This window comes from Kryptolebias marmoratus, linkage group LG1 (assembly GCF_001649575.2).
Source record: "Kryptolebias marmoratus isolate JLee-2015 linkage group LG1, ASM164957v2, whole genome shotgun sequence".
NCBI classification, from domain to species: domain Eukaryota; kingdom Metazoa; phylum Chordata; class Actinopteri; order Cyprinodontiformes; family Rivulidae; genus Kryptolebias; species Kryptolebias marmoratus.
Window position 1 is genome coordinate 20568955 of NC_051430.1, and position 139561 is coordinate 20708515.

The window sequence follows — 139561 nt, forward strand, 5'->3', positions numbered from 1 at the left end:
CTGCGTACACCCTGGACGGGTCACCAGTGCATCACAGACAATCATTTACACTCACCTGTGGGGACGATTTAGAGCTGCCGGTTAACCCCACATACATGTTTTTGGACTATGACAGGAAACCGGCAAAAACCCACGATTGCACAGGAAGAACATGCAAACTCCACTCAGAAATGCCACAGCGACCTTCTATCTGTGAGACAACAGTGCCAACCAACTGCTCCATCGTGCAGCCCGAAGAAATAATTATTCACTCTAATAAACATTGTACCATAATTATGAGCGAATCTCAAATTATTATGATACACATTGTAACGTGTACCACCAAAAATAGCAACATTAGTTTAGGTCATATCACTCTGCCCTAATTATACTCATTTATATGTATACAACTATGCAAAGAGTAACATTAATAGTACACATTAAACAGCATTAAAATGTAAATTAAAGTATTCAGATTTTGTTTTTTGCATTGTTATTTGATAAAAACACAATGAAAGGCATGGAGAGTAGATGTAATACGAGGGCAGAACATTGAAGTCTCGAACAGCACAACAGACCAGCTTTGAAAAATAAAAATAAAAAAGTCAGCGGAAAGGAAAAAAACGATAAATTATTATTTTTACTTAATTAGATCCAGAAAGTGAAGAGCGAAGAGCCAACTGTGAGGCTTGGATGAGCTGCTGGGAGAAATAAACCCTCTGTTTGAATGACACCAAACACATTATCAGTCTGTCCCAACCAAAGGCACATTTATACCTTAAAAAGCTTCATTATAAATAAGTCAGCACTGGCTGAATGTTAAATATAACCATGTCTGATCTTTCATATTCAGCAACACTAATGTAGGTATCAGTTTAGTAGTAATATAACATTATTGAGACGATAGTGATGCCCTCATATTGATTTTGCTTTAAAATTGTCTCCAGCAGTGTCTCTATAATAAGTGAATCAACTGAAAACAAGTGAATAATAAATGTAGCTTTATATTGTCTGTGTAGAATATTGCTATTTAATTGTACCTCTAACAATAAAAAAGTTATTCAATCTAATCTCACTTTATGCTAATGTTGATGTGCACTGTGGAATTGTTTGCAGTACTTGTGGCTTTAAAAAAAAAAAAAGTGTTTTCACCAAACGGTGAGAGTTTATTGATATTTCTTCCTTACCTTACTCCATGCGGTGTGTTGCAGTTCTTATCAATTTACGCCATGTGGTCAAAACAGTTCAGTGTCGGGCTCCATCTGACCACCACGATATTGGCAGATATTGCCATTTTCATTTTCTGGTTTCAGAAAAATAAACATTTTTAATACAAAATTTCCTCAGCTCGACGGGACAACAAAGTTTTCCAGAGGCTTTTCACACCGAGAAGGCTGTTGCTCTGCAACTTCAGCTCTCACGCCGAGTTCAAAGCCAATGAGCACAAATGTGGTTTAAGGTAAAATATTTGTTCATAATGTTTCTGCAGAACCCGACTTCAAAGGATCTGAACCATCAAGGAAACATGCATGTCATATTATCTGGTAAATCAGTAACTTTTTGTCTGTATGGTGCTTTTCAATAAATAAAATGTAAAAAAAAATCCTACTTTGTGCAAAAAAAAACAACAAAAAAAGAAAATTTAGGTATGACGTAAAACTGCTTTTGTTTTTATTTCTGTACAAGCCAAATATATATATATATATATATATATATATATATTACATCCATCCATCTGAAGACAAAGTAGAAAAGTCCTAAATCTTTGTTCATTATGATTTCCCATTCTTTAATAACTCACATCCTCAAAATAAAGGAGGCATGCACGCACACACTCAAACACAGCCATAAAAGGTATGTTTCTGCCATGACGAGAAACCATTTGCTCATTTTGATGGAAGCCTAAAAGAGAAGTTGAGCTGTCTAAGTGGATTTTTCATTACTGGATGTAATAGGGCAAAGAAAATTACAGCTGCTACAGCAGGAGGGGCATTAGGATTGCTCATGTACTTTTTCCATGGATATTTGTAATTGCCAAAAAGGTTCAGTGGAGATAGATGAACATTAGACAAATTATCACAGTGCTCTGTGTTTCATGCTTGTGCTCTGTCCTTCCCGTTTCAGCCTTCTTGTAGTTCCCTGCTATCAGCAATTTGGAAACTCGCGGGGAAATGGAAAAAAACATTTTTTTTTTTCATTCTTCAGCTATGGCTCTGAACTAACAAAGAATGGAAAAACTTTTATAATTTGGCAAATAATGTTTGAAATGGAAAGCTATTAGGGCAGCCAACCACTTTCTCGTGCTGTCTCTGAAATGCATCAATTATCATGTGATCCTGCATAAAAATATATATAGGATATATGTATATTTAAAGAATCAAACATTATAATTTTCTAAATTACTGTCCAGACTTTCAGTGAACTTACAAAATACTTGCTTTACATGAAGTAATTAAAGAAAAGGTCATAAGACATTTGAAATAAAATCTCATTATAAATTTGTCTTTCAAAAAACATTGATAAATAAACTGTGTACAGAATTTGACATTTTGCAAATTAACTCTAGAAATACACTGAATTTTGGAACATTTTACTTGTACAAAATACTTATTTTAGTATTATTGGAATGAATTATTTTCTAGTTTTTGGTGTTACAATCTCTAAAAGATTTACTTGAAGTCTTAATTGGATTATATAAAAATTTAGTTGAACTTGATATCCTTGTTTTTGTTTGTGATATTGAAATATTAATCTAGTTTTCACAAGAAAACAAGCTTTTGTAAGTTAGAATAAAAATAAATAACTATAACAACCTGTTATCTTCAGATAAAGCTATGAGAATGAGTATCTAACCATGTCCTCTCAGCGTCTGACACGGTTTCATACAGAAAAACAGAAAAAGTTTAGATTTTTCACAGTAAACATTAAATATAATTTTCGTCTGACAACTCTAATTTGTTTGTTGAGTTTATTAACCATGTTTTAAATCAGATTTATATTTAAAAAAAAAAAAGTTGAGCGAATCAAATAGTTGCTAAAAACATAAACATTTTGCAACCCTTTTAATTCTTGGGGTTCTTAGTTGTTGGTTTATACGAGGTAAAAATGTTACTTAAGTTTTTTTTATGCTTTCTGCAAACTGACAGCATGTTGACGTTAAATTAACAAGAAAAAGTAAATATGAAAAATGAATTCTGCCAAGTACTTTTAGTCTACATAACCGTGTCAAACCATGTTTCAAGTCATCTGAGGTGGTGGGGTAACATTTTATATTGTATGAGGAGGACAGAAGCCCCCCCCCCCCCTCTCATTTCATTTACTCTATCACCCAATATTTATTCCACTTCTGTCTCCCTATGGGTTTCTTCTTTCACCATTCTTGTCCGGCCCATTCACCATATTCTGCTTCATTAGCACATAACAGGTTATCAACATGCATGGCAGGGTCCTGATTTAGATGTTCAACTTGATTAGCCCCTAATGAGCTGAGAGCGCTTACCTGAATGGAAGCGCACACTGCGGTGTAAGGAAATAACTAACATGTGGAACAGAAAGAGAAATGTAAACACTCCAACCGTAGGCTCACATGGAGCCTACATGCTTATGACCTTCAGTGGCCAGAGATCTACTCATTATTATACCAATTTACTTCAGTATAAGATACTTAAATATGCTGTATGGGAGGGAAAAAAAATGCAAGAATAAGATGTTTTGTCTTGAAAATAAATTTCTGCCACCCCACAAGGTGAAAACACCCTATGTGGACTGTCTCAGTGTCGCCTCTGCACCCCGCCAGCTGCACGTTACAGAAATTTGGGAAATATTTAGTCTTTTTTTTTTTTTTTAATATTTTTGATTTCACGAGCTTGTTTGAACGCTGCCTAAGTGGTACAACCAGGCATTTTTAAACATCTGTTAATACAGGTAACCATGGCAACAAGAATCCTTTAATGTGTGGCATGGTTGATTGAGCTTTACAAAACCTTTACAAAGCTCGGAGCAAGACGCCAAATCCAAGAAAAGCCGTGGATTGTCTAAAAGGGGGCTTTTTCTTTTTTTAAATGGTTGGTATTGGAAATATAAATCCCTCATCGGTTAAATTAATGGGATTTGTTCTGATTAGTTAAGATCTTTTGAAGCTTCTTCTGTTTAAAAAAAAAGTTACGCACAGTGTCTTACCTGTTGCAGACAGCTCTTCGAACTGACTCAGCTGAGAAAAAACAGCACAAAGAGCCAACGTGTAAAACCTGGGAAATTTTATTTCAGTATTTAATAAAAAACAAACAAACAAACAAATGATTAAATTTAAAAACAGAAACATGAACAAGCTTCCATACAAGAAGAGGGAAAAAAAATAAAAAAGTTCAAACCTTGTGGCACCTCATTTATCTTCCTTTCGTTTCATTCTCCTCTGGAGAAATTTATTAAAGACCCATGCTGCCCTTGGCTATTCAATCACTTTCCAGTAAAAAGTAATGGTTGTGCTGAATGGATGCAAAGACCGGCAATTCATTACCACAATCTGAATATAAAAACCCCATCTCCGACCTCTCATCTCAGCTCTGTAGTGTTCAATGTTACAAAAATGTGTGTTTTCTAACTCTGGGTTGACTGAACTAATATGTTTGTAATAGATAGTTATTATATTATTAATATTTAGTTACAAGTTTGCTTCTTTTTTGTGAACTGCGACTGATGCGGTGGATTTTAACCCTCTAATAGCACGATAAATAGATTAATTAATTACTTTAATGACAAATAGCAGAATGGCATATTCACATATAGCAGATGGGATGCATTGCAACACGGGATCATCAGACCCCCAGTTCACACCTTCTGCTCCCTAAAACTGAAGCAGAAGGCCAGGTTGATCATCAATTATAATCACATTTTTATTGGCATGTTCTCCTCCCCGCTTAAGGTTAACGCACTTTTACATTACAGGTAATTTTCCCCCATTTCTTCCTACCTCCCCCCCGAGTTTATTTCCTCCCATCTTTCACCCTCTGCTCCAGCTCCTGGAATACTCGCTCACTGACAGGTTCAGCCTTGGCCACTACAGCTCCCCCGATATCTGGTTTCACCGCGATCGTCATGACGCAGCACATGTCCACCAACTGTTCCTGACACCTCCTCATCCCGGAGTCCAGCTCACCTCTGCGGGCGGGGTCGCGCTTCAGAGCCGCCTTCTCTGCGACGGAGAAGCCCAGCAGGTGAGTCAAGACCGGGTCGGACAACTCCACGTCCAGGTAACCAGTCCCGTCAGATATCGTGGCGCGGACACTCCAGACACCGTTACTGCTGCTCAGTTTCCCCAGGAGAGTCACAATGAAAGCTTTGACCTGAAATTCAATGGCGTGGGGTTGGGGTTTACACATCAGCCCTCCTAGCAAGCACAAGTACGTAAAGGGTGCAGAGGTCATAGTGACTGCAGGGACGTTGCTGTCGCTCTGTGAAGATACTCTGTTAGGTTCTGCTACGGTTGCGTTGTCGGCTTTTCCTTGACGTATGTCGATTTTTGTTGATTTGCTGAACAAACTGGAGCCTGGGACGTCTGTTTTGTTCGATCGTTCCTCAGAAGACAACAGAGCCGTTCCTCCAGTCCTCTTAGGCTGCGCTGCACCGTCTTCGACCTCTTGAAAAAAGCAGTCCATGTCCTCATCCATAAAATCGCTCTCCTCGTTAGTAACACACTGTAATTCATGGGATGGCTTTGAAACGGCCGAGGAAAGAAAAGGCTTTGACGTCGCCGTTTCCAGCAGGCCCGACGTGTCTCTGATCGGACCTCGATGGTCTCTTGTTTCTATGTTGGATCTGGAGTGGCCAGATCCTTTGACTGTCCCTGAATCGCTTAAAGCACGTGGCTCAAACAGAGCAGTTTGAGGTTTTACTGTTCCTATCAGAGTGCTGGAATTTCCTGTTGTGTCCCTGTGACTGCTATCGGGATGTGTGGTGATACTTCCCTGGAAAATAACGCTGTCTAACTCATCCAGGGGAAGATCGTCAAAGTCTTCATCAGGAAATTCATCGCCTGCCTGTTTGTCCTCTTGGCTATTTTGAAGAATTGTGTCAGAATGCATAAACTCGTCAAGGGCAGAGTCTTGTTGTTCTCCAAGGCTGGGATGGACTCGGACTGAACCAACTCTGCTGCTTTGGGTCAAACCACTTCTGTGAGAGGAGGTCGAGGCTTCACCTCTGAAAGACCAAACAGTAGGATTAATGTCACAAAGGAAATGTCAGCAAAGGTTCAAATTTAATGACCACGTTGGGAAACATGCATTGATCTAATACCACATTGATTGCTTTGCATTGGTGTATGTTCAAGGAAAAAGCTGTTTGTTTGTCTCTAAATGTGCATAAAACCTGACTGGACGAATCTCAAAGAAAACAAAACATGACAGACTTATGGCGCAAGCATATGGCTGCACAATATACTGTAAAACTAAATGCTGCTGCAAAATTTAAGGTGACCATTGAAATGATTAGTGGTGACAAACTCAAAATGTAAAAAGACAGTATTTTTCTAACCACTAACCACTGACCTGGACGAGACTAGGTCTCTAACAAAGGAGCTTCTCGAAGACTGAGTTGGGGTCTCCTGCAGGGTCTCGTAGCCGCTGTCCCGAGCCGGTCCAGCATGAAGCATTTCGCCCTCACCTTGACCCTCTAGACTGGCCAACAGCTCGTCATCGCCCATCTCTAGGTCCTCGATTTCCTGGATGCCTTACATGGAAAGCAGCATCAAAATCATGACTTATAAGGGTTTTGATATAATAAACACATTTCCAATCACTCACCATAAGTTGTAGTTACATAGAAAGGAAATCTATGATAATATGTGACTCGTACAGCATACCATCTACTTGCAAAGAGTTACAAACGTAAAGCACCTTGTTGTTGTTGTGGTGTTGGGGCCTCTGTCCCCTCCTGCTGCTGCTCCTCTTCTTGGAGACCCAGGGTCCGACAGAGCACCTTGCCCTGTTGAAGTATACCAATCAGCTACTGAACTCTTCTGTAAACACTGCATCTTATTCAAAATTGTTCATGGAAGGGATTACATGTTAGCCCGGCTTCTTGTAATCAAAGTATAAACAAAACAGGGATGGATTAAAATTGTTGCTCAATACTGTATGGCAGGAACTAAAATTCAAGATTACATGCAGGAAAAAAAGAGAGATTAACTACTTTTCATAGTTTACCTGATTATTTCTTTCCACCAAGTCTTCCACATCGCCACCCAGAATCTTGACATTCGATGGACCCAACAGCAGCACGCCAAGTCTGCAAACCATCTGTCCGTGTAGCTGCAGCTTCGCACCGGGCCTGGGGGACGTCAGCAGCTTTATTAGAAAAACCCCCCAAGCTGTTCAAAATTCACTTTTTCTAGTACAAAATTATAACAGTTAACAGTATGTACACTCCTACAAAGTTTGCAGGAAAAAAAACCACACTATGCAGCTCAATCTTTAACCTGAGTGTTGCACTGAGAGCAGGGATGGATTGATACTCCATAGCCTCCAAACTCTGAACCCCATCTGTTATCTGTATAAGAGAAACATGTACAAACAAAAAACAAAAAAATGAAAAATAAGGCGATGAAATCTTGTAAAAATATTGTACAAATAAATTGCTGCACCACATACGTTTCTCAAAACTGTAGGTCATTTTGTGTGTTTTAATGAATTTAATGTTACTAAGACAAGCTTCTTTGAACATTTTTGCTTTATTATTACATCTGTAGTTATTGGTTCTTGTTTCCAGGGACTCCAAAATGGAGAAACCTGCTCAAAATGAAGTGAGATTCTGACCTCTAGTAGCAGCATACGCGTAGATTTGGCCTCCCAGGGCCTCTGAGTCGCCTGTGTGACAGCAGACACCTCGTCATTGCTGCAGTCTGTGCCTCTCCACTTCTGCAGCTGCCCATATGCAGGCTGACTGATGTCCAACAATGAGTCAACCTACAACAAAAAGAGACCCTTGGTTATGCCTCAGTTTGCCTACACAGTCATTCCTTCTGCATAAAGCCAAATGCTCATCTGTCTGTAGCCTCATTACAGTAAACCTGATGTTTCTTGAATTGCTACGCTTTCCTAACGTTTCGTCTCAGAGGTCTCCAGCTGCGTTTCCTGTAACCGTTTAGGATAAATTGGAACCTGGTCGCACTGCGTTATGGCTGCTGGCATGAAACCAACCAGCTCTTTTTCTTACATGTTTCCACAACAGCCTTAAATCTACTTCAGTAGCTGTTTGATTTACTGTATTATGCACTATATATATATATATATATATATATATATATATATATATATACAAAATAAATATTAAGAAATCATTAATACTCAGCTATGGTTTTTATATGTTGTTTAAAAAAGTACATATAATTGCCATCAAGAAGAATAAATAACATTGCACATACTTGAAAATGTGTTATTTTTGTGAAGTTTGCCACTTACTAATTATATGCTAGTGTAAGTTGTTTTTTTTTAAATTGCTACCTTTAATATCTGATTAAAATATGAAAAAAAAAAATCACGAGTGAATGAGAATGAGATTGAGTAAAATAAACAAGCCGTTCTACCTGGACACAGAAGGTACCGCTGAGTTGCGTCTTCTGGGCCTGAGCGAGCCCTTCGGGAAGAGTCGGGAAGTCCAGGTCTCTCAGGTCCGTCAGAAGCCACTGGTCCAGAACCTGAAATTTGGCGCCAAACAGAAAGGACCGTGACTTTTAAAGACATCCTGTCACTTAAAGCAACTCCACGCTGTAAATTACATAGCGCAGTTGTTGTTTTTCCAGTGACGCGAATCGCCGTCCATAACTCCACAACTCGTAGTTAAAATAAACACCGAAACAAAACCAATGATGCAAACAGAGAGGTACGAATTAGTCAAGAGAGAAAAAAAAGAATCATCGCAGGGAGTTTGAGGCACACTGACTCTCAGTTGTGTCATCAAGTCCCCCAGTTATTTATCTCTTCATAATCGTATTTAATAAATTTATCTACGTCATTTAGAAAAATGCTGCAGCCTAGGAGGACCGAGATCTGGGGACCATGTGGGACACTTAAATAAACTGATAACACGGTCGTCCTGGAACCATATTGAGATGATATATCCTCTGAAAACATGAAGCAATATCTTCCTCAAGTATCTGTTTGAAAAAAGAAAGATCGACTTTGGCCATGGAAGGACACAGCTGTTCAGCAGCAATATTTCAGTACACTGTGGCGTATGAGAGATGCGTCAGTGCAAGAAAACATACCCCACATGACGCCACCACCAGCTGGTACAGCTGACACCCGGCATGATGGATACATGCTGTTTACACTAAAAATGTTTCTCTGCTATAAACATGTTGCAATAGAAATCAGGGCTTCGCAGAGCAGGAGGGGATCTTCCTCTCTTCACGTGCACAAATTTGCTGATCATTACCTACTACGGTGTGATCTGTTCACAGCAGTGGTAAAAAAAAGAAAAAAAAGAAAAAGGTAAACGTAGTCTTGAGCTTTTTGTTGTTCTGACAAAGGTCTTCAGTGTGCTGCACATTTAGAACTCAACAATGATATTGGAATTTCCTTTGAATCCAACATAGCATAAATTTTCCGAGTTCGTCTTAAGTGATGACTGAAAACATTAAAATAAGGCTTTGCATTTAGGACATAACTTTATTTCTGAAGCTGAATGAGAGTCAGTGAAAGAAGATACATCGACCCTGCTTCATAGAATATTTTACTCGGGAGTAAAAACAGAATAAACGTTGCTCTGAACTGAGGATGATTCGGGATCAGCAATCCAGGCCAATTTCTCATGTTTGCAGCTTAGAAATAGAAACATTATGCAGACGCAAAGTGTGACTGCTTGAGCTGTACTAACCTGTTGATTGACTTGCTGCTGGGACAGATGACCTGCTCCTCCAGCCTCTCCCTGAAGCCACTCCACGCAGGCTTGGAGCCAGGCGAAGGGCACCTGGACGCGCCAGGTGGACTGCAGCCAGGCTTGGGCAGCGCCTACCATTGAGCGAGCCTCTTGGGGCATCCTCCTCCTCTTCTGTGTATCAGTCTGTTACTGCTTTTTTTTGCCTCTTATTGTTCTTGCTTTCGTCTGCTAAAGCACACAGGCAAAACACAACTCCTCTGTCACATTGCTGTCCTGAAGTTGTTGATTACTCTGTTAAACTTTGCATATTCCATTTCCCTACCCAAACTAAAAAAACAAAACAAAAAACACTTGTGCAATTTATTATACTGATAAAAAATATACATATAAAACTGCAATGGGTTATTAAATCGAGTTTAGAAGTCTCGGAAATAACAATTACCTAAATTTGCTGTGTTACATCTGCATTACACAAAGTAAAACTTTGCATATTATTACATTTAGTGGATAATGATATCTGGTTATGTCGGTGCTGCAGAGACATTAACCAGCTATATGTATATATATAAACCTGCACAGATGCTGCTGAGTGCATGAAAATTACTTTCCATTAACAAGGATAAGTGTATATGCGGAGGATCGTAGTTAAAGACAGTGAGTCATAAATTAAGGCAGCGATGTACAAGAATCGAGGAGCATAAAAGGAGTCTATGAAGAAGTGAGTGTTGTGAAAGAGGTTACCGTGTGGGGAGCCTCGTCCATAAACCGTGCTGGACGGTAAAGGCGCCAAAGTTAACCAACAAGATGCTCAGTTAGCAACAGTAGCGGCGCTTATGACGCCGATTTATCGTGTCCACAGCTACGGAACATCTTAAATTAAAATTTAGGTCTAAAAAACAAACAACCGTACGATACAATTGCTACAAAAAACAATACATTAGTCTTTCAGGCAACTGGAATAACTAGAACTGCCACTGAAGTACAGAATGCATCGTCCACCCTCATCCGGAAACGGGGAGTGTCTTATCACGTTGGAAACGCCTCATTTCGCGTGATTGACATTTACTCCAGCCAATTGTGATTGGCATGTGATTGATTTGCTTTTCGCCCAGCCAATCAGCGCGCAGTCATTTGACTCGTACGTTTCCAGGTTCCGAAGAGAAGGAAGGGGACGAGCGAGGTAGTTACACTGCAGGTTTGTGTTTTTTTGGTGATTATTTCCCCCTTTTTTTGGAACCACGGTTATTCATATATATTCGATGTGTGTCGGCACAGCAAAAATATAAATAAATGTACTCTTTATCAATCTTAAGCAGCAGCTCAAAGGTGTGTTCTCTGCTCGGCGAAACGTTATCTAAGTAGTTGGCCTGGTTGGTTCCATTTGTGCTCAGCCGTACCTATAACAACATGGCGAGAGCAGTTAGCCGCTAGCTCGAGCTCGTATGTGCTCTGGTAAAATTCTAATGTTTTAACGCGAGGACCGCGGCGGGTCGGCCGCTTGTCACGTTTCATCATATCGTCTGCAGCATTCTTTGGGGACTAAGTCCGCCGACGCTCGATGGTGCCTGACCAACGCAGACGTGACTCTCGAAGCTAGGTTGCTAACACGTTGCTAACGTTTACCAGGGAAACGGCTAACGGCCGCCAATTTAGCTTTACGAAGCTAATCTGCTTTCGGTTTGGCCAGCGACTTGATCTAACAAGCTATCTGTTGTTTATAGAACTGTAAGTCGTTCGAGAGACTTTTAAACCTGTTTTTTTATTAAACGTGGGGAAAATAAACGTTAAGATTTTTATCCAGTATCTCGCGTGTCGCCGACTGATTAATCCAATGGCCGGAGTGCTGGTCTGAATCTCTCCTGTCGTCGCAGCCGATGAAACTTAACTCGCGGACAGTGGTGCTCTGTCAAACCATTATATTCATTGTTTGCTGGTTACAAGACCCAGCCTGTTTTTTTTTGTTTTGTTTTTTTGTAATCATGTTAGCAGTTTGAGTACCAGATGTGAAGAGAGAGCGTGCAGCCGGAGTATGCTCGTTTCAAACTGTTTGCCAGCTTTGTCATCAGCCCTGAAGAAGTCTCTCTCTCCCTCCCTGACAGGTCCTGAGATCTGTTTGGTCCTCCTTCATCTAGATCCGCCTATCAACACGCCCTTGTCCCTGGAATAAATACTGGTAAGTCCCCGGGTGTCTGGCAGTTTCTTAAACCCGTTGCTGATTCTTCACCAGAGCCCTCTCAGGTCACACAGCTCCGACCTTCTTTTCTGCACCCTTAACATGCCCGTAGACGGCGACAGCTTACAGGGGCTGGTTTTCTGCTTCTCTCTCCTTGTTCCGACTTCCCGCGTCCCAGATCGAGGTCCACGCTTCATCTTTCCCTCTAACAGACGACCATGGAGACAGAAATCGATCAGCAGGAAGAGTCCTCGTTCAGCAACACGGAGACTAACGGTAAAGACTTGAACTTTTCTGGTCTTGTAAAAAAAAAAAAAAATCAAAAGCTGTACTACTGAAAGCATGCAGTACTAAGTTACCAATGTGTTTAAAGAGTTTTTGGTTTGTTTTAGAAGTGGTGAGAAAGTCGTGCATATTCTGCACATCGTATTTGAGCAGACAAATTAAACACTTGTTCATGACTCATAGTGTGTGTTTTTTTTCCCCACCTGATAATCATTTTTGTTGAAGGCTCTTTGCACGGAGTTATCAAGGTGTTTTCTTTATCTCCTCATGCCAGGTAAGCGCCCCGCTGAGGATGCAGATGAGCAGAAATCATTCAAGCGCTCCAGAAACTCTGATGAGATGGTTGAGCTCCGAATTCTCCTGCAGAGCAAAGTAAATTGGCTCGTCTTTTATGTCACATCTCATGTTGAATTCCTATGTGATTGTTTGTTTATTTATTATTATTATTAATGTTATATATTTTTAAATTTGTGTCACTCTTGGTTTATCCCATAATTATTTTCATGTTATACATTAAACATTTCAGCCTTTTTGAATGATTTGGAGCCAAGTCTGATTACTTATATTCAAACAGGCATTGCGCTTTCCACCTTTTCTAATTGTGCTATTCTACATTTTTGAATATTTGTTTAGTGTAGTACCTTGGCTTACATTTTCTGCGTTTGTGTGCAGGTTTTAATTCGTATGTGTCTTTTTATTGTTGCAGAATGCGGGAGCAGTGATTGGGAAGGGTGGCAAAAACATCAAAGCTCTTCGTTCAGATGTGAGCATATTTTCTTTATTTATTCTAAAAATTTTCTACATTTTTCTCTTCACTGGCTTCTCAGACCCAGCTTCCTCAAAAGCAGCAGTTTTCTATATATTATACACATATATTCTCCCCTCAGTAAATGTTTAAAACTAATCGTGAGGATCTTTTTTGTCATTGTAAACAAGCAGTGTTGTTAGTTGATGCTTTGATAATTAGCCATCAACTCATTAGATCTTGTGAGAAATTCCTTGGGGCTGTTTTTTTTTTTTTTTCTTGTCATATGAGCAGTGTGTTATTGTGTCAGCTAAAATTGCCAAAGGCACAGCAGTCCAATTTTATGTCCATTTGTTTCTTCATTATGATAATTTATTGTAACACAGCTGTTGTGGCGACACTGATACTCCTGTTACTTTAAAATAGACAGGCAGCTTGCAAAGTTAACCTTTTTTATTTTATTTTTTTTTTAGTGTCAGAAAACTGGCCATTTAATAATTTATTTAATGTCGTTGCCTCCTTTTTTTTTTCTTCTTTTAGTCCTTCACAGTTTGTTCTTCCCTTCTTTCTCACTGTCTCTGGTTTATTCCCCAACACTCGTGTTCTTAATATGCCATTTACCCATTTTCCAGTGTCACCGTTTCTCTTCTTCTCTCTTTGACAAATCAATCTCTGAGAGAATCAAATTCAAAGTCACATTTCAACAGTGTAGAGCCTGTATATTAAAAATGTATTCCTCTTCCCTCTCCCTTGTTTATTATTTTTGACTCTTTACTTTTTTGCCCACATCCTCCTCTGTTGCCCATGTTCTGGATGGCCCCTCCTGCGCCCGCCCACCTGACACCCCGGTTGGCCCTGTCCATAATCGTGCCCTGTCCCTAAATGGGCGCCTTACTTGATTGACATCTGTGCTCGAATGGCCCTGGCCCCTGCCCATGCCACGCCCAGTACAATGCCAGTGTGTCAGTCCCAGACAGCAGTGGGCCTGAGCGGTATGTCCCTAAGCTCCTCCCTCTCAATGCCTGACTACAGGTCAAACAAGAAGACATTAAAGATTAATCCTGCCTCTGTCAAGTCACTGTTTTTAAACATACCTATTTAAAGTATATTAGCTTGAGCCTGCAGTATCCAAGCTTTTGTCTGTTGATCCTGTAAAAACCATGTAAATATCCTTTCTATGCCAGTTTGAAGTCACGTCAGCATTAAAACTTTAGTTGGTGTTATCAGGGTTTTTCCACAGTCTGCTACTGTCTTTTAAAATCTTTGCTATAATCTGTGCAGTTTGATTTTGTTTTATTTATTTTGTGTGAGTTCATAAGCATCTATCCTATATACCTTCTTCATTTTCACCTCTCAGAATCGCAGTGTGCATAATTTGGTGCTCTTGGTTTTTCTGTTAGTTTCATAAACTCACTCGCTTCTAGCTTCTTCCCATTCTTTCCTTGTCCTTCTTACGACTGACAGTGCATTCGTCCTCCAAGTGTAAAAGGAAAGCTAAAAGTTTAATTTGTTTTTCTTTCCTGTCTTGTGCGTCAGCTGAACTTAATTGACTGCTGGAGTTTTTGAAAGTAGATTTTTTTTTTTTTTTTTTTTTTTTTTAAATCTCCCACATCTCCATATTTATTTATTTTTTTAATCTGTATTTGTTAAATTTTCCCCGAATCCCCTTTAAAAGCATCAACTCCAGCAGTGGCAGACATACTTTACTATGGTATAATCTGCTCTGTCACCTTTTCTCATCTGCCTAATATGTTGCTTCTGTGTACAAACCTCTCCAGTTCTGTCAGTAAATTCTGTCTTTTGTGAATAGGTGGGTGCAGACAACAATATTTAATCACTACTTGTTGATCAAATTAAGATTTAAAATCACTGAAGCAATATTTTATGAGAAAACTTGGGCTTATTATTATTCTTATTATTATCCATTGCCTACATTTAGCTCCGAACCTTGTTTATGGTCGATGTAGTCAGTGTTTGTGGTGTGCATCCACCCAGCAATGCTTAAAAATTTTAGAGCTCTCTCTGGCACTGTTGGTGCTTATTTCTTCCTTAAACTTCACCTCCCCCATCTTGCTCCCTCAATGGTCACAAAAATGCAATTTTCTTACTTTTGGATCTTTTTTTTTTTTTTGTTATTATTTTATTTCTCCTCTTTACTTCCTTCCTCTGAATGGAGAAGGTTTTCTTCTCATTGTACTATTTCTGCGCCAGGTTGTTTTTTAAAATCAGTTCTAGCGTAAACTTATTGAATTGGCTTTTTAAAAATGCCATGCATCTGCAATTTAAAAAAAAAAACATTACATGCTACTGAATCTGCATTTGTGACTTTTTTTAAGTAAAAAGGGACTGTCATAAACTCTATAATCTGAAATATTGTTTCCTCCCCCCTGGGATGCCTTGTTGGCACCCCGACCCCACCCCACCCCCTTCATGTTGCTGCGCTCCATTTTGTTGGTGGATGTAAAATAAAAAAATGAAGAATCCTGAGCATCAGTGCAGATATTGACACTATTGGAGAAATCCTGCTGAAGATTATCCCAACATTAGAAGAGGTGAGCTCCAAGTTAAAGAGATGCTTTAAAGTGAAATTTCCTGAGCATGCCCTTATTTGTTTTTCTTGCTGTTTTGCAAGTCAGATATTTTGCATTGGTTGATCTTGACTGTTTTAAATAGCTATTGGTTCTGTCCTTTGCTTTGACTTGGAGGAAAAAAAAAACTAACATAATTTTTCTACTTGGATTCTAAATTTTATAGCCGTGTACAGGGCATGCCATCTTTCTTTTGTCATAGAAATCTTCCTTTCAGATGTTTATTTTTTTTTTTTTGTGAATGTGTGCGAGAACATTGTTGTATGAATGTTTTCAATGTTCCCCATAAGTACCAGCAGTACAATGGCATGGATTTTGACTGTGAGCTCCGTCTGCTGATCCACCAAAGCCTGGCTGGCTCAATCATCGGGGTGAAGGGAGCGAAGATCAAGGAGCTCCGTGAGGTGTGTGCACGTGGACGATTGAATTCTTCCTTTTTAAGTCAAATGAATTTTCTGCACGCATTCTCACAGTCCACCTATTGTTAAAAGTCATTTAGTTTGCAAACACGATGCAAATAAAAAAAAAATCCAATATTCAGTTTTATATTTAGTTTGCATTTTTAACGTAATCTTCTTGTGCAACGTGCAGCGTTAAACGTGCTTTAAAAGAAGTAAATAGGTGTGATTTTTAAATTGTAACGCAGTGGTTCCTTTTCCCTCCTCTCTGCCCACTCATGTGAGCCTTCGTATGTTTGTCTCCAGAACACAAAGACCAGCATCAAGCTGTTTCAGGAGTGTTGTCCCCAGTCGACAGACCGCGTAGTGCTGGTTGGTGGTAAAATGGAGAGGGTGGTGGAGTGTATCAAGACTATGCTGGAGCTCATCTCTGATGTAAGCTTTTAAACTGCTTAAGATGTCATTTTATGCTTTACCAGGTTTTATACATTCAGGTTTTGCCACGTATTGATTAAAAATTTCAGGATAGGATTCTGTGATTATGGTTTTATTTGAAGAGTTTAATTTTGATGAGATGGTGTCTGAATAAACACATTTATTGCTTTTTTTTAAAAAACAATTTTTTGGCAAATTTAAAACAAAATTATAATAGGAATCTTTTTAATCAATGTACATTGCTGGCATCATTTTAAACAATATGATTTAAATTCTCGGAATCGTTGTCCTCGTTTCAGGCTCCTATAAAAGGTCGCACACAGCCCTATGACCCCAACTTTTACGACGAAACGTATGATTATGGCGGTTTCACCATGATGTTCGAGGAGAGGGGGGGTGGCCGCAGAGCCATGGGGGGCTTCCCTATGCGAGGAAGCAGGTCTAGCGGCGGCGGTGACCGCGGATATGACCGAATGCCCTCCAGCAGAGGGGCTCGCGGACCCTTGCCTCATTCCCGCCGCGACTACGACGACATCAGCCCCCGTCGAGGTCCTCCTCCACCCCACCACAGTCGGGTTGGCAGAGGGAGTGGCCGTCCACGGAACATGCCGATGGGTCACCCCTACAGAGGGTAAGGGATGAGCATACGTGATGGGTTGTCTGTGCTTCTCCTTTTTTATTTTTCAGTTTTAGTGCAGAAAATGTGACTATTTTAATTTTATAGGTTGTGGTCCTTAGGTGTGATTATCACAGTGAGATAAGATAAGAAACAAGGAGTTTTGTTTATATTCTAATTCCAAGCGGAATCATAAATTCCTCCGATCAGACTTTGAGTTTTAAATGTTATTTTTAAGACACATCTCACATCTCTAGCACTTTTTTACCCCCTACATTTCGTATGTGAAATAAAATACTTTTTGCTTTTATTTCCATTCAGAATACTTTAATTAACCAGAATTGTTTTATTTGCGCTGATTTAAAGTGAGTTTAATGCTTTGCACTCTGTGGAAAAACTGATATTTATGTTTATCACTTCATTTAAGTGTATGTGCTCATCACTGTGTGTCTGGTTGTTTGTCTCTTTTTTTCTTCCTTTCGTTTTCCTCTCCACAGCAGAGATGAGCGTTACTATGACTCGTACCGTGGCTCAGATGACAGGTCAAAGTAAGTTTCTGTCTTTAAACCTCTAATTCTCTAATTCTCCTAATCCCAGTAGAGTTAAATTGACATTCTACATTTGTATTTGCTTTTGTCCCATAATGAGTTGTTCCCCTGTAACGATCAGTGCTTACTAATCCAACTTCTTCCATTCTTCTTTTTTAAGAAAGATTTCTAGTCACAAGTGTAGAAATTTTACCCCAGTTTATAAACATGCAAAGATTTTTCCTTATATTTATTATGTCATTTAATTTTTTATTCATTCATGTTTAGATTGATTTATTTATTCATTTTTTAGTGATAACACCTTTCAAACTCTTGCGCTTGCATGACGATCCTGTCAACACCTCCAACCTTTTTGTAACACTTTTTAGTGTCACAGGTTACATTTCTTTACCTCGATCCCCGTTCATTTGTTCAGTCTACTTATTTGAAGTACTTTATAGGGGATTGCAATGACATTACCATTTTACATGTTAAAGAATATTATTGTGGTGTTGTGTTTAAGGGCGTGCTCTATCTAGAGCTAACATTTCTTTCTTATTTGAAGTGACTGAATCTAAAACTAAACTTCCCATTTATCTTACTTTTTTAGCTATAGCAGTACAACACTGCTAGAAACATGTTATATTTGAAGTTAATCGTAGACTTGAGTTTAATGTCCATGCATGCATGTTCTGTACAAATAAAAAGCTTACAAAGTAACTCCTAAAGCGGCTAATTCCATTATTTGAGCTCAGTCTTTCAGGGAGGGGGGAGCAAAATCAGCTCTTGGCTCTGATCAGAATCACCACCACCTGTCACTCCTCTCACCATAACACTGTCAGAGCTGTTCCTGTTAGTGTGTGGGAAGATGGTTGAGAGAAAATGTGTTTATACTGTAATCTTGCTCAGCGTGTGTGTGCAGTTTGACCTAGACCAGAAATTTTTTGTGGATAGTTGTCAAGATTTTTTTATTTTTTTTCTTCTTCCTAAGCGTTTTCTATTTCTTTCTCTCCCAACCCACATCTCTCTTTCTGCGTTTCTCTCTCTCTGCCTGTATTCCCCTCCCCATCACCAGTGACAGAAGAGGCAGACCGGATCGCTACAGCGATAACATGGTTAGTGACCCTTTGCTAAATACATGCAGCTTCTGTAGTAGCATCTTAGTAGGTGCAAGCCTCCTCAGACTATCATACCGGTTGGTCCTGGCAGTAGACATTACGCTGTGATTGTCCATTGTCCTGCCTTCTAGATGGTATTTTACTGAAAATACTCCCATAGCTGGTCACTTGAGCATATCTGTGTGTATACGCTTATCTGAGCCCTGGCGATGAATCCAAGCCAGTTTTTGCATGGTGCAAGCCATCCCACCAAATGACCATAATCACCCCAGCCGGAGACACCCCATAATAACCAGCTGTAATTGCCCTCTTACTGTGTACTTTTCATGGCCAGCCTTTTTTTTTTTTTTTTTTTTTTTTCCTGCAAAGAGAAAGAGGATGTTGGGAGTGGGGAGGGTGGGGGTGGCCATGGTTGGTTGCTAAGCACTAATAATGCTTTCTTGACAGACTGGAAGGTCTCTTTCTGCCTCTTTCTCTCTCCCTCCTGGAGACCTGGCAGGATACTGCCTGCGGTTGCTCAGCAACAGCTTTTTGAATCGCTTGTTGCCCCGGTAACAGCAGCAGCTGAAAATGGGGGCTGATGGAGATGCAAGAAGAGATGGAAAGGGGTGAGAGAGGGAGGGAGGGGAGGGAAGGAGGGAGGAGGAGGAGTCTGTCTTATGGATGAGATCTGGGTGGCTTTTAGTTGAGTCTACACCATGGTCGATGCTGCTGCAGTACCCACACGTTCACCTCTCCAATCCTCAATCTGTTCCTGTTGGATTTATGGAAGGCTGGAAGGATTGTGTTGTACCAGCTTTAACGCATTTGTGTTTCTGTTTGTTTTTCACAGAGTGGTGGATATGGTGAGTACTGAACTGATTTTTCTCCTGACTTTAAGATAGTGGTGACGTGTGTGTGTGTTAAGAACACAGGCCTTAGAGCTCCCTCCATCATGGTACAGTTTCAGGCAAGATGACAATCTGTTCAAATTAGCTGGTCAAACATTGTCACTGACACAAATTTAGGTTCTTGGTTTTCAACAGCAATGATTTTTTTTTAAATAAATGTGGTCATATTTGACTAGCAAATAGATGTGGGGTGGTAGTTTTTAACAGATAGAACTGCTTATATATATTTTTTACCTGTATGTTTTATGGTGATCTGAATTATTTTGACAAAAATGTTTTATTTCCTGCTCAGACAACAGTTCCTCCTGGGATAGCTACCAGTCAGGTGAGTCTTCACATCTAAATCTTCCATCGTTACTATTAAAACAATATCATTATTATTATTATCCCTGATATCCATGAATGGTGGAGGAAACAAAATCAGCGTAATGTCATGTGGCTGTGGTTATCCTTAAATTGTATTCATTAATTTGTTTATTTTAACCCATCACCATCTCTGATTTATTCATTTTAATCTCCCTTTTTACTAAGTGACTCTTAGTGTCGGACACATGGTTTTTCTTTTCACTCCAATTACGCTTGTGTAACTTTTTTTTAAAATTATTATTATTTTATCAGTTCAATGTTCTCTACAAGCAGCTTTATTCTGCAGAGACTTTTCCTGGCATGTTTGCTTTGGTTTTTACCTCTTGCTTGCATCTCGCCATCAGGAGGACGTGGCTCCTATAATGACATGGGAGGCCCTGTCATCACCACACAAGTGACGATCCCTAAAGACGTGAGGAATTTACAGCAATGTCGTTGTTATTTTCTGTGTGCTGCAATTATCACTTACGGTTGCCTTCTACGTTTTCAAAGCAACATACATGGTGAGCGCCTGCAGCGTTTCTTTTTCTCATCACTTCTGTTTGGACAGTTGGCTGGCTCCATCATCGGTAAGGGAGGCCAGAGGATCAAACAGATCCGCCACGAGTCCGGGGCGTCCATAAAGATTGATGAGCCTTTGGAAGGTTCAGAGGACCGAATCATTACCATCACCGGCACCCAGGACCAGATCCAGAACGCTCAATACCTTCTGCAGAACAGGCAAGTTCGGACGTGGTGGATTCGGATTAATCTGACTTCTGTCTCAGGGAATATCGAAAGCGTTAGTGTTTTTGTAATCAGTCATTTTCTCTTTAATCTGTATTGATTAAATTGTTCATATAAGAAATTTCATCAAATAGTTTAAGGTCTTTTGTCTTCCAAGTGCTCAGAAATTGACTTGTAGTGCAAACATAAAAAGAACTAAAAGTACTTTTTATCATAGTTTCATTTTTAATTTTTTTTTAAACAAACACACACAAATGATAGATTTGGTTGACAAATCTATTTTAAAATTGCATCCTAATACTAAGTTTTTCTTTTCGGGTTATGCAGTTTCTTTGGTTTTTGGTTTTGCCTGCTGTCTTTTCTTCACTAACCCCCTTCCTTTCTTCCCCATGCAACCTTCAACTTCTTCAAACCTTCCTCTTACATGAAATGGCTGTGAAGGAGTAGGCATACTTGATGGACACATTTTATTGAAGTTTTTTCGAAACTGTCACCCAGAGTGACAATTTGCTTTGACTTTTATTTAAATATGATTTTTTTTTTTTTTTTATAAAAAGTAACCGAGCAGAATGTCTATTTGCCATCAAAGCCGTTTCACTGTGAAGGAGGGAGTGGATTGATTCTTCCCCTGGCTGCTGCTGTGTGGAAGACTAGTGATTTTGTTGTTTTTAGTTAGATTAACCGACAACAAATCACAGTCTGCCAAATAGCACAGGCTCCTCCTCTTCTGTCTCCCTTGGCAACCAGTAGGCACGTATAATACACACTACTTCCTTGTTGATGCCATCTGAGCTTTTCCCCGAATGCTAATACATCTGTAGACCTGCCGCTCTGTCTCATGAGTAGTGTAGTGTCGCCATGGTAACTAACCGTACCTTCCTCTTCCTGCCTCTCCTCCCCTCTCAGTGTGCTGCTCCTGCTTGGACAAGGACTAACCACACCTCTCTTTTGCTCTCCTTCAGTCCCTCTGTCAGATCTTCACCCCTCTCCCGTCTTCCGTCCTCGCTGTCCGTGTCACATCTTCATCCCGCCACGCTCACTTACATAACTGTATAGCTGCTGTTTGTGAATTCCCTGCTGCGAGTTATTCGTTTATTTTCTTTCTTTCTTTCTTTCTTTCTTGTTTTATATTTCAGTGTGAAGCAGTACTCGGGCCATTTGCTGTAGAGCCCAGAAGATGTAGATCAACACGACTCAGATTGAACTCCCTCTTCCTCTTGTCTTTTTGCCCTGGTCCAAAACGTCCTCTTCAGACTATTATTCTGGATTGGTGGTATCCTTTTTTTTTTTTTTTTTTTAATTTTATTTTTGTATTTTAAAAAAAAAAGATGTCCAACATTCCTGTACATCAGAAAAAATGTAGATAATCTGCATTTTAAAATGTCTAGTTTGCCAGATTTTGCTTTTTTTTTTTTCCCCCCTCCTTTTTTTTGTAATGCTCATATATCAAAATATCTCAGACCTCCAACAGATACAAATAAACATTTATTTTTTAATGTTCTTTTTAATGACTAAATGTGTATGTTTGTGCTTCTGTAAATCTGTTTCATGTGCGCATGTCTGTGTGGGCTGTGTAGTCTGTCTTCATTCATTTATACTCAACAACCACTCTGTTCAGAATATAAGAGGTTTCTTTTACTTTTTCTTTAAAGCCTCCGGGAACTTTTCAACTGGTTAAAAGGATTTTGCAATGTTTAGGGGGAGAGTTGTGTACACGAGACGCAGGACAGACTAATTTGTATGATTATGATAGTTGTGTAACGAACCTGAATAATTTGATTTACTTCAAAATGTAAATGTCTGTGTTTAGTAGCTTGAAATATAAGACTTTTTTTTTTTTCTGGTTTCTTTGATACACTGAACTCTTCTACCATGTCCCTGAGAGGTCCTGTGCTCTAAACTCGTTTGCTGTCCATCTTGTCACGTTGTAAGAGAAATAAAGATGATGCCACTTTTTACTCAGTATTGTTGAATGTTTCATGCGTGACCATGAATGAAGCTCTATATTTGCAGCCCTATCAGTGGTTTGGACAATGATAACTTTTAGGCTTCAAGTTATTAAAGTATTTTTAAAATAAATAATGAAAACATTATGTGAAATGCAAGAAATAGTTTAGTTTCTCAAATGTGTTAAAAAAATTTAAGTTGTTGGCCCTACATTTACACACTGGAATATTATTTACTTTATCAAATAGCTACTGTTGTTAATTACTTATTTTGGATTATAAAATATGACTAATAATGAATATTACATCCGTCTGTACACACGGTTCATTTCTTTTATTTCCCCGTTTTCCCCTGAGCTGCTATGATTGGTTGGTAGGTTAGTGACGAGCCAGCGAGCGACGCTGTGATTGGTCAGCAGCTGAAAAGCAGGAAGTGAAAATCACGAGTTCTTCCTGCAGGCAGTTTTTCCCTGCAGGTGTGCGCCTTCAGAGCAGCACACCATTCACCTAACTCGTACAGCTCTAGACTTTCAGCTGAACAGTAAGTATATCTAGAAACCCGACCGATTCGTTTATTATTAATATAAAGCGTAAGAAGCAATCGTAGCTAAAGCCATTTTAGCTTAAGCTAAAGCCACGACCCAAAGTCACTGATCAATCTTTTCGTGCACTTTGACCGACAAGGTTTTTACAATAAAGCATGATGACATCATTTATCTGACCTGCTTATTAATGTGGACAATGCAGCTGCTTCCTGAAGCTTTAAAAAGAACAGTTTAGTGAAAAGTAAGTTCTGCTGTCTGAGAATCAGTTTTCCAAGCCTGTAATACAGTGGCACACCTATTATTATTATTATTATTATTATTATTATTTTAACATTTGGCCTTTTTATTTATGCTTTTTCACACAGAATGCAATAAAACCCCAAACCCCAGATGTGTAAAAACCTACCACTCATCCTGTGGAGAGACAGAAAGTGTAATAAACAATCAAAGAAAGTTGTTTCTGTTTCCATATATACAGAAGCATATATGATACTGTCTTAATGGTTTTCTATTTTGTTCACTTCTAGTGAAGTGTTTTTGAATTTTAACATGTCTTGATGACTTTTGTTAGTTTTGTGCCACATTAGGATGATTTTACATCTCTTTAATCACACTTTGTCTCGTCATTTTAGATTTTTATTTACTTTTTTATTGCATCTTATTTTGTCTCTTGAAATCTACGCCATGTTTCTTGCAATAATACTATTGATTTCCTGCACAATATATCACAAATGTGTTGTTGTCGCAACATCAGTGAACCACTTAGGCTTTAATAAGTCATAATTTTTCCTAATTATTGTATTTCAAGTACCATTCATTTATCTTTTGCATGCTAATAATGTACATGGTTAATCCAACGGACCCTTACTGGTCTTAACTTGGTTTAGATGATCACGATGGCGGATGATAAAGTGAGGAAAATGTGGGTTTATTGCTATTTATATTGTCACAGCAGCATTAAACATTATTGCACATCACAGGTTTTTCTAAGATTGTGACGCCCTAGTTTCCTCCCGTAGTCAGTAGTTGTTTTTTTTTTTTTTCCTGCTTAAAACGGGGAGAAAAGGGTCCTTCCTCAGAGATGCTGCAGGTTGTGAAGGTTACTGAAGTTTCAGCATGAAAAGGGCACAGCCATTCAAATCACTCAGCCCCCGTCCTAAAGAGGATTCACCTGAACCGTGTCTGTTTTTAACAAAGAGTTGAGGTTATTTAGGAAACACTAATGAGTTTGAAAATGCCAGAAGGCACATTTATTGTAATGCCTAATCCATGGTTTCACCTATTTCCATTTTTAGGCTTCATTTGTTTTTATTAATGCTTCTTGAACACATTTTTTTTTTCTTTTTTTTTCCAGTTGCATTTCTGCTCCACCCATCATGGACAAACCTCTGCTCCCCAGAGAGTCTGGGCAGTTCATAGCGGAGCACAGTCGAGACGTGTTTATCGAGGACGCCGGCGTGCAGAAGGTGGCAGAGATGCTCTACGATCTGAGACGCAGCGACGCTCTGACCGCCAGCGGGTGGAAGAACGCAAACCCGCTGGCTCCGGCACCCACCTCCGAACAGGGGAGTTCATGAGCACCCAGAGTGCTGGATCATTTACTGCAGAAAAGTCATGAAGCACGTGTGACGCTGGTTTTGTTCAATGGAAGAGAAAACAGCAGGAGTACTGCAACAATAATCATTGGTTTGATGATAAATGAATCAATAAATTGGGAAACCAATAAACTTCCTGATGAAACAATTAAAATGTTGTAATTTACAATGTCCTAAAGTTTACAGAAATCTGGATATTTGACAAACAGATGTAAAATAAAAAGTCTAAAAATCCTCTCCAAACATGTAGCTGCAGTGATTTTAAGGCTGTTTGCCTGAAAAATAAAAGCAGTTTTCTGAAGTCCAGTCATAGTTTGTTAAAATGAAATATAAAATGAATATATCACAGTCTTGATTAAGTATCGAACAAGTAATTTAGTTTGGTTCAGTGTAGTCTGTATATATTATACATTATAAAGGAAATAATTTATTATGTAATTTTTATTCAGACATCTTAAGGTTTAATTTTTAGCAGGATCAAACTGGGACGTCTGAATAAATAATCTTTGACTCAAATTGGTCATTAGTGAGTGATTTGTTCCAATTTTCTGAATCCAAATCGTTTAGCAGAATGAATCAGTAACCTTTATTTTATTAACTATAAAAATCATTACGAATAAGATTGAGTTTGAATGTTTGTGGCAGGAAGTCTTTTGTGAACTTAGCCCCCCGACGTTTGGTGACTCGTCCTATGAAGGCTGAAAAGCAGAACAGTTGGATCTAAAACAGACTTTTTTTTTGTAGATATTGTGACACAAAAAGACAAAATAAGGCAAAACAAATGTTAACAAGACAAACTAAAAAAGAAAAAAATGCTGTCCTCCTCCTTGAATAATTTGTGTGTTTCCACGCTGCAGGCTTTAAACTGGGTGTTCGTGGTGGACACCATGAACTTTTCCTTTTGGCCCGAGAAGGAGACGGAGCGCTGCGAGGTGACCTATAAAGGCACAACGTACACGGGCTACATGACCCTGTGTGCCTCTGTCACCAGGGCCATGGAGGAAGGTGAGCGCGCACAGCCTCAGTTCTCCTCAAGTGACGATGTGTAACTCAGCTGCTTTCTGTTCGAAACGTCGTTCTTTTGTCTTTAAATCAACAGGTTCTGCCCGTTTAGTGTGTGCTGGGCCTATTCAGTTATGATGAATGAAGAAGGTTTACCTAAAATGAACATAAAAAAGATGAAATGTGACATTTCAAGTGGTGTGTCAGCAGCAGAACATCCTCTCACCGTGTTGCAGTACATGACATCTTGGCCTTTCCACAAACTGACTTTATTTTGTCATTGTTTGCTCTCCATCAAAGAAAAAATGTATGTTTTGATATCTGTTTTCACCCTGCTGCTCTGTGTGTGTGTGTGTGTGTGTGTTTTATAGCCAGTTATTGAGTGTGTGCCCTTTACTTGAGCTTAAATTTGTAGGAAATTGCTCGTAGCTCCGCGTGAGCCCGGGCATCATTTATAATTAGCACGAGTGACTCCGGATATGAATCAGTTACGTCGCCTATAAAATAATGCTCTCAGTGTGTTGTCATTGTGCCCTTTATGACTAAACGCGGGCGGCCTTCCTCCGGAGTGTGAAGCTCGTGAGATCAGAGCAAATCATGTTCTTTAAGTTTGAAGTGGGGAATGAAATGAGACGGTGGAACTTTCTTCTGTTCTGTACAGCACATTTTACCTCTGTAATTAACGATAGATGAATATGTTTCTCCTGTGCTTTAGCTCCTCCACCTTCTTCTTCTCTTTCCTCTTCCTCTCGCCACAGGTACACCCATCACTGATCCCAGCTACTTCTCCCAGATGAGCGTGGAGGAGTTGGGGCACGTCCTTCGGTCAGACAATGAAACGGCCATGCCGATGCTTCAGGAACGCCACCAGGTTCTGATATCCTTCTAATTCTGACGTGGTGTTTGAGAGGAGGGTCACTGGCCACGCATATCTATGAAACATAACTCGTTGAATGAGCATAAAAGAATGGAGGAATTGTTTTTTTTTTTACTTCTTCCAGGATGAGAAATCAACTCGTGATTTCTCGGCTGGCAAATATTTTTATTAGGTCTGCATCTCATTCAGTTTAATAGATTTGGTCAAACTTTTTTTTTTTTTTTGCTTTTTTATAATAAGAATAAACCCATTTATTTGACTTCATGCTACGAAAATTCAACATTTCAGTGAAAAATCTTGTATGAACAAGTCCTTTGTGCTGCTTGTGAATTTATAAAAGCAGATCAAAGTGAAAGAAGACTGATCTGATTAAATCTGGAAAAAAAAATATATATATATATTGGTTCATTCAACAAGTAACATTAAAATTAGTTCAACTTAGTTAAGCTTAGAGATGGGAGGTAAAATCTGTTTTAAGTGTATTGTGGAGATGGAGGATTCTGAACCAATTTTCAAATATTAAAAATTGATTTTGTTAACTAAACTGCCTCTCGGCAGAGCGGATCCTGCATGGTGCCGTTTGTCCTAGTAGAGTTGCCGTAGAGCCCTGTAGTTGAAGCACGTTGCAGTAAATCTGTGTTTTCACCTTTTTTTTCCTGAACCCTGAAGAAGATGTGATAAACTTGATGCTAATTGCGTTAGCGGCTCTATGGCATTTTCAATGTTAAGTTAGCATCTATGCTAATTGTTGGTCAGCAGCCTGTGACTGACAGAGTTTTTAAAAATATGTTCTTGTGCGCTCTTCTATTATTTATGTCAAATAAGCCGTAGTCATTTAAGTTTCAAAATAATAAAAAATGCATCAGTAATCTTTATATAATCACATCCTTTTGAATAGTAATCAGATTAAATCATGAGGTGATTAAACTGAGATCTAAACAATTTAATTCTGAAATAAACTCAGTTGTGTGGAAAATCATTATTTAATTTTTTTGATTTAAAGTGTAAGATTTACAATCAGCTAACAGCCACATACAGTAGGAGTGGACATCTTTCTGCATGTATTTTCATCCTTAGTAAGAAAACTGATATTATTGCTCAATGATTTTTTTTATTATTTGATCAAGCTTCCAGTGTTACATCGGCTGTATTTCCATCATAAAGACAAAATGAAAGAGTGCAGCTTGTCGCCTCCTGCTCATCATGCTTGCTAAATTTGACCACATCGTGCTCTGAATGGGTCTAAGCAGGCGCTGACTGAGGGCGGCCACGTGCTGCTGGAGCACGGTGGAAGTTTTCAGAGTTTCATCAGCCAAGCCGGAAACGATGCCCGGAAGATGGTGGAGCTCATCGTGGAGAAGATCCCGTCCTACAGGGACGAGGCGACGTACGAGGTCAGAGTTCAGAAGGGAACCTGTACAAAAGTAATGGCAGGGGACTGGTCATTTACTGCATAAATAACACTTCAAACTAAATGTCAGCTTTACATTCACTATGAAATTAGTTTTGCGTAGTAAATGTACTGGACAGCTTTGTAAGTGTTGCCTTTTAAAAACGCACACAATTTGCATAACATTGAAAGCACATAGAGAGACATTTGTCTTCGGACGTGATTGCGTCGGGAGAACTTTGAATAAATTGTGACGTTAGAGTTCCACCTCCTGGCCGCAGACAGCGTGGCAACTTTCTCGTGGCGGAGCAGAATACACATCATGTACAACCAATTCATTTAATGTAAGAATACATGTCAAGTACAAAAGGAGAAATAGAAATTAATTAATTAATTATTTTTTTTCCCAGGGCAAGAGAATCGCCTTCTACAAGCGAGCGCAGATCCTGGTGGCAGATTTCTGGGGCATGATGGAGGCCAGAGGAGAGGGAGGCGTCTCTAACGTGGACTGGCTCACCATGTTCGCAGACTACAGGGTTCCACAGGCGCTCGTCTACCTGGGCGTACTGCGATACTCTGACTCGCTGTTGCAGGCGTTGAAAAACGGTGAGACAGGAGAGCGCAAATCTCTGGTCTGTATGACGGATAAAGAATTTTAAAACCATCTGGCGTCATCCCCCGTCAGGTGAACGGATGTCTTCAGGGGATCGGAGAGAAGTGGAGATCCGAGGTTGTTCGATTTGGTCCGTGGAGCTGATTAAAGAGCGCCTTCGTGAGCTGGTGCGGCAGAAAGACGGCCAGGCCTGCGACGTCAACTCCGCCATCATCGACTTCTACTTGTGGCCTTTCGCCAAGCAGCACCACAAAGAGATGGCCCACATTCCCATACACCTGACACGCTGCATTTACTACTGACGGAGCGACTGATCCTCACTGAGGGTGAATCAGACATATGTACTCTACATACAGTCAGCTGGTAACAATTTTACAAATTTGATTAAAGAAATGAGAACAAATGATGTCTTTGTGACCGTCTGCTGGTAACAAAGCACCTAAAAAACCCCACTTCACCTCACCTGTCTTTAACACAACATTGGTTCATCCCTTGAGTTTAGGAGTCTTTTTATGCCTGAATCATTCATAACATTGAATTAAAGAGCTTAACAAAAAATAAAAACCTTTAAACGGCCATAAAAGTTCAAAGAAAACCTTGTTTTCAGAAATCCTGAAGAACTTGATCAGGACAACGTGAAACTATTTGGAGTCAAAATAAAGAGATTAGAGCTGACTCAGGAAATAAAACCATTTTCATATTATATAATCTTTGCTGGGAAAATTACTTTGAAAATGTAATTAGTTACAATTACAAGATACAGGTAGTAGTAATGTAATTATTTGAGTTACTTTATAGATGAAATGTAACTTAATACATTCAGTTAGTTTTGAACTGAATGTTTACAGCTGCAGTGATCATTTTATAGCTGTACTCAACCATGACTTCTGTCAAACTCTTTTTAAACTCTTTCAAACACAGTAAATGCATGTAACATCATAGATATATTATTATTATCATTAGACTGGAGTGGTGTTCAACAAGCATTAAGAGACACAACCTCGACTCCCTACAGCGTGGAGCTCCATGGCAGAAAAAAGACAACGTTGTATAAGTTATGGGGAAAAAAGGCAAAAAATAAATAAATATATTAATCAGCAAATTGCCTTTTTATAGAAAATGTAATGCAAATTGTAATATAATAAAACATTTTAATAAGTAATTAATTTTAATTAATTATTTTTCCTATGTAACTGTAACAGATGTAACTTAACCCTAAAAGTTAACTTATAGAATTGTATAAATTTGTATATCTCAACAATAAGACCGGAGTTCTTTTGTTATCTCAAGCTGTGTAAAATATGTATAGAAATGTATCTATTTACAAAACTTAATATAAATGTTTTTTTTTATTTTTTAATAATGAAACATCTTGCCCAGAAGATGGCGCTGTTGCTTTCACGGCACCTTTCTGACGGACGGGCGCGGACGCTCTTGAACGCCTCTTCCTGCTTTCCTCGGCTGCGCTGTCAACGGCGGCGGTTTCCATGGCAACCGGAAAGCGACAACAAAGACAACTGGACAAAAGTTACCTGCGAGATGACAAGACGTGGCCAGCATAATTTTTTTTTTTTTTTTTTTTTTTTCCCTTCTTTAGAGTACAAAAATTTCTGTGTATTCTTAAGGGCTAGCCTAACCTGTGACTGACAAATTANTTTTTTTTTTTTTTTTTTTTAAACACGTAAGCAATGGGTGATAATTCAGCGGAGTATTACCCGTAACGCAGAGGTTCGGCACACCTGAGATAACGGGACCACAGTTAAACGCCGCCGAAGCGACGCTGGGACCCTTCGGCCTCGTCATGAGCGAGGTGTGTGTCCGGGTGGCGGTTCGTGTCCGTCCCCTGCTCCCCAAGGAGGTCCTCCACCACCACGAGGTGTGTGTCCGGGTGGTGCCCGGTTCCGCGCGGGTGATGCTCGGCCCGGACCGCCTCTTCGCTTTCGACCACGCGTTCGGACCGACGGCCAGCCAGGACGAGGTGTACGAGTCCGGCGTCCGGCCCCTGGTGGAGTCCCTGCTGGACGGGTACAACGCGACCGTCTTCTGTTACGGACAGACTGGATCTGGCAAGACATATACACTGGGAGGAGGGAACCAGGGTAAGCTTTGGCCCCAGAACATGGGAAGATGTAGAAAAATAGGCAAATTAAAGAAGGATTAAATGAGGTTCAGGGTTAGTTTTTGTGTTTGAATTCTCCAAATGATGGTGCAGTCTCAATACTGTGTTAGAGCCCTTTTTTATGTTTTATGGTACAGCTATAGGAGGAATATAATTAGCTTTTAAATTACTTTCCTGGGACCACTGAAAATAGGAATTAAGTCCAATAAAAATGTCCAATATTTCTAATATATTGTCACCAATAAAATGTACTTTCCCAGACGAAGAGGGAGGAATCGTTGACCGTGTGGCCCAGGATGTGTTCTTGCTGCTGGAGAAGAGGAAGAGGAGTGATGGCGTGAAGGCCTCGGTGCAGGTCTCGTACCTGGAGTTGCACAGGGAGGAACTACGAGATCTGTTGGAGCTGCAAACCGTTCACAAAGAGCTTCACATCAGAGAGGACGAAAAGGGAAACACGGGTAATGGAAAAATATTTTAAAAAGTGCAAATACTAATGTATATTCTGAGTGATGTAATTTGGGGTTTTGCCATCCTTCATCAAAGCAGCATTTTTTTATTAAGCCTAATTTTTACTCCTGTGTTTCCATCTGTAGACCTTATTTTATTTTGTGGACTTTCTGTAATCTTTGATTTTTTTTTATTATGTGTGTGTGTGTGTGTGTGTGTGTGTGTGTGTGTTTTCAGTGGTGGTAGGAGCCAAGGAGATGGCTGTCGCTTCAGCTGAGGAGTTGCTTGGTGTTTTTGAGATGGGAAACGCCCTGCGGCATACCGGTACCACAAAAATGAACGAGCACTCCAGTCGTTCTCACGCCATCCTCACCCTTCAGGTCAACATCTGTTGCCACGGCAACAACAACAGCTCCTCTTTAAAGTCCGTCCGATCCTCCAAACTCTGCCTGGTTGACCTAGCCGGCTCGGAACGTGCTGGAAAAACTGGAAACACCGGGACGCGGCTCAAAGAATCTGTTCACATCAACACGGGCCTGCTCGCGCTTGGAAACGTAATCCGTGCCCTCTCTGACCATGGCCGAAATCGCCGCGGCAACAGGTGCAGCAGTGCACATGTACCATACCGGGATGCTAAGATCACCCGTCTCCTTCGTGATTCTCTGGGAGGAAACACCCACACACTGATGGTGGCCTGCGTGAGCCCCTCCCACCACTCTGTTGCAGAAACTCTGAGCGTCCTCCAGTTCGCTACCAAGGCCCGTCACGTCCGTAACTGTCCAGGAGCCGTATCCACTCACACAGAGGTCAAGCCACGCCCGGACTCCTGGAGCCCCGCTGAGGCTCGGCTCGAGGAGCTGGAGTATGAAGTGAAGACGCTGAGAGAACTTCTGAAAGAGAAAGAGAAGGACATGGAGATGGAAAGGAAGAAGACGGGTGGTGGAGGAGGAAAGGGGGACGGCTTCGGGCAGTCCGGTCAGATCAGGGTACCAGAACCAGAACCAGAGCAGAAGGTGAACCAAGAGACAGCTTGGCAGTACTGCCGCTTGGTTCAGGAAGCTGCAGCTTTGCTCACAGACCTCTCTGATCCTCCGAGTGTTTTGTTCAAGCAGCGACTGCAGAACTGGCAGCAGAGACTGACCGCTGTCAATCAATCCCATCATATGATTGATACAGACTCTTCTGAGGACTATAGAGACCAAACTCACCATTTAACTCTTTTAAAGCTCGGAGATGAACTCAACCAATGCCAGGTAAACAGAAGAAAGAAAAAGGGGTTTTAAAAAAAGGACACTTGCCTTTTTTCACAGCTCAGTTAAATTAAACCACTGCTAATGTTACAAGCTAATTCCTATATTTTCAATATAACAAGTTCAAATTTCTATTGTGACTCTTTCTAGTAACACAGCCAAGAATATGCTAATTAAAGAACAAGCAGACTGAAATAATTAAGTTGCATAACATTTTTTCCTCTTATCTTTAGGATGTTCTCAGTGTAAAAGAGCAAATAATAGAAGAGAAAGATGCAGAACAAAAACAAAAAGAAGTCGAGAAACTTCTCGAAGAGAGAAGAAGCCTCCTTTTAGCCTTAGAGAAAGAAAAGGAACGTACTCGATTACAGGTGAGGAGAAGAACAAGCAGAACGGTTAAAACCATCCATTTATTCAATGGCATCTTTTCTTTGGCTTCATTGGTTCCTTAAACGTTTGTGTGACTGCTCAGACGGAGCAACTGGTGAATCAGCAGATTCTGATCGACCGCCTTCGCAGTGACCTCGTGACCTTTCATGGGACAACCTCAGGGGCGACTGTGGAAGCAAAGGCTCCTGGGTACTTGTACAACAGACCTCACAGCGTCCCTCTGATCAGACACAGCTGTGCGCACAGACCTGCCAGGAAGGTAGGTACCTGCTGTGTGTGTGAGTGTGTGAACATTTCACGCTTTCACTTCGATTATCTGTGACATCAGTGTAAATGTTCGTTGCTTCGCTCCTTTTGGTTTGAATGCTGTGTTTGCAGATTCACTCCAGTCCACCGGCCTGCTCACTGGAGAGGGTGATGGCAGCTTTTAAGATGCGTGGCCACCTCCTGCTGGCTGAGATCGAGGAGAAGGATAAAGTCTACTGCCCGTTTATCGAGCAACAGGCAGAGAGCAATGAAATCAGTCTACAGAAGGGTGAAGAGGAGGAGGAGGAAGAGGAGGAAGAAGACGGTGTTCTGGGCAGGAGCAAATTTAGGTGAGAGCCTTTATTCAACAAGTCTTCTAAATGCTCCTGTGTCCATTTACCAACAAGCTACAGTTTCAGGCAGGCAAAAGGGGATGTTTATATAAATTCATAAATCAAATAATAATTTTTAAGAATTGCATTTTCTTTTGATTTGGTAACACCAATACCTTGATCCACATTAGCAAAATTCAATGTAGAAATTTGTGGAATTTTCGGTCTAATTTAATTTTGTAATCTAACTTTAGGCGTTCCTTAAACCGAACGTGGACCAGCCGGCAGAAGAAATTACCACGGAAAGAGAAAAGCTCTTCGCCGGCTCAGATACATGATGGAGACGTAGAAGTACAGCAGCGAACCAAAGGTAACTTATACATGCGCACTTTATTTAACTGTTTCCTGCCCTTTTGTGAGGACAGAGCATTCTTTCATGTCTGAAATCTCTCCTGGATCCATCGGTTGTTTGCTTTTCATACTGCCCGCTTCTGGCTCTTCTCAGACTCCGTGGAAAGCCAGCCTTATCAGAGGCAGGCGAAGACGGTAAGAAGAGCCAGCCCCACCGAAAGGCGAATCCATGAGCTGACAGTGAACATGCGCATGAAGGAGGAGCTCATCAAGGAAATAGACAAAACTGGTGTGTCGAATATTTCTGACTGGCTGCTGTGTTGTAGCTAAATCGGTCAAATATTTATATTTACCACTAAAATGTACTGTATGGAGTTTCCAGAGGAATTCAAAACATGACAATACGCGCTAAGAAAACACGTCTATGATTAGCTCACAGTTTTGCTTTTACAGATTAAATATAATGACCTTTTTGTATAGTTTCATATGTTTGACCTTGTATTAGAATTGATTGCGTACAATGAATAATATTTCCATCTTTAACTGAGTTGTTTTGGTTGGACAGAAAGGGAGACTGCGGCAGCGGACCGGCGTGGCAGGCTCACTGGTGAGTCGGACCTGCTGCTACGACTTTCCACCCAGAGCCAACAGGTCCGAGCAGAGGTGTACCGCAGCCTGCAGCACATGAGGCTGCAGAGAGCACAGCTGAAGGAGCTCAGAGACGGCAACCGGGAAAAACACCAAAACAGGGTCAGTTGTACCAATTTTACAAAAAAATAAGTTAAAGAAGTAACATCAAACATGCTGGTTGAGCTTAAACCACTGTGGTGTTCTTCAGATGTTACCTGAAATATAAATATGTTTCATCTTCTACTTTTGAAAATCTAAAATCTCAGCGGATGCCAACTTAATCCACATATAAATACCAAACATTTAGTTGAGTTAGACTCAACTGGATTCATGAAAGTGTAAAACTTTTACAGCTGATTAACAGAATGTGTAAATGATCAACACTGTTGTTTGGGGATAAAGTGATTTGTGCTTACGTATGCAGGGACAAAGTGCAGAGAACTCAGCTGTCTTCAAACATCACCAGGAAGAGTCAAACAAAATGGTGACATTTTATCTTCTTTATTTATTCTTAAAAGTATTTTGTCCTTCTTTAAAATAACCGTTTTGTTGAGAGTTCTGACATATTCAGCTGATTAGTCTTCCTGCCTGACTTCACCCTCTGTATTTGCGTCTTTGTTCTCCCTTTTTTTTCCTATGTTTTCTCCTGCATGCCCTGCCTACAGCTGTGTGACGGTAGCTGGCTGGAGGAGGAGGAGGAACATGTTCTTCGGAAGCGAGCAGAGCTGCAGGAGCTCGAGGAGGAGCGGAGGAGAAGAGAGGAGGTGCTTCTACGCAGGGAGGACTGTTTGCAACGAAAAAATAAAATAGAGATCAAGATGCTACGCTCCAGTCAGGTATGAAGAAAACTGAAACAGAAATGAAACGACACGTTTGCTTAAAGAGTAAGCTGAACATTTGTTCGTCTTGTTATCATTTCAGGCTCTGAGCAGAGATTTGCTGCACGTCTCCATGCAGCTGGAGTCTGTGGAGGAGCAGCTGCAGAGCAGCAGCGGTGTGAGAAAGGCAGGAGGAGTTCCCAGGGAGGAACTGGAGAAAGAGAGAGACGTGCTGACGATGAAAAGAGACACTCTGGATGCCAAGCTGAGGGACAACAGAGTGCTCACTGTGGACGTAAGAAGAACTCAGGGGCTGTTTGCATGTGTTCGTATTCGAACAGATTCTAGTATTTGATCATAACTTTGTTTGATACCTGTCCGTGTGCAGGAGGAGCACTCCCTTCAGCAACTGGAGGAAGCTATCGAAGCTCTAGATGAAGCTCTCAAATTCAAGAACAAGTCGATTGAAGCAAAGAAGGAGCAGTTTTCAGTCACTGACTCCTCTTTGCGTCTGTCACAAAGTGCGGAGCTCGCTCAGCACCGTGACTTTACCAGGAAGCTGAAGAAGCTCTCACCAGCTGAGGCTGTGAAGCTCCTTATCAAATACTTCAATAAGGTGAGATGAAATTAGTTCTGACATACAAACCTACATTAATCTTTACATTTAAAGAGTACAGAAGTATTTCTGAGTAAAAACAGGAACTGCATTCTTTATTTTGTGGTAATTTAACTACACCTACTTTTTCTAAAGACTCCTGTGCTTTCATGCTGGACACCATGAAAACTTCCATGAACTTCTTTTCCTCTTATTTTGCATGTGTGAAATCAAATGAGGTTGAAAACTTTCCGTACAAACACACTGTGCGTCTTTGTAACAACGCCATTTTTTGATTTGTCGCCCTCCGCAGGTCGTTTGTCTCAGAGAAGTGGAGCGGCAGCTACGTTTCCGGTGCGAAGAGTTGGAGCTTCACGTTGACGAGCGGGAGGCAGCGCTGAGGGAGATGGAGGCGGCCATGCAGCGCCTGGTCCTGGACGCAGACCGCAGACTCACCCAGCAACACAGAGATCACCAGAACAGCATTCAGCTTCTACTACAGAAACTTAAAGGTCAGGATTCTGAACAAAAACATGCAGATGTTATCCCTTACGGTGGCATTTAAAATGAATACTCCTACTTCACTGGCATTTGTTTCTCCTTGCGTTCATGTGTGTGTGTGTTTAGAGGATGTTTCTGAAGAGGCAATGCAGGACAGACTGCAGCATCTGGAGAAGGAGCTGTTTTTCTACAAAAGCTCCAGTCGGCAGCTCAAGAAGAAATTCAAAGAGCTTCTCAGTGATTCCGTACAGCCCGACAATCAGCCCTCGCACAAACAAATGCCCAACACGCAGATACACAAGAGCGCAAACAAAGTCCAAGCTCCCTCCCAGGAGGTAAAGAAAACATACATTGCAGCCACGTACACAAAAGTACACACCGAGGGAACCGATGCGAAAACACACGGAGACTCTTCTGATTACCTCCAACGAACAGAAGAGTCTGAACACAATCAGGTACTCACACCTCCCCATGGGAGGAGTGCACGAGGTCAAGCCCAGGAAAGTGTAGAGATGACGCATGTCAGGGTGTGTCGCAGGGAGCTGAGGCAGATCTCTGTGGCTGACCTGCAGGTCTCCGGCTCTGCCACCAGGAGGCAGCAGACTGGAGTTGAGGCCAGCACCGAGTCAATGATGGAGGATTCAATAGAAGTGCCCAGAAAAACTGACAGATGACTTTGCTTCATTTTCTGGCCAGTTTAAAAGCTTTTCTTATGTGTGATCTTTCCCCAGACGCCTTTGACAGATTTCAGGTGACTCTTAGTACATTTTGGAAGTCAGATGTGAAAGTATATGTATTTCAAATCAAATGAAAATCTTCATGCACGGTTCATGCATGGTTGAAAGATCCCTAACAACCTTTGTCCAGCTGAAGTTCAGGCAACGTGCTGAACAGCTAAACAAATGGTTATCCCTGACATCCATCAATTCAGTGTCACAGAATAGAGACGCCACAAAAAAACATTGACACTTTATGATCTAATTCATAAAATTAGAAATCTGTGACCGGCACAATCCATGCTGAATTTTTTCCAACTTCTGCCATTTTCATCAGCTGAACGTAGTCTGCTGTTTAGTTGTGTCAGCTGTGATTTTGTGTTTGATTTGATAATAGAACAAGAAGGATCTGTTGTGACATATTTATATAGCACTTATTGTTTCCAAACACTATACAGCACCACACATTCTGTTGTTTTGTTCCTACACATTATTTCAGAGTCCTAATTATAAAGCTCCTATTCTAAATAAGAAGCTTTTAAAACCTTCTTCATAATGTCAGGAAGAGTTCATATATGAATGTTTTGCTAACTTTGCAAACGTATGTATGTTTTGGTGAAAGATCTCAGAACAAGCACTTTTCTATTATTTTTTGTCTTTGTTTTTGTCTTTGTTCTCCTTTTAACAACATAGTTGCCTCAAACAGCGCTGCATGTGTGGACCTAATATAAGCTGTTTTTATGTTAATTATAGTGTAATTATTTTGTATTGGTTGCTCTTTTATACAGTCTAATAATAAAATTCTTTATAACAAATCTCTTATTTATTTATTGTGTGGCCTTTACCCACAGACATCATATCCCCGTGGTTTTGGAAGACTATAACTTCATATTTGTTGTAAACTGTGCTTCCACTGTAACATTTACTTCTTTAAATTAAGATGGAGGTATTTGGGGGAAGTTCATGCAAACTGTTTCATCACATGACAAATTCTAAATACACTGTGAGTGCCATCAATTTGAGACAACACAGCATATTGTATATTGTATATAATGCTAATACAACTAGGCTATGTGCAAAATTGGTTTGGTTTTCACCCCCTTCACACATAAACAAGCCTGTAATGGGTTCACGGCTGGTTGTCATGGTGATAAAGTAATCATGAAAATATATGTCAGTATGACATCTGAGCAAAAGGGATAAATATTGGGGGAAATAGCTATAAAATAAAAAGACGTGCGCAAATATAATCTACTTTTCAATAGACTTAAACCAGCAACGAGTTTTATTGGTTCGCAGCAACAGACGCTTTGATGTTAGCTTAGCGAGTTAGCACCAGTTGAAATCGCAACTTCGCGTTATTTTGTTCCAGCGGGCTTCCGTACCGAGCTGGACAGTCGCTGATATAGCTGCTGTCTACAGTTCTTCGCGAACAGGTGAAAGTATTTTCTTTTTCTCTTCTTTACGAACTTCTCTTTTTACTAGCGCTTCTTCAACACATACCAGCCGGTGAAACAAAAACAAAAAGATAACCACGAGTCCGTGAAGGTTTTGTCGACTGGCAAGGATAAGAACTTTAGTACTTGTTAGCTAACAAAAGCTGCTAGCTCGGTAATGTCGCTGCTATAAACGCTAATCTGTCTCCAGCAGTGGACTGATAACAAAGGCAGAGTGCAAAATTTCATGACAGTGATTTGCACGAAAGGCCTACCAGAACCACTGGTTTCTTTCGGCTGTTTAAAAAGGTGGCGAGCATTAACTAAATAAAGTTCAGCTAATAAAAACTGTCTGCAATTTGTGTTGCTCAGTTCTCCGTCACGCCATGGCATCGTCCGCAATGATCACCGTCCCTACCACCGCCTCCCGGTTCGCCCTGCTCCAGATTGACTCGGATTCGGACACGGACACCTCTGAGCCGGGGAAGCCTAACACCAAAGCCGGTAAGGAGTCCTCCGGGAAGCCCCGGCAGGGAAAAGCCGGATCAGCAGCAGCAGCTGGAGGGAAGGCTGCTCCCAGCAACGACAAGAAGAAAGACAAGAAGAAGAAGAAGAAGAAGGAGCAGCAGCAAAGCGAGGCAAGTGAGGTGAGTACAGGAGGACCTTTGGCTCTAGTTTTCATATTTGTTGATAAAAACAAAGCCTTTACATGTTGCTTCTAAGGAGACAGATTGTCTTTTGGTCTCAAGCGCAAGTTCTTCATCCATCCTGCTGCTATTTCATACATTTCTTGTCTTTGCCTTTCTTATGTATCTTCTGTCCAGACATTTTCAGTCCTTGATCACTTCCAGGGCAATGCTTATATGTTAAACTGCTTAATTCTGTTTAATTAATCATTCAGGCATAGAAAAACTCCTAAACTCAAGGGATGAGCTGGTGGTCTGTCGACGTAAAACAAACAACTTGGCACAAAGACAAAGTTTAAGTTTCTTTAGTTCCATCTATGAAAAATATTAATTATATCACAGTTTGGCTGGTGTAAAATAGTACGTTAACACCAGCAAGGTGGTTCTCAAAGAGCTATCAGCTGAAAACCACTGGAGTAGATGATCAAATTTTATGTGGTTCTGATTAGGATGCCCCCTGGACGCCTTTCTTTGGAGGTTTTTTGAGCATGTCCCTGCTGGGCGGAGACCTCGGGGCAGACCCAGAACTCACTAGATTGGTTAAGTATCCTCTCTGGTCTGGGAACGCCTTGGGATCCCCCAGGAGGAGCTGGAGAGGGAGGTCTAGGTTTCCCTCCTGGACCTGTTGCCTCCGCGACCCGACCACATGTAGGCGTTAGAAGATAGATGGATGATCAAATGAAGGATGATTAATCTCTTAGGGTCTCTGTCAGGTCTTTGCTCTATTTCTCTTTCTATCTCCCATTTTCCCTTTTCCTATATAACCAAATCCATTCAACTTATATTCATCCATAACATCTTCCCAGAGCTCTCTACCCAAACAAACAAAAACGTACAAGAGCGAAGAGTTTGTCCTAATTTCAAACACTTAAGAAATAATTGAAGGCCAACAAAAGCCCTGAAAACAAGACCGCATGAACTAACAGCACCGAAACGTTCAAAACAAAACAGAACAAGTAATCAGAGTATTTCACTTCCATGTACGGTATATTTGTGTAGCCTGTCCTGCGGCCTAAATGACATCCTTTCATCGCCAGTTTACCTCGGGGTGTCCTCCAGTTCATCAGAGTCGTAATCTCAGTCACGGACCAAAGTCTCAGTGGTTGTGGAAAAGCGTCCCCTGGCACACAAAGCATGGGGCAGAATTAAAATAGCATTTTTTTGTGTGGTATTAACAAAATAACTATGAAGCTTCCTACAGCATATTGAATTTAAAATCAATCTGAAAATGAGGGGGGAAAAAAACAACCAAAGTCCAAAGAAAACCTTGAAACGTTGTCAGGAAATCAGAAAAAAAATATTGATCGAGACCCCTTCGAAAGATTACCAGGAAGTGTGGCTCCTCGGGAGCAAAGCGTAAAGAATTGAAGAGTGAAGGGCGGTTTAAAACTTTTGCACAGTCCTGTATCTTTATTTAGCTGCCGTTTTGTGTCGCATCGAGACTCGACGCTCTCCTGTGATTTCATTTTGTCGCCACTGAACCTGCAGAGGGAGCGGTCAGGTGGACTCAGAAAGTCTTAGCTTTGCTTAAAGCTGTGACGACAATAAAAACAATCCTGGTTAAACAATTATTATCTTTTATAAATAAAACAATGTAAAGATTTAAGAGTTTTTCCATCTCTAATTTAAAGTAGGTTTGCTTTAGGTCTTCTCCAGGTTTATTCTTTAATGAAACCGAGCTTAGAAAAGGCCTTCTGTCACATTTATTTTACCTCTGAACCCCACAGAAAGTAAATATCTGAAGCTTAGTGAGCTCTTATAGATGAAGACATGAGGTCTGCTAACCCCAAACCTCACAGCGATAACCAATGAATCAAATGAAAGATAAAAACATTATTCAGTGGTTGAAGGACGGTGTCAGCAACAGGATAAAAGATAAATCTACGATTCAGTTCTGACATTGTCTTAGATTTATAAAATATGAGAAGGGACTTCTCCTTATTTTCACCGTAATGACAAAGAAAAATACAAGTGAGCATGTCATCCAGAAGGTTTCTCCCTCTTTCTTTAAAGGACTTCTATAATATTAAGCTGTTCTGACATAAATCTGTTTTAAAACAAACTTATTGCTCCGCAGTATTCTTAAAAAGCTGAAAGTTGACCAGTCCTGACAGACTGTCACCCATCGGCCCAGCCCATCTTAAAGCAGACAGCTAGTTCTGTCACCGTAGACCGAGACGACGTGGTGTTCCACCTGGATCAGGTTTTTGCCTCTCTCTGTCCATCAGTTACGTAACCTGGCCTTCAAGAAGATCCCCCAGAAGTCCAGCGCCGCGCAGTCCTGCATGACGCTGTCGGGAATTGCCAGCGAGCTCCTCCACCCGGCGTCCGGAGACCACAGCGTCCCTTCAGAGGGGTGGCAGCAGTGGAAGCAGAGAGATGAACAGGTCAGGAAGAATAAACGCTCACGTGATAAATACGTTGGACAAAGATGGACCCGTTGCTGACCTGAGAACAGCATGACTCAGCGGGAAACTCTTACACACGATATGTTTGATATTCCCGCACAAACAACAATAGAAGGCTTGATAGTCACACCACAAACCTGTCCTACTGTCCTAACTGTGTTTATGGGATTGTTTTTATTTGTTCTCTGCAGATGACCACAGAACTGTATGAAGCAGATTTGGAAAAGGCCTTGATTCTTAGTAAACTGGAGTATGAACAACAGAAACAGGTGCACTGTTCACACACACAATCCATTTGTTTCATAAACTGATGAATAAATTTGTAATCTTTATCCTGAATTATTCTGAATGCTGTGGAAATAGTATTATTTTAAATAACAGAAGTCCCCGACTTTAGTATTTTAACCTAATGAGCTGAAGTGATGCGCTCTCCTCCAACAGAGCAACACAAACGCAACTTCACCGAAATTACGAGGCACGAAAGAGGGGGCTGGGAAAAAGGACAAGAAGAAGAATCAGCAGGCAAAAGACAAAAAGACTGTTTCTCTGCAGGACTTTCAAGCTGAAGGTTGTACTGCTAAAATAAAAAAAAACAATCAGCTCCTCACCTACAAAATATTTTCATTTAAACTTCATTTGTCTTCAGGTTACAGGTTAACAAATGCAATGTTATGTCTCAAAATTGAGTGTAAATAAATGTATTTGTGTTTATTTGTTCTTCCTTTGCAGAACATTTGAATAGAAAACAAGAAAAGGAGGTGAGTCGGAGGTTTAAAGTGTGGTTTTGGTGCACATAAGAAGCATAAAAGTGTCGTCATAAAAAGTTAAAGCAGTGAATACTGAGTTTTTGCAATAATAACAATAATTAGGGTTGGTTGTAACAACTCAGAGGTACAACAAGTCAAGAATGTATGAACAAATAACACGCAGAGTGACAGCATGATCGATGTCTTCATTGTGATATTTGTCTACAAACCGCCCCGCTCTTCTTGCAGCAGCAGAACATTCACAGTGAGACGCGCCCTTTGACTGTAAGTTTGACCGATTTCTCTTCCAGGACTCCAGAGTGTCAAACCCGGCGTTAAGAACCGGGCAGGAGGAGCGCTTTTTTAACAAACTGGAAGACGACGTGAGCCGGATCATCCAAAGGGAGAAACGACGCGAGCAGTATGCCAACAGCCAGGGACAGGAAGTCAACACGTCCACGGAACACGAGCCGGTGAGTCGAGACAAAAACGTTCATCCAGGATTCCCTTTGACTAAACTGAGTACAAGCTGAGAAAAAGGGGTTTGTCTAACTCGCCTACTGATAAACTGTTGCTGTCAGGACCCCCGAACAGAACAGCTGAAGTACGAGCTGGAGAAGAAGGACCGGGAGATCGATCAGCTGAAGAAGACCATCTCACAGTGGGAGGTCAGGAGCGCCCGCAGCTTTTTGTACTCTTCCCGTCAAACAGGATTTCACAACACAAACGATTGCTCTCGTCCACTCTGCAGGTGAAATACAAGGAGGTGAAAGCAAGAAACGCCCAGCTTCTGAAGATGCTCCAGCAGGGAGAGAGTGAGTTCGGCATCGCGTGAAAAGTGCCCGAAAGAAGCTTTTCAGGGGTTTTCCTGATGTTTTCTGTGCCTCTTTTCAGTGAAAGACAAAGCAGAAATTCTCCTACAGGTAGAAGAGCTGCTGCATATTAAAGAAGAACTGTCGTCACAGGTGCGTTGAGTCGAGGAACAGGACGCGGCTTTGCTGCTCAGGAGTACGTTCATTAACGACTGCTTTCGTTCAGGTCACGTTATTACACGCCGCTCTCGAACAAGAACGATCTAAAGTTAAAGGGCTGCAGTCCGAACAGCCGAAACATCAGGTAAGAGTCCAAATAATCCCTCCTTAAGGAGTTTCTCTGTGACGGACCCAGGTAAATGAAATAGAATGAAGTGTTTTTATCTATTTGTCTACACCTGCATCTGAGCTGAGATGAAGTAAAGTGAAGCTTTCTGTGTGTGTTATCTGATATCAGTGTGTTTTTTTGCATACATGTTCCTTTTTTGTTGTGTATCTTGAGCATAAATTGGCTAAAAATCAGCCAGAAGTGAGGAACAGTTGCAAATGGACTGAAAGACAAAAGTAGAATAAAAAGAAAAACATCATTTAGTTGTTTTTTGCAGCTCTGTTTGGGTCAGTTCAGTGTTTTTTAATCAGTAACAGCAATTAAAAAAATATTTATTTTCCCTCGTTCAGCCAAATTCTGTCTTGAGTTTTATAGTTTCTTTAGATTTTTGTCTGTAATCCTTTTATGTTGCTGTTTTTCTTTGAGTAGAATTAGTTGGTATAAAACGGCCTGTTTCATCAAAACGTACAGTTCATTTCAGATGGAGGTAATTGTATTTTCCTGTTTTGTTTTGTTCTTTTCTGGTCGGCAGGGAAACAAGAAGGGGAAGAAAGGCTCCGAGTCGGATCTATGAAGGAGGCGGGGAGAGGGAGACTGCCTGGAGGATAAAAAAAAAGAACAAAACAAAAGCACTGCTGCTCAAAACTGAAATTCTCTTTTCTTGTTCTGTTTTCTAAGTTGGACTTCCAATCAGACTGCATGTCCCTCTAAACACACATAAACACACACACACGTACAACACACACACACTCCTGACATGGCATGCTGTATAACAACTGAGCAAGACTTACAGAAGCTCTTAAAAGTTCTGACTGGTTTGATATTTGTGTTGAAATGCGTGCCGAGTGCTCTGTGGGGCCGTCAGAGGCTCTGTTCCTGCCTTTTCGGGGGGGTGGGGGTTCGAGGCCCCTCACTGTTAAGAAAATAAAATATCTTTTCAGCCAAGAGAACTTTGTGTCTATTTATTCAGTGTTCATTTTAGAAAAATGTGTGTTTCTGGAAGGCAAACCAGCCTACCTTTTTGTTGAAATCTACAAAAAGCTGAATCAAATTTCATGATGAAGCTGATAACAGAAAAATAATTTATTAACTCCTGTGAAATCTTCACAAAATGTATGTTTGTTGGTTCAAATGTTCCTCCCTCTGTGTGATGCTGGTTTCAAGCATTTCAAAGATTAACATAAATTTGGATTTCATGTGTTTAAAGAATTATTAAGTTTCTGACACAGAGGGCAAATTTAAGGTGAAACTCCTTTAAAAAAAACTGCTATTTAATGGCTGATAATGTGATACTTTGCAAATAGTTCTAATTGTATTTCCTGCGTTGTAACAGAAATCATCTCTGCAGACGAGTTACAGCTTTCTGCCGAGTCACTGGGACACACACACACACACACAGATACACACACACACTCCTCCGGTGCAGGACTGATTGCTCCAGATCCGCTCATCTTCATCTGAAGGATAAAGCTGAGATGTCAGGCTCGGTGGAGGATGATCCGGGGAAAGCTGGGGATTACTGCAGCTCTGGAAGGGTCCGAGTTGTCATCAGGAGCGTCGCGGAGAGCAGAGACTTCAGCGTCAGGGGAGACTGCACCGTCAGACAGGTCAGCAGAGACTGGACCCGGCCCGCTGGGTCAGAACCAACATCAGTGCCAGCACTGCTGCTGATGTGTTTGTGTTTGTCTGTGTGCAGCTGAGATGGGCTCTGTCCGAGCGCCTGGGAGCTGCAGCGGAGCAGCTGGTGCTGATCCACTCAGGCCGGGCTCTCTCAGACTCAGAACCCGTGAGTCACCTTAAAGGACCGACTGAGTCAGAGTCAGTCAGCCTCTGCATGATCCAAAGGTACACACCCATCAGACGGAGCAAATACTGCAGCAGCTGGGGAGAAAAACATTTCACAGGCTGTGTTTATGGGCCCACTTTACAAGTAGGGTGCCTTTATTAATGCACTTATTATTCAAGCTGTAAACACTTACTAAATCGTTAATAAGCCCTTATAGCACATTGGATACAAAGGACAGCATATCTCTTGTCAAATAGTGAACCTGCTCTATTTTGAGTGTTTTAAAACTGATTTATAAATGCCTATTAATGCTTTATGAGCTGTTAACAGACTGTTCATAAAGCATTAACAAACCTTTTATAAAGGTACTCTGATTGTAAACCTCTGGTACCACTTTACAATAAGGGTACCCTTATAAATGGCTAATAATTAAAGTTAATAATTCAGCTGTAAACTCTTAATAAGCAGTTATAGTGCCTTAGACAAAAAGGACTACACTGACTCACTTCTTGCCAAAACGTGATCCTTATTTTAATGTATAAACTGTGTTATAACTGATGTTAATGTTTTATAAAGTGTTTACAAATTCATGATTAGCCTATTTTTAATGTACCGCTTGTTTCAGGGTCGGGTCACAGGGAATCTGGTGCCATGTTGAACAGCACAGGTTCCCTGAACATCAGTCTGCTCTAAACCAGTGACTCATGTGTAAAATCTTTTTTTTTTTTTTTTTTTTTTGAATGTTAAAAGTCAGCTATCCCCCAAAAAAACTTCATACGCCAGCACAGAAAGAGATCTGTGATCTGGTTTTAAGTTCAGGCGTCTTTCTCAGACCTCAGCCTCCATCTGTCCGGGCCCTGGGTGATCCGCCTTCAGAAATGGGCAAACCTGAGCTCGCCGCCGTTCCCGACGCCGACGAGAACCCGACGCCGACTCCCAGCTCTCCACTCTGCCTGGGTAAGAAGAGCAGAGATGACGCTTCTATTCTCTGCTCTTCCTCTCCCCGTTCATTTGGAGACCGTCTCATTTCAGTGGAGGGTTTAGGAAGCCTCGACTTGGAAAAGAGCAGCCCAGGCTTCCTCCCGGCTCTCCAGGGTGAGATGGAGAGGCAACTTCTGGGCGACCCGGCGATGATGCGCTGCGTCCTGCGCAGCTCCTTGGTGCGGGACGTCCTCTCCACCTCGAGTCCTCGGCTGACGAGGCAGCTCATTCTGTCGAATCCCCAAATTCAGCAGCTCCTGCAAACGAACCCTGAGGTGGAAGACCTGCTGAACAACGCAGACATCATAAACCAGGTGTGTGTGTGTGTGCTTGAACTGTGTGAGTGGCACATCTAGTGAGCAAACAATAGTTCTCACACACAGGCAAAAATGTGCTGTGTCATTTTGTTCCATTAAATATGATTAAACGTGGGTGCAATAAAAGGAATTTTCCATTTTGTTGTGCCTAAAACAGTGCTGCCATCTCTCTGTCCTCTCCAGGTGCTGGAGCTCATCAAGAAACCCGAGATGATAGATGAAATGATGCGAAATCAAGACGGAGATTCCGACAGTTTGTTTCAAGAGGAGGACAACTGTGAGAACACCACAGCTGCTACTGATGTACCTCAGAAGGCAGACACAAAAATACAACAACAGGTGAAGCCTTGAAATGAATCATTTGAAGCTGATCTTGTGTTTCTAACTTCTTATTTGAGCTGTCCGTTTCTGCCGAGGCTTTTGGACATTTGTGACAACCTGATCTGTAAATCACCAGACTCCAGAGGCCGCAGATCCCCTCCGAGGACTGATGGCCACTCCCAGAGCCGGTTCAAGCTCTCAGAGAAGTACTGCAGGCAAAAGATTCAAACCCACACAGTAGACACGACACAAAGCAGAACTGCAACACAAACAAGTGCAGCTCATTTATGAGAAAAACAAATATGTTCCTAAACCATCAGTGGTGCAAATGAGTTATTCTAATAATAATAATATGATGCAGCATTTCTATTCTGTTTCCTTCAGACATGCAGTCTCTCCTGGAGGAGATCACAGCGTGTCCAGGTCTGTTGGAGGGTCTGCTGTCCGGTCCATGTGTCAGCAGTCTTCTGAACTGCCTCCGCCAGAACCCTGACCTTGCTGCTCAGGTGACACACACACACACACACACACAGACACACACAGGAACAGCGTGAAGGAGATGTACATGAACCTATTAGCAGAAATGACATACAGTCTTTATAATTGGTTTATTGCTTTATCGTCCCTTGGAGCTATGAAATGTTGTGCTTTAGTTACAGCAAAAGGACCTCACTACAGTGGAGTCTTTTTTTTTGGCAGAGGGAGAGAAATTATATAGTCATATTTGTAGACAATCAAAAACTGAAAGTAGATAAATCCTTTTGCAGTTTTATTTTTAATTCAAGTTCACCTCCAGGTGTTTCCATTGCTGCCAATTGCAGCCTCACCACTAGATGTCACCAAATCCCCACAAGTTACTCTTATCAAGCTCAGCAAAGAAGCAGACAGAGTTGAAATCTGCTGACTTTATTTCCTTTTTTTGCCTTCTTTCAGATGTTGCTGAGCCACCCCTTGTTCTCAGGAAACACTCAGCTGCAGCAGCAAATAAAACTACAACTCCCTCTCTTCCTGCAACAGGTCTGTGTATTCGCTCAAATGGTTTTCTGTTTTAGAACAATATTCCTATGTTTGTTTGTTTTTTCCTCAACAGATGCCAGCCTTTACCTTTAAAGTAAAATGTATGCATTGAAAGTTGTGGGACTTCTCTGACAGGAGCAGTTTGCATCCACACGATGCAGCTGCTGCAGATGTGATTTGCTGCAGTGACCCTGCTGCATTTTCACAATTTACCCGTAACACACAGATGCAGAGTCCAGAGCTTATGTCGGCCATGTTGAACCCCAGAGCCATGGAGGCTCTGCTCCAGATCCAGCAGGGCCTGCAGACTCTGGCTGCGGAGGCTCCCTCCCTCTTCCCCGTGTGAGCACAGGCTGTAAACGTTAACTCCAGTCGGTTCTGGTTAGGGAGACTTACTGACACCTGTCTGTCGTGCAGCGCTGGGCTCAGAACCAGCGGGGCCAGCCTTAACGCTGCTCCCGAGCATGACGCCGACGCCGCCCCGAACGGCCAGTCAGGATGCAGTCCGGTTGCCACGGCAACAGAGCAGCAGCAGCAGCAGTTTGTACATCAGATGCTGCAGGCGCTGGCTGACACCGACAATCAGGTATCTCCATGTTCCCTTTTTAAACCTGCTATCTTAATAGAAAGAGCCGCTCTGGAGCTTAATTTCTTTTACAAAGCTGTATTATCACTCCTGCTTCTGTGATTGTCTCTAAACGTAGATCAGTTGTCCACGCTCTTACTCTGACAGTCCTGCTTGCACTGACTGCAGGAAATTGCTATATTTATTTGTTTTTACATTTTACGTGGCATTAGCACACCTCACTGGGACTGTTCTGTCCACGCTGAGTTGATGCGTGGTGCCATCTTTTGGTCCACAGAAACCTTTATGTTCCAGTTTTGTTGCTCCATGTATCCCCCAGTGCTTAATACACGTCTTAATATTCAGCCTAATTGAACAGGTTGCACAGAAGGTCTTTCACAGACGGTCTGTGAAAATGTGTCCATCTGGTTGATCATCTGTTTTAAGAGAACTAATGAATGATGCATCTGATGTAGAAATGATGTTTTCACCCCTGAAAGCACGACATGTCTACACTAATTAGTTGCCATGTTATTCCGTTAAGCTGGACTTTAAAAACTTTCGCTTCAGCTTCGTCACGAGGAGGAGGAGGAGGAGGAGGAGGTGAACTCAGTGGGCCTCAGGGGCAGGCGAGCGGACCTTTAAGAAGTCGTCGGGACACGAGGAGGCCTCTACACTGCTGCGCACTGTCTGCTCAGGCTCTCACACACACTCACACGCGCTGAGCTTCCTGTGACGTGGTACGAGTTCACACACTCACACACAACTGTGAGAAATGACTTCGAATCAGCGATTAAAAAGAACTTTGGTGACCTGTCAGCGATATTTCATAAAATCATCTCATTTTCTGGCCCTACTTTGGATTTCTGTTCAATTCTGCTGAGTCATAAATCCAGCCTTTCACAGTTCGTCTTATTTTAGTGGTATTAGTGGCAAAACTACAGCAATCCACCAAATATATAGACATTATAAATTTTAAAGGACATTAATAGTTCAGCAATAAACATTAAACTGACAAAAGTCATAAAGAACCTGCTCAAACATATTAGTGCTCTATGTCTTGTTTAAAATAAATAAATAAATAAATAAGTTATTTCTGCTAAGACTAAGAACATTTTGAGTCACTTTGTTCTCAAAGTTTGGGTCAGGACCCCACCACACACACACACACAAGAGAAAACGTGCTATAAGATAAGATAAACTCATATGTCACGATGTTTTTGTGCTGTAAGAGTTTTTGCAAATGTCCCACAGACTGTGTCAAGCTGACTTGTGGCTGTAAATAAAAACATATAAGAGCTGTTCTGCTGTTGCTTCTGCTTTTGTTAAACATTTTTCAGGGTTTGTTGTATTGTTTGCAAACAGGGCTGACAGTAGTTAACAGACCAGGACATTTTGGGATGCTTTAAATGTTTATTTTCAATGTTTTTCTGTATTTGTTTCATTTTAGGACGCATACATCAAGCAGCCAACAAAATAACAAAGAAGGGAAATTATTTTAGTTCAAATATCAATAAGTATGTTGTTTTTAAAAATGTGTTTTTTTTTAAGAAGCAGCTTTCTAAATCAAGCTTTTTTCCCCTCCCATACTGATATTTAGTTGCATACTAGTCTATCATAAACATTAAAGAGCAGTAGAGGTTTAAACAAACAATAAACTTCATCCTAATTCTTGTCATCTGCATTTATTACGAGTCATAAATCTGCACCTTCAAGCTCATCTGTGACCATTAAGCTGCAAACCAAAGACGGTGACGCAGAAAGTCCAAGCAAGGATCGCTCTGTTCTGACCACCGAACAACACACACACACACACACACACACACACACACACACCATCTCCTACATTCCACTTGACAACTTGGCTGTGTGTGTTTGTTGCTGCCAGACTGAGGGGCTTTAATCTGTCTGCGAGTGTGACTGAGTGTGTGAGATATGGGAGTAGCTGAGGGGGTAGGGGGGATTCTGGATTAGAAGCTACAAAAATATTCTGGTTGAGGCTTGGAGATGAGTCACGGCGTAAAAACAGCTTTCAGCGTGAGGCATAGATGTGAGGGGAGCCTTTAATCGGAGGGAGTCGACCCGGTGTGACTCGCCTGGCGGTGCCGAACTTTAATCTTCCTTCGTTTCGCTTTATTCAGCGTGTAGCTCGCTCAGTTGATGCCAGTGCAGAAAACGGGTCCACACATCGAATAAACACATCATCTGCAGCTTCTTGCTATTCATTTCAAACATTTTAATACTCATTTAAAAAAAAAAACTATTTAAAGGTTATTAAGGAGCGTTTTGAGAAACAATGTTAAAAACAACTGAGAGGAAATACAGTTAATTATATAAAAAACATCTTTGATTCAAGGCTTCATTTCAGTAAAACAACATTTGTTTGTTTTGTTGATTGTAAAGATTCATGACTTGTCTTTGCTCATCATGTCTGAAGAGGGCGCTGCAACACATTTATATAAACTATTTAAGATCAGTCTTCAAACAACCCCCCACCCCCCCAACAAAGATGCAGAATAACCACTGCAAACCTGAGTATAACACCTCGAACAGGACCAAACTTCGGCCTCTAAAAGGACAACTGGACCCAACAAGGTTAGTGAAGATATACAAACACACACACCTTCTCACATCCCAATTAAAACTTGTTGCAACTTCAGATATTCTAACTTTGCTGGAATGACCTGAATCAGTGTTTCTTGATGTTTTTTTTTTCTTTTTTTCTAAATCATAAATGCACCAAAGGATCACACAGTTTCTGTTTTTCCCTGACGAAATAATGAGGAAATGAAAGAAAAATTCCCGACTGCGTCAGCTTCTCTCTGGCTGTCCAGCACTAAAATGATTTTCCTTTTTTTTAATCTTCATCCAGATTTAAACTAAATACAGAGCAGGTGTTTATTTTACTATTTCTGAACAGTCACAATGATAAGATGGTGAAAATGTCCTTATTGTGCAGGTATTTGATCACATATTTTAGATTGTCATAATATTTTTAAAGTGGTCTTCAGCAACAGTTCTTCAGGCTTTCTGAGTCTTTTTTCTTTGGGTTTTTGCTGCTTTTCCCCTCATTTTCTTTTGAGTACTTGACCAATTTCAGTGAGTTTTTTTTTTTTTTTTTTTTGCTTGCTAAGCCACTTAACTCTGACCTATAAATCATTCAGGCACCAAAAAGGCTCCTAATTCCAACCAATCAACTGGCGTTAACAAAATTAGATTTTTAGGTTATTTGACAAAGACACATTTTGTTCCCATTTCTTTAGTTGAATCTGTGACAAATATCAAGTGTAACGTGTTTAAAATCCAGGTAAAGTACAGTCAATCTGGAAAAACAAAAACACTGGGAGGAAAGCTGTGTCGATGGGAGTTAAATGTCTGAAACTCAAACACACTTCAAGCAGCGGGCTTCTCATCCCTGCTTCACTTCAGGCTGAGAGCGTGCTGCTCGACCTCCGACGCCATGTCAGCGACGCTCCTTCTGATGTCCAGCGACAGCGCGTTCTCCTCGCCGGACGGAGGCTCCAGGGCGTCGAACTGAGAGCGCAGCAGCTCTGCTTTCATGTAATGTCCCTTCCTGGCCACCATCCTCTGGTAAATGAAATCGTAGTCGCCGTGCAGGTAGAGGAAAAATACGTCGACGGAAGCGGGTGGTGGGGGGTTTCGGCGCGGACAGGAAGGAGCAGCGAGGGCCGAGGAGCCGTGGAGGAGGATCTGCCTGTAGAGACGCTTCAGAGCCGAACACGCCACGAGGGCGTCAGAGCCCGAGCGGCGTTCTCTGCGGCGGGCGGACATCCGGACGCACACAGACACATAAAGAACGAGGAGAAAGAACCTAAGAACTGTCCTCTGACAGGCTTGGAGATTATTTAAAGTTCACTTTTGTCACAAGAAGCCAAAGAGATGAAATAAAATCAGTGAATCTGAATGTGGAGGAAATGCACTCTTTGATGTTTCTTTAAAAAAAATTAAAAAATAAAGAGATCGCACACTTTCCAACATCCTTCTGACTTATTCTCCACCTTCTCTCGCACTAAATCTGTCTTTCCTCCCCCTAAACTCCTTTCCCTCCCGTTACGGTTTTCATCTCCATTTTCAAAACCTTTTCTGATGCTTTTCTTTTTTTGTTTGATCTTCTTGAACAATTTCACACTTGCATATTTTTTTTTACCTTTCTCCTCTACTTTTAGAGCTCTGTCTGGCTCTGAACTTATCTCTGTTTTATCAGTATAAATCCGCTGCTCTTGCTACTACACTTGTGTAACGGGGACAAAAAAAAACAAAAAAAACTGGGGCACGAATTGATATGGAGACTCAGTTTAAGATAACGTTTGGTGCTTGGTTAAATCCTCAGAAAACTAATGTTCAGTCAGTGTTTTAGCCTCAGAAGAATGTGGAAGTTTGGTTCCTTCTCACCTCTCAATGATTTCATGTAGTTTCAGAAGCCAAGGGAATCTGTCCTGAAAAGACAAACCACAGGAATGGGTTTTTCTTGCATTTCTGAGTGTTTATTTGATAAAGAAGAAAGGTATCCTCCAACAGAGGGCACATCCTGAAGATTGTGTTTTAAAGAAATCAACTTAGATTAAAGATATGAGCTGGGATTTTCAGAGGTGTTCAAGTAGATCCTTTGAAAAGAAACTATGTTCCATTGGTTTGGGACTTTTCAAGTTTATTACATGTCAAAAATCTCCTTTTGTGACCTTATAAAGAAAAGTTCAGTGTGCACCCTGGTGGCTTTAGAGCTGAAGAGCTGACTGAACCTCATGAATCTCTGGACTCAATCACCCACTGACCTTCACAATTCATATCTTTATATATTATATATTTACACACACACATTTTTTATTATTTCTCACGTTTTTTGTATCGCCTACTCCCCAACAAAGGCTTCAAGTATGAGACAAATATTTAAAGAGCCATTTTTTTAGTCTGAACTCTAAGGGTTTAAAAACAAAGCTAAAAACACGGTTTTCTGTTTGACGAGAAGTATCAAACAATAAGATCTGGGAGTTTTAAAATGATCCGTTTTATTTTTTACCTTTTCTGTTTCAAGATTCCGGGTTTTTCAGAAAACAAAGATCTGCAGCTCTGGTTGTTGCAGGATTAATGACGCCTGTGTAATAGACGGTAATCTTTGGATTACAGGAGGAGAGTGGAGCGAGAAGGCCTGCTGGATGTTAGCGGACATGTTGCTCGCTGAAGTGCGTCCTGCAAGTTTTCAATGAAGATCTTGGATGATCGGTTAGAGCTCAGATTATGAGAAGTCGATGACTGTCAGCTGCTACCACACCAAGTTTTAGCTCAGCATCTTATAACCATGTTTGTGTTCGCTAAGGCTGATTAGCTGTGGTGGCCATCTTGAATTTGGTTGACGCTAAAAGTTAATCCGCGGCAGATGTTCATCCAGTGGTTACTTCCTGAGGAATTAGTTTAAATCTGTCCGCGTGTTCATGAGGTTAGAGGGGCAAATGGAGATCAGGTCGACACATGTGGAAAGCGAATCCCAGCCCTGATTACTGATCTAAAAAACAGAAGTTGTTTTAGTTTACACATTTCTGAATCACACTCCTCCATCAGGGATTGCGAGCACTCATCTCCTCTTTGTTTACGCCAGACTCCCTCCTGCCAACCGGTATGACAGGCATGTTGTTTTTCTAAAGTCTGACAGTAAGCTTTTATTTACATTTCTGCTGTGTGCCGTCGTTTAATCTCAACGTGCCAACTGCTGACTGTCTTTGAAAGCCGCCAGCGTGTTGGACAGAGTCGTGTTATTTCTCCTCGCCGCTCAGAGTGAACCTCTGAGTGGGAGGTTATCATCTGCTACCAAACTCGGCTTCCAGCGACCCGCTGCCAAATGTTGGCGGGCCTTCTCCGCCTGTAGGCCTCGACGCTCAACCCTGGCAGGCGGCCCAGTCAGCTGTTTGAAGGGCTCCCTTTATATTAAAGAGCCGGCAACGAGAGAGAAAAGATAAACAGTGAACAAAGAAATGATGAACCGTTTGTAGAGCTGTGGTCTGGCGCGAGTATCAAACAGTCTGCTCGAGAGAAGCCTCCTCCGACTGCCTGTGGAGTTTGTTTTTTGTTTTTTTTTCCTCATCATGGAGGAGAAACGACGAGCTCTACGACTTGAGTGACGTGCAGCCAGAGCTGCCACGCCAGCGGCACAGAAACATCTCTGACCCTGAAACCAGGCCTCAAAACATCAGTTTTACAAGTCGGATCCTCACAGAGCTTTCAGGCCTCAAACGAATGACAGATCAGAGTTTGTGGAGTCAACACAAAGTAATATAAAAACACACCAATAAATGCAGAAAGACTCGTGTGCTGACCTGGTCTGTGAGCGGTTCGCCACGAGTCATTTTCTCAATGTTCTCCTGAGGGTGGAAGTTATCGCCCTCGAAGAAAGGCCATCCCAGCTGGGGAGCAACACGCCGACGGGTCAGTTTACACCAGAATGCAGAGCAGACAGTATGCAGGTGTGTGTGTGTGTGTGTGTGTGGGTGGAAGGACTATACCTTTTCAGAGAGAAACGTTCCTAAACTTGTTCTGTATTTAAAAAAAAAACAAACAAACAGGAAAGACAGAGTAAAATCATAAAAACTCAACATGTTGTACCCAAAGAGACACTCTTAAGATTAGATTTAATTTACCAATTGCTATAAATTCAGTAAGAAAACTAAACTTCAGTGAGAAGTTGATCTGTGACCAGTTTTGACCCCCTGCCACAGTTTATATCAGACCTCTACCAGATTTTATCTTTCAGTGTGTTCAGTCGGTCACATTAATTATTAAACCACCACAGACTAAGTTACTAAATAAACCTTAACTTAACAACATGACCGGTTTTATATTTTACACCTTGTGCAACACTTGTGTCAACTAATGTCCTTCAGAAACTCAGCAGAAATAAACTTTTTGACTTGTAACCAAACAATGAACTCGTCTATTTAAAGTCTTTTGGTAATTCTTTATAAAAGTTATGACTCGCTCTAACTTAAATCAACCTAATTTAGCTCATTTTAACTTACATCTGCTTATAAACTTGAGTTTTCCTGTATTTGTAACAATGATAAGACTATAAAGCTGTTCAGGAGCAACAGTTAATGAAGCCAACATAAAGAGATTAAATATTTTTCAGTTCAAATTGCCCATTAGTGGCAAACTTCAGAGTGCTTTGTAGAATATTTCATGTTTACGTCCAAAAACAGCTAAAACCTCAACATAACTGGATGTATTTTAGCAGATCAGACAGTGAACGTACTTCCCAGTGCCTGAGACGCCCATTATGATGTAGATCATCTCGTCCGTTCTGACACCTCAGCGCAGGTCCTGAAAGAAATTAGTGGGGAAATAATGAAATAGTGAGCTTCAAAGGCTGGGGGAGAGCCTAAATATTACCTAAATAAATGCATACTGTCATAAAAACATAATTACAAAAAGAAATGGTTTAATACTACTACAGTAATGAAATAAATTTCCATCTTAGTATGCTAAAACATTTAGATAAATCAATAACTAACCAAGCCTGTCAAGTAAGCACCTTGGTTTGAACATGTTAGGTATGAATTAACATGTTTTATGTGAAAGTAGAAGTCATTTTATGACTTTTTTTTTAAAAATATGCACATTTTCAAAACAAACATAAGCGAGCCACCACAGTATAAGAAGACATAATGACAGCTATTTCATTTTAAAAGAAATTATTGAGCTAAAAACACATTTAAACTCAAAGTTATTACTCAAAGGGATGCTTGCTTTCCTGCATCATTCCGGCTTTTATTGGTCGCCTGATTAATTGTTGTTAGAAAATATATTTTAAAAAAGTTTTTCTTTATTTCTTCGTAAGAGCCATTCTCAGTTTAAAAGCAGAAACCCTAACATGGCACCGGTGACGCTGAAATAATCACCTTAAGTAAAATCACCTGCTGGGTATTTACCTGCCAATCAACAGTTGAGTCCTGTGTGTAATTTTGAAAAACTTTATTGACAACATTAAAACAACTGAACGTCCCTACCGTTTACAGCCGTTAGCTTCCGTCTCGCTCTACCAGCAGGGCTATAAAGGGAAATGTTTGCTGTCAGCCAGCGTAATTTATTAAATAAAACACGTAAAGCTTTCACAAAACAAATAGAGTCTGTTTGACCTGCCAGGAGTGTTCAACAGAAGCGATAAATTGCCATGAATGCTTCAACCTGTACATCCATGTCAAACCATGGCGGCGGGTTGTTTTGCGACGTGATGACGCACGTTGTTTACGTAAGTATTTGAAGGGACCACTGAATATGGCAAGCCGATTTATCATTTAGTAGTTACATAGGCTCTTTGAATAAGATATTCGTGTTTTCTATAATATTTTTTGAAGTACATTTCAGCAATCTACAATACCATTAATCATATCCTAATTTAAATTTTCAAATATTTCAAACACCATTTTTCCTTGGAGAAATGATGTCATCCTGATATTTGATTTTTATTTTTACCAAACAATTGAATCTTCTTCTACTTGTGCTCTATCGCACCAATGGACTTTAAAATATATTAATTGTCCATTGCCTTCTCACAAATGGAAAAAGTTAAACCTTAAATATGAAAAACCACATTCTGCCCATTTTATTTTCCACTTCTTTTCTAACGCTTGAAAGAAGAGATTTAAAAGTTATTTAAGGAGGGTTGAAATAAATTTTTAGCAACCACTGTCTAGAAAAATGAAGCAGAAGGGCTTTTCTGCTTTTAATACAATGGACAATTGAATATTGGAAATCTCACTTGAGTTTGTTTTAAGGACTTTTAAGCTTCCTGAAATTGGTGTTCGAAACTGTGAACACCTTGAAATAAACTTTTTACTTGTAGGATTGTATTTTACATCTCTTCACTTTCAGTTCTGACAAGTAAGAAAATCATTTTGACAAGAGGAAATGTTATAGTTAGCTTAAACAAGAAAAAAAGAAAGAAGAAAAGTAGAATTACTGTTTGATTATATGTCACACCGGCCTGCCCTTAAGGTTGTGTTACATCAGAGCGGTCTGGTTACATCCAAACTGCCTCTGACGTCATTATTGATGACAAATAACCTCATTTTAAACGAGTTTTGACCAGAATGGGCTTTTTAAAAAACACTTTATGAAAATTAATTCAGTTTGACAAATTTATCTGACTCAAAATGTCTAAAAAACACAGTTTCAACTTCATGTTTGCCAGTATTTAATGTTTCATCAATAGGAGGAAATAAAGCGTAATATGGAAAAACATTCAAGCTGAGGGAGTTTATGTGGTTTGGTTTGATTTTTTATAACAGATGCGTTCCTCCAATGATGTCTTTCCTCAAACCCGTCACTGGAGGGGGGTGGGTGTGATCCATCAGTGAACCACAACCAGCAGCAGACGGGTTCAAGCCCTCCTCCCTGCTGCTCTGCCGCATCCATCCGCTCTCTTAGCCATCCATCCTCATCACCCTCATTCATCCATTCATTTTCAAGGGCGTCTCAAGGGGTGACAGGGACCACCACCACCCCTCCTCCGACGGGCACGTGTGATGCGGTGCGGATGCGCGAGTTTTCGCGGTGCGTTTCGCGTTCGGAGCCGCTGACGCGCCGAGGAGCTGAAACGGAACCGACACAAGGATGAAAATGCTCCGGTTCCGCAGCCCCAGCATCCGCTCCTTGGACCAGGAGGTCCTCTGCACGATCCGGTTACTGGACGACTCCGAGATCTCCTGCAGCATCCAGGTAGAATATTAATATTAATATTAATATTAATAAGAATAAAATCTCGTGAATTGGGAGCTCATCACGTGGGTGCAGAAGATGGATTTTCTTTATTTGCCACGAACTGGGCACTGGTGGGGAATAAAATGCCTTATTGCTCAAAGCATATCCAGATGCCTCAAACAAAGACCATCTGAACGTGGTGCTCCTCATGTTTATTGTTATTCACTCCAGATGTCTGCTCTGCTGCATGCAGCCTGTGGTCCAGCCTGTAGTTCAGCCTGTAGTTCAGCCTGTAGTTTAGACTATAGTTCAGCCTGTAGTTCATATAGAAAAGCATCTGGCTGATCTAGGTGTGACTCACATGGGGAGAAGTTGGGCTGAACTTTGACTCACCGTGACCGAGGGGATGACGGGGGCTCCATGGGTGTGGTGGTGATGGTTGTGGAGGTTGGCAGGAAGCGAAGAGCTGCTGGCTCATTTAGTTGTTACAGTCGCTCAAATGAAGTTAGATATGTGAGGCTGTGACAGGTTGTCCCTGTGCTCCTGTGATTTCACTGCAGTGTTCTCTCAGACGAAAGCAGATCTCGCTGTCGAAGTAAAATACTAGACGTAGGATGTTGAAAATGGCAACTGGAAGGCAGCTGCTTTGTGTCAACTTGCCCCATTGTGCAATAAAAGAGAAAATATCCATCTCAGAAATAGTTAAAGTGGAATTATCAGGTTTAAACCTAAGAGCTTGTGGAGTCTTAAAACTCTAAATGAGGAGCAACAGATCCTAATTTATAATATAGACTATTTTCTGTATGTCTGCTGATAGATAGACAGTAGAAGTAGGAGGTATTTACTGTATAGAATCAGGGAAATAATTGTTTAGTCAATATAAACGATACAAATTGATTAGGTTGAGCTGAAAAGAAATGTGTGTGTCACGTTTTCCCAGCTTCAACCCACAACCTACGGTTTTAAGACCGTTTACCTGCAGTGAACCCCCAACATTTTGGGGATGAGATGAATGAATTAGTCACTCCTGAAGATCCAACCTTCAAATTTCCTCTTTGGTTTTGCTTCAGCTGATCCAAAGCAGCAGCAGCTTGTCGACAAACGAGTGAGTTCTGAACCCAGCTGTGAGTGAATTCACCCCGAGCTGGCTCCAGAGGACCTTAGCTGTTGTTTCGTTCACGAAAGAAACAACATCTGTGCTCCGAGTCAAACTATCTGTCTGTCTGGTTTTTGTTTATGTGGCCTTTTATCGATTTTACATGACATGCACACACGGGATAGAGCTGAGAGAGAGCAACACGAAGGGGTCTGTGTGTTGTGTCGATGAACAGGACACATTGAAGTGTGGATTCCTACCAGCAGACGCTCACATGCTGGAGTCCATAACTGTGGCTGAACTGAGTGTTGCTGCTTTTAACCGAGCGCCTGTATTCCCCTGAATAACAAGGAAATGGACGTTTATGTTTCTATCTGACTGCGTTCACCCGATCTTTCTTTAATGGCTTTGTGTTCCGGTGCTAAGCTGCTCCTTCGTACATATTTCATGACATCCTGCACTCCTCTTACCGCTGCTGCTCAACAACTGCACCTCTCCTCCTCCCGCTGTACGTATACAGATTTACAGCTCTCACTTTATGTGTTTTGGAATCTCAGAGTCTATCTTATGGTGTCTGCTCTGCTGGAAAATTCAGGTCGGGATAAAATATAGAAAAACACTTCATTAGACACACAAACCCATTAGAAGTGCATGCCTAACTTTGTCTAAACTTTTTTTTTCTGTTTTAACTTTTAATTTTGAATAACGTGCAGGCGCTTTTAATAAAATCGTCACAGGGTGAAATGTTTGGCACTGCATGAATAATCCAAATGGCTTCAAAAATCTCTAAAATCTATTATAAGTGAATATTTGTAATGTAGCACTGTTCAATAATAGAGCCTGATATACTGCATGTGACTGGAACAGTCTCAGCAAATTCAGAAAGAAGGAAAAAGGTTTTTTGCTTTCATGACTTTCATGGCGTTATTTGCAGAAAATGAAACATGCGTTAAACTCTAACATCCAAAAATACTGAACAAGAGTTTGATATTTCTTTTAAAATGGCCTCTAACAGGATTTGAAGTAATCTAAAGAAAACAAAAGCCAAATAAGAACAAATGAAGCCTGAAAAGCCGACATTTGTCAGGGATGTTGTAGGGGAAAGTAGTTTCACATTGAAAACACACACAAAGGGGAAACAAAGTACCAAAATAAGTAAACTTCAGCACAAGTCCAACATTAAGACATGCAACAAAACTACAATCCAGTCGGTTTCAGAAACGCTTCTCTGCAGTTATCCAAACTGTACGTATGTAATGTAGAGATCTGTTTTTTTACGTTTTCTCCTTTTTTTTTTGTAAAATGTTCTAGAAATTGGGTTTTTACTGAGAATATCATCGAAGAAAGATGGCAAAACAGAGAAGAATATCACACCAGCTGTGAAGCACGGCGATGGAAATGTCATGGTATTGGCTTGTTTTGCCCCCTTTAAAGAAACACTGGCGAATCTGCAGTTATTTATTTACCCGTGAAGTCAGCATCACATCAAAATTAGTCCCAGACAACGCGATGGGTAAGCCTGAAAGTTTCAATTTAATGCTAAAATCCAGCACAGAATGGGTTAAAAAAGAAGAAAAGACAGACTTTTAAGAATCAAATCAAAGTTTGGATCAGCGAGGTGAAAGAAACCCTTTAAACTTTTTGCAACTGAACACATTTTATATGAAAAAATGATGAGAAAGTCCAAAGAAACTGATGCAAAATGACCACAAGGAGGCAATATGATCTACTTCTGCCAAAGATGTACTTTTTTCATGACAAATCATTTATTTTTTGAAGTAAGTGGTCAAAATGGGTTCTTGTTACGCAGCCATCACCTTTAGAGGCAGCAGCATTATCAGCTGGAGAAAACAAATATCGGCTTTAGAAGCAAAATCAACATGATTATGTCCTTTTGTTGGTAAACTTTATTTAAAAAGTCATTTTTTAACAGTTTAAATGAACCTGTTCTTTCTCTTTAATACAATAATAAACAAATAGCAGGAAAAAAGGAGGAAGGTTTGCTTTTATTACAAAATATGTTAGAAAGAAATGAGTTTGACTTATGAATCATGAAGCTTGATGGCAGCCTTCAGCAGGGCGTGGCTATTTTTAGTCTGTTTTTCCATTTTAGTTTCAATTTGTATGTTTTTGAAACACTAAAAATAGCTCAGTGGCAGGTAGAAGAAGCTGTGTGTGCGCAGTATGTGTGTGTTTCGTGTTTGTGTGCCACCCTGCAGGGCCGATCATGTCCTGCCAGCTGCTCTCATGTTCAGTGGTGACGATGAGTCCGACCCGCTGCAGGAGAGACACGTCAGGATCGATACGCTCTGACCTCCTCTGCTCTCGGCTCATCTTCCTCTATCCGTCCTCCTCCTCCTCCTCCTCGTCTCTCTGTCGTCTCCTGCTCTGCTTCTTGTTTTCATTCCCCTCATACTCTGCTCCACTTTCAGTTTACTCCTCTGACCACACTTTTTTTTTTTTTTTTTTTTTTACCTCACTTATCTGCATCGTCACTCCTCCCCTCTTCTCTGTGATGCATCATTTATTATTGAGGGAGATCAGTGTTCTTCATGAGGCCAACATCAGTCAGCTGTCAGCGATGCACACAGCCACAAGTGTGTGTGTCTGACTTCATGTTTATGTGTGTGTGGTGCATGCATGAAAGATTTAAAAGCAGCCTAAGATCTCCAATTACAGACATCAACTCATCATAGTGTGCAAGAAAAACTATTGCTTTTCTCTGCAATAACTGCAACCCTAATTCTGCAAACATATATAATACATATATATAATTGTATAAAATGTAAACAAAACTCAATTTTTAGAAAAAAATAAGGTCATTTTGAATTTTATGGCAGCAACAAATTTAAAGAAAAGTTGAGACAGGACCATGTTTCCCCCTCTGAACCATCCCCTCTTCTTCTAACAACAGCCTGTAAACATAGGAGCTGAGGAGGGCAGTGATGGAGGTTTTGGAGGGAATGTTGTCCCATTCCTGTCTGATGTTGGACTCTAGCTGTTCAGCAGTCCTGGGCCTTTGATGGATTTTTGTTTCATGATGCATCACATGTTTTTAATTAGCGAGATGTCTGGACCGCAGGCAGGTCAGTTCAGCTCCTGGAGCGCCTGAGGTTTAGCATCGTCTTGCTGAAAGATGCAAGGCTTTCCCTGACAAAGATGTCTTCTGTTATTCTATAGCCTGTACATACTTTTCTGCATTGATGTGTAAGCTGCTCATACCAGAGGCACTAATGCACCTCCATACCATCAGAGAGGCAGGCTTTTGAACCGTGTGCTGATAACAGGCTGGATGATTCCTCTCCTCTTTAGTACAGAGGACTTGGAGTCTGTGGTTTCCAAAAAGAATTTCAAATTTTTGACCACAGAACAGTGAGTTTCGGGTCAGAGAGGACCTCAGTGTTTCTGGATAGTGTTTACATTTAGCTCCTTCTTTACATGACAGAGCTTTAACCTGCATTAGTGGAACTGTGTTTACAGACAGGGATTTCTGGAAGACTTCCTGAGTCCATGCAGTGAAGTTCAGAACAGAATCAGACCTGTTTTTAATGCAGTGGCCCCTGAGGGCCCCGAAGACCACGAGCCTCCAATACTGACTCTCAGCCTTTAGTCCTTGGAGCTCAGAGATTTCTCCAGATTCTTGAAATCTTTTGGTTTTATGAACTGTGGATGATGGGAGATCCAAAGTCTTCCCAATCTTCTTTTGAGGAACATTATTTTGAAAATCCTTTCACTATTTTTAGACACAGTTTTTGGCAGACAGGTGAACTTCTTCCCATCTTTACTTCTGAGAGATTCAGCCTCTCTAAAAGGCTCTTTTTATCTCCAGTCCATGAGGATTTTACTGACCTGCTGTCAATTAACCTGATTAGTTGCAAAATGCTCCTTCAGCTGTTTGTTCTTCATATGACTTATTATGTCCTCTTATTACCCCATCTTATCTATTTGGGCATGCATTCCTGGCATCAAATTAAAAACAATATTGTTTTTTCCTAAAAATGGTTAGTTACTGTGTTCCATCATGAGTAAAATGTGGAGCTGCAAATCATTGCAATTTGTTTTTATTTAAATAATGACCCAACTTATTCAGAATTGGAGTTGTAATCATAAACTGAGCATTTGGAAGATTATATTCTGGGGTGAATCAGCTTTTCACCACATCACAGTTTCAGTCTATTCAAAGAAGCTTAATTTATGGTGATGCTGGTTTTCTTTGTCTTTGCCTTTCATTTGGTCAGCTAAAGGCGTGTGTGTTTGAGAAAAGCTGAAAATGACTTCTTATTATAGCTAATAGGCATTCTATAAAGCCTGAGTTATAAATAGCGTCAGTTTTCTATTCTTATCCTGCTTTCCGGCGTCGCTTTGATGCTCTGCCGAAGATGACTAAAGAAAAAATCCTTTTTCTGATTTGTGCTCACCGCCAAAAGGAAACTGAGAGATTGGATGGCAGGAAAATACTGCAGCAGAGACGTGTTGACAGAAAGGCAAGTGGCGGAGCAGGAAAATAAGATAGTCGATAAAACAAAATAACGATGGTTGGTCGGAGTACACGAGCAGTGAGGATGGCGACAAAGCTCAACACCACGCAGGAAGGAGTGGGGGAGCAAATTAGATGGCGAGGAAAACAAGAAAAAAAAGATTAAGGAGATTAAAACATCAAACAGATTTGAAATGAGATGCCGAAGCAAGCAGGTTCTGTAGATGAAGCCTATTTCTGCTAAAAGAAGAAGAATCAAGGAAAAGAAAATGATTAAAAAATAAACAAACCATCATTTTAGAGTGAAAGATTAAGAAGAAAATGAACAAAATGAGGTGGACATCGAAGGTTAGAGCTAAGGAAATACTGAGGCAGCTCAGAGGTCGTCCACACAGATGATATCCACAGTTTTACTTAAGAAAACACGGGGAAAGTAGATTATTCTATTTAATATAAGTGCTGATTAAATAAAAGTCCCATTTTTTGTTGCGTTTTTGTGATTGAAAGCAAATTCTGCTCATTTATAAGCAGTTAGTCTCACAGAATTCAACTTTCTATTGGCTCATTTATTACACAAAAAGGCTAAAACATCTATAAACAGTCTGTTGGTTTTATCAGTCATATTACTGAAAATGACAATTTCCTGTAATTTAGTATACTTTTTAAAAAATTTATTTATTTATTTGAAGTTAAAAGATTTAATTAGCTTTTAATTGTATCTGTAGAAATGGACAGACATAGAAATGTTCAATGCTAGCCCTACAGTGTGGACACGTCGGTGTAAACCTATTATTCTCTGTTATGGCTACATTAATAGTTTATGTGCAGTCTGGTCTCAAACAGCCAAGCAAGCTTTATGCAGAATTACATTTGATTTTATTTCATTCAGTTTATGTTGACTGATTTGATTCAGTTCATCTTTAACACTTCTGATCATGTAGCGGTGGTGCACTTCTACACTGCTCATGAAAAACAAACAAAACCTTCCAGAAGCCAGCAAACCACACAGTGAATGAGCCAAAATGAGCCCAGATGTATTACCTTTTTCCTAAATTTGCTAAAGCTGCTTGACACAAACAGCACCTACATCTTCACAACCATCAGGGAAACCATTTATATTGTTTATATTGGCTTTAGAATGTAGACCAATAAAAACACACCGCCTGTGAAGCACAATGTTATATAGACTATGAAATGTTTATGTGATGTAATGTGCGTTCTCATTATGTGAGTGTGATGCATTAACCTGTTTCTGTGAAGGAAACACACTCTCTTAATGTATCCGCTGTAAGTATGCACAAAGTAATGCACAAAGATGTTCTAGTTTTCTGCTGAAACCAAACAAACAAAAGTCCAGACGCATCGCCGTGCAGATTTCTGTATATGTGCTCATTGTTTCTTTCTTTCTTTTGCACTGAAAGAGTTTAAATCTGCTTACAAAAACAGCTCCATGCATCATCTGATAACAGCAGTGCTGCAGCTGCAGTCGTACTGTTGTCGCCCTACATCTCCTGCCATCCTGTGAGTTAGTGACCACTTTCACAGAGAGGGATGATGGTCCATTAGAATCTGATCCTGTTCCACAGATCATACTTTATAGCAGTGCCTGTAAGGGAAGTAGGTTTTGTGTCCCGGCCATGAAACTCTGTGTGTGCAGGTGCACACAACATGCTTAATATCACACGTGCTCATTTAGGCATGCCTTGTGTGTGTGTGTGTTGAGGGGTTCTGGAGCGTGGCTGGTAATGATCGGGTCAGTGGTTTCTGTCCTCCACTCTGGGAGAAGGTCACAGTCTCTGTGTTAGTTCGCTCAGCACGGATCAGCTACATAATAATGACAACAGGATTGTGAGCTGAAATATATTTATAGCTAAGATTATTTTCAGGGCCGACCGCAAGAACATAACTCCATTAGGCGGCGTAGATTTTCAGTCGCTGAGAAGGCTGACAGAACAATCAGAGCGTTGATTTTTTTTTTTTTTTTTTTTTCTTAACATTGTTTTTTACCCTGGCAAAGACCCACAACCCAATAAAAACAGACCAGCGGCCCACTTTTGGGTCACCAGTTAGGAATCACTGCAATAGAGGACTCATCCATCATCAGACGTTTTAAAGCCTTGTTTTCATGCCATATTAGAAACATTTACACAATATTTGACAACCTTGTGCTCAGATATTCAACGAAACGAGACGAAACATCCTGTTGGTTAAAAGTCCCGAGCAGCCCCCAGAATCACAATGTTTCCATGAATTATTTCAAAACGAGCTTCAGTCTGGTTGAATTTTGCAGACATGTCTGTGCATACAAAGTGCTGAAACAGTGAGAAATTAGACTTTATTGTAAAACAGAAGACAAAGTAAAACTCTGGCTTTTAGTGCACAAACTGAAACTTCCAAAAATACCAAAATACATCAGCATACAAGAAATATATGAGAAGAAGCTAGTATACAAAACTATCTGTTGCATTTCTGTCTGATTATTGCAGATGTTAGTTAATATAAAGTAGCTTCAACAAATTGAGGAACCAACCAGTGGAAAATCTATCCTCAGACACTTTGTAAATGGGAAAGAAGTGTAGAACGTAGTGTTTCTGTGTCCTGAGAAACAGAAAGTTTGAACTCAGTTTAGATCGTCTGCTTGGAGCCTCTGCATTCCTTTCCCTCCTCCACATCCAGCACATCGAGTTGTCTCAGCTGCGTCCTCATCAAGGCTGCAGGTCGATGCCTTCATCGACTCAAGCCCTCACGTTTTTGGTGGACTTGGAGAAATCGGCGCTCCCTAATGAAAACAGGACAGGCATGTTGCCAGACGTGCACAAAAGCCTGCTTACTCACGCCGATGCCTAATTGGCGAATAACTCAGCAAATTGCGTCTTTAAGTCTCCACTTCCCCCTAAAAAAAAAAAAAAAAATGTAGCAGCAGTGATTGTGTAGAAAGATAAGGATGTAAATCAGAGCAATGCTCGTCCTTCTCAGCTGCTCGGCTTTAAAGTGGGAAGGGAGACGGTAAATCCTTGTTTTTAAACACCCATTCCTCCCTCCTCAGTTCCCTGTGGTTCGTGGGAGTTTAACTCTTACTTTTTTCTCAGCGTGTCAGCTCAGCCAATTAGGTATGCCGTGTCATGAAATGAACTGTGTAACGGCCTATAAGGAGGACTCATAATTGCGCTGGCAGGCGTAATGCTTAAACAGCGAGGAGTGTTTAACTGGGACAGGGCACCCACGAGTCACTGTCACAAAGTTATGATCCGAACAAACCTGTTTTACACTGTATTTTATCAACACTATGCACATACGCTCGTAAAGAATTGACTTTCGGCGTTGAGGTCTTGGGGTATGTGGCATGTTTTAGCTGCGTTTTATTCCTCTGAGCACAAACAAAGCAGAGTTCTTTTGAAGAACAAAGCTCGTGATGTGTTTCCCTTGTTTGAGATGGAATTTCCAATTTCGGTTTCAGAAAACTCAATCAAAATGCCCTCCAAAGTCAAAATATTGATTTTGAAAATCCAAGATTTCCCACCAGCCATGATCTCAGGCTCTAACATGGCTCCTTCATGCAGCAAAATCATCTATTTATTACTATTTAATCAGTTAGTAAACTAATAATCTAATCTAATAAACTCATAATCTACTCCTGTCAACCCCTATTAGAGAGCATGTAGGTACTGTTGTTGACTGAATAAAATGCAGAGAAATAAACAGTTATTAGTTATTGATTTATAAGAGGAGTTATTAGCCTGGTTACTGAGCACAACGGGAAAAGTCCCACAGATTTTCTGACTTGTTATCTTGGGTTTGACGTCACTTCGAGATCCGAGATCTGAGGAACGCAGCGTTACTTCATTACCCTGAGAATGTCAGATGTTTATTTGTGAATTCACAATAGATGTAGGGATGAATAATTGATGATGTGAATCTGCAGCACGATGAGGAGTTTCTGCTGCTGTTTTAAATGTCTTGCTTCATTCATTTGGCCAGCATTTGGACTCAGCCATCAGGGTATGGCTGTAACAAGACAAAAAAGAATAGATGTTCTTGAGGACACATGTCAGAGTGCACTTTGCCTCCACTAAACTGTATACACTCGTCTCCGCAGCTCTGTTTAAAGTGTGTGTGTGCACCGGTGTGTTGGAGCAAGTCTGAGAGAGGAGCACTTTGCTGTCATTAGGTGAGATCATGTAAAGACAGGACGACCAGGTTAATTTTTCATGTCCAGCCTTTGGAAATATAAAAAATGCATCCCGCCCTTGTTGGACAAGAAGTAGACTCTTTATCTCTGTCTCTTTCTCTTTGCCTCGCTACACAATCTTCCAGTCTTTCTCCCATGCACTGTTTTTAGCACAGGCCTTTCGTTCAGCCTCTCAGCATGTTTGGCCTTATTTTACTTTCTGTCGGGTCTCTTTCCTCTTTTTCTCACTCGGCGCCAGTCCTCGTCTCGTCTTTACGTGGATGTCTGCCCCGAGCACCAGACAGAGGGAAGGTGTCGTTTGACGATCTGGCAGGAAACAGCTCACAGCGTTGCTGTTTTCGCTCCGATTCCTGTGTTTGTTTGTTTTTTTTTCCCTTCTTCTTCTGTCTGTGTGTCAATGTCTGTTTGCTCTTTAGATTTAACAGCTTGGCAACACGGCTGTCGGGGATTTGCTAAAAATCCTAAAGAGGTGAAGACAGATGCACAACACACTTGTAATGTTGCTCAAAACAGGCCATAACTCCAATCTAAACACAAGCAGTTTATAATTAAAAAAAAAGAAAGTGAAGGAAGCTTCAAGATTTATTTAAAAGTAGAACAATTAAAGGCCTACCATTCCTTGAAGTAATACATATTGCTTGCTGCCTATCATGCCAGAGTTTTAGTCGAAGATTATGTTATGCTGAGAAATGATGAAGTGATGACTGATTTAGTCAAACCTTTTGCATGATCATGAACAGAATATGTGTGATAACTCTGCTAAAACCACGCCAATTTTAAGTACAATATCTGTAAAATTAACTGAGCTATAGCCCTGTTTGTGTTTTCTAAATTCAGTTGGCTGTGGCAGCCATCTTGAATTGGGTTGACTCTCTGAAAGTTTGTCACTTGTAGACATACATCCAGTCATTACTTTCCGAAAGTTTCATTTAAACGCATCCGGTGGTTCGTGAGATATTTCAGCAAAAGACACAAATATAGACACAGGCAAAAAACATTATCGTTCGCCTTTGCCTTTCGGGGATGGGTGGAAAAATAATCAAACACACACAAACACACACTGAGACAAACAGAGATGCCCTGCAGGGAGGTCAGCGTAGAGACACAGTCGATCACAGCTCCATCCACAGACACTTTCATCTGCTTTACCTTCTGCTGTCACTCACACACAGAACAGTAAATCTGAGTCAGCCCACAGGGATGTCCTGCTTCTGAGACCACCCACAGCTGAGGCCTGGTGACATCACAGAGGTCAAAGGGGACTTCTGCTTTTGAAAGACAGTGCAAGTTACATAAAAAACAGTGGGCAATCTGACGCTCTTTACGAAAGGCGGTGAGAGGCGTGCGTTTATATGTCGCACAGAGAAGTGCCTTAACGTTCACTGCCAGTTTATAAACTCAGTTTTACCCAACATGTGTGTCTTTGGACTGCAAGGACTGATGTAAAATATACAAGCAGTTCAGCTTCAAGAAGCTGCAGTTTTTCCACAGATTACTCAAAAACCTGATCTTCTCCTTCCATAGAAAGCCCCTAAACCTTTAAAATCACAGGAATAAACTTTGTTAAACTGCTTATCAACTGGTCCCAAAGGCTAAAGGGAACAATGTTTTTGCCCGTGCACACTTATCTGTCTGCAGCGTTAGCACGATACCTTATTAAACCAACAGGAGAGATTTTAATGAAACTCTCAGAAAGTAACACCTAATTAACTTTTAGGGTTGACCCTAAAAGTTTATTAGCTTTAGTTAATTGTTGGCATCAGCCCTGTCTGTTTGTTAGCAAAACATCTCGTGGACCACTGGATGGGTTTTGATGGGTCCTTCAGATTGTGATCATTAGATGCACAGCTACGACTGATTCACCTTTGGAGTCGCCCTAATTCAAGATGGCTACTACAGCTACTCAGTGTTAGCCAACACCTACAGTAAAAGGCTGTAAATCGACCAATTTTACACATACTGAGGTAAGTTTGATGTGTTAGTAGCTGAGAGGCATCCTCAACACAGTCTGAGTGTGACAGATATGATAAATCCTTCATCTGGTAAAGTTCTCTTGTCTGTGTTTGATGGGCTTCATTGAAAATGACTGAATGACCGGGGATGAGGTGGGATGAGGGGGTGTTACAGTAAAAATACACTCTGTGCGGTGTGTTTGTGAGAACCTGTCTGTAAACCGTTCTGTGGTTTCTGCAGGGGTGCACTTGTTTAGATTTATTTTATTTTTTCCTCATTGTTGGATACAGTGGCCTGAATTTGTCGGCTACTTCCCAGCAGTTGTCCTTTTTTGCGTTTCCCACACTTATGTTCTGCGTTTTTCTCTGCTGTGATCGGGATGTAAACACGTCAGCTGTACGGTAATCTGAAAACCTGAACATGCTCAGCTGCTTTTCCCTCTGTTTGAGTTTTTATACCTGTTCTGAGTTGCTGTTTTTTTTTTTTTAAATATCACTGAACACCTTCACCACAGTTTCTGCACAAAACCGATTATTTCCTGTGAAGTGGAGCACGACTCGCCAGCATATTTCTTAGGTTGTGTTGGTGAGAGATTGCAGCGTTTATCCCTTTCTGCACATTCAAAGGAGTTTATGTTCGAGTGAAATCATGTAAGAAGACGGGATAAAAGAGGTCAGCGTCAACAAACAAACTCATTTTGGACTCTGTGTCACACTGCAGTCACTATAAGCTGTTTTCGTGACGTTAAAATAAAAGGTTTTTTCGATGATGGATGTATTTCTTTAAGATATTTTTTTTGCACCGTAACTTGATGGCTCTGCCTGGAAACTGGTTTGTGTAAGAAAAGGTTGTTTAGTTCTCTCCAGCTATCAGGAGATTTACGCAGTATACAAATTAAATTAAAGGCAGTTTTTTTTCTCAGATTTTAAAAGGGAAAAAACAACTTGGGACAAATATTTTTTTTTTTTGGATGGCAGGTGGGAAATAGACAGGTGAATGAAAATAAAAACTTCTATTGAGGAGGAATTCAGTAAAAAATATTAGAAAAATAGCAGAAGTACTGTAGTATTGATTATGTTTCAGTAACTGATGAAATTTCTCTGAAGTGCAGACCTTTTTTTTTTTTTTTTTTCTGGACTGGCTGTTTTGAGCGAAGTCAGCCGGCGTCCGTCACTTACAATGCACTTTAAAAGCAAATGTCTGCACTTGGAAAAAAGCATGCAAGGCTAATGACTTCAGCTAATGTCCTTATCTCGCTCGCTGACAAGGAAATGAGCTCATCCGCTGCTGCTGATGTGGCAGACCAGTGAACAGAGAGGAAAAAATGCAAAGACGCGGGTGGGGAAGGAGGCTTTGATGGCTGAATCAGACTGTTCTCAATCATCTTAAAGTTAGCAGGAAGGGAGGAAGATTTGTTTGCAGAAGCAACACTGAAACCAACCAGCACAGATGCTGTAACACTTTCTTAGTGCAGCTGAATACATGCATGTTAGTTTTTTTTTTTTGACATTGGTGGACATTTTTACCTGTTTCAGTGACTTTACGTGTGTGGTGACGGTCGGTTTTCCACTGGATCTATGAGTCCTGATTAACAGAGCACAGGATCCACCATCAGTAGCTTTTAAAGTTGTTACAGGAGAATCACTTTGTGATGCATGTGGTATGATGAAATGAGACAAACACCGACAGCTGCGATCAATAATCAGAGGTAAAGTAAAACATGAGATGGGTGCTTGCACGTCTTACCATTAGCTAAGCAGACCAATTATTATGAAGGTTTTATGTGAGTGAGTGTGTGCACAAGTTTTGAGGATCCGTCTGAGTGTGTGATAAGTAGCTAATCACAGAGGAGCAGGTGATAACTGCAGAGTGATTATTGATTCCTCCGTGTTTATGAACTGCAGAGCATCTTTGGAGGCTGAGTCAACAATATGACAGTAGCTACATCATCACCAAGAGGCTGAAAAGTTGCAGGCGTCAGTGTTTCACCTAATCAGTTATGTAGTTTGTTGCAATGATGTGTGCATTACAGGAATTACTACCCAACAGGGAGTCGTTGGCTGTGAACACGGAGCTGTGGGGTAGCGTTTCCCCAAATCAGCTGAATGTGGATTTTATCAGCATACAAATTAGAGTTCATAGATCTAAATACAAATAATTCAACTAATGTGCTTTTTGTTGTTTTACAGAGAGACACCAAAGGTCAGTTCCTGTTGGATCATGTGTGTAATTTCTACAACCTGCTGGAGAAAGACTACTTTGGTATTCGATATGTGGATCCTGAGAAACAAAGAGTAAGTATGAGACCCGGGAAACACACAGACAACAGCTGAGTCGTCACATTTCATGCACGTTTTTATTATTTTGCCATTTTCTGTAACAGTTGTAGGAGAACTACAATTAACGCAACCTTTTTCACTCGAATCTTGATCAAAAAATTCTGATGATTGTTAAAAGACGCTGGGGTTCTTCTGTATTTATTTCATTATTTTTAATATTTAAGTTTAATAATTCCTTCACCACAGGAGCCTGGAGGCTGCACTTCCATAACTTTGTCTTTAAAGCAAGACTGCATTTTAAAAGTTGCTTTGAGATTGAATGCATGGAAAACGTAACACTTTGTAATAGGCTGAAAAATTAAGAAATAAAACGGGTAAATTTTAAAACGTTCTTTTTAAGGAATGCACATTGCCCACCACCTTGCATGTCAAATTTTTAAATAAAGATTCTGCATAACCTGTTAGCACTCAGAGTATCTGTTGTGAATGACTCTCAGTTACTACCACATCAAAATTTATCTCAATATCTGTGTAACTGACTGAGTTATAGCTATTTTTGTGTTTGCCAATGTTGATTAGCTGTGGCGGCCATATTGAACCAGGTTGACTCCAAAAGTTAATCAGCTTATTATTTAACATTTATTGATCACCTTCTGAGAGTTTCAATAAAATTTGACCAATGGGTCATGAGATATTTTGCTAACAGACAAGCAACCCCAAGCGCGCATTCAGAAACAGGCGTTTACATTATCGTGACATGATATGTGACAAGTTATTTCATGCATTTATTAAGACGTTACTTTAACAAACATTAATGAAAAATACTCCTCAGACAAAAGCTGTTTATTTCAACATTTAACATCCCCAGTTTAAGATAAGGTGCAGTATTATTTTTCAAACTGCATTTCTCCCCACGCCCTCCAGGGCTGTCTCCAGGGGCAGCTCTCCACAGACAAAAAAAAGAAAAATCACACTTGCTCAGAGCAAGTAGTTGCACTGAGTCAGCACAATGTTAGATATTAGTCAGGAAGCAGTCTGTGCATTTTATCACAAACTGAAGTGACAAAAAACAACAATATTAGAGTCCGTATTTCAAACAACCCACACACACACACACACACACAGAGGAAACCAGATGCTTCATTCAGCAAGGCTGAATTTACTATGTAAAATGAGAAAAATGCAAATGTTCAGAAGTTCCAATACGTTACAGGAACGTGGGAAAATGCACACAACAAAACTTTCTATGAACTGTATTTTTTTGCTGGTAAAGTGTTAAAAATATAAGAATAAACCTCGGTTAAATAGCTTCTCCATTTGTATCGGGACAGACTTGTTAAATTACTCAAATGCAGCAAAGAAATAAACTAAAAATGTAGCTTTTTATTTTCATTTTTAAAGATCGTCTCCGTTGGATGCAGTTTCTTAGGTAGTTCAGATTAAATAAACTGTTTGTGACAACAAGAACATTTAGTTTTGTGCCACACGGCACAACTTTCAAAGCATACTTTTTCTGCAGGACGAGTGGCTTGGGTGTCCGCTATGTTTTTATTGTTGCTTCAAGAGAGGTGGGAGACAGAAAAGGGGTTTATTCTGCTGCAGTTTTAACAAAAACATATGTTCCTGCTGTGAACCCAAACCTAAAAGAAGAATGTTGGATTGTGTGATACAGTAGTTTTAAGTAAAAGGAAACACTAAATAGAAAAGCAAACAAAAAAGCTTTTCAAAGTTAAGTTAATCAAATTCAGTTGTTCTCCTTGAGTCATGCATTGAGCTCTGGACGGTTTGTCTCCAGTGTTTAGTTTTCCGTCTTTCATCCACCTTTTTCCTTTTCTCTCTTTCAGCACTGGTTGGAGCCAAATAAGCCTGTGGTGAAGCAGATGAAGTGTAAGTGATCCTTCTTTTTCTGCCTTACATCGTCGTGTTTGTAACTTTGACAAGAAGCCAACGTGTGTGTGTGGACGCACTTTGTGCATTTGTCTCCCGGGGGTCATTCAGATCTGATGAAGGCCAAGCAGACACCCCCACAGGGACTGTAGCGAGGTCAAACCATCATCTGCATACAGTGACACACAAGCACAATGAATATTCAGAGAGTTGCACGTATATAAAACTTCCTGCGTATAAATAAAATTGCTCCGCTGATGTATAATTCATGACGCACAAACAAGCTTCAGAGATCTGAGGTTTGAGGTGATATCGCCCATCCTTCCTGCTGGAACCGCTGACAGTGATCTGACAAAGTCAGACGTCTCCTCAGACAGACCTCAGGGAGACAAACGGAGACACAGTGACGACAGACAACGTGACAAGAGGAGGCTCGCTCAGAGGCACGAAGATGGCTGCAGGTACCAGTGGTCCACAGAGGAAACCAACCCGAAGCTCAGAAAGTAGGCTGCTTTAGTGCACGTCTACATAAATATTTGAAACGCCACAGAAAAGGTGGAGAGACAATCATTTTAACCCCATTAACAGCCAGACAGAAAAATGCTGAATGAAACTGAGGATGAATGACTGTTCTTCAGCTGTGATGGTTTCTGTTCTGATGGGAGTTTGTCTGACTTTTCTATAAATCTCACTCAAGAGCTGTTTTGGCTGAGCTGGATTACAATAATAACAAAAAAAATCTGATAAAAATGTAATAAAGTAGCTGTTAAGTGATGAAGCGCACATTCTTCACACACTGCAGCTAATCAGTCCAGCTGTCACATCGTGGGCTTTCTGTGGCGGATTGTAGCTTTGTCTTTTTGGGTTCCTTTAGTGCCTCATTTATCAGTCTGTTTTCTGTTCCCAGTTTAGTTAGTTTTTGCCAGGATTTGGGTTTTTGTATTCAGTTTATTACTTTTATTGTTTTCATGTTTCAGTTTGAGTTTATTGTTTATTCTATTCAGTTATCTTTGTTAGTCTGGTCGTAGTTCAGTTCTTGTTCCTCGTGTCTTTGTTTCCTGTCATTATTCACGTCTCCTCAGTCGGTCTTTTGTTTTCCTGCCACGCCCATCTCCACCTGATCCTCGTTATCACTCACCTGTGCCCACTTCACCTAATTACCCTGTGTCTTTAAAACCGGGTCATCTCCTCCACTTACTGCTGGTTCGTCTGTCTATTTCCCCGATGTCTGGTTCTGCTCGTCTCCTGCCCATGTCCAGTCAGTTTTAGTTTTCTTCTTGCTCCCTTGTCAGCGTTTTGTTTTTCTTTTATTTTAAATAAACTAGTTTCTTTTTTTACCATGAGTCTGCACTCCTCCTTTTCCACCAATCATGACAGTTTTTTAAATTTGTTTTCATGTTCCCAGCAATTGCTACCTAAGTTCTCCTGTACTCTCTGCCACACACACACGTGTTGTTCATCTGCTCATTAACTCACCTGTTCTCACTCATCAATCCTGCCTCCCGGTGTGTAATCAGTAAGCTTTTCGGTCTTATTCAGTGTTTGTCAGATACTCGTGTGGTTTTGTCATGCTTCTACCTGTTTGTCTTTTTATTTTTAGATTAAAATCTTTGGATCATGTCTGCCTGCTGCCTTCTTACTTGCACCTTTGGGTCCACCTCACAACTCAAACACTCACAACAACAGACTTTATAATAATAATAATAATAATAATAAATCCATACTCTAAGTACTTTATATATATATATATATATATATATATATATATAAATTATCAAACACTTATGGGATAATCTGGGGTGGACAGAGGCTCCTGATTCTGAGATTCTCAACTGAAGCCTCAGATTTTTTCGGAGACATGAAACCTAAATTGGCCGTGTTTAAAACCTGTCCTGCAGAGCCGTGGTCTGAAAGTTGTTGGGGCCTCCTTCGGCTGCAACCTGAGGACTTGGTTGGTGAAGCCATCAAGCTGAAGGTCTTAGAGCTCAGGGGTCTCAGGGGTCTCCTGACGTAACTAAAGTGGCCAAAAGGGGCTCCAGCTCTGTTGGCTACAGAATCTAACGCTCAGGTGTGGGAGGGAAATTTGGAGGAGATGGAATCTTGGCTGACTTCGGAGAAACTCGGGGCGGACCGATCGGCAAGTCAGAAAGGAAGAGCAGGGCGTCCCGAGCTGCGTTTGGTTTCAGGGTGGGGAACCGCTGACTCAAACTGTGGGGGGAACACTTAGAGGCTCTCCTGCATCTATTAAATTATTCAAAGTGATTGTCAAACAACAAACGGCTTGTACAGTCATTCTATGGAGCTTGTTTCCTGCCGGTGTATTGTATTTATTTTTTTAGCACGCTAGAAAACAACATGATGATCCCAAATCAAATTCTGCTTAAGGAATTTATAAACTCCTATTTGGATTTGTCTGCAGTTCTTTGTCCTCAAAGAAGAGCTGCAAACTATGCTGCGGCAAACGATGAGATATTTAATTTTAGAGCAACTAAAATAACATCAAGGGCTTGAATCTGCCTTTGCTTCCTAAAAGCTGGAGACAAATTGTACTTTTCGGGGGGGTTTGAAATCTTCCTTACAGATGACAAGACAGAACAGCATCCCAAGTTTTCACGTTTCTTAATTTATATCTGAATTCTGCTTTGTTTTCTCCTCTCCCCTCTCTTTGTGTTGCTCTCTGAAGTTCAACCACCCTTTTAATGACCGTCCTGTTCGTTCTGTCCTGTTCTAAATTAATAAGAGCTATTAGTGGTGCATCCCCCCCCACCCCCACCCCCTGTGAGAGGACATGAGGGGGGGGAAGCCTGCAGATATCACCCCAAACTGATGTGAGAGTCAAGTAAAAGGGAACAAGACAGGAGTGATAAAGTGGAAAAATTTGGTGAAGTAATTCAGAACGATCTGGAGACAGTGACTGATAATGTAGCTAAAGACAGAAGGCAGATTAGTGAGGAGAGCAGGAAAAAAAGAGCAAATTGGGGAGACGGTTTGAGATGAGAGAAGCAGGGAATGGAGGAAAGATGTGACACATCACTTCTCCCTGTGGCAGGATTTTCTCCCAAATCAGGTTAATGTGTGTTTTTGTGCCTCTCGTTTCATGAAGTCCCTTCCTCTCAGCTTTGTGACGCCACCTCCATCCGACCGTTCCCCTATTACTGAGACGATTCACTTTCTCCAAAATGGTTTCAGTGTCGTCCCTGAAGCCCGAACAAAATAAGCAGCTCCGGTTCTTTAGGAGCAGGTGGGAGGATTGCGTCTTTCATATAGCTCAGCATGTATTATGGAGATGTGGGCTGTTTTTTTTATAACACCACAAAGGCCCCTGCCATTAAAGGCAGGGGGATAGGGGCTTTGTGATTATTTTTGCTTAGAAGATATATATATATATATATATTTCCTATAATGCTCTTTTATTGTTACATCTCCGCAGCTTATCTTTTGTAACATCCATGTGCACATTAAGCCTTTATAAACAAAGAATATTTGACAAATGAAACTTTTGGGACTCAGATGAAAGAGCATGTGCACCATTATTAAAGACTAATCAGTAACTGAGACATATTGGGATTTCTGTTTTGTCTCCCTTTTTTCTTTAACCCTTATTATTATTTTTCATTTAATTCCCTCTCTTATTTCTCTAAACTTTGTTTGGTGTTTCACTATATCAGTAAGTTTCTACCAGCTTATATTGTTTTGTTTTTTTACCTTCCCTTCTCCTGTCCTCTTCATAGGGACTTCATTCTTTATTGTATTCGTTATCATATCAGGACACTTTGTCATGTAGGCAGGGAATCAGCAGATTTCTCTCTGAACTCGTCTTCTTGCCTTTTAGCAGCTCAGCAGCCGTACACCATGTGCTTCCGGGTCAAGTTCTACCCCCACGAGCCAATGAAAATAAAGGAGGAGCTGACGAGGTAAAAACTGACACTAATGAAGGTTTTTTTTTTTTAACTTTAATATTTGGGGTTGGTAGACTAAGAAGGTGCCTAAAGAAAAGAATGTAAAACTGAAGAAAAACAACAGTTTTTGCTTTTAGCCTGCTTGTTTGTGAACAGAATTGCGATCTGTAACCTGTAACTTTTCTCTGAAACTCAGTCATGTATTTTCACAGGATGAGACCATTCTGAGTGAAAAGGTGACATTTTTGGATACTGTACATTAAGGATCTGCTTATTTTTGTCTGCTCCATAATAGTTTGCAGGATTATTGTGCAGTTTGTGTCCCGTTAACTGTAAGAACGAATGTAATTATTTAATATCCTATAAAGATGGCAAACATTTTGTCCAAACAAGCAGAATACAGGAAAGAATACAAGTCTTCAATTTAGTGAAACGCCTGCTGTAAGATTGTCTTCACATCCTCTCCTTCTCCCACCTACTCTATAATTTCACTTCAGGTCCATGTAATCACAGACAAGAAGACTTTAATTGCAAAGTTTTAGTGACATACTTTTGTTATGTAAAAGAATGACTGAATTATTATTATTTATTTTACAAAAACTGAGCAGCTTTGTATCTCAGACTCTGTGCGTCTTTCCTTCAGTCACAGTTTTTCTCTTCCTGTCCTTAATTCTCCCATCTTTCTGTCATCTTGCGCCAGAAAACTGAAAAACCTGGAGGGACCTTTTCACTATAGGTTTAATCTGTTTCTCAAATATCCACTTCCTGATTGTTTTTATCCTCCGTTTCCTGACTGTACTATAGACACATTTCAAACTTTAAAGGGCTATGTGTTTCTTGAGAACTTTACTGCTTATTTATAGGTCATCAAGTCCTTTGTATTGAGATATATATTTGTCCAAAAACGTATTAGCTAATATGTTTAATCTGCATGTGCTATTTGAACTTTGCTTATTTTTCTTCTAATCTTTATTTCCCCCAAAATTTTGTAATAGATGTAAAACTAGATAATACATTCTGAAGGAACAAATCTTTGATTCTTTATCTCCCATTTAGTACCGACATTAATGCATTCAGTTCAGAGAATGTGGACTTTTTACAGTGTAGCACAGATGACAGTGAGGGAAAAGGACCAGAGGGGAGGAAAAAGAGTTTAAAACATTCAAGTTTGCATTTATTGTTATTTAAAACCCAAAGTGCACACATGCTGCACACATCAATTAAAGCAGAAATAAACTGATTAAACCTTTCTGTTGCTCAGGGGAAGAGGAATATAAAGGTTGGATCTGTAGGCGTGACAAAAGATTTTGGGTAATGAGAAAAAAACGTGAAAGATAAAGCTGGGACTGAAACAAAAACTGGAAAAGCTGGAGAGGATGTCAGTCGAACACAGCTGAGAAGGACTCCTAAATGGTTTTAGCTGATTTAACTACAGCAGAAAGCTCGTTTTCTTCCTTCCTCTCCAGTTTGAAGACGAGTTGAAAACTCAATGGTTCATGTGATCTCATTTGGAAATTCATCTGTATCCATAGCAACACGTGTCCCCGGCTTCCGAACCAACACAAGACGAATCAGCGTGTCAGCAGCATGCCTGAACTCGCCTGTTTCCATAGTAACGACGGCGCCACTCTCTGCTGTATGTTCGACGTCGCTTTTGACAAATTTCAAGAACTGCTACAGAAATCTAGCCAGATAATCCTAAGTTCTGGGTTAAAGTTGTGGGCTTTCCTGCTAAACTAACTGGAGCCGTCATTGTGAAGCTGGAAATGTGTCACTTTGCTTCAAAAGGCAACAGATTTTATAATCAAGGCTCATTTCAGAGTAATGGAGTTTGCTGAGATTAGCTGAAGAATGAATCGTTTACTGAACTGTTCAAGGTAAAACAGCAGAAGAGAAGCTAAAATCAGCAAAATAGACGCAAAAGGCTAATGTGACCAAAACTGTAACTAAAATTAGAAAAGCAGTATCTAAAATGAGCAAAACAGTAGCTAAAATCAACATTTAATAAAACAGTAGCTAAAAATAAAGCAAAATCAGAGCTAAAAGCTAAAATTAGCAAGACGGTAGCTAAAAGCTAAAAAGAAGCATAGGAAGACAAAAATAAAGCAAGTATGCAGAAGTTGGTTTCGAAGAACTATGTTTTTGAAAATAAATTGAAGAAATCTCCCTGTATTGCTTTAAAGAAGATGTATGTAAATAAAGTTGAATAATTAAAAATGTATAAAGTTACGAATAGTGAAAAGTTCACTATTCCTAACTGACTAAAATGTGATGAAACGTACAAACAAATCAGGAAAACAACTTTAAATACTGAATCAGCATTCACACAACTAGACTGATGTTTTGCCTTATTTAACTCTCAATCTAAATGGGGTGTTTCTGTGTTCGCGTGTGTGCGTGTGTGCGTGTGTGCGTGTTATGTCAGGTATCTGCTGTACCTCCAGCTGAAGAGAGACATCTACCACGGGCGCCTCCTGTGTCCGTTCGCCGAGGCTGCGTACCTGGGAGCCTGTATCGTTCAGGGTGAGGCCTAAACCAGATTTCCTCCTCGTTAACAGGAAATCTGTATGGAAAATAAATTAATTTCATGTCACAAAAACGTTCAAGTGTTTACATATTACAAAAGACGCAAAAATGTTGTTAACCTGCTTGCTTTTTATACACAATTGCAGAAAGATGTGTACTTTGAGCAAAGCACAGGCAGCAGGTTTACAGCACAATCTGTGCATTATTTGATCAATAAATCAGTCGCCCCCTTTGGTCCGGGGCTCATTAACTGGCTGAATTTCAAATCATCAAACTGATGTTATAATCCCACATTTTCAAACACCAAGGGATGTTTGTGAACATCTGGGAACAGGGATAAAAAAAAATTTTTTTCTCCCCTCTCAATTAGCCCTAAAAGATAAATGTCAAATCAGAGTGCTGAGCTACTTTCTTTAGCATGGATTACGAGGCTCTATCATATAAATGAAGCCTCCTGGCTGTTACACAAACCGTTAAATTAAGATAACTCGTCTCCTCAGAGAGCTGAGTGTGACTGGCTGGTTTATCTCGACCCCGAGCGTGTCTGCCATGTCTCGTTGTGTTGCTCGGATTAATGAGGACGGGTCCCTGTCCCACTTTGTCAAGGTGTTGATTAGAGAGCTGAAGAACAGTTTGAGGATTACTGCTTAATTAAACTCCAGGCCAGTTTTTTTTTTTTTTTTTTTTTTTTTATTTAACCTTTGCTATCATTATTAATTAAGAATGAATATAAAAATTATTGTCTCTCTGGGGTTTTGTTCTGTATCCAATGAGCAGTTCTCTTCTTTTTTTTTTTACACCAACGTCTTACGAGTCTCTTCTTCTGTGGAAATCAATATATCATGTATAGGACTTTTTACATCGTTTTATATTTAATACACAATCAGAGAACACATTTATCAGTGGAAAAGTCATTATCAGGCACTGCTCTTTGTGACGATCTGCAGAATAAGCTTCACATTATTGACTCGGTGCAGCTAATGGTTCTTGCTCAGCTGCTCTTCAAACAGAACCTCAATCTGGAAATGAAAACTCTGCAAATACAACAGATTAAGCTCGGGTAAAATAAAAACAAGTTATGTGTGTGTGTTTTTGTGAACGGGGCTCTGTAGCTAACCAGATACCAGAAACCAGGAGAGGCGGTATTATAGATATTGTCCAAGGAGCAGAAGGTAACTCAAGCCAATCTTATCTGTTATCTCCACCAAAAAGATTCATTTTAAAGCTCTAGGAGGTATTTGCTTCATGAACCTATAGAGGAGCTTGATAGATGAAAGCTCTACTTATTATTTCCCCTTGTACTCTTAAAAACCAGAAGAACAAAGAGCCCTGTCGGGTAAAAAAACTCAAAAACCTTAGAAAACAGTGAAGGTCGGGATTAAAAGTGTAAATGTGATGAGGAATAATTTAAATCTGTATAACTGGGAGCCAATGAAGCAAAGCTTAAACGGGAGAATTATGGCCTCTCCCTGATCCTCATTACGACTCTCTGATGCATTTTATAACAGCTGCATCATTGAGGCATCTTGATGATAAAGAATTACAAAAGTCGAGCCGAGATGTAACAAAAAAACTGTTTTTCTGTGTCACTTTCAAACTAGATGTTCCCAATTTGGCAATGTTGCAAAAACAATTGCTAGAAACATCTTTTTTAATCTCTGAAGTTCCCTATAATATCTGTGCTGGAAAACAAATCCAACAACCCCTCTGTTTTCTCTGAATTTAGATAGTCATGCAGGCCTTTTTATCTCCAAGACAAGCATGTCACCTGAAAGGTCATTTGGGTTCACATGGATTCATGAGGTAGAATAACTGAATATTATTTGCCTAATAGGATAGAGATTTATGCTGTTGTGTCTGGTAAAGTAAAAGGGAACAAATGCAGAACCCTGTGGAACTCCATGACTTTGATAAGTGAAAAAGATACATTTGTTTTCAACAAGAAACTGTAATCTTCTTTATAAATGTGTCTTAAACCAGTTTGAATTATTTCCTTTAATCCCAATAATGTGTTCAAGTCTCTGTAAAATAATTTTATGACTGATTGTACTGAATAATCCACTCTCTGAGGTTATGGACGGATTATTTGTAACTTTTATCCACTTTAGTTTTGTGCTAAAATTAGGTCTAAATCCTCACGGAAACTCCCCAAACATTAATTCTGAGCAAAATAATTTAAGAAAAGCTTAAATGAACAGTATTTTCTTTGTGTAATCTGGGAAATTTTTTTGATCTCCTTTGCGTCTGGCTAATATAGTTGATATAATCTTTAATTTATTTATTTTTTCTTCCAGCTGAGCTTGGAGACTACGACCCGGAGGAGCACCCATCCGACTACATCAGAGACTTCAAACTGTTCCCTAAACAATCCCTCAAGCTGGAGAGGAAGATTATGGAAATCCACAAGAATGAGCTCAGGTAGGAGAAAAGAAAGAAAGTGTTTCGTACGACTGGTGGAGTTGTTTGTTGTCGGGAGCACGGTCTTCGTTATCCGTGTGAGGTGGATGACAGCAGCTGTTCGCTCCTGTGATGCTCGGCTCGTCTCTCATCCCGACTGCAGACAAACCCAGAAATTTATGTTTTATCACATTTCAGACACTGGGTTCAGAAGAGATTCACTTTAGAGGAACGAGCATAAAATACTTACAAGTTCTTCTTTCAGACAGAAGTTTAAAGATGGTTTAAAGAAAATTACAAAGCATTATAATGGATCAAACCTCTGGTACTGTTTGGACAGAGTAAGCGCCTATATTATAAGATTACATTTTATAGCGTCATGTAAAGCCTCTCCCCTGGGATGTCTGTTGGGATGTTTGTATGTATCTCCTGTGATTAATGACTGTGGGGCTTGTGACCGTCACACTCATGAAGATTAGAGCGCATCAAAGGCAAATCCCTCACGAGTGGCCCCTGTCCGCCCTGACAGGATTAACAGCGTATAGATTAACACTGAGCTGTGGAGACTGCAGGTGTTTTCCACAGCCAAGATATTTTACATAAGAAACAATTTGCTTTAAGCATAAGTTGATGAAATGGATTGTGTGGCGTTTTGATCAGGAGTGATTCAGCTCGACAACATGGTTGACCTTTGATTTTTGGCTTCTACTAAATAAAAGGTTTTTTTATGTATATAATATCAGGTGATTTAAACCACTAATAAGTAGAAAGTGCACCCTTCTGTTGTGTCTCAACCTTACTTTCTTCTCCTTCAGGGGCCAGTGTGCTGCACTCGCAGAGCTGAACATGTTGCAAAGAGCATACACCCTGGAAACGTATGGAGTCGACCCACATCCATGCAAGGTGAATTTACTGAGACTAATAATTATTATTGCCTGCCACAGAAAGGCAGGAAATAATGCTTCAGCCTGTGTGTGTGTGTGTGTGTGTGTGTGTTCATTTGTTTGTTTGTTAGCAAAATACGTCACAAACCAGGAAAGTTATTTTTAAAGTTTGACCAAAAGGGCTACAACTCCAAAAATCTAAAACTTTGGCGTGAAAGGAGTTTCTTCAAGGACTAATAGGCCTTTAATTAATGATGCATTTTATGGTCAAAGTGACATTTATCCTCTTCTAATGTTCAATTTATTTACCATATTTCAGTAAAGCTATTGTCATGTTTAGTGGATGTAAATTTGCATAAATTAGTGATTTCATGTCACACTTCCACCTTTACTGTCGTCTTCTGTTGTAAAACACGAACTTACTGTGAATTAAGTGTGAAAATGTAATTTCTCTTTTATCCATTTACCAACAGTGTTTTAAAGAACTGAAGCATCTCATAACGGTCATGATCTTCTTTGTTATAATGAAAGAAATGTTATAATTATATTTGTTGCTAATCCAGCACACTACTGTCATGTTTAACGTCAGATTTTTGCTGTGACTTTGGGAACTTATAGAGATGTGGAGATCAGAGAACAAAACTGACAAACTGTGAACAACAGAACAAAAAAAGGGCGATTTGTATTCAACTACAGAGACGCCTGGGAGAAAAGATTCAGAAACTGTAAAGCTGTGAGCTGTTGGTTTCATTTCGCCTCGCCACGTGAAGCGAGTCCATTTATTCTGTACGTTCTGAAAGCTCGCAGCAACCAGATGTTGAAGTTTGAAAGCATCCTGTGATTTCTGCGTTGGCGTGAAGCCTTTACTTTAGCATTTACTACCCTGCTGTTAAACCACCGTAAGGCACACAATGTGTGTGTGTGTGTGTTTTCCAGGACTTCACAGGTGCAATCGCTTTTCTGGGTTTCACAGCCACAGGTTTTGTGGTTTTCCAGGGAAACAAGAGGATTCACCTCCTCAAATGGTACAGCTTAAAGTCTTAAATTGTAATCTTTGAGAATAATTTACGACAATTTGTCAAACTTGCTTTCGTTAAGATCATGGAGCAACATTTAGGGATGTTTTTAATACACTGTAACCTTCATAAATACCACTACAGACACCACTTTAAACCAGCTGTTTTTTTAATGTTTTTGATCTCATGATTTTTTTTTCTTTTGTACGCTTAATCATGAATAGATTTTTTTTGTTGTTGTTATATTTCCCTCTGTGGTTTTTTGCAGGACTGACGTCAGCAAGCTGAAGTTTGAAGGGAAAACCTTTTATGTCATCGGGATCCAGAAAGAGGTGAGTGTTTTGTCTCTGAAAGGTTAAAAATGATGAGTAGCGTGTGGCGTGTGATTCGCTTCATCATGATGATGAATTGCACAAGTCATTATTGTCATCATGCAGAATCAATAATCCCTACTGCCAACATTTGTAATCCTGCAAAAAAAAGTGACTGATTTGGATTCAGATGCACAGTTGTTTGTGTCTTTTGTGAACTCAAACTTAACTCTCCGTCTTTCGCCCTCTGCCATCTCTCCTCCCCTCTTCCTCCTCTCCATCTGTGTAATGTCAGATAAACTGTACTGTTTGTAATCCTGTCCACCATCACACACAACCTATATGTGTGTCGCTGTTTCAGATCTCCTTAACAGGCAGGATTCCCTGTAACAGGATGGTGGGTGTGTTACAACTACTCTCCTCGCTCCCATTTGGTGTCTGACTGTGCATCGTAGTTATTTATGACCTCATAAGTTGACCTTACTGCAGCCGATGTCTTCATCTTGGTTTAAATCATCCTATGTGCTTTATTTTGCTAATAATTTGGGAGAATTGTAATCAAGTTTGCTCTTTAAAGGGATAGTTCAGATGTGTGAAGTGGGGTTCTTTGGAAACAATATGAACAAGCATTATCTTACCTGTTGTAGATAGCTTCTCAAACAACCTGAGTTTGGAGGAACAGAGTTTATTTCTGATCGGACCGGTGAACTAAGTGGATTTTCACCTTCTTAAACAACTTCAGCTGGTATGACGTTCTTGCAGGGAGTGCTTCGGTCTGCACAGGAAGTGCAACAGTGGCTTCATGAACTGTGCAGCCCCTACCTTCCAGACATTCAGAGATGAAGACCAGTTCTGCTGCCTTTGTCAGTGAGAAAAACAATAAATGTGAACCCTACTGTTTAAATCTTAATTATCACTGGTAGCAAAGACCTTCAGGAGTCATGGAAGCGTAGTTACACGGTGATGAGCACTACTTCTTGAAATATATCCACCATGTTTTGAAATGTGATGCTGACGTCCTGGAGTGGTCTTTGCCTAGACTTTCTTTGCATTGTTGCAGATATTTCTTCCATATCTGCAGTTTTTTAATGCCTCTGAATCAATTTTTGAATATTGTGGCGGTCTAGTTTCTGCGTTGGTGGTTTGTATTTGCACGTACGACACCAACCACTGACATATTTAAAGATGGGCGAGGGCCGCCTAGTTGTATTTCATGAAAGTCCCGCCTACACACCCTCACTACACCCTAACAGGTCAGTCACAGTCTAACGTGACTATTCTCTTAAACGACTTCTAAAATTACTGAAAAATCGAACTGCCTCTAGGGCGCACTCATCCTTTGTGGCTTCAGCTTCTGCCTTCCTGTCCTGTCTCTTAGCTATAATGCATCTCGATGACCCAAATATGCACAGATGTGAGACTTTCTGAAATTGTGCCATACATGGCAGCATTTCTTTGTTCAGCAGCAAAGCGCATTTGTAAAAGTTGCAACAGACGTAATGAAAACAGATATTTTGTCTAAAAGAGCTCCACGCTTGCCACGTAAACGCTCCCCAGTGAGCGATAGGCAAAAACTTAAAGGGCGTTTTGGGATTCGTGTATTGACAAAGATGTAAAGGCTTACAAAAGAACATTTTCATAAAATGCCGTGACGTTCTTGAGATTGGAGTTGCTTTAAGACGACAGCAATCCACTTTGGTCTCCCTCAGACCCGCTGTTAGCTGATTAATCTGGTTGGAATTAAGCTGTTTCTCCAAACTGAGGTTGTTCAAATGGCTATTTATAACTATCCCCACTTCAACAGATGTGAACTATCATTTTAATCTACCAGTCAGCTGATTGGTTTCATAACTGTTCTCTTCATTACAGCTTCACCGCGCTCTTCCATCCCAGCTTAGCATGTCAGTCTGCTCCTGTTTGTTCGGCTACTCATGAAAAGCTTGAGATGTAGTTTTATCTTTGTGTTTCTGTCTCTTCTCTCTGTTTAAACATAGTCTTCCCGGGTGAGTAAATATAAGTAATAATGGTGGCACAAAGTATTATTAAATCCTCACTTTGACACCTCTCCCTGCAGTCCTGCCTTTACCTCTGCTCATGATTGGAGAAACCTTTTATTTGTTGTTGTTTTTTTGTACGTTTTAATGTTATTGTTGGTCTCCGTTTTTGTCAAGTCGTCATGCATTCTTATTGGTTGTTTTAAAATGTTCATTTGATATATTTTAGTTTTAGATCCCTTCATGGCAACATGATCAAATGTAGCTTCAAAGCTTCATTGAACTGCAGATTATGCACCAGAATGATGCATAATCGATCACCTTTTCTGTGGAGTTCATGCACATTGTTTAAAATCTCTTAATGTCTTTTTTTTTTATTAAATCCTTTTGTGTGTTTGTGTGTGTTTGTTCTTTATTGATGTCTGTTCAGAGTTATTCATCATGAATTCACTTCCTGCTCTCACCTGTGTTTATCTTTCCCACTTTGGGCTGATGGCAACTTGTATTGACTTTAAAATGTAAAACCTTGAAATTTCTTTTACCTTTGATTTAATCTACTTTATCATCAGTTCTCACTGAGTGGTGGCGCTCAGAAGCTATTTTTTTTTACTGTTATTTACACTCAAAAGAGGAACCATGCTGCTTGAAATTCAAGAAAAAGAATAAAAACACGAGATACATTTTTATCTTTCAACATAAAGACAAATCGACTACATCAAAACTAGAGAGTCACTGCGTTCTCAGATTTTACTTCCTGCAGTATCATTCAAAACTATATCTGAGCCTTCAAACAGATATGCATTAAGAAGATATATTTATTTCTGTATCTGTTGTTAATGAGTTTATTGGTCGTTAAACTGTTCATAAAATAAATCATGCTGCGAAAGCCTCTTTGCATGTCAGCCAAAGTGGGACGAAAGTCAATTTGTCAGGATTTCAAAAACATGCAGTTCTGCCATTCTCTCTCTTTCTCTCTCTCTCACACACACACCTAAACACACACACACGACCACGCACACACACATGCTGCAGTGCATGTGTGTAAGTCTCAAACCTGATACACCTGATGTGTGATAAAGAGGGAGCTGTGCATTGTAGTGACCTGGAGACAACAAAAAAAAAAAGACAAAACAAACTGTTCAAATTTTACATCAAAGTTGCACGGCTTTGGGAATTCAGAGCTGTGACGTCAGGCATCATATTGTGTTACAGTAACTCACTCCCATGTTATTGATTTTGCTGTTTCCTCTCTGCTTCTGCCTCTCCAACCTCGCCTCTGAGCCAAATTGATCTGGTATCTCATGTTACCAGACACGCAGGGCTGAAAATTACACTTCTGCAGGAATAAATCCACCCTCCTTGCCCATAAAGACCCATCTTCTGCAAGCTACAAGCCCTTTTTATAGCCGAACGCTGTGGCCAGATCACTATATCTGTCTCATATCGTGCTAAGCTCACAGCTTTTGGCCTGTGGGTCAGCGTTTTGTGCAGCTCCCTCACGTTATGTTCAGCACTTCTACTGATTCGCACGCCGTTTTGGTAATCATCCCCTACCTTTTCTTTCTCTGTCTGTCCTTTTCTGTGCAGAAAAAGCTGGTGTTGACATTTCACACCTCGACCCCTGCAGCGTGTAAGCACCTATGGAAGTGTGGGGTGGAGAATCAGGCCTTTTACAAGTGCGTCTGCTCACAGAAACACACTTTTATGCTGACTGAGCTCGTCTTGCTGGGAGATGAGACTGTGAATATCGTTTCAAGCAAAAACACAATTAATACCTCGTGGTAATGTGTAATTGAGAAAACAACTCTTAGGTTGCGATCACACTGCGGGTCACATTATCATTTAAACGTAACGTACCACGAAGCACGCTGTGTTTATGGCAGTAAATATGGATGCTGCGTGTGTGTGTGTGAGCTCTGAAATTATTGTGCAGTCGGAGCCTACATTACAATCTGCCATGCTTGTTTTATTCCTTTTTTACATTTCATCTTGCTGCTCTGAAGCAGAATTACACATCTGGAACAGGAGCAACGTACTGAAAGGAGAGGAGAGAAAAACACATCCTGTTAGTACTGATACAATTCAAAACCAAAGTTGGTATCGATAATATGAATGTTTGGATCGATCCGCATACCCATACTTCAGTTAGGAAAAGTTTGGATGAAATGACCCTTCAGACTGAGGTGGCTTTAACCCTCCTGAATCCGTCGTAACCAAAGAGAGGAAGAGATGCCCCTGTAACTTTGAATCCATTTGGTAAAAAACATGGGATGTGTATTCAATTTAGTACCTCATATGAAAAACTCTGATTAAATAAAATATATTTGTGGTGTTCAGACTCAAATATGAGTCATATATGGGCAAAAAAAAATCTGATTTGGGCCACATTTACCTGCAGTCTGTACAAAGCCTATATTAGGTTTATTTGTCAGTGACATTATGCTGCAGTACTTTATGAAACAATACAATATGACATCAGTGAAGTTTTTGCACATTTACAAGCTTTGTAAAACTGAAAAAAATGTCCCTGACTGTAAACTTTTTTATTGCAAAGAGAAATCTGATCAGGGCGTAGTGTTTTCTGTTTGTAAAAATGATTTCATAAAGCTTACTTTTGGCCCTAAAAACTGTATTTATGATAAGAAAGTTACAACCCTTTAAATGAAGAGAATACCACATTTCAAAGGATATGTACATAAACTGTGAAGAGGCATAAGATGTATTATGAGTCAAGTTTGAGGAGACGAGGTTTTCTTAAGGTTTGACACAAGATGTTTCTGCCAGCAGAAGATGGCAGCCTTCCTCCTCCGCACTGTCAGACTGTCTGAAGGTCTACCTTTGCCTGTAAACGAAGTTTATTCTCTTTGTTCATACTTTCAAATGGTTATTCTTATATTGTCTTTCTTGTTTTAATAAATAGGTTTGTATCAAAATAAATAAATGTGGTAAAAATCGTACAGTTTTTGGAGTAGGTTATGTTGTTACCTAAGCCTTCTGATGACAGCCCAGCCTCTGTAATCGTGTATGCTGACTTCCTAATGCCCCGCGTGTCTCTGAGCGGCAGAAATCCAGCTCAGATGTCAGACAAGCATCAGAGCTGCAGAATCAAATCAGAGGAAATTGAGTTTGTGAACGGCTGCCAAGCAGAGGTTTGTGCTGTGGCACCATCTCTGCTGCTCTGGAGTCCAGTTTCATGTCGTAAATCAGCAGGATGAAGCGTGAGGGTGTGACACTCAGCTTCGATGCTTCTCTAACCACCTGCCTTTACTGCTAAGGCTGTTGACCCTGATTTCCTGAAATCTAAAGCTTACTGAGGGGACCTAGCTACTGCTGAATCCAGAAAAGTGCTGTGCAGTGGATATTACAAAAGTTATGTAGCAATGCTTTTCTTTGCATGTGATTCCTTTTGTTTCTTCCTCTCTCTCTCTCTCTCTCTCTCTCTCTCTCTCTGTCCGACAGGTGCGCAAAGTCGAGTCAGATAAAAACTGTTTCGAGCAGTAACATTTTCTTCAAAGGCAGCAGGTTCAGATACAGGTGAGACGGACGTTCGTGGTCGTCTGCGTTGGTGTATTTTCTGAGCTGTGAAGGAAGACGTGGGAAATGTGGTAAAAAGCACGAAGAATTCATGTGAAAGACAAAGAAAAGGGTTGAACTCAAGCAAATCAACACATCATCTTTTAGTCTTCACAACTGTTTTATGGTCAAAATGACAAACATTGTGTACGATTTTATAAATTTTGGACAGAATATCCAAAAGGCTCATTGCAATGCTGCAAATGCTGCATCTCAAACAGCATCAGAACTTAATATTTTGATCTCAACATCACAAGAAAGTCTGGTTCTGCAGCCAGATTAGTCACAATTCTCCTGTCAGACTAAGCTCTTTACCAGGCTTACAGTTTACACAGCTCCATTTCATCAGCTTGCCAAAGCTGCCTTAGATGCTTATTGATGAGTAATAGTGTATAAAAGGAATTTGTTCTGAAATATGGGAGCTTTAAACCTCACAGACCGAGGCAGAACGTGTCCTCAGTCCAGCCGATTCCCATCATTTTCGTCACATTTACCGAGCTAACGCTGATCTTTGAATGCGCTGCACAGATCTCTTAGTTTACCCTGTAATTTACAACCTAACCAACAATTTCAAGAACAATAGACTAATGAGTGGGATGGTAGCGAATGCTGGCCCTGAAATAGAGTCAGAATCCATAAACTCCTGTTATTCACCCATCAGACTGCTGGAACTAAAGACGGATATTGTCGGAAAAATCACTGATTATAGGAAAGATTAATATACTGCGACTAATTTATTTTCAGTTGTACAAAGATAAAGACAAAAAAGAAGCATATTCTAGTGATAGTACATTTTAACTGGCAATTAATTATAATTTCTGAATACATCTTACAAATAATAACTTGGCAACAGGACTTTGAGTTAAAGTAAATGAAGAACTTCACCGGTTCTTCTTTCTGACTGCTTGTTTTCTTTAATTCTTGGATGTTTATTTGCTTTATTTTTTATTGTATGAGCTTTTTGTCAATTATTTCAAGAACTGACTCATGATTGTTGCATTATTTAAAGCAGTTTTTTAATGAAACAAATGTGTGTTTCTCCTCTCGTTAGTGGAAAAGTAGCTAAAGAAGTGATAGAGGCCAGCTCTAAGATCCAGAGAGACCCACCAGAGGTTCACAGGTAAGATGAAGAAATGTTCAGTTAAAAAAAACAAAAAACAAATAAATGCAAATACAGATGTTGCCTGATGTCCTGCTGGTGTAAAAGATCAAAATGGGCTCCAACCTTTCCTGATTTTCCAGTCATATGGTTGTTTATTTTTTTTCTTTGTTTTCAGAGCCCAGTTTGGTCAGAGTCGAAGTTTTAACTCTCTGAGCCACAAAAATCTCATCATGAACATGGAGCCTCTGGTGCCCGCTCTGCCCTCCACCATCGAGTACGAAGAGGCGGCGGCGGCGGCGGACAGCAGTAAGATAACACACACCACAGCCGCACACGCATGCCCTCCGGTAACAGGGCTCTGGAAAGTCACATTGGGTCTCCCTTGTGTACTAGCAGCTCATGTGCAACACTCAGACAGAGTTAATTGAGCAGCTGATGCTTCCTTCCCCCCATCAGCCTCGTCTCCCCGGAGACGCCAATTGCAGCACGCTAAAAATACCCCTCCCATGATCCTCCCCGAGGATCCCACCGTGCCTCTGAGTGTCTGTCTGTTTGACTTTGCGTGTTTTTACAGCCACACGCCCAACATCTGCAGCCGAGTCGTTAAGGAGAACTCAATCAGAGTTCTGCATTTGGCTCGACTCTTCGTTTATCTCCTTATAAACATCTGCGTGTGTGGGCTCGGGCTGCTGTTCGTCCGGTGGCACATAATAGGTCGATAATATAACAATATAAGCTCTTTGCGTCATTAAATAGAGGTGAAATAAACACAAATTCAAGTTAATGTTTTTATATCAAACTTTAAGATCATAAAATCAAACACAAGAACATTAGTTATTATAGATATATAAGTTTACTACAGACAACCAACCATAACACTTTTTTAGTTTATAGAGCAGTTCTTAAAAGACCTCATTAAATGTTCCTAATTCATAAGAAAATGATCAGAAATGTAAATTTTAGAGCAAATTTATGTTGGGTTATTGTTACTGCTGGGTATTCATGTGGTAAAAACCAACATTTCTGTCATTTTTAGGTTTAGATTTTAAAATATTTTACAGCTGAGGTCTAATATTGTTTCTCCTCATTAAGCTGATTTGCTATGAAAAGGACTAAAGGTTTTTGAATTGTGTTTGAATTGTGAACTCAAATCAATTCACTTAGTTTAGTTTTTTTTTTTAAACAGCACCATGTCCCACATATCAGCTGTGCTCTCTCATCTATTTTTAGTTCCTTTAGTATTATAGTACTGAAATATGTTTTATTTAATCTTAAAGCTGATAAATAAATATTTAAATGTTCTATCTCAGAGTAGAAAAGCAGGATTTATTTTTGTTCCTCTGGAGGTGATATCGAAGAGCAGAAGAAAAAAAATCAAACAATCAATCAGGTTTTCTTTTTTGCCCCTTGATGCCAGTTGGCAAATTTCTATTGTCCATTATAGGAACCCACATCATTAAAGCCTAAATCTCATTAATGGGATTTGGGTGGTGGTGAAGTACAAGAGCGTGGAGGTGGAGAGGGTGAACGTGACAGAAGCAGAGAGGTGAAAATGAAAAGAACATAAGGAGGAGTTTACACAACGAGCTCATCGTGAATTCAGGCTGTACAGAAAGTAAATTAGGGACAAACTGAAAGTCGTTTTACACAAACTGAATTTATAAAAATACGGAGACAAGTCGTGTTCAAGAAGTGTTCGTAAAGGAAGGCGGCAGTCAGATGTGATTCAATTAAAAAGAACTAATTAATATAAAGGGCAGAACCTACTCATGCTTAAACCGTTTCCACACGCTGCCTCCAGGCTGTTTATGTATCGGATCATGAGGACTAAAAGTACAACCAGCACCGGTCTTTGCTGCCTCTCTGACCGATGTCCAGTCCTTTATTTAGGACGACATGGCCAGTGTCACAGTTTTCTGCCAGCATGAGGTGGAAGTACCTTTTCAAACCTCATATTTTGATAAATTCTCCTCTTGAACTAAGTCGACACCAAAGACAGGATGAAGCTGTTACCAGAAAAGTCTGATCGCTCCAGTAAAGAACCACTCCGTGACCGTTGCTCTGGTGCTCCATCCATTCATGCTACGACCTTAATTGTCCATTTTTCACCAACATTGCTCCCCTCCTCTCAGCTTACCTTCCCCTTCATCTCATTGCCCCCTCTCTTCTCATTTATTTCCTCCTCTAAATCTGAAACGATCATTATCGAGAAGCCAGGAGTCCAGATGAGCAGGTAAAAACCCAAAAAAGTGACCCAAACAAACAGGGGAATCAAAAGACCAGGACTGAACAGTAAGTGGACATGCACACAAGGAGCTTCTGTCTATTTACTGATGATACACAAGTGAGATGTGTGTGACATGGCAAGACAGAATGGCTTAGGGAAAACAAAACCTAAAAATGTCAGACCAGACCGGTAACAGGAAACACAAACAGCCGATAACTAACAGCTGAAAACGAACAAGAAAACTGAAACACTGATGCCAAAACATGAAAACAAGAAAGTAAATAAAGTAAGTTACAGCTCCAAAATATCAGAAAAACCTCAAAATTCAGCTTTTTTACTCCTTCATGATTTTATAAAGATGCTTTAACTTCCTTTTATTTAAGCTGTTGACATGTAATCTTCCTTATGCTGTCAGCCGTGTTCTCACTTTAATGGCTTCTCCTTCTGTTTCTTGATCTCTGTTTTCCCCCTCATCACAATCTAATTATTTCCTCTGTAGCTCAGAGTCAAAGATCCATCTCAGAAAGAGGTGGGCCTTAAACCAAGGGCTTATTGACAAAATGCACGAGGAGTATTGGACTTTAATTTCATTTAAAAAAAGCTTTATTTCCCTCTGTGGTTCATGACGCTCTGTGGTAAACAGCTGAGTATAAATATTTAATGTTTTAGTTGTTAATTAGTCAAAGAGAAAATAACACTTTTTTTTAGGAATAGTAAGTCGTAATGCAAAATTTGAACTAGAATAAGTTGTTTTATCACACTTAGTGTTACCTATTTTAGTTTAGAAATCCCACAGCCAAAACACAAACCGGTTCACTTCATGGATCTTTAAACTGGAAAATGCTGACTGCTTCAAGAAGCTGCTGATAGGACTTCAGGATAAAGTGTCCTCAAGGTGGTCTAGGACCATCTATATTCAGAGCTCTAATCTCAACCATTAGGTGGAGAAACAGGAAGCTGACCCAAGGTCAGTCCTGACCTTGTGCTGTTGGAACAGCCTGTTCCCTTCTTATCCACTAACCCCCCCACACACACACAAACACACACTTTTCCTGTCTTAGATGCTTCATTTGGACATATCTTTGTATTTGTGTCTCACCGCACAGCCTCGAGTCGTGGATGTGACGTCTCTTCTCGTTAATCGGGGGCTCGGGTGGCGGATTTCAGCGAATAACGTTTGCTTGGTCCTTGGCTGTTTTAATGGATCAAAGTGTATCTTAGGAGGAAAGAGAGATAAAAACAGACACGTGTAAAGGAAAAGAAAGTGATCCCCATCCCACTGCAGGTCAGGCCTGCCCTTCTGTAATCACAGTTAGATTAGCTGCCCCTCTGCAGCTGGGACCACCGGGTTATTTATAGAAACTGCAGCTTTGGGCCTGATCCTCCTCTAATGCCCCCTCAACTCTTTGTTAATATCACAGAGGGCATGTGTATCAGTCAGGGCATGTGTCTGGTTAAAGTCTCGTGGCGTCTACCGCTGTGCTTATGTTTAGGCGTGAGCAGCAGTCAGGGTGTGGGGGTCTCTCTCTGCAGGCGGCTGGGCCGAAGTCATGGAGCTCGTTGAGCACAGAAACAGCGGCGATGTTGGAGGCGAGCTCGTGAAGAGCAGCTTGGAGTTCGGACTAAGAGACCATCCCAACATAGGCAGCAATGGAAGCAGTAGAAGCCAGAGCAGGACTGTAGGACTGGGTCTGGACACGACGCCGCAGGGACCACATGGAGAAGGGACGGAGGAGGGCCAGGCCGGGCCTCTCGAGCTGTTCCACCCAGGGGAGGCCGCAGAAGAGCGAGCATCGGCGTCATCATCAGTGGTGGTGGCTGAAGCTTTAACGTGTCAGGTTAAGATCACAACACGGCGGAGCCTCCATTTACGCATCGCTAACCACACGACACGAGACGTTTATGTGAGGCTGGTGGGGCACGGGGGACACGTCGCTGGAATCACTGCGGGACACCAGAGAAGCACGCTGGAGCAGAGTAAGCTGGGTTCAAAGGGCAGAAACACTGTGGCATACAGAAGTACAGACAGTGCAGTGGGACTTTTTAAAGTTTCCACACTTCACGTCAGCTCTGAAGCCCAGTCTCCAGGTCTGATGGGGTCTGGTGGAAATCGTAAATGTAGCATCACGTGAATCAGTTTTTATCCGTGTGTGTGTGTCTGCACTCATGTAATTAAAGTGGAACGAGATCAGAAAAGGAAAAACTGAATGAGCTGCAAGCCTTCGTACCTCCAGTGCAGCACAGATAGATGAACAGACACCAAACTGCAGGACGAAGAGTTCAGGGAGGACGTTTGAAATGTTGAGAGTGAAAAATCTGGAAAGCAACACAGACAGGAATTATACCACAATAATTACATTTTCAGTGTTTAAATCAGGTTTTATAGCTATATATATATAAAGATATGTAGACACCAAAGGTGGGCAGCTGCCTTCCTTGGACTCTTTTAGAAGTTTTGCTCTTTCTGAAATTAAATAATGTGAAAGCAGGTTTGATGCTTCTCTTTAACTGCTGTCTTAAACTCAAGGAGGTTCCTCAGCAAAAAGAAGTGTATTTAAGTGATCTACACCTCCGATAATAGTGGCTAAACGGGTAGATTTCAATAATATTGAGGCAAATATGGAAACCATACTTTAAAACTCAGCAGAACACGCATTATTTAACTTTTCTAAATCAGGCAAGAACATTTCTTTTACAGACAAATGTCATTTTGAAGCACCTAAAGACAAATTTAAACAATGCAAAATATTTAAAAAAAAAAACAGTGACTGAATATTTATCTTTGTACGTGTGCTCATGTGTGCAGATAAATATATACTTTAAGTGTTTCAGTGCTGAGAATGAAGTTGCTCAGCAAAGACGAATAAGCCTGTCGGCACGTTTATAACTGGGGAAACGCTTCTCTGTGTGTGTGTGTGTGTTTGTGGCCACAGAGGAATCTTGCACCCTGTCGAGTTGTTCATCTCGTCGGTGGCGCAGCTTTCATCTGAGCTTGTGGGGCAGAAAACAGGCAGGATTAGTAACAGGAGCAGCAGTCTTTATTTAAATGTCACGTCTCGGGATTTCTGGCTTCTGACTTGGCAGAATAATATGTGTTTGTCTTAGATTTATTCAGCTACAATTTGAACTGAACATGTCGGTTTTTAATAAATGTATTTTTACCATTTTTAGATATTGGTAACTTTTTCTTAACCATGTAGCTCAAACACTTAAAGTATTTATTTGGTGACTTAAATTCATGGAGAATGTGAACAATGAAGTATTTTCACATCTTAAAGACCCTAACTGTGGGAAATAATTATTTTCCAACCATGTTTTGGTGTTTAGACTGGATCAGTGGTGTTATCTAAAAAAGAAGGAAAGAGGAAACTTTAGTAAAACAGGTCAGTTTATGACACATTAGTGTAATAAATAACTACACAGGTTAATAATGGTAAAAGTGCCATCAACCTGTCTTGCGTTCTTTAACGTTTTTGTAACGTGTATTTTAATCTACCCTCCTCCAGCTTCTGTAATTCTGGTTCCATAATTTTAGCTCGTAACTCATCTCTGTTTTTTCCTCAATGAGTTCACACACAAGTTGTCATTTTTCTGACTCTGTTTCCACTGTGCTTGTCACCCCTCGCTCCTCGGTCATTAGCTCTGGCTGTGATTTTCACACATGGACGTGTGTATGATCGCAAATCGCCAAGATAGAGACTCTCAGTTGACGACTAGCTGAGTGGTTTGTACGTCAGCGGACATTTGTCCTTTTCCCCTCCCGGGTTCTACTTAATCTGCAGCAGGAAGGCAGCTGGTTTTATTTTTAACACACACACACATAGCACAAATTCAAATTCATCAATTAGGTCTCAAACGTTATCATTAAGTCAACGCCTCAGACTGGTTTAAACTCAGAGGACCAGGATGAATCATTCAGAATAAAATGCCAACAGTATAACATTTTAAGGTTGTTGAGTTATAAACCAGAGTCAACAAGTATGAAAACAAACACAACAAAGTTCATTATAGCCTTGAATGTCTCACACTTATTGTTCCCTGCTGACTTTGACACAGTATTGTAATATTGTAACACCCTTAGAGCCAAGCTGATGACAACCTTTACATATCATGTCAAAATGTTACAGAACTGCCTTCACTTTGTTCAAGTTTGATTCAAGGCCAGGCACTTTCACTGAGTGGGTCGTTTTTCCGTTTTTTTCGGCATATGTTGTATCCTAAACTAAGATGGGAGCGCCATCATGTGGCTGATGTTCTGAACTGCAGTGTAAAATGCAGCTCCTGTACAAGATGACTGGTTTTATATATGTAACATGTAATGTTTAGATTGTAAAAGCAGTCAGTGCTATTCTGCACTGAAAGATAAACATATGAAGAAACTACCCAGGCTGTCAGCAGCTTCAGACTTTACTCCAAACCTGTTTTCCAAACTGTAAGCCAACAGGACTGTGGATCATTGTTTTAGTCTCCACTACAGCAACGGTGTGGAAAATAAAATTGCGATTTGCATTTCTCCAGGAACACTCTAGCCTGACGCCTGCGTTTTGATTCAGTCTTCCAGTCGAACCCTCTGATGGCTAAAACCTCTCATTTTCTGTCCCCAGGTGTGGTGGCTGTGAAGGACCCGGTTCCCTTGTCTCCCCTGGAGCCTCCGGCTGCTCCCGCACACACCGAGCAGCTAAGTACAAAGGGAGAAAACTCGAGTCTGAGCAATGACTTGCAGTCTCACTGTGTTTCCATGGAAACCTCAAATCTCCGACCTCAAACGCCCAAAGTTGAAGAGAGGCTTGAGGAAGATGAGGAGGCGCTCACCATTTCTGAGCTTTCCTACAGGTCTCTAACAAGCTCTGCAAATTTGTGTGAAAAACCATCTTGACCTTTTTTTCTTTTAGAACAATGTTTACTTAATTGGCAGTCAGCTGTTCCAGTTTAAACTTTACATATTTAAATGAACCCAGACTTACATTTGCTGTGGCTGCTTTTATTGATCTGTTTTTTTTTTAGGCTGTTTATGTGCAGAGTAGAGCTAGATTATTATTGCTGGCAGCATGACGCCTCAGGCCCAGTTGTGGCAAACTCTAGATGTTTCTTCTAAGGAAGCTTAATTGATGGCCTGGAGCTAAAGAGGGTGTTTGTGTATCTTCTCACCTCTTTGCAGCCCCTGTGCCAGCATGCTTCCCACTCCGGTGGACGACAGTCAAGCAGGCGCCAGCTTGCTCTTCTCCTCTCCGGTCCAGAGTCCCGCCCGGCTGCTACGAGAGCTCCACGCAGACCCCGACATCCAGGCCCAGCTGGAGGCCGAGAGGGAGCGGGAGCGGGCGTACGAGCGCGCCCGCCTGGCTGCGGCGGGCGGGATAAGCGGAGCCTTGACCAGCAGCCTGCGCCTGCTGTCGTCCAACGAGAGGGTCAACACGTGCGTGCTGGGCCTGGCCCGGCTGGTCGCCGTGGTAGTGGGCGTCCTGCTCGTCACCGTGCCCACCCTGCTGCTGCTGCTGGAGTCGGACATCGACGTGTCGTTCCTGCACGAGATCCGGCAGACGCCAGAGTTCGAGCAGTTCCACTACGAATATTACTGCCCGCTTCGGCGCTGGATTCTGTGCAAGATCAGCATGGCCATGGAGAACCTGTCGTCCGACTGAGGGAGGCGAGGAGCAGAGGAGGGTCACGATGACACCTGTCAAAATGTCTGTTTTAGCTCGTGGTTCGATATTATCTGCTGTCTTAACGAAGGGAAAAGAATCAAACTGCCACTGAGGTGAAATAATTTCACTTATGTGCATAAATCTGTGTTAATTAATGCCAAACATCTGATGACTCCTAGAACTGTAGCAAGGTGAGTCCAAAAAGGCAGTTCTGCCTAAATGACACAGCATGGAGGGCAATTCTTTTACCTCTTTGGCAGGATTTACTTTAAAGAATCAAATGAAACAAAAAGAAAAACTGGAAAGGATTTTTTTTTTCATAATTCAATCACTTGATAGGATAGACACTTTTGACAGAACTTAAAAAAGAAGTCAGAAATAAAAGCAAAAGTAGTTATTTTACTGGATCTTTTACTGACCTGTTCACTCCTGATGCTGACAAGCAGAGGTTCTGATTGGCTGTGGTCCTGAGAGCGGATCATCTGATTGGGTAGAGGCCATGTCAGTCATGACGGAGCGAGAAGGAGCACAAAGAGGATTTATTTTCCAGTAAACGCAATGAAAGCCACAGCAACGGTATACGTACATTTAAAAAAGAAAAAAAAAATGAAGAAAATGAGCAAAGATATCAAAAGTTGCGATGTTAAATAAGTTTTTAATGTTTTGTACATTTTTATGTGATCCAGATCTTTCAGGAATTTTTCAGTCAGAAGATCTACTTTGAGCTTATTTTCAAATTGAGAGTTTACAAAAGAATATTTAAAAAACAAATAAAAAAGCTATTTTATTGCAGTTTATCAGGCTGATGGTCGTTGAGAAACTTAAACTATTTTTTTAAGGCTGCCATCAACATTTGTTGTTTTTGGTAGTAACCTGGTTTTATTCTTACAGAGGTTATAGCACAAATCTTCAGCTTTTCAGATTATTTGATGTCATTTTGGAAGCCACTGGAAGACTAGAAAGAAACTTGTTTGTGACAGTGAATTGTGTGTTTTGTTGAATTTCTGGATGTTTGTCAGCTTATTGGATCCGGTACATTTTTCATAAAGGTGGATCAGTAGAAAGTCTGAACTTGAGGTTTGTTGTTTTGCTGAATAAAGGTCAAAGTTCAGGAGGAGCTCAGTGGAAATGGAAGAAAATGTTGCAAAAAATCTGAACAAGTCATCACACTTTGAATTGCACAGTGAGTCCATGGCACGTAAAGAAACACATGAGGCGTTGATGCGTCATCTATCCAAGTAAGCAAGTAGTTTCCTGGTGCAGAAGACGCTAAAGTGACAGTTCAGTTCATTTAAAGTGGGATTCTGTGGAAAGGTTTTGAACGATCAATCTCCAAATTCATAGTGATTCGTGTGAGGACGATTCTAAAAGCCTTTACTCTTCAAGGATTCAAGGATCTTTTATTGTCATGTCAGTTTGCATTTGCATGTTTGTGGTACGAAATTACATTTCAGTACAGCCCGTCCAAAGAAGAAACAAATAACAGAGAACATGGGGAGACAGGGTGCCTGAGGCTGCAGCCATTGGAGGCTCTGCCCTAATTCATTAGATAAGAAAAAGAGAGAATAAAAGAGAAACACTGGGAAAGAGGAGGAACAAAAGTCATATCTAACACTGTGTCTGTAACAGGACACAGTGTTAGGTTGCAAAAAACAAACAAACAAACAAAAAAATCTATCAGTTTTACATAAATCTGTTACTAACATAGAAGTTTATGGTTATTAATAGGTAAAATTAACAGCTGCAGCTAGCTGTAGCACTTATGTATGCCAGAATAACCAGATAATGTAAAATTGACAGCAGTGTAAAGGTTTATAAAAGAGGCGTAAAAGAGCGTTTGCCACTTTGGTTTCGGCCCCATTCAGATTGTCTGTAACCTATTTAGTCCAGTCAGTAAATTATCCATATTTCTTCAAACTGAGACTTCTCAAAGCGCTAACGTACTCCTTTCATGGAGCCCCGTTTCAAAAGATCTGAACTATCCCTTTAAGACGAAACAGTTAGTGTGCTCATCACAGACAGAAACTAGAAATGATTTGTTGCCATGGATCTAAAAGTATTTACGAGAACGTCATGTTTCACCTTTTACTGCTGTCCCTGTTGAGGTTTCCAGAGGTGTTTTTTTTTATGCAGATGTGCAAAGTGATGCCAGCTGTTTTACGCTGATTCAGCGTTTGGAGCCAAGTGTGATTCGAGTGTGATGGTATGTGTTCGACGGGACATTAGCTGATGCACAATGACAGTAAAGAGAAGTAGGGGAGTCACTTCAAAAAGTGACTTTTGAAAAACGTGGCTATGAAAGATAAAAAAAAAGACATTTACTTCAGATCAAACATGTTAAAAGTAGTTGTGTTCAAAAAGTAGTTTAGTTTTGATGAACTTCTCAGGAAAGGTGTTAGCAATTTCAGTTCATAATTTTAAAAAAAGGGTCTAAAAAGTACAAAAAAAAAGTCATCTATTAACAACGTCTTCTTGGCTTATCCATAATCGTCACATTATGCTTTTATGAGTCAAACATACAGTAAATGACTGCAGCCCGCCTGTCTACTTTTATCATCTATGTATGCATCCATCTCATATAGGAATATTAGTAAAAAAGGAACTCATGTTTGTGGCCAGTAATTGAGCCGTTCTTGTTCGATCCCTTTCAGAGCTCACACAGAGGCTCGTTTCTGTCAGCTAACATATAGACTTTATGCATTTGCAAACTTTATGCATATAAAGAATATGCAGTAACAACAGAAACATACTTATTTAAGACAAAGCATTTATTTTCCTACTACAGCACATGCACTGATTTTCAAAGGCGATGCCAAGCAAAGGGCCAAATCATGATGTTTGCTTTCAGCAGCCCAAATCATCTGAGTTAAGTGTTGCCTCTCTGTGTACGACTGCTAAATGACACCCATCTTCTCATAAAACATGGGGTTTAAATATATTTATGTCTTTAAATGTTTGTCTTGTATGCACAGGCGCTAAAGTGTGGGGAATACTCCACGCAGCTAAAAAAAATACAAATAAAAACAAGTCTCTGTAAAGGCGTCATGTAAACACAGCTTTAAAGTTTGTCACTGGTTTCAGTCTTTGACTTTTTGTGCTTCATCTTCCTCTAAGTAAACAGGGGAGTCTTTCTTCTGGCTTCATAATCCCTCCATGCAAACTGCATGCCCCCATCTGTAAATACTGTGTGTTTAGCTGTGACACAAAAAATGAACAAACAAACAAAAAAAACAGTGAAAAGCTGAATATTTTCTTTCTCTCTTCGCTTCGTGTGTCTTGTCTGTGTAAAGCAATCTTGTTACAGGCTTGGCTGTCTCAACCATGTTAGATAAATGCATGTTCTTTGGATTTTTTGCCATCTGAAAAAAAAAATGATAAGAAAAAAAACAAAACATGTCCAAAATATTAATGAAAAGCATTTTTGTTTTCTCAATCAAAACTGGGCTTTAACTTTAGGCATAAAATCGACCAGAGTCATGCGTGTGGTTGCTAAGTCTCCAATAGCGTCCTCTCAGTTTACCCATTAAAGTTATGTTTTATTAAAATGATTTGGCTTTTTTGGAACATTTAATCTTTTAGTCTCCTAAAAAAAGCAGCTCTATAATAGCATCCTCATGCTATTGCTATGTGTTTATGAGCCATTGAAGCTAAATGTCGGCGCTAATGGTTGCATGTCAGCTGTCATAAGCAGGCTTGGGATTCATACGCTTTCAGTTTGAAAAAACAAAACATTAAAACAAAATCTTAGTTATCATGCTGTTAACCGGATGCTAAAAAAAAGGTTCAGTTTGTGAAACCAAATGTCAAAACCTCCAGCTCAGAGTTCATAAAAACGAAACATTAGCTCGATGCTAACAGAAAAAAGGCCTTTTGTTCTGAGATCAACACATCATGGTCCAGCTGACATAACACTGTAGCATTATATGAGTTTAGAGCTCATTTATTAGTTTAACTGCATCTTTTAAGATATTTATTTATTCTGAGTTTTAGCTCTGCCTTGAGCGAAAGAATCTGAGATCCTGTGTTTGACAAGCGGCGAACTAGATGGTTTAAAAGTGCAGCTTTGGTTGCTTGTATTTCAACTGTGATTTAAAAGAAACAACTAAAACACAAATGAAAAAAACCCACACACTTTCTGATGTCACATATGAGTTAATGTTGTTAAGTTTCTTAAATGAGTCAAGTATTTACAAACCTTAAATTGAATGACACGTCTTTAAAATCAAAGAAAAATGAAATATATGTAATAAAAAAAACCACCAAGTTTTTAATTCATTTATTTAAGATTTTAAATATTTGAACTCAGGTCTAACATATGCAAAAATGCTGAACAATAAGTAAAAAAGGAACTAAAACCGTGTATATTATTTCAGTGTTATGTGGGCTTGTACAGTAGCAGATTCTCTTGCACGGTCCCTGTGGTGTTTTTAAAGATTGTTTTGTATTCAATTTGTTAGATTATTTCTTATTTTTCTTTCTTTCTTTTAGTCCTTTTTGCATAAGCCTCTCGGGGAGCTCTAAAAATAAATCTGAAAAAAATAAAAAGAGAAGGAAATAAAAGAGACAACCAAGCCTTATGATCTTTGTGAAGTAAAAATTTTGAATGTTTGTATGTTGTAAAAATAAAAAAAATTGGGTTGTTTTATATGTTAATACTGCCACAATAAAGATCCCCGATGGCCAGGATCACTTTAGTGTGGATTCTTCTGAAACATTTTGAGTTGAAAATGTATAACATTTGTTTTTTCTCAGAGCTTTGTCTCCCGCATGTGTTAAAAAGTAGAAACTGATGTTTTGTTTTTATTTATTTTTTGTTTCATTTGATACAGGAAGTGCTCAAAAATGTACTTTCAGAACCAGACGTTCTTATTTATGTAGTCAGTGGTAATATGCTTTTAGGAAATAAAAAAAACCTTCTCTATTGATTCCGATCTTATCTTACTGAAAGGAAGAAGGGAAGGAATGTTTTTAATAAGAACATCTTGCTTTTGAACCGGAACAAAACAAATTATTTCGAGAAATTAATTAACGAAATCGGATACTTGATCATTCATAGAGAGGTTAAATAAATGCACCAAAGTAGGCAGAGAGTTACACCGAAGCTGAACGACTTGATGAGGGCAAAGATATGTCTTCTAAAGCTTTTTCTGAGGCTTTCAAGTGATTTAATGTTTTTATGAAATATAATAACCAGACCTTTAAGACAAGCAAAAGCAAAAGATTAATTTCTTTTAAAGGGATATTAGCACAATTAACAAGTAAGACTTTTGTCAAAAATACTTTCTGAAATGTGTCTGGAAGTTGTTTGTTTGTAGAAAAGAAAGGTCAATTTTAGAAGATTCCTGGAGCAGAAAAAAGACAACTTGATGCCTCCACAGCATCCTAAAGGTGACAAGATCATCTGTCAGAACTTGCAGTATATATGGTTTTATGATATCTCCCACAGATCCTATAAGGTTAAAAGAGAAAATACTAACGAGGGAATAGAAAGTGAGAGGAGACCCAACGAAGCATAATCCCCAAAACAAGATAAATCTGAAAACAAGAGCAGCATAAACTCCGAGGAGACTCACTCAATCACAAGAAAAAGACGTTTGTTCTGTTTTTTTTCCTTCAGGCAGCTGGAAACCGTGAGTTGAACCAGAAGCTGAGCCTTCATCTTCTCCCTGACTCCCTCTTCAGTGAGCGTCAAAAGCCGAGGCAGGAGCCGACTGACTGCTTCCTCCAAACTGGGGCAGAGTTTTACCATAAATGACAGACAGAACCAGAGAGGTACAAGAGGGTTTGGAAGGACCCAAGTCAACTAATTATCAAAGTAATGAAAAAAACAAAAACATCACAGCTGAAGCTACAAACCTCCCCACTAATATGATCTGCATGTTTGCTTCTAAGAGAAACTGAAAACAACACATATGTGTATATATATATATATATATATATATATATATANCATTCACATCTTCCATGAGACTTTCCGATGGTACTTCATATATATATATATATATATATATATATATATATATATACACACACACACATATGTGTGTGTGTGTGTGTGTGTGTGTGTTATCAAAGGCACTCTGCAGACACATTAGACAGCAGGACAAATCACTTACATCAGATTCTGCAACAAACTGGATCAAAGAATCCACAGCAGCCCTTCTAAAAGGTTCTCAGTGCTGCCACGAACGCCTCACAACTAGATCCTCAAAGCACTGAGCTTTCTGACATGTTTCAGGAGGCGGCTGCAGCTCAGTCAAAGGCAAAAATGATCGAAAGACAAAAGAAATGTAGAAAGAGAAGCTGATGGGAAGGAGAGAATGGGGAGAAAAGAATAAAAGCTTTCAAAATTGATACCAAAAAGTAGAAATAAGGGTCTCACCTTGGGAAAAAGAAACACGAGACACAGCAGATGGATCAAACTTTACCTGTAAAGGAGCAGCTGGGAGTGGGTAACTTTCACCTTCTCAGATTGACACGAGGACAACGCGTCAACACAGGATGTCTCACACAGTCACAAGAAAAGACAAAAGGCCTCTGATGAAACGTCCCAATCTTCTCCCACAAATCCTGACATTTAAAAAAAAAAACTGCTTTTAATCAGGCAAAAGGGGTTACAGCTGCCGAGAGCAACGATAAAACACATTTATTTTTGATCTTTTTTTTCCCCATCTAAAAAAAAGGAGCAACTTGTCCACATTTTGGGATCATAAAGAGAGCAGATTTTGTGAAAACTTGACTCTGAAGGTAACATCTGCAGCCATCGGGGCTGAATCAAACGTTTGTGCTGCAAGAATACCCCCCATCAGTGCGACACAATTAGACCCGGGGTGACGACAAATGTGCTGATTTTGTGCAAAAAGCCAATGAGTTGGTGAACACACCTGCCGAGCAGCTGAGGAGCCGGCATGATGAGGTTTCATCACATCAGGTAGAGGCAGATTTTTGTCTCTGCAGGTAAACCCGAAGAATCAGGAAATCAATTACAGCATAGAAGAGAGGCAAACCTGTGTTTTGTTTGAGTTTTTTTTTTTGCAGGTGAATTATTGTAGAATTTGCAGGGCTTTCTGTAAGATTGGTATTTATATGAGAAACAGAGAGCTGAATTATTTTAGGAAGCTCTTCCCAAATTCTCAACATAATATAAGGTGTCAAAGTGCAACAAGACATCTGATTTAAGGCTTCCTTTGGAGATGGTAGTTTGTCCACAAATAACAGACGAACATAGGAGGAACTAGCCTTATAACATAAATCAAAATTGAACTTGAAGCATGTGTCAAACTGTTCCTCAGGTTTAGATGTTATTGCTTTAAAACACCTGCTTTAAATGGATGACTGTCCAGTTATGGAGAACTTGATAATTTGGTGAGGAGGTGATTAAACCGTTTGAATCAGGTGTGCTGAAGCAGAAAAACCCTAAAACTTCCAGGACAGTGTCCCTCAAGGCCTGGAGTTTGACACCCCTGACTTAAAGTAAATCATTTTGTTTCTGTGAACATGCCCACAGAGATCTTTGCATTTACAAGCACACCAGTGTCTGTTCATGTGAACCACAGCGGCTGTCAGCCAGCAGGCGTCCCTGTCTGAGACCGTTTCCACTGACGGGGCCGCTCCACCTCTGGGATCTGCGCCCTGACGCCCTCTGCGCCCACCGGTGGCTGGTAAAGGTTTCGACCAAACCTGTAATTGGTGAAAGTGGCATCGGAAACTTTTCCAAGCAGCAGCACATGGCGTGTTCTCGTGATGTAAGTGTTTCCAGTACATTAACGCGCTGCACCACTCCCTGGACAAACAAAAGATATCCCAGAACGGCAGTCGTACCTGCGCACAATCTGCGGGCCAGAGCCAGGATCTCTGAGCTGCAGCAACAAACACAAACAATACAGGGTTCTGTTTTCTTTCTTTTTGACTCTTTTTTTTTTAAAGTTACAAAAACTGAACATATAACTCTACCTTTAACCAGTTTGGGTTGTGAGGAAAGACATCTTTGTAGTTTATGTGTGAATAAATGTGAGGCTGCCTGTCATGTGGGTTTGAGAAGTTTTGTTTTCTTTGTGTTGGACATGTGACATTGGACCATTTTTATTAGATTCTCATGATCAGTGAACTTTGTTGATCTCTATAAACTGTTCCGTTTGGGAGGGAATGAATAAAACTTCCTAATTTTCAGGAATTTTCTAATGTGTTGAATTATCTCTAGTTGTTTTGGCACCGTTTTTAAACATTTGTCAGCTGTCAGGGTCATTAAAACATAAAATACGCATAAAGTATTTTGGAAACTGTCTCCTACATCATGGTTTTGTGTGTATGATTACGACTTCAGCTGAGTTACCCAGCGTAAAGCACACAAATTAAATATTGCAAAATCATTCTCGAGAAGTTTTCTTTGCTGGCGCTGTTAGTTACAGGAACTCAGTCACAAGTTGTGCTTTCTCGCTCTCCGTGGTGATAAGACGCCATCTCTGATTGGTCCAAAGTGGAATCATGTGATCTCTGGGGGTGTAAGCTGGCCTGAACCAGCAGAGGCAGGAAGGAAAGGTATGAGATACTTGAGATACTGTGGTACAGACAGGGTCAGTGCAACACACACACACACACACCTTCATGTTTCTAACACTTCCGAGGATGTTGTGTCGACCTTCATTCATTTCCTGAAAAGTTATCTGAGTCTCTTATCACCGCTTTCCAAACCTTAACCTCACTCTCCCCTTTGAACGAAGTTTTTACTTTCTGTTTAGATTATTTAAGCTGTAGGAACATTCGTTTGGTCTTTACAGTGCCGCTGTTACATAGAATGAATCAGACATGTGTACACACTCATATAAAAGAAGGGTGGCTTCACACAGTGTTCTGGTTGGGATGAAGTGATTAATGTGTTAAAGATTTTTAAGTTCTGTTTATTAAAAGATGACCAAACGTGTTGTTCAGGATGTAAAGTCTTCAACATTTGAACTTAGAGTCACAAACAGAATCACTGAGCAGAGAACAGATTAAAAACAGATGGATGGATGGATGGATGGATGGATGGATGGATGGATGGATGGATGGACGGACAGAGGGACCTGTGGTTGAACCTGTGAATGAACACATGCGGATGAACACATGCAGATGAACACATGCAGATGAACACATGCAGATGGACCCATGCAGATGAACCCATGCAGATGAACACATGCAGATGAACACATGCAGATGGACCCATGCAGATGAACCCATGCAGATGAACACATGCAGATGAACACATGCAGATGAACACATGCAGATGAACACATGTGGATGGACCCATGCAGATGAACACATGCAGATGAACACATGCAGATGAACACATGCAGATGGACCCATGCAGATGAACCCATGCAGATGAACACATGCAGATGAACACATGCAGATGAACACATGCAGATGGACCCATGCAGATGGACCCATGCAGATGAACACATGCAGATGAACACATGCAGATGAACACATGTGGATGGACCCATGCAGATGAACACATGCAGATGAACACATGCAGATGAACACATGCAGATGGACCCATGCAGATGAACCCATGCAGATGAACACATGCAGATGAACACATGCAGATGAACACATGCAGATGGACCCATGCAGATGGACACATGTGGATGGACCCATGTGGATGAACACAGCTCAGTGTGTTTGCCTGAACCTCTTTAATAAAATAAACTACAGACACGACTGTCACCACTATCAGGCTGGGCCTCCTGCTGAGCAGCAGAGGGTAAAATCTAGAAAGATCCACTCTGCAGACATCAACACAAGAAGCAACTGTGTGAGAAGACTTTCTGGAAAACATTGACGATCAGCTGCTGCTGCTGTGAAGAATCTGAATGATACGCTCGAACAGGAAGAGTTAAAGGAGGGACTTTCTGAACAAAAATAGTAAATGTGTCTAATGTCAGAAATCAGTCAGGGTCATAACTGTTGCATAAAGACATCGACTGAAGCATGTTTGGTTTGGGGTTGTTTTTAAATATTTTTAGGGATTTGATTTTCCATCTTCTGTGCCGACATTCCTGCTATCATTCATTTATTCAAAGACTCTTTAAAAAAGGAAATTGTGGCAGAGGAAATGTGCAACATGGACAGTAAACTAGAAAGTGTTTTGTTTTCATATCTTTTGGGTGATTAGAGGGATCAGATTAATAAAACCTGCATTAGGTGATCTGTGTGTCTTTGTTCGTGTGTTTTTTTGTGTACTGCTGTCTAACCTTACATCCTAAAGCTCCGCTACCTGCAGGGCATTCATTCTTTCATCTCCAATCTTTGTAAACAAAAATGTATTTCATTAAGTGCAGCCAGTGCCCGTCGCTTTTCTCTTTTATGTTTTTCCACTTTGATTCCTGTCATGGTTTTAACAGCATTCATAATGAACCTGAAAATGATTTTATCCAAGCTGAAAAAAACAAAAACTAAAAATTAAAGCGATAGAGGAGGAGGAGACAGGATATAAAAGTGAGGCAGCAGAAGGACTGAGCATTATTCTGGAGAAACAGTCTTTTAAAAAAAGGGCTTTTTAAGTTTTTGAAGACATAAAATGACATTTTTGTCTGCTTTCCACCCTGATAGCTAGCACTAATTCTTACCAAATAGGAAATGTAAATATGACTTTAACACTTTGCCTTTAATTATCTCCCCCTGACTGGGACATTCCTCTTAAGACACCACTGAAAACACAGAAAAAGCAAAACTATGGCAACATCGAAACGGAGGAGCGAAGGGAAACAAACCCACCTGAGTTCTCTCTCTTACGCCTTCGACGTGGAGAAGAATAAAGTTTCTGCTGAACGCCGAGAAGCTGAGGACGTCTTCAACCGCCTGGACAGGGACAAAGACAACCAGTCAGAGGAGGCCCTCAGCAAAGACGACGAGGAAGATGACGGGGAAGAAGACGAGAACCGCTCAACTCTGGAGGAACCATCAATCAGCAAAGGACAGGCTGTCACCAGGTGAGAGGTCAAAGGTCAGAGGTGGTGTTTCAGACAGCACATCACAAACAGAGAGGGCGTTGTTCGAGTTTCATGTTTAGACTGAGGATAGCAAAAAGGTCGCTCTTCAAATAAAACTATTTCACAATTAAATCTAGAGTAACTGCACGGCAACAGTAATTATACAGTAATTAGTTCATAATTAATTTAGGGAGTATAATAATACAGTTTTTTCGACAATCTCACATGAAGTTACATGAAGGAAAAAACAACTTTCAGGTCATTATTAAATTTTAAAGAGAGCAAAACAAAAAGTGTTTTACAATGTTTACATTATTAATGAATCAAATGAAGATTTTTAGTTTAGATTAGTTGAGTGTAACTAAAATATTGTAAATACCTGCTCGCTGTGACTGGATTCGCTTCATTAAGTGTTATAAAAATGTCTGGTTTTAGGTGTAAATTAAACATCTTAGATCTGCTGATAAAGACAAACTAAAAACTTACCGCTGTAATACATAATGTACAGTATGATGTTTTCAGTTTGAAATGTTTACATGGTATGAAGTTATTAAAATACAACTTATTTTGCTCTTAAGATTTAAATAATCCAAAAATGCACCAACACAACTTTACATTTTAATGTCTGCTCCTCCTGTTTTCAAACCAGATCAACACGAAACCTCCTTTTAAAAGTTAAAGTAAGTTGTTTACAAGGATGTAACCTAAACCTAAAGCCCAAAGTGCAGAATGGTGAAAATAAACAGTGATGGGTTATTTTAGGTTATATACACATCAGTGATAACAGGGTTACATTTTGACCTAAATTTGAGGCCATTTTTTGCATTAAAGCTCTTTTTTCTGATTCATGTCTGTATCTGCTCAGACTCTGCTCACATTATCAGATCAGAGTGAAGGATAGAGGGACACCGAGCTGCTCAGTGAACATGTCCAGTTTTAAACTTGAGAACTTATTGATGTTTTTAGATGATCTAAATCTAAAAGCCTGTATACGGGGATACACTCACTATCAGCAGGGTTACAGATGTAATTTAAAGTGAAACCTTGTTTAATAAAGTTTAATTTGAAGTCAAAGCTCTTCCCACTCGGTCAGTTTCAGTCTGAATCCACACCTTTCTATCTGCGGAGGGAGGAGTGAACAAACACACTGTGACACACACTCAGGTACTGAAGTCAGGTGTGTTACCTGAGTCACACGGCAGCTTCTATCCACACAGCTGACTGCTCCAAGCTGCAGCAGGAACAGGAGTCGGCCCTTTGGATTCTTTTAATCGCTTCAATTCATCCAAACCTTTGCGCAGCAAGTGTTTGGACAAGAGGGGGTCGAGTTTTGGAAGTTGCCATTTTTTTGTCGGATTCCTGGGCTTCATTGAGTCAATAATTCTGTGAAACGCTGCCCCTCCATCTCCCCCCCTCCCCCCCAGCAGCCAGCCCCAGCCACCCATCGGGGGCATGAGCGCGGAGGAGAGGGACCGGCTGTGCGCCCTCTTCCGCGCCTACGACGCCGACAACTCCGGGCGCATCGAGAGGAGCGAGTTCCTCACCGTGTGCGCCGAGCTGCAGGTGTCGGCGGCGGAGGCGGACGGGATCTTCGAGCGGCTGGACGCGGACCGGGACGGGACCGTCAGCCTGCGGGAGTTCCTCCGCGGCTTCCACGGCCGCCACGGCGAGGACGCGATGGAGGCGCCCGGGAGAGGCGCGTCCGTCGCCTGGGAGCACTTCGAGAGGAGACTGGGCGAGCAGGCCAGGCACATCCCCAGGTGAGAGCGCGCACCTGTCCGCGGCCGCGTGCCTTAAATATGGAAATGTTCAGGAGATAGGAGCGTGTCCAACAGAGAGCGCAGTGTGCGTAAAGATGATAGAGGCACTTTATCTCCGCGCGGGGGGACGGTGGATGCTTATTATTAGCTACAAGGACTGAAAATAAGGAAGAAATACATAAAATTCTGCTGTTTAAGAGTCCACACGTCCTGCAGGCTGATCCCTGAATGTCAGCTGTCAGACTGCAGGAGTGGACATTCAGTCAAATGTGTTTTCAGTCCAGACGGTGTTAAAAAGTTGTCCCACAACCTTTAAAGCCATAAAGGTGTGTGCATGTTCTGCACTTACTTTTTTCCCCTGAACTTCAAACTACATTTCTGTCAGTTTTCAGTAGTTTCTTATATTTCACAGCTTTAGGGTTTAATAACTTATTTATAAATTCTATCATCTTCTCTTCCATTTTACTGATTTGTTCATGATCTGAACTTATCGACCAGTTTGTGATGTTATTGTGTGAATCTTTTTTTATAAAATGGTTTGGCAGTGTCAAAATGAGGATTTTACCACCCCAAAAATAACAAACAAGAAAAAAACTAAACAGTATTTGTGGCTTTAGGGAGTCTGTTAAAAAGAGGCTTCACCTTTACAAACACTCACTGAATTTAATATTGTTTATAACCTTGAAGCATATAAATGAATTGTTTTATTTAAAAACCAAACATTTCTCATGGTGTGTAAAGAGAAACTCATTAGAGTAACACACGGCAGTGACAGACAAATTCACTGAACTGGTTGTTCTGCTGAATGCAGGACGTTGATCCTTCTCCCATAACTACAGCTGATAGATGTCTTTCACATCTTAAATCTAAATCTGTTTGCTGGGAACAGATTTGCAGAATGGAGCAGGCCGACCTTGAGGCTCCAAGAACTTGTTTAAACAGAGGAACCATTTTGGAAACCTTAACTTTATGTTAGTAACATGTTACAGTGTTTGAATTGTGTGTGTGTGTGTAGGTGTGTGTGTGTGTGGCTTCAGGCCTGCCATGAGACCGGTCCTCGCGCTGCTCTGCTGTGGCATCAGGACATTGATTATTACAGTGGTGCCATCTGGTGAAAAGACTTCCTTATCTTTGAACCCTCACAGTCGCTGCTCCTGCCTGCCAGATCAGAGATGGCAATTTGGAAAATTAAGTACACATCAGGAGCAAAAAAAATCAATTATTTGCCCTTTTAGTTTATTTTAGACTAACATAATAAGATGAGTTGTTATTCTGCCTCTCAGCTGACTGAGATTAATAAGTGCTCAGGCTGTAAACTAACAGATAAGTTAAATATGTATATGTGTGTATAAAATGCTCATTTAAGTGCTTTCCTCAGCTTGGTTTCATGTATTTTATCCATCCTTCTTCTTCTTTTTCTTTCAGCTGTTCCCTTTTCAGGGTTCTCCACAGAGAGTCATCCTCCTCCATCTAACTTTGTCTTCTGTGTCCTCTGTCCTCACTCCAACTCCCTCCATGTCCTCTCTAACTGCATCCATATGTCTCCTCTTTGTCTTTTTCCTGGCAGCTGCATCTCTCATATACCCACTGTCCCTCCTCTGCTCATGTCCAAACCATCTCAGTCTGGCCTCTCTAACTTTATTTCCCAGTCCTTCAACCTGTGCTGCACCTCTGATGACCTCATTCCTAATCCTGTCCATCCTCATCCCTCCCGAGGAGAACCTCAACATCTTCAGCTCTGCCTCTTCCTGTTCTGTCTCCTGTCTTTTTGTCTCCAAACCATACAACATGGCTGCTCTCACCACTGTCTTGTAAACCTTTCCTTTGACTTTTGCTGCCACCCTTTTGTCACAAATCACTCCTGAAACTTTCCTCCATCCGCTCCTATTCTTCATCTCATCCATTCAACCATTTTTTTAGACCTGCTTTTTTTTAGACCATATTTGCAGGGAAGCTGGTGTGTATCTCCAGCAGTCAAGTTTAGGTTCAAACAAAAAAGAAAAAAAAATATTTTGTTTCCTTCATTTTTACTGTATTAGAAAAAAAGATTACTTAAAAAAAATAACTTACAATAAGGTAAAATATCCTTTTTTATGTTGTTATTATGGAGCTTATATTGGATTTATTAGTCCAGTTAGTTTGATAAAGTTACACATACTGAATAAAAGTGTCTAGTTGCTGTTTTCTGCAACTTTAGATCTTATGGACGTCTTCTTGGCAACCACCTCTGTTTATATTCGTTTACCTTCACACGTCTGATTCTGGATTATTGTTGCCTGTTTGTGTTTATTCTGTCTGACTCTGCATGACGCAGCACTCAGATGTGTGTCACTGGGAGGCATCGACTCAATGTCACACTGTCTATATGCACAGGATTACAGTCACTAGACAAACACACACTCTGCACGCTTACACAGGCTAATGTGAACTTCCTGGTGTGACGCACAACTTGTTATATAATTATGTCTTCAGACTGACCTGCGGTGGGTCAGCTGTGTGCTTAGATCGCAGACATTGAGGTCAATTCGACACATTGTTTTGGGACCATCGTTTAAAAATGACACAAAAGTAGAAGTTTTGCTTCTTCTACTTCTTCTTCATAGTTAAAACTTCCTGTTTTCTTGGGTCAAACACAATAAAGCAGCATAGTTGATTGACCAGACAGGTCTCTGCTGTTTGTTATAAGGGTTTTATCTCCCTCCGTGTGTATTAATATTTAGTATAAAAGTGTAAAAGTTATAAAGTCAAACACTGATGTAATGGTTCACAAATACAACAGAATATTTCCCATCCTGTCTGACATTATTAGAGGACAGTTTTTACCCTCGGTCGGCTGCAGGTGATCTGTTTTTAAGGGGCAAAGGGAACCCTGACCTTGAAGCCATGTCCCGATGTTCTTCCAGGCCCGAGCAGGCAGCGACGTTGTACCAGAACATCAGCCTGACCGAGCCCAGACTGATCCCTCAGCTCGAGAAGGTCATCGGGAACTTCAGCAAAGAGATCAGGCAGCAGAACGTGGAGATGGAGAACCTGGCGCTCGCCATCAAACGGTGAGAAACACACACACACACACACACACACACACTCGCACAACAAGAATTATCAATGTTTGCATCTGACATCAGTGTTAGATTGTTTTGTAACAAAAGTAAAAGTTAAAACAACAAGTACTGATTGTTTCTTAATGTGATTTATGGGGACGTCATTACAAAGCTCCACTGTTCTTCAGATACATGGACTAGTTTTATTTTAGTAGTTTTATTACTTTATTGTTTAATTCCACAAGTTAACAATACTCCAAAAAATATGTACCTGAATACTTTTATCAACTTATAAATTACAGGACACTATGGAGTTTCGTATTCTTCACTTTGTTTATTCAAGTGTTCAACTTTGTTCAGGATTATTTTCACTCAGTTTTAAAAGATTAGATATGCTTTAATTGTTATTAGATCTTAACCTTTTACATTTACAACCCCGAGCTGTTGGAGCTGAAGGAACTCAGAGGAATATCACTCAGGCTGCAGGAACAGTTAATTATTTGCACAAGAGTTAAAAGCCCGTCATTGTTAAAGTGTCAAAACATTGTCTTAACCCTAAATGTACTTCAGTAAAGCAATATTAACTGACTCAATAAGCAGCGTTAAACCTGTAAAATATAAAACTTTAATGCTGCTACGACTTGTGGAAATTTTATTTCACCGTAGATTTACATAAAATTCCAGTTTCTATGAAGCTAAATGTTTTAACGTTGGTTTTATTATATTTTAAATGTGTCTGATTTGGTTTAAATGTCGGGGAAAAGTCGTGATCAGTCGCAGGTTTAATAAATATTTTGTTTTTATCCTGCAGGTCATGTAGTTTAGTTACATTTTAACACTTGAAGTTGACTTCAGAATCCAGAGTAAACTGTAAGTGATGTTTGCTGTTTGTGAAATGCTTGTTTTGTTTTTTTTCAGAGCCCAGGACCAAGCATCGATGCAGCTCAGCGAGATGGAGGAGGAGATGGACCAACGCATTCAGGCTGCCGAGAGAAAAACACGAGAGCAGGTGGGACCAAACAAGACTCCTCCAACATTTCAAGACACACAGAAAATCTAACTTGTGTGGTCAGGATTCAGTATTCGGCGCTGGCTGCTGTTAGCTTTTTGTTAGTTTTTTTCTTCCTCTGGGGGTTTGTGTGGCGATAAGCGGCCTGGGTTTGTTCAGCTCTTCCCTCATGTCAAACAAACAGCCGAATATCAGCTCACTCATCCAAACTCAGACACGCCTGACGATCAGATGGATTTCTGTGGATATGAACCAGCTGGCAGACAGACGGAGGCGGTGGAGCATGTTTAGTCGTCCAGTTTCAAATGATAAGGCCGCGCACATTTGCTGCGATAAGATTCAGTGACATGTGAAAAAAAAGGATAATGATAGTGATCAATATGGATCAGAACGGGGAAAAACAACAAAACTTTAGGTGAATTATTAGTTAATTCTGAGCATTTTAATAAGGTTGTTTATGTTTACAGTTATAATATATTGAGATAATCTCCCAAGTTTCATTCGACTCAGTAAACCAAAGATTATGTTGTTTTTCTCAGAGATTCTTGCACTTTTTAAAAGTCTTTTTGTCAAGTCGGTTTGATAACTTCAACATAAAATTAGCAGGAACGTCCAGTTGACAGTAGGAGTTGTGCTTTAATATTTCCTCTCTGCTTTCCCTTGACACTAGTCACTACTAACACTGTTAGACTCGAAAGAATAAAGCCAAAATTAAGCATTAAGTAAACAGATTGCCTGTAAAAACTTGTAATAACTGTAATTACAGTTGTACATTGATGACGGCGTTAAAGAAGAAGCTTTGTGAGTTTGGTTGCAGCAGTGGTGTTACTTCCTGCGCGTTGTGTTTAAATTCTGTGGATTTATTAAAACTGGTTTGTTCTTTCTTGTGAAAACATGTCACCCCGTGTCCATGTTGGTCACCTGCTGCCAACACCACCCTTTAATGTGAGCACACACGTCTTTAAATGGAAAGGCAAGACTGCGTTGTTGACTTACTGAGTTGATACAAGCAAATTTACTTAATTTTGACAGTAAAGGTGAAGAAAAATCACATAAAATGAATATATTGTGCATGCTTTTTAAAATAAGCCATTTAACACAAACCTTTCTGCCCTGTTTGACTGAATGGATTGTAAATTTATTAAATCCTTCAATTTCTTTGTAGGTTTTGCAGTAGATTGCAGCCAGATGAAAACTACAAGTCTCTAATGCTCCCAAGGAGAACAAAAAAAACTTTCAGAAAAACAAAACCCACATCAGGAAAATAGAGGAGGAAATGAAATTTGAAGTAAAACAAGCACAAGAAAAAAATACCAGATAGACTAAATACTGAGGAGGTGATGACAAATGTGTTACAGCTCAGTGGATTTCAGTAACACAATCCAAGAAGGAAACAGAGACAGGAAATCAGCGAACAAGGGGTTCTGACATTTCAAAATAAAACAGGAACAGGGTGTTTCAAAAACACCTTAAAATATAAAACTTCCTGTTCAAAAGAAATGATGAACTTTGACAACATTACTTACTAATCCATACCAGGAAGTAAAAGGCCCACTGCGTTCCATAGTTTTATATTAAGACCTTCTTATTTTGAAAAATAACACAGTTTTAGCCTTTTTTGGAGAAATCTTAGAAATAACATTTTGCACAATCTCACACTTGGAGCGTGTGTTGGTGATGACTCTCAGCTACTACCACACCAAATCTAAGATGGCAGCCATCTTAAATCAGCTCCAAAAGTTAGTCAGCTGTAGATGTGCAATCAGTGATTACTTTCTGAGAGTTTCATTAAAATTCATCCACTGATTCATAAGATATTGTGCTGACGCTCACATAAACACACACGCAGGCAGTTACTTTATCGCCCGCCTTTTGGTAATTAAAAAAAAAGAAAAAAAAAGATTAAACACTTGCAGAAGCAGTCAATAAAACATTTTATTTATTTAACTGAACTGATTGCGCTTTATCTTTGTTCCCAGTGGTCTGATGAAACTTGAGCAGGAGCATAAATTCTGCCGGCGTGTTATCTAAATGTTCTCCCTCGGCAGCTGCTGTTTGTTCAGTCCTAAAATAGCCCAGGAGACTGGAGGACATTCGCCCGTGTCCTCCTGCATTGTGACATATGAGCAGACAGTCGGGGTCTGATGAACTTCTTTCTACAGACCTGAACTCAGACAGGTGCTGCTGATTTTCCAGCTCCCTTTTATCAGTGCTTCAGAAATCTCTCAGAGGGGATATTTAAAGTGGACAAACAGACACATATACAGGCTTTAATAAAACACAACGGCAGACTGTTATCTTATTAAAAGTGATGTAATTTTGTTCATCCGTGGGCTTCTTGTGTGTGTTTCTGCAGGAGAAGAAGCGAACAGAAGCGGCCCTGAATGATTTACGAAGATCTTTTGAGACAGAAGTGTGTGAGCTGCAGTGTAAAATCCAGAGGATGCAGATGGTATTTTTGTTGTTTTGTTGAAGTTTTCCTTTTTTTCTTTGCACCTCTCCCAGTAACTTAAAGTTTTTCCCACATAAACTGTTGTTAAAAGATGATTTCTGCTCTTATTGGGTTTAATTTATTTATTTTCAGACTAAGCTGCGCACATTTGTCATAAATAAGCAATAATCAGCAATGATTTTATTCACTTTACAGTGGGATTAAAGCCTTTTTAGGAAAGTACAATCATCAACTGTTTCATTGCTGCATCTTAATGAAGCACCAGCTAAGTTTGATCTAGTTAAACACAAACAAACAGATTTTTAAAATCTAGTTGTTGGTGTTGTAAAACTGACATTCACAGGATGGTAAATCATGTATTTATTGAGTTTTTCTTTTTAAAAGCATCATAGAAACACAAGCATCCACTAAAGTTAAGACAGAATTAGCTGATTAAGGTGGTATAACATTGTGAGAGTGGCCTTAATTTAAGATTAAATCATTTTAATCCTGAATATTTGAACCCCTTCATCAGATAGAAGAGAAATACAGGAACATCACTGTGAAAGACGAGAGCGCAGCTTTGAAGAAGAGGATCAACGAGCTAACGCTGGTGAGTACCGATACGTCTGACACAGGGTTTCTGCTGTCTTTTACTGATGTTTTTCCTTTTTGATACTGTTTCTGTCTTTTTCCAGGAAAACCAGAGGTTAAAGCAGGAGCTGCTGAAGTCTCAGACCAAAGTGGCCTGCTTGCAGAGCGACATGGACTCTTTGAAGACGGAGTTAACGGATCAAAGCATGAACTCCGAGCGGTAAATTAACACAGACAGACACAGAGACACTCAGAGACACAGAGATACAGAGACACTCAGAGACACAGTGAGACATCGAGGCCCCTCCTCGATCAGTTTGTCCCCCAGAGGTTTTGTTTTGTCCGAGTCGAAACAGGATATCCTGGAGCGACTTCACACACAATAACCTTCCTCAGAAGGGTTGCTTAGCAACAGAAGCAACAGAGCCAGCAGCGCTGAAGCCGCCCCGCCGGCACGGACGAGCTCATCGGTCGTTTCTTTATCTCTCAGGTGTTTTGGGGTCGCTCGTAAACTGGCTGTCACATCTGATGGAAACTAAGTGATGCTGCCGCTAAAGTTATCACAACTTTATGTTTTTGTTCTTGTTTTTTAAAGAGTGTTGTTGTGTCGGGACAGATCAAAGTTTCCAACAGAGCTGCAGTATTTAGATGGCGCTATGCTGTGCAGAACAAGTTAAAGATCAGACTGATTTTAATCAGAACCAGATTCAGATTCACAAGAAACAAAATGACAAGAATAAGTCATAAATATCACAGTTTCAGAGACAATAAAACAATCAGAAGACCAGTTTAATAAATATATTTCACCAAGTTTAAGGTGAAAGTTTATTTGCTGCCTGTGTAGAACAGAAAGGATCTGTTGTTCCATCCCGTATAACCCTTCTAAATAAAATGTATAAGTGTCATAAAAGATCATAAAATAAATGCGCTCTTACACCAGAGCTTCTCTTGTGTCTTGAATTGGACACTAAACTGTCTGATAATCGTGTCTTAAGATGTGACATAACTCTGCAACGCAGAACCTCTTTGATTTAAAGTCTAAATGTTTAGCTTTTAGCCTAAAGTTTTACATTATTTATCATAAAACCGTGACATAAATGGACACATATGAGCTGAACTGCATCAAATTCAAATTAAACCTGTCTCTGCAGTAGATCTTTTGCAGGTGTAGGAATAAAAGTCAAGTCAGCATTGTGCATGACTCCGAAGCTACAAATTCAGACATTTTTCATGAATAAACAGGTGTTTCTTTTCACACTCAGTAAGTGTGTTTCTCTGCAGAGACGAGGAGCTCATGAAACATTTCTCCGACGAACGAGACATCCTGGAGCGGCAGATCGAGATTCTGCAGTAAGTGGCATTCCCCCCCTTTACAGAAAACGCTCATTCTGAAGGGATCTGCTTTAATTAAATTTATACAAATCTTAATCAAAAGCATTCAAATCTGTTTTTGGTTTTTTTTTTCCCTGTGTGGACAGAACAGCCAACAGGAAGCTCCACGACAGCAATGATGGGCTGAGAGCTGCTCTGGAGAAGATCCCAAGGGTAGAATTGGACTTTTCATGAACTTGCTTCAAATTACAAGCTCTTAACTGGAAAATAAACTTGACCTGTGCACTGAAACACAGCTTTGTTAAGCCAGGACAAAAAAACTATTCATTTTTTTCTCTAAATTATTGATCCAAGCTTGGTTTTAAAGTGAAAACTGAACATTCTGTTACAATTTAAAGTGACTAAAACGTAAACCAAAAAGGCAAAAGATGGAAAAAAAAGAGTTGTTTTGTGTTACAGTCTGGTACAGGTGGGTCATCGGGAGAAGCTGAGAGGAACAGAAGTAAAAGCATCTGCTACACATCCCAGTACGCATTGATAGACAGGTAAAATGCACATATTTAAGAGAAGCATACTGACTGATTGAGTTTAAGGTTGAATTTATCATTTATATCACTTCTTTAAGCCTGTTCTGAGCAGAACAGTTTCATGTATTTCTTGACCAACTTAGATTTTTTTTTTTGTCTCCAAAGTAAAGTTACAGTGGATGGAAGTAGAGGTTTTAACTCCTCTGATCTGCTGCACAGGATGAAGCTACAATTATTCTGGCTGCATCATTAAATAATATAATAATGATGAGTATTAATAGAATAATAATGTCTACGGTGTTTCTTTCAAAGTGAAAATTCATATATAAATGTTTAAATGTTCACATAAACATGTAGAAGGGTCTGGTTGTGCAAAGATCACTGATGTCACCTCCTTTAGGACAGTGTTTCTTAATAAGGAAAGTGCCTCTCGCACAGCGACTGCTACAGGCACCAGCTCCCCGCGACCCGGAATGAGGAAGCAGGGAATTTATAGAAATTAGAATATAGAATATTATAATAATATAATATAATAATAATATAGAATTTATAGAAAGCTCTTTGAATGACCTCAATTTGGAGAAATAGAGTTTAATTTTGATTAGATTGATGAGCTAACAGCTAGTTCAAACGTGGCCAAAAGCAAATTCAATATTTGACATTGGAGATTTTTTAAGAGGTTCAAAATCTTGGACTAGCCTTTAGCTCAACAGTCCGATAAAAATGAAAGTTTATTTCTCCAAACTGAGATATCTACATCAGGTAAGCTATTAATTATTAATAATCTTTCCACAGAACCCCACTCCAAATGAGCTGAACTTTCCTCAGAGTAAATAACGAGCTGAGTAAAGCAAGAAAACAATCAAAACTGTCTTTTTGTTGTTGCTGTCCTGACGTCCTCATCAGGCTCAGCCAGCATTTGGAGGACTTCCCTCTGTACAGCCGCCGGCCCAGCTGTGACACTCTGGCTCTGGCCATTTGTGACCCCGGCCTGCGGCGCCGACACAGCAGCGAGTGCGAGGAGGACAGCCTCCCGGAGATCGACAGCGGCCTGTCGACGCTCAGGCGCTCACACGGCGGCTACGACTCAGAACACGATGTCAAGGCTCAGGACGAGGAGGACGAGGAGGAGGAGGAGGAGGAGGAGGAGGAGGAGGAGGATGAGCCGAGGACGAAGGTTCTCGTTCATGTTTATGAGGACAGTGATATCATGCTGGGAGAAAACTCTGACAATGAGGTGAGCTAATAAAAACTCAATCTTTCACATAATGATTCTTTGTTCAGAGGTTTTATCGGAGTGTTTCTGTCACAGGCAGCAGAAACACAAGACGGTGAGTCGGCAATCGGGTCGGACAGCAGCTCGGTTCTGGACTGGAAGCCGAATGACTCACTCAGTGTCATCACGCCCTCCGCCCCGACGATGAAGAAAGCCCTCAGTGCCATCAGTGCTGAGGTGAGAGAAGCATCGAGGTTTTCACTCAACTTATCAGGAGGAAAAACTAAAGAACCGCCTGAAATACGAATTAGAAAATGTGAGGTAAAGACAGCTTCCAATGATGAGAGGAAAACTGGGAAGAAAACAAATCCAAATCAACAATTAGCTGGAAAATACTTTAGAATTTAGTCATTTGTGATCAAATTTTGATTAATTTCAAGATTTCTTATTTTTTTTGTATTTTTGTGAGGAACATTTTAAGAAAGTTATTGATATCAGCAGTTGTTTATTTGTTTACAGGCCTATTTTCTAATAAATAAGGATTCTGTTCCAAATGTAAATACAATCATTTTCAGATAATCTTAACTGTTTATTTGACTGAAAACAACACATACATAATTCAAATAAAAAAATGAATCATATATAATATTAAAACTGATTAAATATTTGTCTTTTTTAAATTAAAACAAGCTAATTAGGCTTTTGTTGACAACAATAGGACCAGAAGCAATAAATGAGGGCCTGAGCTGATCCGTCTTTCTCAGACAGGACTTTGCTTATTTCAGCAACATCCTGCCAAAACACATGTTGCAGGCCTTACAGCTGCATAAAAATAACAACATAAAGAAATATTTTGTTCTCAAAACTATATTAAATGGTTACACAGTGTGATGAAAAAGAAGAGCTGATATTTGTACTATTTTCTTTATTCGTGAATGGCACTGATCATAAAAAGAGAAACAAGTAACAAAAGCTGCGTCTGAAAAAGTAAAATGAAGACTAAACCAGTTTGACAAAACATCTGGTATTATTGGGGCTGATGTGTCTCTTCTCCTCTCTCCTCTGTCTCGTCTGCAGAACGAGGACAAGGAGAACGCTGACCTCGGCTACATGACTTCGGAGAAGGCCTACAGGATCGTGTTAGCTGGAGATGCAGCAGTGGGCAAATCCAGCTTCCTGCTTCGCCTCTGCAAGAACGAGTTCAAGATGAACTCCAGTGCTACTCTGGGTGAGCCGAACAAACAAAGCCTGACCCTTTAATCAGCGTGGAAATCTTTCTATCGTCTCACTACTTCCTCTAATCTTTACTAGATCTTAAAAATAAGTGCTTGATTAACAGGGAAATGTGAACTGGCTGGTTAAAGATTCCTTTCTGTACCATTAAACATTCTGTTTTTTTACCAGAATGATGGTGTCTGCTCCATATTTTAGCCCACAAAGCACATTTTACCAGCAGAACAGTTTGACAGGTTTATCTCTTTTGTGTTTTCAGGCGTAGATTTCCAGATGAAGACGCTTGTTGTCGACGGAGAGCCAGTTTTATTACAACTATGGGACACGGCAGGACAAGAGAGGTGCGTGCTGCCATGACGGCCTGACTAATTAAAACATACAGTAGAGAGGAAAAGGTTTGACGTCTCTTCTCTCCTCCGTTCAGGTTTCGGAGCATTGCAAAGTCTTATTTCCGACGCGCGGACGGCGTGCTGCTGCTGTACGACGTCACCTGTGAGAAAACCTTCCTAAACATCAGAGAATGGGTGGACGTGATTGAGGTAAGACTCCGCTCTGATTCTCCAGACGTTTGAACAGAAACAAACAGAAAGTCGAAGCAAGTTTAATGACTCTGATGCTGTGGAAAAAGTCAAACTGAGTGTGGGTGTTTCTCTCCTCTCGCCTGCAGCAGATATGTAAGTGTTTGGTGTAAAACATGCAGGTTGGGATCTGCTTTCATTTTGTGCACGTGTGGTCATCTTTTTATTACTGGTTGGATCGGTGTTTGTGATAAATGTGTGTTCAGTGTGGACTGGTTGATGTTTATCTTATTTCTGATTTGTGTGTGTGTGTGTGTGTGTGTGTTCTGCACATACAGTAATGACACAGTCACAGCTCTGTAGAGTTATCAAAACTGAATTCCTTCTCCTCCATTTGCCAGGATGTATCCCAGGACGACATTCCCATCATGCTTGTGGGTAATAAGTGTGACCTCAGACAAGATGGAGTGGACTGTGTTCCTACCAGCTATGGAGAAAAACTCGCCATGGTAAAAAAATATGAAGTAGTTTATCTCACTAAACTTGAGAGGAGATTTTATTGACTCCACATGTGAACGCCTTGTAACTCATAACGAAACAAGCCGTTTAACTCTCATGGTTGTACCCGTCAGACGTACAGCACTCTGTTCTGTGAAACCAGCGCCAAAGACGGATCCAACATCCTGGAGGCCGTGCTGCACCTGGCCAGGTGAGATCCTGACAGCTGATTGGATGAAACAACTAAGACGTGCTATCAGCTGCCTTCCTAAAAAATATCTTAAAATCTTTGGTGTGGTTATTAAATACCTGTGGGCTTCCCTTTTTTTTGCGTTCGCTAAACCAGGAAATAGCTGTTTCACATGAATGCAGATTGGTGTTGATGATGAAAAAGTTGAATCACATAAATACTAATAAATACTTCCTAGGTTTTCAATTTCCTCCTTAAGGCAACATAGCTCCTTATCTGAATCAAAGCTACAACTTTACAAAGCCCAAAGCTTTTCATAAAGCAAATTAAAACAAACAAAAACAACCTACATGGTTTTGTTTGTACATAAATAAATACATAAATATGAAAAGCAACAGGGGTGATGTGTGATTTGTAGCACGTTTGGCAAAGTTTAAACAAAATGCAGTTTATTTAGTCCAGGTTTAGACTGCTGAATTTGTTGCTTTAAAGAAACTGGAGCTAAAACAGAGAAACAAAGGGATGAATTATCTTCATTATAAGAAAGAACAAAGACAAATAAATATTTAATATAATGTGCTCTACCTGCAGCTGATTGTCAAATAAAAGAAAAATGTAAACAACTGATAAACACCAAAGACCATGTGATGAGAAAAGAAAATCAGATTTTTCCTCCCCTTTTCTTCTTCTTCTTCTCCTGACAGGCTGGTAAAGAAGCACGCTGCGTTTGAGGACAAACGGCCCGATCAGTCGCTGCCGGATTTAGACGCTCCCAGAAACAAACCGAAGCTGTCCTGCTGCACCTGATCAAACTCCTCCTCTCCCCCATCCGACTCATTAATGTGAAGAGTGCACAAGTTTAACGAGGAACACGGAGAAATCTGCAGAGAGGCAACAGGAACAAAGTATCAGTGTGAATAAACCAAAACCTGTTTGACATGAGGATGAAGGAACAGGAAACAAGAGATCACATCAAAGAAATCCCCTAAAACAGTGCAAACTTTATGCCATGGAAGTGATACTTTAGTTTATGCGATTACACGATTTGCAGAAGTTCCTGATTTATTTTATAGTATTTTCCCAGACTGACACATCCTTGTTGTGACTCCAGCCGTGAAAGTGAAGGAAATCGCTTTAGAAGAGGCAAAACGCCACGTGTCAATGTTTGCACATGACGGAGTGCAGAACATTTGCCATGATCACAATCTTATAAACTGATGTACTTATTAAAGCATTTGGGTGTTCTGCTCTTTTAGATCCTCGTGTCGATTTAAAACGTTCCCTTCTGGGAAATCTGAGTCAGGCTTTGTTGAATGTGAAGAGCATCAGTTGCCAAAAACAAGGACTAAGATTTATGGCAGATCTCTTTGTTTATTTATAACAAGTTCAGGTGCAATGTCATGATCCACTCTCATTATTATAATACCACAACAGTGTTACTTTTTTTTTCCTACTGCTTTTTTTGTTATAGAATATGCTTTTGGACAATTCAATCTCCACATATGCTACAGAAACTGATTGTACCTTCTGTTAACAATAACAAATGTGACATTATGCATAAAGCAGAGCCCTCAGACACAGAGTGACACTTTATTTCTCATTAATATGACAAATTGTTCCTCCTATTGTTATACAGCTTTGTTTTAAACTCTAATGTTGATGTTTTATTAACTGTCTGTGTCTGACAGGCAGTAAAAATGATTCACATTAAAAGTTTGTCCAATTCTCAGAAGATGTCTGATGTAAAAACGTTTGTGGTTTGAACTGAGGTGGTTTTGCTTCCCTGCTTTTCAGATACTGAACTGACCACTGAACAGCTTCAAAATGTGCCTCAAATGTGTCTCTGCTTAACAGAATGCGTCACAATCCTGTTTGTGAGGACCACATGATGTTCAGAATCAGTTTTTGTTACTCATTTTTAAGTTCAGGACCTTTTTTTACACACAATGCAACTAAAAAACCTGAAACCTAAAAAAAAAAATCATATTATCAGAATTTAAATGTATTAGAAAGAGAAGTCTGATTGAAAACATAACAGCTGGAAGTAAAAATCTATCATCTGACTGAAGGTAAATGTTTGTCCCCTCACCGGTGTGGCTTTGGCAGAGGAAGCGTCGTTGTTCAGATCTGATTTATCGTCCTGACTGGATGAATCGGCTTCACCTGCGCAGGTGTGGAGAAAACGTGGCTTTCAGAGCGATGGCTCCTGCTGCTGCTCGGCCTGCTTGGCTTAGATTTGAACCAGTCACTGTCAGTCTTTATGATAAACCTGTTACTCTTTTTGTTTTTTAAGTGTGCTGCAGCCTTAGGAGCCGCAGTAAACATTAACAAACATCATGTTGGGATCTTCCTGCTTGTGAGACAGAAAACCTTCTGTAATGTGTACAAAAACACAGCCTGTCTGTCTTATAAGCCAGCTAAAAATTTGCTGAAATGAACTTTCAGGAGTTAGCATTTGCTGAAATGGAAAACATGAAGTCTCATGAAGATAAATAAATAAATGTCTCAACCTCAGAACTGTGACTAATGTTGTATACTCCTTGGTTTGGAGGTATTAAAGTTATTCAGCACCTTTCTCAGATAAAAATCACAAAAGGATTCACAACATAAAAAATAAACAGTAAGAAAAATAACATAAAAGTTCTATCTAAATTTAAAAAAAAACTTAATTTCACAATTTTTTAAAAGAATTACTGTAGAAATAATAAAACAATATTCTGATTTTAAAACATTGTCAGTCATGTGTGCTTATGAGGATTGATTTGTGAGTGAGATCATTGCGCAGAAACGTCTTTATAATTGTCCTCTTTGTTCACAAATTTGTAATATTACTCTTAAATATACTTAATAAACTACCAAACAGCAGAGGAGAATTATAAAGAAACTTGTAACAAATATTGTACCAGTCCTGCAACATTATCAGACAAATTGATCCTGCAATATTAAATGAGTTGTTTTGTTTTTTTTTTTCTCTTTAGTGTCAAAAGAAATCTCAAAACAGGAAACAAGTCATTAAATCAGACATTTTCTCCTTGGATGATTGTTTTAAACACCCCCCCTGTTGGCAGCTCTCTCTTTGCATTTGAAGGAGTCTCTGAGCGAATACGTGTTTGAATAACTACATATGTTAAGGATATTAGAGTGTGTGTGTGTGTGTGTGTGTGTGTGGGTGGGTGTGCGCGTGTGTGTGTGAGTGTGTTCAATCAAGCTGGCACGGGTCCCTGTCTGCACTTCCCATCTGTTTACATTGTCATGTGCTTGATGAGGCGAGACTACTCATTTGTCAAACAACATGTGGGGTAGCAGAGGTGGGGATGGGCTGTGAGTGTGTGTGTGTGTCTGTGTGTGTGTGTGTGCGTGCGTGTGTTTAGAAGTAATAAGGGGATAATTAGATAAGGGGACTGTGCATCCAAAAGGTTAATGACAGTAATGAATATATTAGTGTAGCAGAGAAGCAGTTGTTGTTCTGCTTCTGTGGGTTTAGAAAATGAACTCACAAAGACCCGACCCGTCCTCGTCCTGTAAATTATTCTTGGAAATTCATCTGATTTTTATCATTTCAAAAATAAAAACGGGAAGAGAAAAGACTTGAAAGAATAAGAAAACACAAACATGGAAGCACAGCATCGACCGTTCCTTTGAAACACGTCCTCAGTGTCCGTCTCACGTCGACAAACCTGAGTCTAAATTAATTAAAACGATTGTTTCTCGTTAGCACAAAAACACAAACATATGGAGGAGAAGGGGTGTTACCATCTGGGAAGGTCAAAGGTCAGACAACAGGACCCACTCTGATGACATCTGGGACAAATCAACGCTCGTGTCACACACACACACACAGTCTGATGGGAGATAGATGTCTGTCATAGTGTCTAGTTTTGTTAAACTCAAAAGATACACAAGTTTTAATCATTTCTAAGCTCTGACTCAGGTGATGATGGTGTTTGGGTTAGTTTTATCTTTTCTTGGGTTAGAAATAAAACAAGCTCACTTGAGCTGTTTTAATGGCCATAAATCTTGTGAGATTTATTTTGATTTTATTATCACACATTATTATCACATGTCTTAATATAAGAAACATGCTGTCTTTTCATAAACATGTCTATATGCAAGCTATCTTGAAAAAAACCCTCCATTTTTATGATCTTTTGTGTGTAAATTCAGCTGTGTTATGCCACTTCTGCAGGCAAGAGGGCAGCAAGCTCCTATTTATGCTTTTATGGCTTTTATTGTGCAGTGGAGTTTATTGTTTTGTGCTACTGCAGAGCAGATTTGAAGCTGCAGCGTCTCATCATTTAAAGGTGATTTGTAATTTTTAATTTGTCTGTAAAAATATGATTTATTGAACTTGACAAATCCCAGCCAATAACTGCTGAAATCCAAGCAGTTAGTTTGTTTAAAACAGATCTAACATGTTTTGCTTAAAAGAAAAAAGATGGTGTGGTTTATAAGGAGAAACCAGATGAACGGAATAATAATTCAGCTTAAAAAGCATCCTTTACAGATTGTCTCTGTGAAAGTCACACCTCCCAGAAACCAGTGTCACTTCAGTGAAACACCTATAATGTGGTGTGAATGTAATAAAAAGAGGAGACTCTTGTTGCTCTTGTTCTTATCTCATCTCTGTGACCGCTCATTCAGCTCCGCAGAAGGACAAACAGGGATTAGTAACTATTTTATAATGTGTGTTAATCTGACAGATTAGCTCCAGTTGTCTGAGGATGTTTGTGTGAGTGGTTGACGATGTATCTGCGATTTACATTGAGGCTGTTCATTATGATTCAAACAGATATATATTGCTCAATGACGCGTAGCAACCTGGCCTGGATTTGCAGATGAAATTCAAAGACAGTAAACTCCGGTTGCACTCAGTGTCCACATAGTGTCCTCGCTATAATCTGAATCCAGACACCTTGCGTCATTTATCAGACGGCGTTCCCAAAAGGAATTTTAGGTGACCTTTCAGGAGCACCGAAGAGTAAAAACAGAAAAAAATTGACTTCCACTAATCAAGCGAATCTATTGACAGTTCATGGTCATTTGTTTCTGTTATTTCTGCATCTGCTGGGATATTGACCCGCACAGCATTGAGACGTCATCTTCCTATGGTGACATATTGATCAACCTCATCACAGAGGAGAGCAACTGGTATGGACACACACAGAGAAACAAGCTTCAATGTAGGTTCTTTTTCTGAAGAAAGAGCTGCCCGTAAAACTATAAAACTGTTTATTCTGTTAGGAAGTCATTGTGCCAGAACTGCCTGGTACATTTCATTGTTTTTAAGGTGAAATTTAAGGTGGAACATGAGCTCACGTCACAACACAAAAACGGCAGCAATCAAAGGCCTAGCATCCCTTAAAGGAATGCATATCGCCCGCCCTCTTTTATAGCAGAGTTTAAGATCAAGATCTTCTGATGTTTGGTCAAACCTTAAAAAAATAACATTAGGTCTAATATCACAAGATAGTGCAAGATGTCACACTGAACATTAACTCCTGGGAAGGACTCTCAGCTACTACCAGATCAAATCGTAGCTCAGTATCTGTAAAACTGACTGGGTTATGGCTAATGTCAACTAGCCGCGGCAGCCATCTTGAACTGGATTGATTCCAAAAGATAAACAGTCGTAGATGGGCATCTATTGATTATTTCCTGAACTTTTTCTCAAAATCCATCAAGTGGTTCAGGAATTATTTTGCTAACAGATGCACAAACCTGTGTGCACATGCAGACACAAGCAAAAACCCTACCATGCCTATATATATGTGTGTGTGTGTGTGTGTGTGTGTGTGTGTGTGTGTGTGTGTGTGTGTGTGTGTCTTTAAATAGTAAATAAAAATTCAGAGAATTTTTTCCAGTTCAGTTGTATTCCTATTTAAAGCTGCATTTAAAGTGCAATAAGCTGTAAACATGCAGTTTGATGCTCCTCAGTTACCCCAAAGTGATATTAATGTATGCGCACATGCATGCTAACGTGCAGAACCACACACACACAGAAAAAATAAAAACACTTGTACGCCAAAAACACACACATCTACATAATACACTTATCAAGTGATTAACTGTCAAACTGCACAACCAGAGTTCAACAAAGGTCAGAATTGATTTACATAGACAGATGGAGAGCCACATTAGGGTCTGTGTGTGTGTGTGTGTGTGAGAGTGTCCTCGTCACTAATTGAGCCCCACCACACTCACACAAACGCTCCAAACGCGCTCGCACACACTCTCCCCCGTGGCGCTGCTTGATGCAACCAGTTCATGTTACCATGGAGATGATGAGCCTGCTGTACATCATCATGATGGGGTCGTGGCACAGTTAAAGGTCAAAGGTCATGAGGAGAATGGTGTGCAGTGTGTCTGAGGGCATCGGTCTATCAATATTACTGTCTTGAGGGGAAGATCCTGCAGTGTGAGAACAATTTGTGAGCCCTTAGACAAAATAAAAGTTATTTACATGCCAGAGATACAGGAAGAGGTCACATTTAAAGGAATTTTATGGATGAACTTGTTTCAAATTGGAGCAGAGAAGTAGAAAACATCTGTATAAATTATGTAATAGAAAGTGTTGGGTCTACATTATAGGCAGTAGTTAAACATTTCAGATTTGTAACTCCGCATTTACGGATTTCTGACAGTTAAGTTCTATCAACATACAGTAAATACACCAGACTATATATATATAGAATCTTTTTTTCAACTTAATCAAAGCCACCTTTCAGAAATTTTACATGAAGCACTTTTTATCACCATTTCAGATTTTGTAGTTCCAGATGGATTTTGGTTTACAACAACTTGGATCTTATTCTTGATGTTTCAGTTATGACAACAACTAATTATGACAACAACTAAACCCTGAGATCTGACAACAAGATGTCTTCATCTAAAACAAGTGAACCATCCCAGTCATTATCAATAACTCAGACACAAACTACATACTAATAAGATTTATTTCTGTACCTATTAAGGTACAGATATGGTAACTATTGTAAATCTTCAAATTTAAAGGTACAACATTCTCTAGTGCTTTAAAAAACCTTCAGCTGCAGCTAAACTCTATAGAGGGAGGCGCTGGCTGCACAGTAAAGTGGTGGTTTGTTCTGTCAGCTCTCATCAAGAAGGTTCCTGGTTCAAATCCCTGCCGAAGGCTTTCTGAGCAAAGTTCTTACTCCAGCAGCTTCTTTCCACAGTCACAACACAGACAAGTTAGTTCACTGGCTGCATGTGTGGCTGGTTTGTTTTTGTCAGTTCATTCAACAAATAACCAGTAAGGTTTGACTGTTTAACATAAACATACAGAGTTTTTGTTCGTTGCATGATTTATTCTTGTTAGTCGGGAGCAGATCTAACACTTTAAACTGTAACCTCTTGCTTAAAAAGAGAAATTCAAATGTAACTTTTGGAGTCAACCAAATTCAAGATGGCCACCGCAGCCGACTGTACTTAGAAAACACAAAAATGACTATAATTTAGGTTTTCTTTTGCAGATACTGAGCTAAAATTCGGTGTGGTAGTAGCTGAGAGTGTTTGACTAAAACAGCCCCAGCCAAAGATTATTTGATTATTTTACAATAAACCTGGCAGTGGTTAATATGCATTCCTTTAAGGAACGTTAGGCCCCTAATTCTTAAAGGTTTTAATCAACATTCATCTAAAACTGCAACTTGACAGTTTATTTTTCTCTCCTCTTTTTAATAACAATTTCACGCTGTGATTCATTAAACTCTAATGGGACTGCGGTTCACGACTTCTCTCCGAGCGTCTCTTGCTGCTGCAGTTAAAAGCGATGATGTGGTTCCTGTGCGGCTGTGGGCTCGTGTGGAGCAGAGGGAGGGGTGGGAGGTGGGGNAGGTGGGGGGGGGGATGGGGGAACAAAAAGCAAGACAGAGAGAAAGGGAGATAAATGCCGCTGTCGTGCTGTGCGGCGCGCTCCATCACTTTGATAAATCTCGCAGCGAGCTGACGACACCTGCTGACAGCACACTAAAATCTGATTGGCTGGAACAGCTCCAGGTTAGGAGGATGTTAATGGTCCTGATGTGGACAACAAATCACACACGCCAGCACACACACAGAGAAAGAAATAGGTCACACATGGACATACTGTAAGAAGAATATCCTGTACGTACACCAGATCAGTGCACACTCACCTCCTGTCTGACTTTGTGTATATCATTAGTGCGGCAATTATCACTAATGGTGGAGAAAAACACCACTCTGACTCACCTGAAAATTAATCAGCTCATTTTTCCTTGAAACATTATACAACTGATTACACATAAATAACTCCTGCTGGACAATTTGAGTGGAAATAATCAAACTAGGAAGGAAAAGTGCTCCCTTAAACGTGAGCGTTTCTCTGCGTGCGCGCGTCAACCACTTCATTCAGTTACAGCACATATTCCTCCTCTGATCTCTGTCTGATTTGGGGTTTTATCTTGTAGGTCAGGAAGCCTGACGCTCTCCTACTTGTCTCCCTGTATCTGCTCTCCTTTGAGCATCACAGCCCTGTCGCCGAGCATTAAAAGTGATTTGACTTCGCCGGAGCTTGATTTGAGAGAAGGAAGGGCTGACGAGAGCAGGGCGAGCGGGGAGAATGCAGCGCGAGCGAAACATCAGTGGGAGCGGAGAGAGGAGATGGGGAGGGACGCGGGGAAGATGGGGGTGATGAAACGCAGTTGCAGTCTGACCTTTGAAGAGCTGCTGGAAAATGTAACTTCAAACGAGGCCCATGAAATATACAGCACTGCCGCCGCCGCTGCAGTCGCCTGAAACGCTCACACAACCAGGTGTTTCTCTTTTTTCAGGTGGTTGTTTTCTGCTTGGGCTCACCTTTGATATTTTGGATAAGGTCAGATAAGCAGGGCTGCACCCTATCGGGACAAAGATGGTTGTTTTCGCATCTCTCTATCTCCTGAACTTTGACTTTGTGGGGGCCAGATGTTTTCATATATCTGCTCTGAGTAAATCAGATGCAACCCTTATCACCTGCTGCCAAAGGCAAAGGCAGAGCGATGATGTTTTTGGCCGTAATCTGTGTGTGCATATGTGCACTTGTTTGCCTGTACCTTTAGCAAAATGTCTCAGGAACCTCTAAACTGAATTTAATAAGACTCTCAGAAAGTAATCCTTGGAGATACAACCATTAACTTTTTTGGGGGGGGGCCGATATATATTCCTTCAAGGCCTTTAACCTTATTTTAGGATCCATCTCTGTCCACAGTTCACATCTTTCACTTGCTCTATCTGCAGTTCCCTCACCGCTGCTGTTTCCAATCCTCCAGTAAGTGTGTATGTGTGTGTGTATGTGTGTGTGTGTGTGTGTCCTTTCTCTTGATCTTCCCATCTATCTGTCTGTCTCTATCTTGCTTTCTGTGTGTCTATTTGATGCAGATGAGACAGTGATACATGATTTGCTGCGAGTCTTTCTGTCAGAGGACATCAGATCATCGAGCAAACGCGCACACACACACAGTTGCAGACAAACACACACACACACACACACACACAGTTGCAGACAAACACACACACACACACACACACACAGTTGCAGACAAACACACACACACACATACAGAGATACACATGGCGTCTGAGGAGATAAGGGAGTCTTTGAAGGTGGAAATTAGTTTTGGCGCCTGGCTGCTCCTGTCTTGCAGGTCATGTGACTAAATCCTCCAGTCACACCAACATAAACTGATAAGACAGCTCCTCTGCAAGAGTGTGTACATGCAAGTGTGTGAGTGTGTCACTGTGTACCTGAGTGTGTGCACCCAGTGTGTGTGCACATGTTTATGGATTTCATTTATCCAGTGTGCATCTCTTGTGGCAGGGCGAGGTAATTGGTGGCAGATAAACAGCGCTTAACACAAACACTTTTACACACACACACGTACACACACACCCTCACACACACAGACAGAAAGTAATCAGACGGGATTTACAATGTGTAGTTTGGAGCCTAATTGCTCTTCAGGTCCCTGTGCAGTGCTGCCAAAGCCATTAGTTGCTGCTGTTCTCAGAAAATTCAGTGTGTGTCACTTGAGTGTGTGTGTTTGGTCTCTTGAAAATGAGCGTGCGCATCACTTCAGTGTGTTTATGCGTGTATGCGTGTGTGTGTGCGCCCCTATTTGGTTCTCGTTGGCGTGCCCGTAGCTTTAGTGTTTTTCTCAGGGACTTGGCTTCCTTCCAAGCCTGAAGAGCTAATTGGAATTAGAATAACATTCCTCAAAGGCCGCTCGTTTAGTGCCGGAGCTGAGTGCTAACGATGGAGTGGAGGGTGAGGGAGAGAAGGGAGTGAGCGCCCTAACGATCTGCGCTAACAATGTTTTATTCTGATTTTTAATGAGGGGTAATCACTCAGCTGTATAAGAAGAGCAGCAGCAAAAAAAAAAAGGGGGGAGTAAGTCGACGCAGGGATGGAGGAGGTGGGGAAGAGGAGAGGTGAGGAGGAAACAGTAATTATCTCCTCTCCGAGCTGTGAATCACGGCCCGTGCTGAGGTCTCTCCCAGGGAAATTAGAGATGCACACTGACTGCTTTTATTCTGAGTCAGTGCTTCCCGACAGCACCGTGATAATAAAACAGGCCTTTCTGTCGCTGCCGCTTTAGAACAGCAGTCTGCTTTACCTCACCAGTTCTAATGAAATCAATACAGTGGTTTGGGGAGAACACATAAATCCTGAAGTTTAAATTGCCATAACTGAGAACTGGCTGTTAACGTTCTGCCACATTTGTGTTTCATCATCCGACTGACACCCTCAGGTTGTAGCTTCCCCTACAACCTGCACCACCTCAGAAATTAACTGGAGTCAGCTGTGGCCAACTTCCCGGAGCGTGGATGCAAGAGGAAATGCAGCCCCATGTTGATCAGATCGGTGCAGATGGTGGGAAAACAAACTCAAGCTGAGCTCCAAGGTCAAGGTACGTCACTTTCTGATCACACCATCCGTCCTTTTAGAATAATATTGGGCTTCATGGAAGAAGACTGAGAAGGCTCCAATACCGACAGAAAAAAAAACAGACAAAAAAGCAAGACTGGAGGTCACTAAAACTCCAAAGTTTCTGTGACTGATAAGCTTTTTGGCCAGTCACATCAAATGATGAAGTATAGTATAGTATAGTATAGTATAGTATAGTATAGTATAGTATAGTGTAGTGTAGTGTAGTATAGTATAGTATAGTATAGTATAGTATAGTATAGTATAGTATGGTATAGTATAGTATAGTATAGTATAGTATAGTATAGTATAGTATAGTATGGTATGGAATGCAGGAATACATTTAACACAAGCCACAGTTTATCCCATCAGGCCAGTAAAGTGGATCAGCAATAAACTATTGAGCTATTATTCTCTGTACATTCATAATCCCAGCACGATCCCATCAAAACTAACAGTTAAGTCCGTCATCAATATGTGGAAAACAGTGACATTTTTCACTCAGTCCAAGAGAATGATAATCAATACAGCCCACACGGGCGGGGGTGGGGCTGAAGCAAAGTGAGCAGAAGAGCCTGGAAGAAAAAAAAAACAGATTTCAAAAAACAGAGTGAAAGAATCAGGAAAGCACAAAAAGATAACAGCAAGTGGACAGCCAAGGAGAAACGGACAAATACATGAAGACAGAGAGATGGTGTGATGGAGTAATGTGGCACACAGCAGAGATGGAGTGTGAAACAGATGCTGCTCAGCGGAGAGCGAAAGGCCAATGGAGCTTGTAGAACGCTTAGAAAGGGCAGAGGCTGAATCGATTCACACACACAAACACACACATTAATCTACACTGCCTGTGTGGGTGTGTGTGTGTGTGTGTGTGTGTGTGAAGTGGGAGGAGAGGGTGAAAAATGGAGGAAGGAGGAGAGGATGAGTGATAGTGGCAGGGGAGGGATAGAGGTGGAGATGGATCAGGAGAGAGATAGAGGCTGATTATCGCTGAGCACTGACAGAGTAAAGGCCCCGTGGGTGTGTTACACGTACACACTCGCGAACACACACGGGTAAATACGCACGCATTTCACCCACAAAGTGATGGAGATGGAGCTGCCAGAGTGTAATACAGTTAAACCCCCTCTTTCAAGCAGCAACTGTAGGATGGCCTGCACCCCTCCCAGCTGATCTCATCCCACGTTCTCCTTCCTGTTCTGCTAATGGCTTCTCTGCTGTCCTTTACCGCGCCACACCCTCCAACTGCACTCCCTGTCTTCCTCCTTCAACAACCTTCTCCTCATTCTTTCTTTCCTTTTTTTTCTTCCCTCCCCCTCTCTCCTCCTGTTTTCCACTCCCTCCCCCATCCTCCACCTCCTTGCTTACTTTATCATAGCCTCTCTCTACACGAGGGGATTCTCTGGACCCTCGGAGCAGAAAATGGAGGCTAGTGGAGGGAGACACAGGAGATAAAGAAGAAAATCACACTGGCAAATATGTTGCACAGACACACATGTATACTCAGACACAACTAGATGCTGCTTCTCCTTGGCGTAAACTGAAAGTATGAATTCTTTGAAGCCTAACATACTGATTTAGGACAGCGTAAGACTGAAGAAAATATTGTTTTTGCTGCTCAGCATGAACAGTCAAAGGGGAAGTTTGCATTTTATTTTGAAGTGAAGTGTGGTGCGTTGGAGGTGTTATCAGTCTGTAACTTACCTGGCTCTCATGGAGGATTTACACTAACAGCTGGTCAGACACAAGGCCTATCACGGAGAGGATTTCTGCCAATTAAAACTACTCAAACCCCCAAAGAATCAGAGCAATTTAAAGCGACTGCTCTCCTGTGAAAGGCCCAGCATTCCTTGAGGAAATGCATATCGCCTGCCATCTTTCACGCCGAAGGATCAGACTTACGTTGAGAAACGACACAGCTGTAGCTGTGTTTCATAAATAAATTGTGCAGTCTCGTGTGCCCTGGGTTATGTGTTGGGAATGGCGCTCACCAGATGAAACATCCGCTCAACGTTTGCGTAACTGACTGAGTTTCAGCCATCTTTGCTTTGGTTAACGTTGAGGCGATCATCGAGATGATTAATTTCTAATAGTTTCATTAAAGTTTATACAGCTGTTCATGAAATGATTTGCTAACAAACAGGGCTGACTCCAACAACGCTGCACTTGGAGCATGTGTTGTTAATGGGTCTCACAAACACGAGCAAAAACATGATCGTCCGCCCTCAGCTTTTGGTGGCGAGGGATTAAAACCCTTTGCAGCAGGTTTGTAGGTTTTTACACTGAAGACTGTTGGTTTATGGTTCACGTGAAACGGTCAAAGTAAACTATCTGATGTAAAAGTAAGCATTTTTTTATTTTGTGGCAACAATTTTAGTCAATTTTTATGGTTGAGATGCTCTGAATTTCAGCTTTGAACAAAGAGGTGAAACCATTAATATTGCATAAAAAGTTAAAGAATTTAATCTGTCACTGAAAACCTCCAATAGAAGTATTTCTATCATGTCGAGTTCACTTTATTTCTCCGGTTTAACAAACTTCACATCAGTCTATTTACTGCGCACTGACACAGACGTCACATGAATCAGTCAGGAAACACAGAAACGCTGGCTTCATTAAACACAGTTTTATCAAAAAGAATATTTTCAAAGACTACTTGTTTAACAACCCAAATGTGTGCTTCAGAGAAAGACCTAAAGCGAATTTCCTTTTGTTCATAATACAACTTTCCTCTCCCTGCATGTTTCTGTTGATGGCAAAGTAATCCAAAAAAATAAAAAATAAAGCTGGAAGCAATCAGAATCCCCTTTTTTAATATCCATTATGATTATAATTATGATAAGCTGGACTCTACAAGGAAATGAAAACATTTTTAAACCTATGCTCGCCTTATTTACAGCACTTTAATCTTTCAGTAGAAAGAGAATGTGACGCCGCGTTTGTATGATTAAAACAAAAACGCCTTATTGATGAAAAGCATGCTTCCCCGCCCGGCAGAGGGACGGGATGGGGGACAAACTGAGTTTTATTCGAAGCGGAGGTTCATGGAAATCAGGACGTGATCTGTGCTGCAGTAATCCTTGCAGCAGCTAGCAATCCCATAAAAAGTGTTAGTGAGATTAACCAGCAGATTAGACACGTAACTACGCACATATTTAACTGATTGAAAGCCAGACTCTTTGTGGGGAGGCGGGGGGTGGGGGGGGAGACCAATACCATTTAGGATCTGTGTTCAGCATCAGCGCTTTCCAGCTGTATAAATATAGAACAAAAATGTGTTTTGCAAAACTAAATGTTGAAAAGCTGTGATGAGGAGGTTTAATTTCTTTGTATTAAGTTGATTAAAACTAGTTTTGGTATTCTTGTTAAAGTCTATAAATGTGATATTTAAGTGAGAGACATAGAGCATGTGTTCAGTTGCTCGCTGCTGGCATCGGTGGAAGTGATTCACAGTGAAAATAATCAATGTCTCTGATCAGCAGACCTTGTTTATCACTATTGATTGGATGATCAATACCGGATGAGCTTTCAGTCCATGAAGGAAGTGGTCTGGGAGCTGCGTGTCGCTCCAAAGAAAGGAGCTCAGCAGTTTTCTAATTGACTTTTACTAAAACCGGATGAGACGAGCGAGTTCCTCGCAAAAAAACAAGCT

The 139561-nt window shown here is 40.4% G+C and overlaps 9 protein-coding genes and 1 long non-coding RNA gene across 23 annotated transcripts; 7 read left to right on the forward strand and 3 right to left on the reverse strand.

Moving 5' to 3' along the window:
- Positions 1-3931: 3931 nt before the first annotated feature.
- rmi1 (RMI1, RecQ mediated genome instability 1, homolog (S. cerevisiae)) lies at positions 3932-10846 on the reverse strand. Of its 2 annotated transcripts, none has more exons than XM_017413668.3 (9): positions 10594-10846; positions 9850-10077; positions 8558-8668; positions 7788-7937; positions 7451-7521; positions 7179-7302; positions 6870-6957; positions 6522-6702; positions 3932-6174 (listed from the first exon to the last, which is right to left on the reverse strand). In XM_017413668.3, the coding sequence occupies exons 2-9, from the start codon at positions 10009-10011 to the stop codon at positions 4962-4964; spliced, it is 2100 nt and encodes a 699-aa protein (XP_017269157.1). In that variant the 5' UTR covers positions 10012-10077; positions 10594-10846; the 3' UTR covers positions 3932-4961. The 2 variants fall into 2 exon arrangements, with proteins under 2 accessions (XP_017269157.1, XP_017269156.1); XM_017413667.3 differs by having other exon boundaries at positions 3933-6174; positions 9850-10080.
- Positions 10847-10918: 72 nt separating this feature from the next.
- hnrnpk (heterogeneous nuclear ribonucleoprotein K) lies at positions 10919-22682 on the forward strand. Of its 6 annotated transcripts, none has more exons than XM_017413895.3 (17): positions 10919-11047; positions 11952-12025; positions 12138-12301; positions 12585-12682; positions 13017-13073; positions 14004-14047; positions 15535-15607; positions 15934-16047; positions 16348-16476; positions 16776-17107; positions 17590-17640; positions 18695-18734; positions 19570-19582; positions 19920-19952; positions 20338-20405; positions 20544-20713; positions 21856-22682. In XM_017413895.3, exons 3-17 carry the CDS (start codon positions 12244-12246, stop codon positions 21884-21886), a joined length of 1311 nt encoding a protein of 436 aa, XP_017269384.1. In that variant the 5' UTR covers positions 10919-11047; positions 11952-12025; positions 12138-12243; the 3' UTR covers positions 21887-22682. The 6 variants fall into 6 exon arrangements, with proteins under 6 accessions (XP_017269384.1, XP_017269382.1, XP_017269386.1 ...); XM_017413893.3 differs by having other exon boundaries at positions 12204-12301; XM_017413897.3 differs by having other exon boundaries at positions 12204-12301; positions 17593-17640.
- Positions 22683-23054: 372 nt separating this feature from the next.
- On the forward strand, positions 23055-30223 carry lg1h9orf64 (linkage group 1 C9orf64 homolog). 2 transcript variants are annotated; one of them, XM_037974539.1, is made up of 8 exons: positions 23055-23206; positions 24565-24775; positions 25663-25810; positions 26566-26678; positions 27935-28078; positions 28485-28680; positions 28760-29013; positions 30071-30223. In XM_037974539.1, exons 2-7 carry the CDS (start codon positions 24587-24589, stop codon positions 28987-28989), a joined length of 1020 nt encoding a protein of 339 aa, XP_037830467.1. In that variant the 5' UTR covers positions 23055-23206; positions 24565-24586; the 3' UTR covers positions 28990-29013; positions 30071-30223. The 2 variants fall into 2 exon arrangements, with proteins under 2 accessions (XP_037830467.1, XP_017269475.1); XM_017413986.3 differs by lacking the exon at positions 30071-30223 and having other exon boundaries at positions 28760-29090.
- Positions 30224-30348: 125 nt separating this feature from the next.
- On the forward strand, positions 30349-37883 carry LOC108234631 (kinesin-like protein KIF27). Its single transcript, XM_017413985.3, has 15 exons — positions 30349-30786; positions 31067-31264; positions 31491-32506; positions 32737-32874; positions 32976-33152; positions 33272-33489; positions 33726-33841; positions 33977-34111; positions 34388-34572; positions 34877-34936; positions 35118-35288; positions 35374-35565; positions 35659-35886; positions 36179-36377; positions 36493-37883. Exons 1-15 carry the CDS (start codon positions 30489-30491, stop codon positions 37038-37040), a joined length of 3879 nt encoding a protein of 1292 aa, XP_017269474.1. The 5' UTR covers positions 30349-30488; the 3' UTR covers positions 37041-37883.
- Positions 37884-38382: 499 nt separating this feature from the next.
- Positions 38383-44448, forward strand: gkap1 (G kinase anchoring protein 1). Its single transcript, XM_017413658.3, has 12 exons — positions 38383-38518; positions 38891-39165; positions 41433-41591; positions 41804-41881; positions 42054-42180; positions 42342-42370; positions 42670-42831; positions 42940-43026; positions 43110-43173; positions 43253-43323; positions 43397-43474; positions 44031-44448. The coding sequence occupies exons 2-12, from the start codon at positions 38905-38907 to the stop codon at positions 44070-44072; spliced, it is 1158 nt and encodes a 385-aa protein (XP_017269147.1). The 5' UTR covers positions 38383-38518; positions 38891-38904; the 3' UTR covers positions 44073-44448.
- A 525-nt stretch (positions 44449-44973) lies between these two features.
- On the forward strand, positions 44974-49791 carry LOC108234502 (ubiquilin-1). Its single transcript, XM_037977775.1, has 11 exons — positions 44974-45105; positions 45195-45343; positions 46117-46241; positions 46317-46579; positions 46766-46930; positions 47040-47109; positions 47288-47409; positions 47837-47920; positions 48147-48262; positions 48338-48506; positions 49056-49791. The coding sequence occupies exons 1-11, from the start codon at positions 44974-44976 to the stop codon at positions 49128-49130; spliced, it is 1470 nt and encodes a 489-aa protein (XP_037833703.1). The 3' UTR covers positions 49131-49791.
- A 1369-nt stretch (positions 49792-51160) lies between these two features.
- Positions 51161-56719, reverse strand: LOC108234453 (IDNK gluconokinase). Of its 3 annotated transcripts, XM_017413660.3 has the most exons (7): positions 56630-56719; positions 56501-56541; positions 55747-55814; positions 55001-55031; positions 54815-54901; positions 52899-52942; positions 51161-52260 (listed from the first exon to the last, which is right to left on the reverse strand). In XM_017413660.3, exons 3-7 carry the CDS (start codon positions 55782-55784, stop codon positions 51906-51908), a joined length of 555 nt encoding a protein of 184 aa, XP_017269149.1. In that variant the 5' UTR covers positions 55785-55814; positions 56501-56541; positions 56630-56719; the 3' UTR covers positions 51161-51905. The 3 variants fall into 3 exon arrangements, with proteins under 3 accessions (XP_017269149.1, XP_024861161.1, XP_037831491.1); XM_025005393.2 differs by lacking the exons at positions 56501-56541; positions 56630-56719 and adding an exon at positions 56225-56369; XM_037975563.1 differs by lacking the exon at positions 56630-56719 and having other exon boundaries at positions 51173-52260; positions 56423-56538.
- On the forward strand, positions 56634-104570 carry frmd3 (FERM domain containing 3). 3 transcript variants are annotated; one of them, XM_017413847.3, is made up of 18 exons: positions 56634-56742; positions 57782-58211; positions 72098-72202; positions 74032-74074; positions 77907-77988; positions 80399-80496; positions 82794-82917; positions 83712-83799; positions 84717-84805; positions 85065-85128; positions 85403-85504; positions 87102-87110; positions 88689-88777; positions 90561-90635; positions 91726-91794; positions 91952-92082; positions 98608-98836; positions 99162-104570. In XM_017413847.3, the coding sequence occupies exons 2-18, from the start codon at positions 58107-58109 to the stop codon at positions 99640-99642; spliced, it is 1983 nt and encodes a 660-aa protein (XP_017269336.1). In that variant the 5' UTR covers positions 56634-56742; positions 57782-58106; the 3' UTR covers positions 99643-104570. The 3 variants fall into 3 exon arrangements, with proteins under 3 accessions (XP_017269336.1, XP_017269342.1, XP_017269343.1); XM_017413853.3 differs by lacking the exons at positions 85403-85504; positions 87102-87110; XM_017413854.3 differs by lacking the exons at positions 85403-85504; positions 87102-87110 and having other exon boundaries at positions 77910-77988.
- On the reverse strand, positions 73015-99253 carry LOC112450418. Of its 2 annotated transcripts, XR_005233140.1 has the most exons (9): positions 99152-99253; positions 96232-96319; positions 95103-95219; positions 88156-88203; positions 82948-83053; positions 80412-80536; positions 74352-74453; positions 74155-74243; positions 73015-74053 (listed from the first exon to the last, which is right to left on the reverse strand). It is a non-coding gene; the product is annotated as an uncharacterized LOC112450418 (long non-coding RNA). The 2 variants fall into 2 exon arrangements; XR_003039048.2 differs by lacking the exon at positions 74352-74453.
- A 5565-nt stretch (positions 104571-110135) lies between the features above and the next one.
- Positions 110136-127478, forward strand: rasef (RAS and EF-hand domain containing). Of its 2 annotated transcripts, none has more exons than XM_025005378.2 (18): positions 110136-110615; positions 112040-112375; positions 115279-115425; positions 116335-116425; positions 118782-118877; positions 119392-119469; positions 119555-119670; positions 120732-120800; positions 120929-120995; positions 121242-121327; positions 122216-122546; positions 122622-122762; positions 123603-123753; positions 124018-124099; positions 124183-124297; positions 124678-124785; positions 124909-124985; positions 125669-127478. In XM_025005378.2, exons 1-18 carry the CDS (start codon positions 110359-110361, stop codon positions 125769-125771), a joined length of 2451 nt encoding a protein of 816 aa, XP_024861146.1. In that variant the 5' UTR covers positions 110136-110358; the 3' UTR covers positions 125772-127478. The 2 variants fall into 2 exon arrangements, with proteins under 2 accessions (XP_024861146.1, XP_017269118.1); XM_017413629.2 differs by having other exon boundaries at positions 112043-112375.
- The last annotated feature ends 12083 nt before the right edge of the window (positions 127479-139561 follow it).

What these genes read in the sequence shown, in the direction of transcription:
- frmd3 (XM_017413847.3), top strand. Translation starts at nt 58,107, where the DNA reads ATGAAAATGCTCCGGTTCCGCAGCCCCAGCATCCGCTCCTTGGACCAG. An exon ending in TCGACCCACATCCATGCAAG is followed by an intron (nt 83,800 to 84,716) that starts GTGAATTTACTG and finishes TGTGTTTTCCAG; the next exon opens with GACTTCACAGGTGCAATCGC. An exon ending in GACCCACCAGAGGTTCACAG is followed by an intron (nt 91,795 to 91,951) that starts GTAAGATGAAGA and finishes CTTTGTTTTCAG; the next exon opens with AGCCCAGTTTGGTCAGAGTC.
- LOC108234631 (XM_017413985.3), top strand. Translation starts at nt 30,489, where the DNA reads ATGAGCGAGGTGTGTGTCCGGGTGGCGGTTCGTGTCCGTCCCCTGCTC. An exon ending in ACTGGGAGGAGGGAACCAGG is followed by an intron (nt 30,787 to 31,066) that starts GTAAGCTTTGGC and finishes GTACTTTCCCAG; the next exon opens with ACGAAGAGGGAGGAATCGTT. An exon ending in TTATCAAATACTTCAATAAG is followed by an intron (nt 35,887 to 36,178) that starts GTGAGATGAAAT and finishes CGCCCTCCGCAG; the next exon opens with GTCGTTTGTCTCAGAGAAGT.
- gkap1 (XM_017413658.3), top strand. Translation starts at nt 38,905, where the DNA reads ATGGCATCGTCCGCAATGATCACCGTCCCTACCACCGCCTCCCGGTTC. An exon ending in AGTATGAACAACAGAAACAG is followed by an intron (nt 41,882 to 42,053) that starts GTGCACTGTTCA and finishes CTCCTCCAACAG; the next exon opens with AGCAACACAAACGCAACTTC. An exon ending in CGTCCACGGAACACGAGCCG is followed by an intron (nt 42,832 to 42,939) that starts GTGAGTCGAGAC and finishes TGTTGCTGTCAG; the next exon opens with GACCCCCGAACAGAACAGCT.
- LOC108234502 (XM_037977775.1), top strand. Translation starts at nt 44,974, where the DNA reads ATGTCAGGCTCGGTGGAGGATGATCCGGGGAAAGCTGGGGATTACTGC. An exon ending in AGCCTCTGCATGATCCAAAG is followed by an intron (nt 45,344 to 46,116) that starts GTACACACCCAT and finishes CGTCTTTCTCAG; the next exon opens with ACCTCAGCCTCCATCTGTCC. An exon ending in GCTCCCTCCCTCTTCCCCGT is followed by an intron (nt 48,263 to 48,337) that starts GTGAGCACAGGC and finishes TCTGTCGTGCAG; the next exon opens with CGCTGGGCTCAGAACCAGCG.
- rmi1 (XM_017413668.3), bottom strand. Translation starts at nt 10,011, where the DNA reads ATGCCCCAAGAGGCTCGCTCAATGGTAGGCGCTGCCCAAGCCTGGCTG. An exon ending in GCTCTCAGTGCAACACTCAG is followed by an intron (nt 7,303 to 7,450) that starts GTTAAAGATTGA and finishes GACGTCCCCCAG; the next exon opens with GCCCGGTGCGAAGCTGCAGC. An exon ending in AGAGACCTAGTCTCGTCCAG is followed by an intron (nt 6,175 to 6,521) that starts GTCAGTGGTTAG and finishes TTGGTCTTTCAG; the next exon opens with AGGTGAAGCCTCGACCTCCT.
- rasef (XM_025005378.2), top strand. Translation starts at nt 110,359, where the DNA reads ATGGCAACATCGAAACGGAGGAGCGAAGGGAAACAAACCCACCTGAGT. An exon ending in CTCTGGAGAAGATCCCAAGG is followed by an intron (nt 120,996 to 121,241) that starts GTAGAATTGGAC and finishes TTTGTGTTACAG; the next exon opens with TCTGGTACAGGTGGGTCATC. An exon ending in TCAGTGCCATCAGTGCTGAG is followed by an intron (nt 122,763 to 123,602) that starts GTGAGAGAAGCA and finishes TCTCGTCTGCAG; the next exon opens with AACGAGGACAAGGAGAACGC.
- hnrnpk (XM_017413895.3), top strand. Translation starts at nt 12,244, where the DNA reads ATGGAGACAGAAATCGATCAGCAGGAAGAGTCCTCGTTCAGCAACACG. An exon ending in GAATTCTCCTGCAGAGCAAA is followed by an intron (nt 12,683 to 13,016) that starts GTAAATTGGCTC and finishes TTATTGTTGCAG; the next exon opens with AATGCGGGAGCAGTGATTGG. An exon ending in ATGGGTCACCCCTACAGAGG is followed by an intron (nt 17,108 to 17,589) that starts GTAAGGGATGAG and finishes TCCTCTCCACAG; the next exon opens with CAGAGATGAGCGTTACTATG.
- lg1h9orf64 (XM_037974539.1), top strand. Translation starts at nt 24,587, where the DNA reads ATGGACAAACCTCTGCTCCCCAGAGAGTCTGGGCAGTTCATAGCGGAG. An exon ending in CGGCACCCACCTCCGAACAG is followed by an intron (nt 24,776 to 25,662) that starts GGGAGTTCATGA and finishes TCCACGCTGCAG; the next exon opens with GCTTTAAACTGGGTGTTCGT. An exon ending in CACCAGGGCCATGGAGGAAG is followed by an intron (nt 25,811 to 26,565) that starts GTGAGCGCGCAC and finishes CTCTCGCCACAG; the next exon opens with GTACACCCATCACTGATCCC.
- LOC108234453 (XM_017413660.3), bottom strand. Translation starts at nt 55,784, where the DNA reads ATGATCTACATCATAATGGGCGTCTCAGGCACTGGGAA. An exon ending in GCGAACCGCTCACAGACCAG is followed by an intron (nt 52,943 to 54,814) that starts GTCAGCACACGA and finishes TTGTCTTTTCAG; the next exon opens with GACAGATTCCCTTGGCTTCT. An exon ending in CTACATGAAATCATTGAGAG is followed by an intron (nt 52,261 to 52,898) that starts GTGAGAAGGAAC and finishes CGCCCGCCGCAG; the next exon opens with AGAACGCCGCTCGGGCTCTG.